The sequence below is a fragment of the Zootoca vivipara genome, chromosome 1, assembly GCF_965207765.1.
Source record: "Zootoca vivipara chromosome 1, rZooViv2.hap1.1, whole genome shotgun sequence".
NCBI lineage: Eukaryota > Metazoa > Chordata > Lepidosauria > Squamata > Lacertidae > Zootoca > Zootoca vivipara.
This window is the reverse complement of record NC_142582.1, coordinates 7,796,431-7,939,519: the sequence shown is the minus strand read 5'-3', so window position 1 is coordinate 7,939,519 and position 143,089 is coordinate 7,796,431. Positions and strand designations below refer to the sequence as shown.

General features: G+C 44.4%; 4 protein-coding genes, 1 long non-coding RNA gene and 2 other non-coding genes across 22 annotated transcripts; 4 read left to right on the top strand and 3 right to left on the bottom strand.

Annotated features, from left to right (window-relative positions):
* Window positions 1–26,209: 26,209 nt before the first annotated feature.
* INO80D (INO80 complex subunit D) lies at window positions 26,210–71,109 on the bottom strand. Of its 2 annotated transcripts, none has more exons than XM_035137759.3 (11): window positions 70,915–71,109; window positions 58,667–58,762; window positions 58,310–58,556; window positions 54,233–54,981; window positions 52,889–52,997; window positions 50,985–51,212; window positions 50,783–50,886; window positions 47,851–47,984; window positions 45,887–46,104; window positions 44,117–44,274; window positions 26,210–40,948 (listed from the first exon to the last, which is right to left on the bottom strand). In XM_035137759.3, exons 3-11 carry the CDS (start codon window positions 58,525–58,527, stop codon window positions 39,777–39,779), a joined length of 3,090 nt encoding a protein of 1,029 aa, XP_034993650.3. In that variant the 5' UTR covers window positions 58,528–58,556; window positions 58,667–58,762; window positions 70,915–71,109; the 3' UTR covers window positions 26,210–39,776. The 2 variants fall into 2 exon arrangements, with proteins under 2 accessions (XP_034993650.3, XP_034993668.3); XM_035137777.3 differs by having other exon boundaries at window positions 58,688–58,762.
* A 140-nt stretch (window positions 71,110–71,249) lies between these two features.
* Window positions 71,250–80,115, top strand: LOC148687466 (uncharacterized). The gene is made up of 2 exons (XR_015951609.1): window positions 71,250–71,863; window positions 73,510–80,115. It is a non-coding gene; the product is annotated as an uncharacterized LOC148687466 (long non-coding RNA).
* Window positions 76,667–96,171, bottom strand: NDUFS1 (NADH:ubiquinone oxidoreductase core subunit S1). Of its 3 annotated transcripts, XM_088676013.1 has the most exons (20): window positions 96,128–96,171; window positions 95,944–96,088; window positions 93,592–93,670; window positions 92,342–92,433; window positions 91,589–91,696; window positions 90,183–90,259; window positions 89,776–89,857; window positions 89,554–89,684; window positions 88,491–88,680; window positions 87,420–87,550; window positions 86,829–86,943; window positions 86,146–86,291; window positions 84,908–85,036; window positions 82,601–82,730; window positions 82,034–82,194; window positions 81,324–81,478; window positions 78,716–78,891; window positions 77,407–77,541; window positions 77,202–77,274; window positions 76,667–77,008 (listed from the first exon to the last, which is right to left on the bottom strand). In XM_088676013.1, exons 3-20 carry the CDS (start codon window positions 93,650–93,652, stop codon window positions 76,917–76,919), a joined length of 2,184 nt encoding a protein of 727 aa, XP_088532139.1. In that variant the 5' UTR covers window positions 93,653–93,670; window positions 95,944–96,088; window positions 96,128–96,171; the 3' UTR covers window positions 76,667–76,916. The 3 variants fall into 3 exon arrangements, with proteins under 3 accessions (XP_088532139.1, XP_088532142.1, XP_088532135.1); XM_088676016.1 differs by having other exon boundaries at window positions 95,773–96,171; XM_088676009.1 differs by having other exon boundaries at window positions 95,944–96,171.
* A 448-nt stretch (window positions 96,172–96,619) lies between these two features.
* EEF1B2 (eukaryotic translation elongation factor 1 beta 2) lies at window positions 96,620–106,489 on the top strand. Of its 2 annotated transcripts, XM_035137811.3 has the most exons (7): window positions 96,620–96,789; window positions 98,654–98,776; window positions 101,620–102,894; window positions 104,033–104,156; window positions 104,385–104,451; window positions 105,107–105,232; window positions 106,295–106,489. In XM_035137811.3, the coding sequence occupies exons 1-7, from the start codon at window positions 96,710–96,712 to the stop codon at window positions 106,447–106,449; spliced, it is 1,950 nt and encodes a 649-aa protein (XP_034993702.3). In that variant the 5' UTR covers window positions 96,620–96,709; the 3' UTR covers window positions 106,450–106,489. The 2 variants fall into 2 exon arrangements, with proteins under 2 accessions (XP_034993702.3, XP_034993711.2); XM_035137820.3 differs by lacking the exon at window positions 101,620–102,894.
* Window positions 104,238–104,315, top strand: LOC118075667 (small nucleolar RNA SNORD51). Its single transcript, XR_004691426.2, has one exon. It is a non-coding gene; the product is annotated as a small nucleolar RNA SNORD51 (small nucleolar RNA).
* On the top strand, window positions 104,731–104,862 carry LOC118075693 (small nucleolar RNA SNORA41). Its single transcript, XR_004691434.2, has one exon. It is a non-coding gene; the product is annotated as a small nucleolar RNA SNORA41 (small nucleolar RNA).
* A 6,795-nt stretch (window positions 106,490–113,284) lies between the features above and the next one.
* Window positions 113,285–142,067, bottom strand: CMKLR2 (chemerin chemokine-like receptor 2). 12 transcript variants are annotated; one of them, XM_035137945.3, is made up of 4 exons: window positions 141,867–142,067; window positions 131,708–131,793; window positions 117,475–117,562; window positions 113,285–116,394 (listed from the first exon to the last, which is right to left on the bottom strand). In XM_035137945.3, the coding sequence occupies exon 4, from the start codon at window positions 116,361–116,363 to the stop codon at window positions 115,299–115,301; it is 1,065 nt and encodes a 354-aa protein (XP_034993836.2). In that variant the 5' UTR covers window positions 116,364–116,394; window positions 117,475–117,562; window positions 131,708–131,793; window positions 141,867–142,067; the 3' UTR covers window positions 113,285–115,298. The 12 variants fall into 12 exon arrangements, with proteins under 12 accessions (XP_034993836.2, XP_088532166.1, XP_088532173.1 ...); XM_088676040.1 differs by having other exon boundaries at window positions 131,708–131,790; XM_088676047.1 differs by lacking the exon at window positions 141,867–142,067 and adding an exon at window positions 135,430–135,548.
* Between the last annotated feature and the right edge of the window lie 1,022 nt (window positions 142,068–143,089).

The following is a 143,089-nucleotide window of genomic DNA, read 5'->3' as shown; positions in this document are numbered from 1 at the left end:
GTTATTTGTTTTCTACCTGCAAGAGGCTTGTCTTTGCCCGGCTTCTATTTTGGGTGGAGGGAGATATAATCTGTTGAGTAAGTTGGATGCAGTCAAGGGCACAGACAGCCAGTCCTGAGATCTCAGAGTAACAGAAGAACTCCTGCAGCGCAAAGCCCGAAATCTATCACAAAGAAACCTAGCAACTTTTCCAGCCAACTTCTGAATTAAACTGTTCTTTGCGGGGGGGGGGGGGAGGCCCTCCTTCCATGCTGAGAGGGAAGTATCAAATCTGTAGTGCATGGGTTGGCAAACTAACGCCCAGGGTCCGGATCCAGCCCAATTGCCTTCTAAATCTGGCCTGCAGACGGTCCGGGAATCAGTGTGTTTTTACATGGGTAGAATGTGTCCTTTTATTTAGAATGTATCTCTGCGTTATTTGTGGGGCCTGCCTGGTGTTTTTACATGAGTAGAATGTGTGCTTTTATTTAAAATGCATCTCTGGGTTATTTGTGGGGCATAGGAATTCGTTCATTCTCCCCCCCAAAAAAATATAGTCCAGCCCCCCCCCCCAAGGTCTGAGAGACAGTGAACCGGCCCCCTGCTGAAAAAGTTTGCTGACTCCTGTTGTAGTGCTCATACTCATAGTTTTCTCTCTTTATAAAGATCTGCAAAATGAGGTTTTTACCCTTCTTCTATCATCTATGCCAGGTCTATTGCCATAGTGATCTTCCTTCTTGCAGACCAAGAATACCAGGTGACAGCAAGCGCAGCAAAAAAGTTTAGCTGGGGCAATTAGAATTAGATCTACCATCTGACTAACCCGTTTAATGCCTAGTAAAGCAAGCCCACTCGTTCATATGTTTTACTTGTAGCCAAGGACAGTTATTAACTCCTTAATCTGTATAGTTGTAAACTTTCAAAACGCATCTAGCTGCATCTGTTTTTGATTGTACTGTATTTGATTCCTTTGCTATGGCTTACAGCTGATGCAAATAAAGATTTTATTATTATTATTTGGGGGGACTCTTAACTCATACCCTCCAACATTTCTCCATTGAAAATAGTGACCTCTCATTCCATAATGATAATTCTACTATTTATGCACCGCCCATCTGATTGGGTTGCCCCAGCCACTCTGGGCAGCTTCCAACATATATAAAATACTAGCTGGCCCTGCACGCGTTGCTGTGTGTTAGTCTGTGAAATGGAGGGTAATAGCCCCCCTTCAGATCCCCCTGAGCCTCAGAGTCCCCCTGAGTCGAGGCGAGATACTGTGGAGAGGGCAGGTTTCATCCCTGTGTCTCCCCCCACCCTGTTCTGACCCATTACGTATCCCTGCCCCCTATTCGGCCCCCCATCCCCCCCAGGCAGGCCCCTACCTCCACTTGTCAATGTTGGGCCTTGTTGCTGGAAAAGGCCTGTTTTCAGTTGGTTTGGTCTTCAACACCTCTGCCGGATGGATGGATGTGAGTGGTGGATCTCATGGTGGAGGCGGGGTTTGTGGGTGTGGTGTAGATTTCACAGGAAGGGAGGGGGTGTACTGTGGGAGGAAATCCGCTTGAGGGCGCTGTTTTACTTTGTTGAAAAAGAGGTTTGTAGCTGCGGAGGTGTGAGATTTGAGGGATTTTTTTTCTAACAACGCTCAGGGAGTGGCCTGGATCGTTGTGTCAAAATTTCAGGACGATCGGTCAAGCGGTTACAGAGAAAAGTGGATCCCGCACTTTCACGGTTTTTACATTTATATATATATAAATGTCTTTATTAGGAGAAATTTATAAGGAGAAATTTGCACTAAAATGCTGAAGAACTTTCATAGGCTTTTTGTAAAATTGAAACAAACACAGATTGCTGTAGAAATGTGGACTAGATTTAAGATTGGAAAAATTAGAAACCGGGAGGACCAAACATGAGGGAACTCTTCTGTCCCCAATCATAGCACACTTTAAAAGCTGCATTATTCCTGTCAGTTGCAATTCAAAGCAAGTTCCACTGAAAATTAAAAAGAATTGTGGCAGGTGGGGGTGGGCAACATCCTGAACTCATTTCCATCCCTGAACGGCTGCAGAAACTGTGTAAACACTGGACACAACCCAGTGGAGGTCATGATTATAGGTCCATGCACACAGCAGTTGTGCTTGCTGTATGCAAACCAGCCCTTTCAGTGCAGGACTCATGCAAAGGAGAGCTATGCATTGCCAAATCTTCAGAGGCATGTGGTAGACGCTGACCAGCAAGCTGTGCTTCTCAGGCAAGTATACTTAGATACAGTAATCTGCCCTTTATGGTGTTCGCAGGCAGCAGACTTAGCTGCTGCTGAAAGTGTAAGCCAGTCCTAACTTCCCCTGAAGTCCAGGGGACTCAAACATTTCCCGGTTGGCTTTCGTTCCATTGATTCATTGAGGCTTTAATTGCAACTGTCACTGGATCGCACCCATTATGTCCTTGCATCGTTTATACTAGGTTAATTGCCTCTGTCCATGTACAATGTTGGAGACATTGTTGGCCTCAGCTCCCTCTTGGCCAATTTCTGCTTAGTTCTAGCCAATACCATCAACGGAAACTAGGTTTGCATCTAACAGAGGACACGGCAAAGGAGCCACTTAGAAAGACATGCAATCATTATTGCTTGATGCAGTAACCCCGTTGTGTAGGCTGTAACGTTTGCACACACCTCTTCTGTTGAAGGTAAGACCTATTCAAACATCTAGCTGAAGGGGTACTTATCATTTAGTAAGTCTGCATATATTATTTCTTTTTTTTATTTAAAAGCATTTATAGTCTAGCATCTTCTAGATCTGCCAGAAGATCTCTGAGCACAAATCAAAGTGTTGGTGCTGACTATAAAGCCTGAAACGGCCTCGGTCCTGTATACCTGAAGGAGCGTCTCCACCCCCATCGTCCAGCCCGGATACTGAGGTCCACCTCCAATGGCCTTCTGGCGGTTCCCTCCCTGCGAGAAGTGAAGTTACACAGAACCAGGAAGAGGGCCTTCTCGGTGGTGGGATGCCCTCCTTTCAGATATCAAGGAGATAAGTAACTATGCAACCTTTAGAAGACACCTGAAGGCAGTTTTTTATATTTTATGTTTAATGTTTTATTATGTTTTTGTATATACAGTCATACCTCGGTTTAAGTATGCTTCAGTTTGAGTACTTTCAGTTTATGTACTCCGTCGGGAACGGATTAATCCACTTTCCATTACTTTCCATGGGAAAGTTCGCTTCAGGTTAAGTACGCTTCAGGTTAAGTACGGACTTCCAGAACCAATTACACTCATACTTCAGGTTAAGTACGCTTCAGGTTGAGTGCTCTGCGGGGTGCGGACCCGTCTGGAACGGATTAATCCACTTTCCATTACTTTCAATGGGAAAGTTCCCTTCAGGTTAAATATGCTTCAGTTTAATTACTACGTGGACTGTCTGGAATGGATTAATCTACTTTCCATTACTTTCAATGGGAAAGTTCACTTCTGGTTAAGTACGCTTCAGGCTAAGTACAGATTTCTGGAACCAATTGTCTACATAAACCAAGGTACCACTGTACTGGAAGCCATCCAGAATGGCTGGGGCAACCGACTCATAGTCAGGTGGGTGGGGTACAAATAATAAAACTATTGTTATTATTATCACTAGTATCAGTTACCCATAGCAAATGTTGTTGTTGTTGTTAAAGATATCACAGCAAGGCATGTCTAGAGCCACAATACCACCCAAAGTGGGCAACTTTCTCCAAGCAATGTTAAAAGCAAACAGAGCCTTTTAGAGTCTCCACCACCAGACCACCCCTCCTGGACTCTGCCTCCTTGTGGAGAACTTAGCTCAGGGGTCAGGAACCCTTTTTCAGCCATGGGCCTGTCCACTGTCCCTCAGACCATGTGATGGGCCGGACTTTCTCCAACCAATGTTAAAAGCAAACAGAACCTTTTAGAGTCTCCACCACCAGACCACCCCTCCTGGACTCTGCCTCCTTGTGGAGAATTTAGCTCAGGGGGTCAGCAACCCTTTTTCAGCCGTGGGCCTGTCCACTGTCCCTCAGACCATGTGATGGGCCGGACTTTTTTTGGGGGGGTGAAGGAATTCCTATGCCCCACAAATAACCCAGAGATGCATTTTAAATAAAAGGACACATTCTACTCATGTAAAAACACGCTGATTCCCAGACCGTCCGTGGGCCGGACTGATAAGGCGATTGGGCCTTCAGTTGCCTACTCCTGACTTAGCTTAAAGGACCAGCCCTCTGGACTGAATCTGATCAGACCTCCTATGGTCTCCTGATCTCCAGAACCCTGGACAGATCCCAGCCAGAGACTTCTGACTGTCGTTGCGATTATTGCTGGACGCTGTGATTATGACATGAGCACACTAATTCTGATTTGTCTCTTCGCAGCAGCAAGACGCAAGCACAAAACATAATGCCCCCCCCGAAGTCCTCCACAAATTGCACGAGTGTCGCTAACAACTACTGAGTATGTCAGAAGAGTTCAGTTAATATCTCATTTGGCGACATGAGCACTTGGATGGGCTTGGATAACTTGATTACAGGTTTCACCGAAATCCTGACTCTGATTACTAATTGGAGAGTCCAGAGATAAAGAGGTTGGTCGGGGAACTCTCTGTACTGCCTTCCTGTCCCCACTCATGGAGGCAATTAGTGTAATTATCGGCTAGGTTTAGGGGGTTGCAGCCTGTCCTCCTCTCTGTACTGAGGAGGCAGGGCAAACAGGACTTTGTAGAAAGGAGCTGATCCAGGGGTTCAAGAGGGCCTGTGAACCTGCTTTCCACCGAGTCTGCCCAGCAACCCTTCAGGACTTCCTGTAATAACTGGCAACAGCTCTCTGCGATCTCAGGCAAAGGAAGGTCTTTCCTGTTGCCCAAAAAGACCCTTTTATGTGGAGATGATTGAACCTGGGGACTTATCCACCCAAAGGAGGTGCTCAAGTGACATGGACCCCTCAAGAAACTGTGACAGCTCAAAATGCACATAAGGAGTTATTGTTGGGAAATAATTTCCCATGTTGAAGGCTGTGTACACACCACACACAGTGCACACACCAAAAAATTTTACACATCACTTGGGAAGACAGGCTAACTACTATCAGTGTACTAGAAGAAGCAAATATCATCAGTGTTGAAGCAATGATTCTTCAACATCAATTTCGTTGGGCTGGTCATGTTGTTTGGATGCCCGATGATCGTCTTCCAAAGCAACTACTCTATTCCAAACTCAAAAATGGAAAGCGTAATGCTGGCGGTCAACAAAAGAGGTTTAAAGACTGTCTCAAGGCAAATCTTTAAAAATATACAGTAGTATGAACATCAACAATTGGGAAACACTTGCCTGCGAGTGCTCCAGTTGGAGAACAGCCTTTACCAAAGGTGTCATGCGCTTTGAAGACACTCAAACTCAGGACGCAAGGGAGAAACGTTCTAAGAGGAAGGCAGCCTTGGCAAAGCCACACCGTGATCAACTCCCGCCCGGAAGCCAATGTCCCCACTGTGGAAGGACGTGTGGATCCAGAATTGGCCTCCACAGTCACTTACGGACTCATTGTTAAAACCGTGTTCATGGAAGACAATCTTACTTGGCTACGAGTGATCGCCAAAGAAGAAGAAATGAGGAACGGCTTAGGTTATGAGGATCGGCTTAGCTTATGAGGAACGGCTTAGGGAACTGGGTATGTTTAGCCTGGAGAAGAGAAGGTTAAGGGGTGATATGATAGCCATGTTCAAATATATAAAAGGATGTCCTATAGAGGAGGGAGAAAGGTTGTTTTCTGCTGCTCCAGAGAAGCGGGCACGGAGCAATGGATTCAAACTACAAGAAAGAAGATTCCACCTAAACATTAGAAAGAACTTCCTGACAGTAAGAGCTGTTCGGCAGTGGAATTTGCTACCAAGGAGTGTGGTGGACTCTCCTTCTTTGGAGGTCTTTAAGCAGAGGCTTGACAGGCATATGTCAAGAATGCTTTGATGGTGTTTCCTGCTTGGCAGGGGGTTGGACTGGATGGCCCTTGTGGTCTCTTCCAACTCTATGATTCTATGATTCTAAGAAGGGACACTACAGTCACATATAAAGTATAAAGTATATGCCTCCCCACTCTAAGAATCCTGGGAACTGTAGTTTATCTCCCCAAGAGCTATAGTTCCCAGATCCTTAAGGAACGGCAGTTCCCAGGAGTGCTCGGGGGATACAGCCCCCTCATGCAGTTGTGCCATCTCAAAATGCACATGGAGATTTGTCGCCAGCCAGTCTTTCCCTGTAGAAGCTGCTTATGCATCAGAGAGCAGGCTTGACGCTTCAGAGAGCCATGGCTGGCAAAGGCTGGCACTGCAACCTCCCCCTGGAGCCTTTACTGTTCTCCACACTCCTCCAGCCTTCGTCTTCATGTCACAACAAGACAGTGTTTGAGAAATTATGCAAAACAGATGGGGAGGGGGGGAGACAGCAGATGCTGACACATTTTGATTTGCTCTCCTAATGAGAACATAGTCATTCTTCAGTTTCCAAAGCGGGGTTTTTGAGCTCTTCTAAGCCACTATACTTTTGATTTTGAAAGTTGCTTCTTGCAGGCACATCTGGACAGGTGCTCCAAATCCTGGCCCTTAATATGCCCAGGGAAGAGGTGTACATGGGAGAAGAGTTGGGAGCATAAGTACTAATTGGTCCCACACTATGAAAACTCCTTGCATGCTTAATTGCAAAGATGTTGCAAACAGATTCATTTACATCTACAATCCCATCTGTGGGTGTCTAGCCGCATCTTGATAAAGAGAAATGTGAACCATGGAAATATCCATTTCTCCTATCTCTAAGTAAGGTCTCTAAGTTTGGAAAATGTCAGGTTATTTATAGGTTTGCTGTTATTTTCTAGTGTGTGATCTCCAACTGGATAGACATGAAAGGGATCTTGAAACCACCTCATCTCTGCCCTGTTTGGGGGGGGGGGGGAGGCGGCAGAGACTTCATCATCAAATACATTCCAGCTATTATTTACGACTCTGAGTCCAAGGCTGGAGCGCATCACAAAAAGACATGCTCTTTGACCATAAAAGAAGCAAAGCTTTTTGGATTCTTACATACTTCTAGTGCGATGGCTTGAAACTGCTGAAACTTATTATTTTCCTTTTTTTTAGTTTATGAGAAACAGAATAAGAAAGAAGAACAAATATTCTTTATTGAATATATTACATGCATCAACTAAAACGAGAGGCCCGCGGTATTTCAGAAGACATTTTGCACATATTCCCCAAACTGCAAAAATCAGGTTCTGCAGAATCAAGTGTACAATTCCGCACAGTATAATCAATTGTCCAAGGGAAGGGAGGGAGGGAGGGAGGGAGGAAGGGAGGAAGGGAGGAAGGGAGGAAGGGAGGAAGGGAGGAAGGGAGGAAGGGAGGAAGGGAGGAAGGGAGGAAGGAAGGAAGGAAGGAAGGAAGGAAGGAAGGAAGGAAGGAAGGAAGGAAGGAAGGAAGGAAGGAAGGAAATATAGACCTTTTGACCAGGATGGTACAAAGAACTGACAAGCACACACAAACCCACTGCAGAAGAGAATGGTTGCTTTTTAATCAGAGCAGTGCCTTGACTTCTCAGCTGTGACAAAATGTTGGAGAGAAAAGAAGAAGTGATACTTCCATGTCCAGAGGACAAAGCGTTGGGCGCAGACTTGGAACTGCTGAGGGAGGATGGTTAAATCCATCAAGTGCTTCTAGTCAAGATGTCTGAGGGGAAGAACGATATGGCAGGAGGTGCCTTGCCCACCTGTTCCAGATGCTGTAACTCTTTGTCTGCCCCTAGATCTGATCTGGAGGAGAAGAGTGCCACAGGCGGATGAATGAAAGGCAACCTGTACCACCATTGACATCTGGGAGGGAGGAGGGTGGCTTTATCTTCTATCTACTTCAAGGAGGGTTCTAACCGCCATCCTGTCAACTGTCCGAGGGGACAACGGACAAAGGGACGGCCTGTCCTTGTTTTCAAAAAATAGGCTGTCTCCAGTATTTCTGCACTTTCTCACATTGCCAGACCATAGGAACACACATACCTGGAATACTGTGTCCAGTTCTGGGTGCCACAGTTTAAGAAGGATGTTGACAAGCTGGGAGGTGTGCCGAGGAGGGCAACCAGGATGATCAAGGGTCTGGAAACCAAGCCTTAAGGAGGAACGGTTGAAGGAGTTAGATATGGTTTAGCCTGGAAACCATTCAAGAGGAGACTGAGAGGAGGTATGATAGCTGTCTTCAAATATCTGAAGGGCTGTCACATGGAGAATGGAGGGAGTTTGTTTTCTCCCACTTGGGAGGGAAGGACCTGAACTGGTGGATTCAAGTTACATGAAAGGAGATTGTGACTGAACATCAGGAAGAACTTTCTGATGGTAAGAGTTGTTTGACAGTGGAACCGACTCCCTCAGAAGGTGGTGGACTCTCCTTCCTTGGAGGTTTTTAAGCAGAAGTTGGATAGCCATCTGTCATGGATGCTTTAGTTGAGATTTCTGCATCGCAGGGGGTTGGACTAGATGACTCTCGGGGTCCCTTCCAACTCAAAATTCTATGAATACATGATTCTGTGATTCTTAAGTTCGCCCTGAGACAATTATACATGCAAGTTAGCATATGCAAATGAACAAAAAGGGGAAAATGTGGATGTGAAAGACTTGAGATATTCTACTACTTGCTAGTGAACTTTTCGGCTGCAAGTTAGAGCTATCAAAATAAAAGCTGTCAAGATAATTGAGGGGGAAGCAATTTCCTAAAGAGTAATGAGATAAAGTGAGGAAATGTATATTCTCTTCCCAGAGCTGGGGGAAAGCGAGCTCCTGCATATTGGGAGATTCTAGTGAGACATTGTGACATGCATCACTCTGGCACGGAGGAAAAGCAACCTCGTTTTGATATTGGTGGTGGAATCGGAAGCAGCAGAATCTGAAGACGCAGGATGAAAAGAGTCCAGATGGACTGAGATAGGTGTGACTTCTCCACGGTGGTGTTTACACTGTCAGCAATATTCCACCAGGAAAACAAATCCCGTCACAGAGAGGCAAGGGAAGTCTGTACTTGGATGGTAATTTGGGGGGGGGGGTTTCAGAGCTAACAAAAAAGCACAACCAAAGGCAGGAAATGCTACCAAATATGAAAAATGAACACATGCAACTCTTTGAGAAAATAATAAAGATATTTCGCTGGCTGGCTTTTTCTATTTCCTTATCTCCTCCTTTCAGCTTTGCCACGACTCCGTCACTGTAACTATTTCCTGGGCTGAGAGTGTTAATTGGTTTAATGGACAGATTGATCAACAAAAGCTCTAGTTGATTAATTAGTGGCAGCCCATTTTAACTGATGAGGGTGCAAATTAAGGGTAGACGTGTTTATTTTTTTGAGGCTATTTGAGTTCTGGCATATTATACTAAACTAGGGAAGTGGGAAGAAAATATGAAGGTTGGCCTTACCTTCTGACTATGAGTGACCGATTTTGTTTGTTAACCAGTCGGAAATATTCTACCTCCTTCAGCATCTCAATGGGGCACCTGAGGTTTGTAAAGACAAAACATAATTTTGATTTAATAAATTCATTTTTATTATAGTGAAAACATTTGATTTCATTGGCGCACCCTACTGTGATTTATCACCTGCCTGGTGATGATTGATAATAAACAAGCAGAGCAATCCAAAACCTATTTGCATGGGGCCGGGGATGGATTGGGTGGAGGTCTCCCTCTGCCCAGCCCTGCTGAGCTCCATCACCCTCCCAGGCAGCTTAGAGCCTGGGGAATGGTGGTGAGACAATGAAGAGTGGTCAGAGGGAGAAGACAGGGAAAAGGAGATGTCAGGAGCTGAAGATGTAACAAGGCTTAGTGAGCTGGCAGAGTCGTTGCAGAGAAAAGTCCAGAATCAGAGACAGAACCTGAAGCAAAATAGTGCAGGTTTTTTTTACAGTCGGAACTTAACGGAACTCAGTTCTGGCACCTCTCAGGTGGACACTGTTGCCATTCTAAGAGAACAAGGGAGGCGTTCGTGGTGAAATTCGGCACCTCTTTTTCTCAAAAAAACAGCACTGGGTGAGTGGGAGGAGGGAGGCCAAGAGGCAGAGATGATTCAGGCTGGTGAAGAGTCATGGTTATCTCCCCCTCTTGCTGTGACAAGCCTCCCTTCTCACCTGACTCCCAGAACTAGGAGAGGCATGAAACGGGTGGAGCAAAGGTAGTCTGCATGCAGGCTTCGTCTCCGATTGCTTGGAAGAAGCCCTGGAGAGGAGGAGACAGGTGGCTGTGGAGAGGCAGGGACCTTTAGTCTCAGCAACCAATTTCATCGAGTAAGACCTACAGGGAACAAACTGTTGTGGTCATTAGAGCTGACACTCTGCCAAGTCTGTGAAGATATTGTTTTTGCAAATGAAGAGTTAACCCCCCAACTTCAACTGCATGATTTACTTTATATATATAATTTTTATTAAATTTTATAAAAAGAAAGGAATAACATCCATATAATTATACATTGTTATAACATCCATATTCAAAAATTAAAAATTTAAAAATTTAAAAAAAAAAAACAACATATACATTCCATTTTTTTCTCATTTTACTAGGGGACTTCCCCGGGTCCCCCTTCTAGCGGTTCATTGCATATCATTCTGGGCAAATTCTATATCTTATTATCCAAATCTAATTACAGTATCCTTTTCTCAATTTTACAACTCATTATAATATTCTAACCTATTTTCAATTATATCTCACTTAATTTCTTAACCTGCAACTTCACAGTTGCTTATAATTCTCCTCATACATCAATTCTACAATATTTTTTATAATAAATTCTAAATTTCTTCCATTCCTCTTCCACCTTCTCTTCTCCCCGGTCGCGTAGTCTTCCGGTCAGGTCAGCAAGTTCCATATAGTCCAGCATCTTTATTTGCCATTCTTCCACTGTAGGTATCTTCTGTGTCTTCCAATACTTTGCTAGTAATATTCTGGCTGCAGTTGTGGAGTATAAGAACAAATTTACATCTTTCATAGGCAATTCTTCAACTGCATGATTTACTGGCTGGCCGGCTCGCTCTGTGACAGCTCCTCTTCCGGCCCACCAAACACGCAGCAGAGTTTACCGGGGCAAGGAAGGGAGTAGCTGAGCCAGCTCAGGATCCAGTCTTGATTGCTGAGTCAGTTCCTGAATCCTTCAGCAATCTGCCTGCCTGCCACTCCCATCCTGGCCACTGTGTGTCACAGGGCTGTGAAGCTGGCCCTAACACTCTGTGATCAGGGGAAGTGAGGAGGGTAGGGTTGCTCCCCAGTTTGCTAAATGGCAAGGGACTGCCGTTCAAAATCTCTCTCTTTTTTAAATAAAAAAAAATCTATTGCAAAGACTTCTGATAACTGTTCAGCCCAGGGAAATGTAAACACAGATTGAAAACCACAGAGCTACTGGTTCATGAGGCGAGGCACTTCTCTGGCTGCACAAACGATACACTCATAGTTTCTGCTCAAATTTTGGCAAGGTCATCTCCATGAATATGGGCAGGGAGTTGCTAGGCTGAATTAGATGCATCACAGTCAATGCCTGCAATTTACAACTGCAAATAGTGGGAAAAAAGGAAAGGGAAAAAAATGATTTAGCAATATTTGGGGAAGGCTTCCAACTGAATTTATTTGTTTGTTTTTTAAAGGATATGTACAACCAGCTTAATAGGAAAGAAAAATACATTTAACAAAAACTATTTGTCCATTAAAACAAAAAACAAAATAAAGCCATGATGAGAAAATAAAATTACCAAATACAGGGTCCCATTTCAATAACCAAATTCAGTGTGCCAGAAAACTGTAGAGAATAGGCATAGGCAAACTCGGCCCTCCAGATGTTTTGGGGCTACAACTCCCATCAACCCTAGCTAACAGGACCAGTGGTCAGGGGTGATGGGAGTTGTAGTCCCAAAACATCTGGAGGGCCAAGTTTGCCTATGCCTGGTAGAGAACTTCCTAGCTGGTGCTAGACTGAGGAGCGGTGTGCTGTGGTGGATAGAGTGCTGAAATTAGGCTAGGGAAAGCTAAGGCCCCTGAGGGATCCACAGGGCTCAGGATCCAGTGGATTCTCGGCTTCTGGTACCCTGCCTCCAAACACCTTGTTTCAGGGGGAGCCAACTCCCCCTACTCCCCTCGTATCAACATTGGTGGGTAGGATTGTGCTGTCAGTCACTCAATAGATTAACTAAGTTTTTAGTCTATATTCAGTCAGGTTGGTAGTGTGTCAGTGGTCTATGATCCACAGGAGCCTATCCAGGGTGGAATCTACACATATAAAAAAACGCTATGAAAATGTTTTTTTAAAAAAAAAAGTTTTGAAGAATACATCAAATGTGGCATAGCTCACTGTCGCCATCAAGTGTCACATTTGTACATTGCACTTTACAACACATTTAAAACGTTTTATTTGCAGCTGTATAATAGCTGAGTCCCAGGTCCGTTTGGCCACACATGTTTGGTTCAAGCTTCTGGAATGTACTATTCATTGCGGGAAAATAGAGGACCTCACTCTCTCACTCTGACAACTTCACACAAGAAACTGAAGCTATAAAACAGTGATTCCGACATGCACCAAAGCAAAATAATATCGAGAGAATTTCCCATCACGACTGAAACCAGAGGAAGAATTTTCTTTCAGATGGATGAAGTGAAGAAAGAAAGTAATCGGACAGGAATGTCCAAAAAGTGGAAATATTATTGGATGTGTTTGTAGTCCTAGAAAGGAGACATAAAATGTAAACTGCCAGACAAAGGAGATCAATGTTGCTTGTTTTGGTATGTATACCCCTAAACATCAACAAAAAATAACTCATTTCACTGCAAATCAAACCATGAGCAGTTAATGGGGAAAGAAAGATGACAGAATGGGACTGAATTATGGATGATATGGGGGGGGGGAGTCTTTTATGGCACTGAAGGATTTATAATGCCAAAAAAGAAAAAGATAGAGGAAACCCTTTTTTATGTATAGCTTTTGCTCGATTTAAGAATTATTCATCAGACAATAATTTCTGAGCCTAGATACATACCGGTAATGAAAAGCTATAAAAAAAGAGAGGGAAATGGAATCTGAAAGAAAATGATCGGGACCTTTCAGAAAATAAAGTCTAGACTGGGGGGCGGAATAGCTTTCGTGGTGGGCAGAGAAGGTGCACACTAAGTTTGCGAGAGAATAGGAGACTTGGGGGGGGGGGAATAGGACACTGAGAGCATGGTGAAGAATCCAAAGTGAATTTTTAGGGACGTAACGACTCAAAGAGTTGAATAGAAGCCAACAGAAAGGAAAGGATTAGTTCAAAGTCAGCAGAAGTCAGGCAGGACCAGCCCAGATCCCTGCCGTTAGACAGAGCAGCCTTGCCCAATCCATCGCCCTCCAGATGTTTTGAACTACAGCCCCCATCTAATGCAGGCTAGTCCCCAAACTGCGGCCCTCCAGATGCAATCCAATAATAATAATAATCAGGCATCCCCAAACTGCGGCCCTCCAGATGCAATCCAATAATAATAATAATCAAAATAAAATATAGGAAGAGAGTCAGGGGACAACAGGGGCAGTGTGAAATAATCTGCTCAGTTCCAGAAGGAGGAGGACCAACACATTAAACTGAGCTAATTTTTCATAAGAGGGCAACATTCAGCCTGCTGAGGCAGGGAAGAATACCCAAAACAGGCTATAGGAAACAATGATGTACATTAAATGTTTCTGAAATGCCCTGGGCTACAGCAATGATAAAAACAGAACAGCTCTTTTTCAAATATTTCACACGGAGGGGCTGAAAAACTGTGTCCAGAGCATGCCTCCCATCATAGGAAATTTGGACCAAATCAGGCAAATTTTCAAGGCATTCATACTCAGTTAGGTTTAATTCTGCAGGTTAGGAAGAAAATTGAAAATAATTTTAACAGGCAGCATCTTTTCCCCAGAATGACCTTCATTAATATACATGATGAGACTCTGTTGATAAAAAAAAAAAACCAAAGCAGATTGCTTTATGGAATGATTGAACTTATCTCATGCCAGCTTTCTGCAGCAACAGCAGTGTAAACTCAGGAGCAGAATTTGACCCATAGCCAGCAGCAAAATGCAGTTCCCAGACCTTTCTCAGCCTTTGATACGACTGCCAAGGAAAATATAGTTAGGCATGTGAATTTGGACCAATTTCTGTTTTCCTCTGGTTGAAAGCAGAACAAACTCCATGCAGGCTTTGTTTACATGGCCAAGGATATGAAGGTTATTGCGACTCATTTGACATGGCTATAGCAAAACTTTTGCTTATCGTCTGTCCTCGGGTCATTTGGGGGTCATGTACAGGAACATAGGAAGCTGCCTATATCATGCAGCTCAGTCTGCACTGGCTGGTAGTGGGTCTCCAAGAATTCGGAAAGGAGCCTTTTCCATCCATTTTAAATAGAGCTAGTATGAAGAGACAAAGCCCCATTCAATAGAGCCATTCAACTAGGCTGGACCACACACAAAAACACACAAAAACACATCACATGTTTATTGTTAGGAGTGGGGAGAATGGGGACTTTTATTTCACGATAGCAAACATTTAAACCTAACTTGGAGTGGGGTTCCAGATATTTTTAGTTGGCTTTCTTTTATGAAACCCACGTCAAAAGAAATTAATTGATTTATCCTATTACATTTAGGGACGCGGGTGGCGCTGTGGTCTAAACCACAGAGTCTAGGGCTTGCCGATCAGAAGGTCGGCGGTTCGAATCCCCGTGACAGGGTGAGATCCGTTGCTCGGTCCCAGCTCCTGCCAACCTAGCAGTTTGAAAGCACGTCAAAGTGCAAGTAGATAAATAGGTACCGCTGTGGTGGGAAAGTAAATGGTGTTTCCGTGCGCTGCTCTGGTTTCACCAGAAGCGGCTTAGTCATGCTGGCAACATGACCCGGAAAAACTGTCTGCGGACGAACGTCGGCTCCCTCGGCCAGTAAAGCGAGATTAGCTCCAGATCCCAGAGTCATTCGCGACTGGACCTAATGGTCAGTGGTCCCTATTACACTTGGGGCAGCCTTGAGAATACTACTAATCTAATAAATGAAGGAAATGGTCTCTGCCTTTATATTGTTTTTACATCTATCTTTAGTGGTTGGGTCTCTTTGCAGTTTTAAACTACTTTTAAAGCTTATAAATGGCAATCCATCCATCAATTAATAATAAATACATAAATATCCTAGCTTTTAAAATACTTTACTTTGTGGTACCTTCCCCCACGTGTTATTTTGGGGAATGGGGGCTTATTTTTGGAACTGCACCAGGACCCCCCAACCACCTTAACCCGGCCTTGTATGAAATAGAAACAACTGAAAACAAATTGGAGTGGAGGGCTTTAAAAAGCAGTTGTTTTTGCAGAGTATTCACCTGCACAGGTGAGGCGTTCTCAGGTGAGGAACAAAAAAAATCTGGTGTTCAGTGACTCGGGTTGCTAGGCAACACACTTTGGGAAGGCAGCAGGGCTATTTTGAAAATTTTAAAGAGCAACAGCTCTTTTAAAATAAATAAATAAAATCTTTATTATGTTTTCATTTTATTGCACTGTAAGCCAACTTGGAGAGCAGGAAAAACGTAAATACTAGGGGGAAAACATCTGAAGGAATGCGAGAATGAAAAAATGGGAGGAGTCCCTTGGATCACTGGTTTTTTCGACATGGGAAAGTGGTACAGAATTGTGACTTGGCTGGGAAATCGCAGGTCTTGACTTTGTTACATCCAAACCTACAAGCATGTCGACCATTCACAGGTATCCTACTAAATTTAAGATATTTTGCTGGAGTCAATACATGTATTCATTATGAATATGTGTTTGCCCTTAACCTTTTGTGGCCATTAAAGAAGTTTGCACACCAGAGAAATAAAGAAAGTTTGGTTTATTACATGAAGTGAAAGAGACAGGTCCCAAATACTGTACAGTATGTGGGCAGCAAACCATACAGTTAGGCGGGAAGACTGTTACTGGCCCAAGCATAGCTGCCAAGTACCCCGTTTTCCCTGGGAAAACCCCGTTTTTACTTACCTTTTCCCGGTGGTCCCCCGTATCACTTCGTCTCCCGTTTTTCTCCGTTATTTTCTCCTGCCAGCAGCCATTTTTCCCCCTTCCGATTTGCCCTTCTATGGGCACCAAAAATGGCCGCCGGCCGCCTCAAAAGTCGCATCTACGCATGTCCGAAAGTGCATAGACGCGGCGGCGGCGGCGGTGGCCATTTTTTGGTGCCCATAGATGGGCGGGGCGACACCGAAAGTTGCGTCGATGCACTTCCGGTCATGTGTAGAAGCTACTTTTGAAGCTGGCGGCGGCCATTTTTGGTGCCCATAGAAGGGCAAAGCGACACCGGAAGTTACGTCGACGCAACTTCCGGTGTCACACGGCTGCCGGTCCCGGATTCTGCAGTCCGGGACTTGGAAGGTAAGGGCCCAAGGTCACCCCAAAATCCATGTGATCCAGGGATTTGAACCCTGGTCTCCTAGGCCAGTGAATAACTACGACACAAACACACTTTTACATGCATCTGTGAGCACTGTTAAAGTGATATATGCAAATGTGAGACAGAAGCTCGAAATCAACTGAGAAAGAATACGGCAGGGAGCAGTGGGGAAACACTGGAGTAAAAATAGTTCTTAAGAAAAAGAAAGAAATCCAGAAATAACCCACAAGGTATGGTAAACACAGGATTTCATCTTTTCAAAGCTGCAGAAGCAGGAGTCGCTGCTTTGGTGTCCCTTCTGCAGGCAAGGAAGCATTGGCTGCTAGCGGGAACATGAGAATATTTATTGTTGGACGATGGGGATGTGCTGAAAGCCATCCAAGACGCGAATCAAAGCTCCCAGCTATTGGCAGCACCCGCCTCGTGTCAATAACTTGAACGCACAGCAATCGGAAATGGGATCCCGAGGCAAGGACACTGGGCTGCAGACCAAGCCATGTGGATTCTGTGTTCACTGAAGTGCTGGGAGACAGATCAGCCGCCTCAGCTGTTAGATCTTCTTCTAGGGGGGTTGAGCAGAGCTGGGAGAAGGGGTCAAGCTCCCGCAGCTGCTCCAGGAGCTGTCGTTGGGCCGAAACGCTTGAATCCACCATGCCACACGTCTCCTGCAAATGTGCATGCGGGGTTGCATCATGGAAAGAAGTCATGCTGCAAAGGCTTGATCCACAAAACCTTCCTTCCTTCCTTCCTTCCTTCCTTCCTTCCTTCCTTCCTTCCTTCCTTCGGAAAATGAGCACCAGTGTTGAACTCTTCAGAAATCCCCCTTACACTCGATGTGCAAAATGATCTTCTCTTAAGACTCCTGTGTAGCTTTCTTGACAGCCGTATTCAGACGCTGAAATGGAAATGCTGTCCATGGAGCAGAGGAGCCAGAGTTGCACCATAGGATAGCAAGGGGGGGGGATTGGGGTGTTGGGAAGGGCCATGTATCCAAGAGCAGGCTGCTTGCTTTTGAGGTAGATGTAGTCAACCTGGTGCCCTCCACATATTTGCTGACCTACAGCCCCCTTCAACCCACGCTGGCTAGGACGGATGAGAACTGGAATCCAACAGCATTTCTGGAGGGCGCCAGGTGGGCTAACCCTGCAGTGGGGAAATTAATGCTGTTCTAAAGACTAGCATCTAAACAAACACAACAACAACAACTCACGTTATAATTAAACACAACAAGAACTCACATTTCATAAAATATTATGAAAACATCAGAAGTCTTCTGGCAATTAAGCTGATCTGGCCCCAGAAAGCCTCACAGGGGACTCCAATCTTTTCAGGCCCATGGGCCCATTCGGATTTTTAAAGGAGTGCCATGGGCTGCCATCTCGAGTCACTTTTCTTCCCCCTCCCCTAGACTAAAAAGGTAAAGGTAAAGGGACCCTGACCATTAGGTCCATTCGTGACCGACTCTGGGGTTGCGCGCTCATCTCGCATTATTGGCCGAGGGAGCCGGCGTATAGCTTCCAGGTCATGTGGCCAGCATGACAAAGCTGCTTTTGGCAAACCAGAGCAGCACATGGAAACGCCATTTACCTTCCCGCTGTAGCGGTTCCTATTTATCTACTTGCATTTTGACGTGCTTTCGAACTGCTAGGTTGGCAGGAGCTGGGACCAAGCAACGGGAGCTCACCCCGTCACAGGGATTCAAACCACCGACCTTCTGATCAGCAAGCCCTAGGTTCAGTGGTTTAACCCACAGCGCCACCTGGGTCCCCTAGACTAGCTCTTCCCAAAACAGCAGAGTTTGCGCAGAAGTTATACAGCAATCCCATTGAGCGTCCAGGCCTACTTGTTTGCACAGAGGTAATATAAGACATCAGATTGGGCAACTGTGACTCCCGACTCTTTAGTGCCATCTGAATTTGCCTGTACGTGACTGAATCCCACCCCCCAAAATATCAACAGTCAAGAAGTGTCCTAAGTAGATATCCCTACTTCACAACACAAAGGGCATCCCCTTTTCTGTAATTCCATACAGATTTTGGATTTGTGGAAAACAATATTTTTTTATTTCTTCGTGCCTGGCAATCATGCCTGGCCTGCCTCCCAATTTGACCCCTGAGACCGTTTCCCTCAAGCCATGCCCACCTGCCCTGCACCGGATATCAGAAGGGCACTCCCAGGTGTTCCTTGGCAAGCAAGGCTTGCTATCAGTGCCCATCAGTGGACCAGCGAGGACAGTAACCCAGCTGGAGGTGGGGAGGACGACGTTTTGCTAAATCATTTTAGAAACAGCCCCATGGCCTCTATTACGCAATACGCATAGCTGTCGATTCTGCTCTCATGGGCTTTAGCCATGTTCCTCGGCTGGCTCCAGGATTTGGAGGCATACAAACTGAAATTTCTCTCCAGCTGCTTCTGATCTTTGTAGGCACTTTGTGCAAAGTGAACATGGTAGCCCTGTTAAGGCAGTTATTCCTCTGCTAGTGTGGCAAATACCCACCCTCCCCACTCTCTGGAGCAAGTTTGCAGATGACACCAAATTGGGAGGGGTGGCTAATACCCCAGAGGACAGGATCGCACTTCAAAATGACCTTAACAGATTGGAAAACTGGGCCAAAGCAAACAAGATGAATTTTAACAAGGAGAAATGTAAAGTACTACACTTGGGCAAAAAAAAAAATGAAAGGCACAAATACAGGATGGGAGACACAGGCTTGAGAGCAGTACATGTGAAAAGGTTCATAAGTTCATATGTCATAGTTCATATAGGGTATCCATATGGAAATGGATACCACAAATTTGACATGAGTCAACAGTGTGATGCAGCAGCTAAAAAAAGCCAATGCAATTCTGGGCTGCATCAATAGGAGTATTGCATCTAGATCAAGGGAAGTAATAGTACCACTGTATTCCGCTCTGGTCAGACCTCACCTGGAATACTGTGTCCAGTTCTGGGCACCACAGTTCAAGAAGGATACTGACAAGCTGGAATGTGTCCAGAGGAGGGCAACCAAAATGGTCAAAGGCCTGGAAACAATGCCTTATGAGGAACGGCTTAGGGAGCTGGGTATGTTTAGCCTGGAGAAGAGAAGGTTAAGGGGTGATATGATAGCCATGTTCAAATATATAAAAGGGTGTCATATAGAGGAGGGAGAAAGGTTGTTTTCTGCTGCTCCAGAGAAGCGGACACGGAGCAATGGATTCAAACTATAGTACAAGAAAGAAGATTCCACCTAAACATTAGGAAGAACTTCCTGACATTAAGAGCTGTTCGGCAGTGGAATTTGCTACCAAGGAGTGTGGTGGAGTCTCCTTCTTTGGAGGTCTTTAGGCAGAGGCTTGACAGGCATATGTCAAGAATGCTTTGGTGGTGTTTCCTGCTAGGCAGGGCGTTGGACTGGATGGCCCTTGTGGTCTCTTCCAACTCTATGATTCTATGATTTCCAGTGTAACCACCCCATGCCTTGCCAAAAAGATTAAAACACATTGTAAAAGTTGCTCTAGATCAGGTTCAGAACAAGGTGGTAACACGCTTGCATGCAGGAAACATGTTTCCGCCATTTATTTTGAGGACAGAATTCGAGCTTCCTCCTCCAATGCAGAATTTGGGGCATTTTTTCTTTCTTTCTTTCTGGCACATGTCCATGGCTGGAATATCAACAGCTCTGTCTATGGGCTATAATAAATCTGTTCTGTTTTTATTTAATAAAGGCAGTCAGTGCCCAAGGATGTCAGTTCACAACCACAAATTCAGCAATAATATTAATAAAACAGGAGACACTTTCTGTCTGGCAAGAAATGGGATGATTACAGGCTAGAGAGCTTAAATAACAAACAGCATTAGCACGCCTATTCAAGAAGTGACAGTCGAAAGTACCATTTTCCTTTTCCTGCTGCCAGCTCTGCAGCAGAATGACGGTCTCATTTGAAATTCCTCATTGCAGGACTACTTTCCATTCTCTCTCTCTCTCCTTCTCTTTTTCTCTCCTCTCTCTCTCTCTCTCTCTCTCTCTCTCTCTCTCTCTCTCTCTCACACACACACACACACACACAACATACACACTTCCTCAGTTTTGCAAGGATGCTGTTTCTTGTCAAGCACAATGTTGTGGCTTTCCTATGACTAGGGATAGGGGGAAAGTTTGATTCAGTTTGTATTTGAAGGCGAACCTACATTAATTTCTTTAGCGCCTCGGCCCTTGCTTTTCCCTCCCAGGACCAATTGCAGTCATCAACAGTCGTTAACAGCCATCTACAGGTTTACCACTCCCATCAGCCCATCACCCATTCCCATCACCCCCACCCCCCACCCTCTGAATATACATAAGGGTCTGGTGGATTCTGTTTCAGTGTATCTGATGGAGTGTGCATGCACACGAAAGCTCATACCAAAATAAAAACTTAGTTGGTCTTTAAGGTGCTACTGAAGGAATTTTTTTATTCTACATTAATTCAAACATTCCAAAACACAGCTACCATACAAACTTAGCATTTCTATGGATTTTGCGATGCAGTTTTCCGGCCAGGCAATGCGTGTGAAAGCGTGCACGAAAATGCATATTATCAGTGGAAATAACGTACGTTTGGGATGTTTAAGGGGAAAGTACGGAAGATTGCTTGACAGAAACGTATATATTATATATGTAAAGCAAAATTGTGCACGCTGGAATAAAATTCGCTCTAAGGTGCTGGTGAATTTTCACAAGGGTTGGCTTGTTTCTTTTAATTGCAAACTGATGTGGAGATGAGGAGAACTGAATTTAAGCCTGGAAAACTGAGAAGAAACCGAGAGAAACCAAAACTGATAAATTCAGCCCTCCCTGTGATGAGGACTGTTTGGCATGGATTGTCCTAAATCCCAGTGCAGCTGAGAGACAGCAAGCAAGTGGGGCAGAAACTGGTGAATTCTGGGAAATTCACAACTGGATTTATGGTCTCTCCCATTCTGTCTTTTTGAGCACTGGGGGAAGCAGGGTTAACCCTCCCTCCCCACTGGTGTTTCCACAACCTAAATAACCTCCCTGGAGATACAATAGTGCTACCCGTATTTTTATGTTTTGTGTTACGTCTGTGCACTTTCCTGGGAGCCACTGTGATAGCACTAAAGCAGGTTATAAACATAAACCTGCTTGGCTCCTTGCTGTGAGCAGCTACGAAACAGACGAATGCAGCCCAAAGGCACATACCAAACGTGAAAAGGTTTAACAGGTACCAGTCAAAATTCAGCATGTGAAGAGCTTAGGATGCCAAAGTTTTTTTAAAAAAAACCTCGCATTCCTCCTCCTTCAGCATTTTCTCGCTTTGTTTGGCCTGAAAATAACAATAGGACTTGCATCTAATCTGAGCCCTCAGTTAAATGGTTTCTTAGGCTGCAATCCTATTTATAGTTTGGTGGAAGTCGGCCCCACTGAACTCAATGGGTCTTAAAAAGGTAAAGGGGCCCCTGACCATCAGGTCCAGTCGTGTCCGACTCTGGGGTTGTGGCGCTCATCTCACTCTATAGGCCGAGGGAGCTGGTGTTTGTCTGCAGACAGCTTCCGGGTCATGTGGCCAGCATGACAAAGCTGTTTCTGGCAAACCAGAGCAGCGCACGGAAACGCCGTTTACCTTCCCACCGGAGCGGTACCTATTTATCTACTTGCACTTTGATGTGCTTTCGAACTGCTAGGTGGGCAGGAGCTGGGACCGAGCAACGGGAGCTCACCCCGTTGCAGGGATTCGAACCGCCGATCTTCTGATCAGCAAGCCCTAGACTCTGTGGTTTAATCCACAGCGCCACCTGGGTCCCTCCAATGGGTCTTACTTTGGAGTTTAAGCAGCCATAGGCATTCAGTCCACAGCTACAGTCAGCTACACCGGCAGCCATTGATACCCATTGTCATAAATACAGTGGTACCTCGGTTTACGAACTTAATCCGTTCCGGAAGTCCGTTCTTAAACCGAAACCGTTCTTAAACCGAGGCGCACTTTCCCTAATGAGGCCTCCCGCCGCCAGTGCCCTTCCACCATTCGGATTCCATTCTTAGACCGAGGTAAAGTTCGCCAGCCGGGACACTACTTCTGGTTTGGTGGAGTTTGTAAACCGAATAGTTTGTAAACAGGGCTGTTCTTAAACCAAGGTACCACTGTCCTCCCCATTCTTCCTCAGCCCCTTCTGGACGTTGCTGCTTGTCTCTGAGCAAGCACTATAGCATGACATATATTTGAGTCTTACCTTCCAAGTCCCGGACTGCAGAATCTGGGACCGGCAGCCGTGTGACACCAGAAGTTGCGTCGACGTAACTTCCGGTGTCACTTTGCCCTTCTATGGGCACCAAAAATGGCCGGCGGCGGCTTCAAAAGTAGCTTCTACACATAACCGGCAGTGCGTCGACGCAACTTCCGGTGTCGCCCCGCCCATCTATGGGCACCAAAAATAGCTGCCGCCGACACCGTAAGTCGCGTCTACGCACTTCCGGTCATGCGTAGATGCGACTTTTAAAGCTGCTGGCGGCCATTTTTGTGCCCATAGAAGGGCAAATCAGAAAAAAATGGCCGCCGGCAGGAGAAAATAACGGAGGAAAACGGGAGATAAAATGATATGGGGGACCACCGGGAAAAGGTAAGTAAAAACAGAACAACCTGACAATCCAAAAGCAACATGGTAGGCTAATAATAGACTTAACAATACTTTTATATCGCTACTGAATGCTGTCTTAATTTACAATCAGATATTTGGATTGTCAGGTGGGAAACCAGGGCCAGCCCAAGACATTTTGACACCTGAGGCAATGGCACCTCCCTCCCTACCATGGAAGAAGGGGTGAATGAACAAGGGAAGAATAAAGATCTACATTGGGATCTGCAGCCTCTGTGGATCATGCCCTGAGGCGGTCGACTTACCTTGCCTCATGGATGGGCTGGCCTTTAGCAGGACCCAAACGTGAGAGCCCTCTCCCTTCCTGCAGTTTCCAGCAATTGCTTCCAACCCTGTAGGCACAGCACAGCCAACAGTCTCATGATCCCAGGGTCAAATTATGGGTGCGTTGTTTCTGTAGCCGCCCTGTTTCCTCTGTGGTGGGAATGGCTAGAATTCTGGTCCTTCCCACTCTCATTTGCTGCTTATTGCCATCCAAACTCCATCTCTCTCCTCATTTGTTTGGCAGGCTGCACATGTACTTCTTCAAGGTGACTTGCCTGCCTCCTTGACTCCATCTTAATTGTTCATCTCCCACCCCTGCCTTTTTTCTGGAACCTCTTTAAATTGGGAATCCTACGTGACGCGCTTCAGCGGTGGTGTAGTTTGCTCCCATTTGCAGAACACAAAGTGCAATTCAGCAATGTCTTTAAGGGGGGCTTTTTTTTAACATTTGTGCTGGTCTCGGGGTCCAGGTGCAGCCTGTGAAACAGAATTTAAGCAGGGAGAGCTTTTCACACAGAGATTAACATTTGCAAAAGCTGGGACTCCGATACATTAGCAAAGAAACAATTTGACTGTGCTATAAACGTGCAATACCAGATGGCACCAGAGAGCAGGAAATTTTTATACTCTTTTTCCCCATAGGGTTTTTAAATTTTATTTTGTTATAATTTCTGACTTTATAGCTTTTTTGCTCCTGTGTAGATCCACCTCAGTTTATATTTGCATCTCAGGTTGCCATTAAGGGGCTGGCATAATAAATCAGCTAATTACCAACTTCAAAATGGATTCTGCTCTTGTGTCATTCAGAGCAGCTGGCAGATAGAAATTTAGCAGGTGAAGTTTTTCCTTCAAAGAGGAAACACCTTCACCTGCTTGATTTCTGAACATCACACAGCTCTGTGCTTACTTCCCATTTGACACAAAGTAAGTGGATGTCCGCATGAAAAAGAATTTGAAGGGCCTGCTGGATTAATACCACTTTTCCCTCACTTCTGACTAAAACTAAACAAAAGAACGCAGTAAAAAAAAAAATCTCTTGAAATGTTCATTAAGCACCAGATGGAGCAGCGCAGCTTTGAGTGCAGACTGAGGCCTAGAGAAGGAATCCGAAAATGAAGCTTCCCACAAATGGCCTCTTGAAATTCTCCACCATATTTGTGGGCTGAGAATGTGGAGAGACTGGTCCACTGAATTTATGCAGGGGGAGGCAAAACTGTCCAAGTTTCTTGGCAGTAGAATTTGCTATTAGAAGCAGCACGGCTTCCCTCCACCCCAAGGTTTGGGAGTTTTTGATGCTGCAAGCATCACCATTTTGCATTCTCCACACTGGCCTGGACCCAGCATCACACCAGAGCATTCTGGGAGGGAAATGGCAGCTCACTGCCGCCGCCGCCGCCCCCTTTCCCCTGGCAAATGAAATAAATGGTGGAGGCGATTAGGAGAATATTCTGCAAAAATGGCTTTTTTCTAAGTAGATTGGGGGTGGGGGTGGGTAAATCACACGTTTCCTCAGAAACATGTCTTCTGAGAACTTACAGCTCACCAAACTGAAAAGCACAAAAGGGACAATCCTGGAATGGCTGCTGCTACTGCACAGGCCCTGACTTTGCAGCACAATGCACTCTAGTCCCAGGCAGAAATTGAAACATTCAAGATTGCAGCATTCAGCAATTTCCAGTCCCCTCAAAATTTGATTTGTACCAACACGAGTCCATGATGTTACAGAACGAACTTCAGCAGTTAGAAAGTTCATTCTAGAACTCATTGAACTCTCAATTGACTTGTACTGTATGTCTGAATGACAGAGATAAATCTATCATTGGTCACCACCCAGTTTCTTTTCAGAATAAACAGAGGCAGCGGCTACAGCTATACAGTGGAACCTCGGTTTATGAACACCTCGGTTTACGAATTTTTGGTTTACGAACGCCGCGGACCCATCTGGAACGGATTAATTCACTTTCCATTACTTTCAATGGGAAAGTTCGCTTCGGTTTATGAACAGACTTCTGGAACCAATTACACCCATGCTCCGGGTTAAGTACGCTTCAGGTTGAGTACTCTGTGGACCCATCTGGAACGGATTAATCCACTTTCCATTACTTTCAATGGGAAAGTTCGCTTCAGTTTATGAACGCTTCAGTTTATGAACAGACTTCCGGAATCAATTGTGTTCATAAACCGAGGTACCACTGTACCAGATACTTGCTATGGCATGTGTGGACGTAGAACTATTTATTCTACCAAAAGGTTGTGGGGAGCTGGCAAAATTGTTCTCAGAGTTTTGGAATATGTTACGGTGAAGATGGCAGCTAGGCAGCCACTGAAAATTCAAGATCATTTTGAAACTTCAGCTCAGTATCACACCAGAAATGTGGGGCTGCTAAAGTTCTGCAACGGGAAGGAGCTGAGCAAAACAGACGAGTCTGCATAATGTGTATAAATGTTTCAAGCGCTTTTATTCACCTGGGTTTTAAAAATCATGTTCATTTCAGCCTTTTATAATCTCTCATGGAGTAAAAATGCCTCTTGCTTTGAACCGCTATAGCTAATCTGTATTGTATTACATGCTCCTGAGATGAGCCCTTTGTGCAAGAACGTAACATTTGCCCATACATTTTCCAGGTTCTTCTCCTGAGGGGTAGAAATTTGGGGGGAAACAAAAGAAAATAATGAAACCCCAAATGCTCGGGATTCCGTGAGGACTCCCACAAGGGAGTTGGAGGCCACATACATAGGATTCTTTGATATCATCACTTACCAATGCATGGCTTGTACATTATGCATATTCTGAGCACTGCTATCCAGAGCAATACGATTGGCCTTCAAAGTAGCAGCTAATAAATCCTTTAGGTGAAGTTTTCGCTCTAATAAAATAAACCAAGGCTACTTCACAGCAAGATTTATTAATACATCCAAAAGAAAGAAAGAAAGAAAAAATCATTTTCTCACACTATATACAGATAATACATACCAGTGTTTTATACACATATTACATCCGTTTTTACACAAGAATATACATAAAAATGTAAACTTCTGTATACAAAAAACCCTTAAACCAATTAAAACAAGGACCAGATAACCAAAGGAGACCAATCTTATAATTTTCATTGATTCTTTTTTTCCTTTTCTCTTTTTAATGGTAATACAGTACATTCATTGAGAAGTAAGAGGAACATGTGAGTCTTCCCATTTAAAAGGAGAGCACAAAGGGCAGCCTCATGACCCACCTCTGGAATGCTGCCTTGAAAATTGTGTTAAGATGCGGGTTTCTAGCCTCGCTGGAATTTGTCAGGGATACAGGTGTCGTTCTCGATTGTCCCCATCCACTCGTATTTGGATCTGCGGTTTTTTTGTGTGTGTGCGTGCATGCCAGGTCAAGTGAGTAGCTTCCCGTTAAGCGGTTGCTTAAAGGTTTTCGTCGCTAAGAAAAAGACAAATCAGCAGGTACTGGGGATGGGAACGCATGGGCGTAGGCTGCTAATCCTTGCTACCGTGCAGGAGTAACCACCCACAACGCGCTGCTACCTCACCTTGCTTTTCCCACTGCAACTTCTTCCGTATTACGAATGGCTGCCACAAAGCGGTTGTGTTAGGAGGCTTCTTCTGATATCAAGCTGTTAAGGACATTAGCTTTAAAATGACACAAATGCCCACTTTTTCTAGGACAACCTTTAAGAATAGACGAGAGCGCCCCTTTCCTTAGTTTCCCGGCCAGCCCAATTATTTGATTACTTCCTCCTTTCCAGCTTCATCTGGATTGCAAAGGTATTTTGGCTTTGAACGGCTCAAACCGGCCGTGTTTTAAACGTGTGTTCTTAAATCCCCACCCCTCCCATTTTGTACCTAAACACACTCGTCCATTCAGTTTGGACGTAGGAAAAGAGAGCTACGAAACAGTATGGTGTAGAAAAACGGGCCCAGAAATTCTTAGAAACGGTTCTCACGGAAGAACTTTCCGACTGAATAAAAAGTGTGACTCATTTGCGACATTTCTTTGAAAAAAATAAAAAATAATCGCACCCTTGAAAGGGTTGCTAATTGCGGTAGAACAAGGAGGCAATATTGTTTTCCTGTAGAGGCATCAAAATATACCATCTCCTCATTGAAACCAATGCTAATAAATGTGCAAGGAATACGTTGATGGAAGCATGCCGATTGTAGGAAAATTTGGAGGGAAACTCTTCACAGCAAAATGCAAATCTTTTACCATTTTAAAAATAGGGTTCAAATGAAAGGCAATCTATTACAATCAACAGGATCCCACACTAAGAAACAGGCACCTTCCTTTTTGACACCAGGAGTTAACAAATCAAATTCCTTGTTAAGAGACAATTTCAAATGGCTTTTGATCATTATAAATATTTTCTTCTTTCATTTATGACATATAACTGCAATTGCAGCTCGGCTACTCCAGATGGGACAGCATTTTGCTAAATGTCAGAATTGGACCAAAATCCATATAAAACATAGCTATAGTCTATCTCATGTATTCATGAATTTAGAATGAGATAGGGGGGAGGGGAATTGCATACACATATATATATTTATGCCCTGAAATAGTGTGTTTTTAATATATACATTTACAAATACAGAAACATTTAGCCCTACAATATTGACTCTTTTGTTGCGCATGGACACAAGGGATGTCGGGGGCCAGAAGTTACTTTTAATGCCCGGGGGGGGGAGATACAGATTAGATGGGAAGCCCTGAGCATTGAAGCCCAGCAAATGTAAAGGGGTCATTGTACTTCAGAACTGGTTATGAATTTTAGTGAGATTTATATGCTATGGAACGGGCTGGATCGTCTATTGAGAACTACAGAAATCCAATTTAGAGGTGATTTTTCCATGACCGTTTGGCTCAACATTTAAAGCTTAAGGTGAATTACATCTGGCTGCATAGGAAAGTGGTTCACTGGACAGTTAACGCAACTGAGCTCTCCTTTCTGCATGCATCCTTTGTCATGTGCTGAAAAATAAAGATAGATAAGCCATGGACCACTAGGATGAGACCCGCTGTAATGATGTACATTCTGAATCATCCCTGTCCTGCTTAATCTTTTCGGCCATACGAACAGGTCTTTAGTTTAAAACGAACACAAGAGGGTCTAATATGAAGAACATATTTGCAGACAAGCAGCTGTGTAACACTAAACTGAACCATATTAAATATCAATGACCCAGACTTTATATTGCCTCCATTCAAGGTGGAATTTCAGGTCAACTTCCAACACCCCAAGCAATGTATTTAGTAGGTCTCTGTAAGAACTGGGGATTTTAAGAGGAAACAGGCCACTCTCTTGCACGCCCTGAAGGAAACGAAGGAGTTTCTCAATATATTTGCACAAGACTATAGATGATAATAATAATAATAATAATAATAATAATAATAATAATAATAATAATAATTTATTATTTATACCCCGCCCATCTGGCTGGGTTTCCCCAGCCACTCTGGGCGGCTTCCAACCGAATATTAAAAACAGTACAGCATCAAACATTAAAAACTTCCCTAAACAGGGCCGCCTTCAGTTGTCTTCTAAATGTAAAATAATTGTTTATTGCCTTGACATCTGCTGGGAGGGCGTTCCACAGGGCGGGTGCCACTACCGAGAAGGCCCTCTGTCTGATTCCCTGTAACCTCACTTCTCGCAATAAGGGAGCCGCCAGAAGGCCCTCGGTGCTGGATCTCAGTGTCCGAACTGAATATATATATTTGGGTTTATTTATGCTTTGGCATAATAAACCAACAAGACATGTGCTTTGAAAATAAATAAAAAAAGTTGATTGGTTAAAGTGACTGGCTTTAAAATTAGCTGTTTTAAGCAAGACTGGACTTAACTTGGACCGTATGAGTGGGAGCTCCTGTCTGGTTTGTCAGGACTGGGACAGGGCCAGATAAAAGAGGGGGCACTGAGGGGAGGGACAGAGCTATGGAAAAGGAGGAGGGAATCTGGAAGGTAGCTTAGAGGGCTTTCATATTAGAAACAAAGGCAAATACCAACAGAGAAGTCCATGCGAACAAAAGGAGTGGCCATCAAGCAGTAGTTTTAAGTCATCCCAAACCCCCTCAAATGGAACTAAAATTTCAGCTTTCTACACGTAGAGCTTTATCCCAGACACATACTCATTATAACCTATCTTGTATATGTGTGCCGCATGTATATCTCGCATGTGGACACAAATATGCACACACAGCTATAGAATTAGAAGTCTCACATTCATATTATCTTTTCTACATGGAAAGGGCAATTCCACATTCAGCAAACTGATGCCACATCTGATATACAACTCTCTGTACAGGTATACACAAAAGGAGTCTACACTTCTCCATAAATAAATTTACTCTGGTACTTCCCATGTTCTCCAGCTCACAGGAAGCAAAGACCATAAACAACCCCACATTTCCTCTTCTCGCTGCATGCATATGTACAAGGAATATGATGTTCATAAAAATAATCGGGGGGGGGTATTGAAAGTGGGGGGCGGGATCAGGCTTAAGAAATATATATATATCTCCTGTTTTGCAATGAAATCTGTCCTCAGAAACCCTGTAATATACATGTGTGTAGGAAGAGTAATTTGGGTGAATGGAGATGTTTTAATGACAATGATTTTCACAGCACCAGAAACTTTGCAGCATAGAAGGCATAGCTGTTTTACAGCTTGGATATTACAGTTTTGTGTATCCAAATGAGAAAAAGGACTGAGCGAAAATGGTTTGGGTCTCTTACGCACACTTTACGGACCATTGCAGATGCAGTACTGGCTGGCTGCTAAGTGAAACTAGCAACATCAAGAATGGGCCTTGGGACACACTTTCCCTCCCCACAACCTTCCTACTCCCTAGAGCGACCCCGCCCCCAATATCCTTTTACAGCACTTAAGCTGTCTTTCAGCACTTTAAAAAGCTGTGTTTAAAAACACTAGACCATAATTCATTCTTACATGCACGATCCTCAGACGTGGGTGCTTTCTTTCCCCCTTCCGGCACAGCTGAGAGAAAATGATCAGAGGTATTTGATTCCACTTTCAACAAACTGTGATTTGTCATCATTTCTGAAGCTGGACAAAACCATGGTTAGCATATAGTTAATGCTTATTGAAACAAGTCAATTTCAGACAATGTCTGAAGTAGTCGGACGTGCACTCTGGGGTTTAAGGTGGCTGATTTCATAAAGCTCACGTCCTGTGGTCAGAAATACTCAAAGAGAAGGGACTCCGATATGGATGGGAGTTTCTTAAAGGTGAAATATTGAAGGCACAAAGGCAGACAAGTCCAACAAGAAGGGAAAGTGGAAGGCACCTAAAGAATCCAGTGTGTTTGGCTGCATAAGGAGCTTAGAGATGAGAGGAGATTTAAGAAGGGCATATATAGGAAGTGGAAGAAATGGGAAATCACAAATAAGAAGCATACACAAGTAGCCAACAGTTACAGGATGAATGTCACGCAGGCTCAGAAGAAGTAAGACGAAGAACAAGCAAGTGGTAAATCCTCTGTGTGAAGAAGGCAGAGAAATGCTATTGGGTGACAGAGAGAAGGCGGAACTGCTCAACACCTACTTTGCCTCTGTCTTCGCCCAAAAGGAAAGTGATGGCCAACCTGGTGACAACAGAATAAATGATGTAAGGAGGGGGCTGAAGCCCAAGATAGGAAAAGAACAGGTGAGGTACCTGCAGACTGGAAGCAGGCAAATGTTCTTCAAAAAGGGGGACAAAGAAGACCCCAGGAACTACCAGCCAGTGAGCATGCCATCGATACCAGGAAAAGGTTGTAGAACAGATAATTGAACAGTCTTTGAGCACTTAGAAGAGTATTCTGCGATTACAAAAGCCCAGCATGGGTTTCTCAAAAACAAGTCATGCCAGACAAATCTCATTTCTTTTTCATAGAGTTGGGTGTTTGGTAGATCAGGGGAATGCTGTGGATGTAGTGTATCTTCACTACAGTAAGACTTTTGACACAAGTCCCCCATCATATTCTTGTGGAGTCATTGGTAAAATATAGACTGGACAAAGTAACTCAGGTGGATTTTGTCAGGTTGTCTGGTTGACTGACAGAACCCAAAGAGCGCTCAATCCGGGGGGGGGGGGGAGTGACAAGTGCAGTGCCGCACGGTTCTGACCTGGGCACACTGCTCTGCAACATCTTTATAAACAACTTGGATGAAGGAACTGAGGGGATGTACAACCAATTTGCAGGTGACATTGAACTGGGAGGGGTAGCCAACACTGCTGAGGACAGAATCGGGATTTCAATAGGGACAAATGTAAGGTTCTACACATAAGCAGGAAGCAGCAGCTCACACATATAAGATGGGGGACACCTGGCTTATGAAAAGGATCTAGGGGTCCATAGTGGACCACAAGCTTAACATGAGTCAACAGTGTGATGCAACAGCAAAAAAGAAAAGAAAAAGTTAATGCTATTCTAGGCTGCATCAACAGTGGTGTCCAGATCAAGAGAAGTAATAGTTCTGCTCTTTTCTGCCTTGGTCAGACCCCACCTGGAGTACTGTGTCCAGTTCTGGATGTCACAATTTATGAAGGATGTTGACAATCTGGAATGTGTGCAGATGAGGGTGACCAAGATGATCAAGGGCTTGAAACCAAGCCTTATGAGGAACAAAGAGAATTGGGTACTTTTTGCCTGGTTAAGAGGAGACTGGGATATGATAGGTAAAGATAAAGGGACCCCTGACAGTTAAGTCCAGCTGTGAATGACTCTGGGGCTGCAGGGCTCATCTCGCTTTACAGGCTGAGGGAGCCAGCGTTTGTCTGCTCCGCAGAGTTTTTCCGGGTCATGTAGCCAGCATAACTAAGCCGCTTCTGGCGCAACAGAACACCGAAACCAGAGCACTGCACAGAAACGCTGTTTACCTTCCCGCCGGAGTGGTACCTATTTATCTGCTTACACTTTTTTGTGTGCTTTTGAACTGCTAGGTTGGCAGGAGCAGGGACCGAGTAACGGGAGCTCACCCCGTCGTGGGGATTTGAACCGCCAACCTTTTGATCGGCAAGCCCAAGGCTCAGTGGTTTAGACCACAGTGTCACATATGATAGCCATCTTCAAATATATAAAGGGCTGTCACATGGAGAATGGAGCAAACTTGTTTTCTGCTGCGTAAGAGGGTAGGACCCGGAACAATGGCTTCAAGTTACAAGAAAGGAGATTCCAACTAACATCAGGAATAACTTTAGTGTAATGGATTCCCTTGGAAGATGGTGGACTCTCTTTCCTTGGAGGTTTTCAAGCAGAGATTGGATGGCCATCTGTCATGGATGCTTTAGCTGAGATTCTGGCATTGCAGGGGGTTGGACTAGATGACCCTTGGGGCAGAGGGATCCCTTCCAATTCTACAGTTCTGTGATTTTACGATTCATAATTCTGGCTTGATTAAAACAATACTTACTACTGTTCCAGATTTGAACACTGGCCATATTTGGATGATCCTATCTTGGCTTAGTAAGTCAAGATATAAGTACGTATTTTGTCCAGGCACGTAGCTCCTCCCTTCCAATTTATTGGGGGTTTGTCATTGACCCATTTCAGATGTCTGTATCTCGATAAGCCAAGATATGAATGTTTTTGTCTGCATCCACAGCCCCATTAATTTTTTTCTTCAGGAAGACTCTAATTAAACATACCGTAGTTTCCTGCTTTATTCAAACTGGAAAACTCCGGTTATTAGCTTCAGAACAAGCCAGGATCCTAAACCATCTCCAGACCATGGTTTAAGCTCCTCATTTGTTCTGAAGCTGCTAACAAGAGTTTCTCCGTTTGGACAAAAGAGGAAACTGAGGTTAATTAGAACCTTCCTGGTATGGTTGCTTAAACTGTGGAATGAAAAGGCTGTGTACATGGGCAAGAGGCTAGTTCATTTCTCGGCTTATTAAGTCAAGATATGATCATCCCAATCAGATGATTTACAAACTGCAGTTGGTTGAAAATGGAAGCAGATGCTTCCAGCCTCGTTCTTGTGCCTGTGCTGGAGGAGAAGAGAGCTAGATCGTGCACAAAATGTTACAGTTTAGTGTTACATGCAAACCACATATTTGTGTTTAGTGTTACGTGCAAACCACATGCTTTTTTTGTGGTTAAGGCTATCTGCAGTTTCCTTTAAATTAGAATCGGAAAGGGTACCTCAAAGTGAGTTTGAGAACCTGTCTCAAGGCAAATCCTGGATGTGCCTTAACAGTGAGCAGTACCGGTGCTGACAAACTGCTTAAATACCATGAAAGGAGGTGAGGCATGCAACTTTTCTCCACGATGGGATGTGTCAGGGGGGAAAGAAATGTGCACAGCCTTCTGCAAACCATGGTTAGCAAGGAGCCAGAGTTACACCCACACTGGCCCAAGTAAGAATTCCAGTCCCCTCAAATTATCAATAACTAAAATGGCTATTAGAGTAGGGTTCTTTGGGGTTGAAAGTAGCATCAGTCCTGTATAAAAGCCCCAACCAAGCATTTTCCAGACACGTGTTATCTCCTTCTGAAATACACTATATAGAGCTTTGATGTGAACATCTAATATGGAGACAAAAACCCATCTACCATGAGGGTTCAAAATAACCTGATAACAAGGACAGTGTTTAAAAACGGGAGGAAGAAAACTCTAGAACTACCCTGACGTAGTACAAGTAGGTTCCCATGGCTGACATTCCCACTAGATATACTAGATATATATCCATTTTAAATTCTCCTTCATCAGCACGTGCTTTATTTATCTAAATTTGTAAAAGGCTGTCTTGGAAAAACGGCATTTTCTGTCATTTAAACGGGGCTCAATGCAGTTGGGAGTCAAGAGATTAGAAAACAAACCAAGCAAACGAGCAACATGATATCAGAGTTAGCCTTGGAACAGGAAAACTGTATGTAGTTTGGTTATTTGAACAACGGTGAGCACAAGAGGAGCCCCAACTAAGGGATCACATTTCCACGATATATTCTATCACCCCTCAACTACTTTTCTCTTTACAAAGCAAAACGAAAACGGAAAAAGCCCCGTAACCTACATACAAGATACACATTCATGTATCACACATACAGTTCCCCCCAATGCATATTTTGTGTGTATACAGTAAACATACGTGCACAAAAGATACCTAAGTTCTATTTATAAGTCACAGTGGGAATTCCTTTGAGAGGAACGGAGGGGGGGGGATTTCCTGAATAAGACACTGCGGATCCCTAGATTTTAACATTTCAACCTTTGAACTTCCAACTTGCAGAGCTAACTGAAAATGAATATATTTGAAGGTCAAGGGGAAGGGAGTCTTACAAACTTGGTTCGCAACTCCCAGCTGCAGTAATTGGATTTACCCTGTAAACTAAAAGCCCCTAACCATCATAGGTACAAACCACAGATAAAATTATTGCAGAATAACAAACGTCCTCAAGAGGAAGAATAAATGGGTCAAGAAGGGTTTTATGTTTTGTCAATGCGAGATACCATCCCCCCCTTATATGTTTTAGATTTTATTTATATATTTATATCTGCAAGGTAGCAAAGAATAGCTGTACACCTTGACACGGCAGAGTTCCAGTGTAAAAAAGGTGCTTCGTTGAGGGTGAGTAAGGGCAAATTGTTCTTCTTCTTTTTATATAAAAAAAAATGTGTATCATTTCATAGCTATTAAAACACATATGCAACATAATTCATTACACTCAATAGCTTTTTAGTATAAAACTTATAATTTATGAGGTGATGTTAATAGCATAAATTAATATACCTTTTCTCTTAAAAATCTACAATAAGTATTCTGAACACGCGTGGTGCAGGCAGGGAGGAAAGGGAAGGGAAGGGGGTGTCCTTAAATTAAAGCTTAAAGCTAAGCATCATGGGGTGGGGTGGGGGGAATATTCTATACGGTGGACTTGAGCACAGCTCCCACAAGAGAACAGCCACCAGGCCATGAGACCCAGAAACGAAGTCACTTTCTGGTGCCCATGCTTCGATGACACTTCTCCTGCAAAAATTTCTTTTTCGCAACTACTTTTATTTTTAACTGCCTTTATTTCCATAAGGAATCCCTGAGACATGCCCAAAACTGGACAGTGATCATCACCATTCAGAGAAACTGGTTCAAACCTCTGGTTCAAACAGAAACGAGATACTCCTTAGCATAACATAACTGACCATCTTTTCAGGCTGGATCCATTTCCTAATTTATTTGTTTTCTTAAAGATGCTAAAATCCAGGAGTGAGCTGACTGTGGGATTAAAAAAAAATGGGGGGCCCACCAACCAACAAGACGGTGAAGACACACCAGCAGACCAAGTTCAATGTATTAATCCAGCTCATACAATTTGCAGAGTGTGTGTGTGTGTGTGTGTGTGTGTGTGTGTGTGTGTGTGTGTGTGTGAACACATACATGCATGTGTGTTATTAGGGGTTAGAAAAGAAGAGTTGCACTGAATTATTATTATTATTTTTCTCTTTTTTCAGCCCTGAGTTTTCTCACTCTAGTTCTCTCACATTCTAGGAAAGATTATTTCATAATTATAGACTGTGTAGAGGGAGGGGAAAAAACCTTCCTTATGCTGCCCTCCAGTGGCAATGCAAAGCAGGTTCCTTTCTTATGCATTTACCACGTGTTCTTAGTTCTAAACTGGAAAGCTGCGATGTACACAACCAAAAAAAAACAGGGGTTCACGCAGCAGATCGTTTACAACAGACATAAAATAAAGCAAGTTAATAAGTTCTTACTTTCAAACCTGGATATCAAGAGGAGAGAACCACTGACTCTAACCTCTATCTTTTTCTTAATGCATAAAATACTAGCTTACACAAACAGTAGGTGTGTTAAACGTTACTATTTGTCTTTGTTCATAAGGCAGGGTTTATTGAGAACCAACAAACAGTTAAGCATCCTGGAGTAAAGATTTGGGGGGTTCATACAAGCACCACACCTTTAGCAGGCATTCTTTTCAAGCGATTTCATTAAACTTTCTGAAATGACGTCCCCGAGGGACATTCCTACTTTACAGGGAAATTACTTTTACAGGATTTTATCCTCGCACATCACCTTGCTTAACCACATATGGAAACATCATGTTCTCGATTAATGAAACTCATGTCATGACACTAGATGCAATCAAACTCCTTAAAAGAAAACGAATTCACAAGAACAAGAGATGTGAAATAAAAGTGAAAGAGTCATAAACCAAATTTTGCTAGGAACCTTGAAAATTCCAGCCTCTAACAATACAGATTATAAAGAAATTATCCGTGCAGTACATTTGTGGCCCATAATTTAACTACAAGAGAACACAAGGGGCAATGTTTTGAAAGGGAAGATATTAGTAACATAAGCAGCATTAGGAAAATGCAATGGAGAAACAGGATCTGTTGCAAGACACTTTTGAGACGAACAATGGTATTTCCTTAAGGGAAATATGGAAACTGCAAAATCCTGCTGTGAGATCAAAACAGGGCTAACCCTAACCCACGCTTCCAAACCTGACTGGATTATAGTCTGTCTTCCACCTAGATGTGTATCTACCTGCTGTAGCCTCGCGTATTTTCCCACTATGTCACATGCAGAAGACTGGTGTTTTTGCGTTAAGTTATACGTGCAGGATTTTGCCCTGAATGTGAGCAGAAAGAACCATGCTGGCTTCTTTTTAAAGACAGGCTGTGAACATCACTGAGAAGTAGCAGAAAGGTTTGCTGCAAATTTTGCAACTGGTCTGTTTTGCATTCCCAGCCTGTGCATTTTGCCTTCTGGAAGCAACCTCTCAAATTGCATGGAATGTGGTCTCGGAAGGTCCCCCAAACTTTTTAAGAGGCTGCAACAGGCATGGGGAGGCTGAAAAGCCCTTGCACATGCACAGAAAACACTAGTCTTCAGATTCCAATCATCCTGCCGTATTTTCAGATACTGGAATAATACAGCACCAAATGATATTTTAAATAAGTTTTGTAGTTTGTCAAACCAATTCACTTTCCTGTGAGAGCTAATCACTTATTCAATTTGATTGGAAACAAAACAGGGGGGAACTGAACAGGGCTTTCCCCCCCTTTCCTATTTAGCACAAAAGCCAGGGGTTGTTTGTTTGTTTGTTTGTTTTTTGGAGGGGGGAAATCATTTCACAATACACTGTGCACTAAAGTAGAATAAAGAAAATGCAAGGAGCTTTTCTTCAGCTCGTTAACTGACTTAAAACAGATACATTACAAATATAATTTGGAACACACTCAGATGTTTATTATACAGTTCAATTTCAAATGCAGGGTAGGGATTTCACAAGGTTAAAAAGCATAAAAATGTTTTCCAGCAACATGTACTTTTATTTCCAGGGGCAAACTCCCTGATCCTCTCAAAATAATAAGCACAGCTTTTTAAAAGAAGGCAATAGTTCAAATTTATGGGATTCAGACAGGCAATTCCTGGAACCCTCCCCTGCCCAAAGGTTTGGGAGGAGGAGGATGCCTGTACCAGATTCTCACTTGAGCACCATTTGAAAGCAGAATAGAAAAGCTAGACAGGAAACAACTGCTTCAGTCACAAAGAGAAAGTTGAGCTCCCTCTTCATCCCCCATAGCAGACCAAATTAAAATACTCTACTAGAGTGTGCCTTTCTTCTCTCTTCGTATCTTTTTAAATATATTATAAAAAGTAGATGAAATTATATACAGTCCAAACCTCTTACCATAAAATATAACGAAGCCCTGCTCTTAGGAGTAGAGGGCCGTTCCAGAAAACAAGAAATGATTGCAGGGATCAAAAGTGGACTTCATGAGAAATAAATGGCATAATCTACTTTTCATTTGAGAAACAGCACAGCTACAAGCCCTGTTTAAGGGGGGGCGGGGTGGAGCAGAGACCTTGTAGCTTGCTTGATAAAGAACATTTTGTGGGGGAAGCAGTCCTTAGTCTGACAAACTCCTTGCAGTTTGATTGCTGTGGATCTTCAGAGGCCATGAAGTGATAACAGTAGAATCTCTGACTTTGAAAATGTATTTATTAGCAAGACCACTGATTAGAGATAGGAGAACACCAGCACTTTTCTTTTTTTCTATTAACTTTGGTAGCTTGTGTTGTTTAGCATGCCTGTTCTTTCTTCTCAGACCTCACTCTGCACATAAGATTTCTAAAAATATCTAAATATTCCCAAAGTATTATGGAGCACCGTAAGGGCTCACGGCTGCTGTAGGGATCCCCAGAAGCATCAAGTATCTGGAGACGGCTACAACTTTGTAAGATCACTCAGCAGTTCTGATCTCACATTGGTTTGAGTGGGAAAAGGACACAATTCTGCCAGTTCCGGCTGAGACTTGGCTATGTTAAAAGTAATGCTCCATTGGAAAGTGCCAACCCAACAACACTACTATAATAACAGATCTGCTTTAGGGATTAGCATATGCTTTATCTGAGCAGGTACACCATTGCAATTCATTACAGTACTCAGTTCTGCTTTCTGTTCTACATACCAATGATATATATTTTTTATTTAAAACTCCCCACTGTCATAGATACTCTGAACCAACAAGTACAATCTCATGTCCTACAAATTCATCCTTTCTTCCATTCAACCCAATTTCAAAAACCAAATTAGCTTGCAGTATGAACGGTCGCTGGTTTCAAGATAGTCTCTTTCAGAACAGGAAAGAAAAGGGGGGGGGGGACAACCTGTCATGTACCCATCAAATACACGCACGCACACACACACACACAAATACACACACAAACCCCTGCACTCAACAGAGGAGGTTAAGAGCCCAGTGTTAAGCTGACAGAATTAACAATTGAACTATGGTGTTGGTTTAAGTCTGCAGTGCCCAGTTACCAAATCAAAAGGTTGATCCCCCTTTCGTGCCATTTGCATTCTTTGAAATAAATCAACTCCTCACCTCTTGCCCAGATGCTCACAGGACTGGATACTCTGATTTGAGCCTTAGGAACTTGCATTAGTTATATTTGAGGTATCATCTCACTTTTGGGTCTGGAGTCCATTGTATCTAACTTCTCATTTATCGGTCTAAGGCAGGACTAGGGAGTCTGCGGCCCTCCAGAGTCGCTGGGACTCCTCCCAGTTTGGACCAGCAGCAGGCAGGATGGCCAGCGGTGAAGGACTATGGGAACTCAAGCGTAGCAACACCTAGAGGGTCACAGATTCCTCATCTATGGTCACTTACATCCGGGATCTGTGCTGTATTCTTTTTTATCTGGGATATTTTTACTGGCTAAGTATAACAAAATCTGCCAGGAGTAAATGAGCACCAATACAGAAACCAGCACATAAGATCAAGAGAGCAGAGCAGAGCGATGGGGGAACCCTGGTCTGCACCGAATCAGGACTTTTTGCCCCCTCTTTTTTTTTTTAAATTTAAATGACGTCTTTAAAAAGGAGATGACAAAAAATCAGGAAAAGAGAAGTGGGCCAGGGTGGGGTGAGAGGGAACGTAAGGTCCCCCAACTGCCTGAAATTTGCAGACAGACGAGAGCTCAGCTGGAGGTGGTGAAGGAAGCAGACGCATTATTGGTACTAGTAGCTGTGGCACCTGTTACTGTGAAGCCTGTGGGAGGCGCTATGGAGCTGTGGCTTGGCTGCAGGTCCTTGGGGATGCCGCTGTGGGAGCTCAGCTGGTGGCCAAAGGCGGCGCTGAACTGAGGGAGCTGTTGCTTTGGGGAAGTGGAGGCCATGAGTTCAGAGGACCCGGGGCCCATGCCACTGAAACTGGTCTGCGGCAACCCCGGGAGCACGCTGGAGCTGTTGGGGGTCACGGTGGCGAAGGCAGGCTGCGTGGTCTCTGAGTGCGATGTGCTCGGTGGCGTGGACAGGGAGGTGGAGAGCAGGTGTCCGTCGGCACCGAGCAGGTTGCTGAACGGAGAAGGGTCGCCGAGGTTGACGGGGAGGCTCCCCCAGTGAGTTCTGGGGTTCACCACGCCACCGAGCGGCACCTCCAGCTGCGAAGGGAGCAGGTGCTGTGCTATGATGGGCATCTCTGCGGAGAACGTAGCTGCCAAGTTATCGCCAGAGTAGGAGGTGGCATGAGGGGACGTTATATGGTCACTGTAGGGCGACGGCACGTGCTCACTGTCATAATGGCTTCCATGGGGTGAGGAGTGTGAATGGTCACTGCTGTATTGCTGTCGTGAGGTGATTAGGTCGTCTGCCTTGCTTAGCAGCTGGGCAGGGTGTGGCCTCTGGGAGGCATGGCTGCCATCGTGAAGTCCTTGAAATTGTCCTGGGAAGGCTCTCTCCCCAAGCCCACTCTGACTTATCAGAGGGGCAGAAGTAAGGCCAACGTTGGCTGGGGCAGAGAATTGCCCCTGAATCTGCCCTGCCAGGGGCGTAGGTGGGTTGGATAAGGTAGCAGAGCGGAGCAAGCTATCATCCAGGTCCAGGCTAGAGAAATTCTCGTCATGCACTATACGCCCATTCAGCAGCTCACCTAGATCCGCGTTGACTTCCCGGCTCAAGGACTGAATTCCTGAAGTTTCAGCACCCGTGGAGAACACCCCTATCCCTCTGTCCGATAGTTCTGGAACCGGCACACCGTCTGTCTGTGTGAGCACTCCTATAGTGCTCAGGCACTCAAGAGAAGTCACAGCCTGCAAGGCCCGTTCCAGCTCCTCTGCCTCTTCGGTCGTAGGGAGGAGGTCTCCATTTTTACCTGCGTTAAATTAAAAATATGGTAAGCGGTTGGCATACCTCCCGTAGGTGCATTCGATGTAAGGGATTAGGAGACAAGCTGCCAAGAGGCTTAAACGCGCTAGAGACTTATGGCCAAATTAGACCTCACACCAAACACAATAGGGACCCAGGTGGCGCTGTGGTTAAACCACTGAGCCTAGGGCTTGCTGATCAGAAAGTTGGCAGTTCGAATCCCTGTGACGGGGTGAGCTCCCGTTGCTTGGTCCCTGCTCCTGCCAACCTAGCAGTTCGAAAGCACGTCAAAATGCAAGTAGATAAGTAGGAACCGCTACAGCAGGAGGGTAAACGGCGTTTCCATGTGCTGCTCTGGTTTGCCAGAAGTGGCTTTGTCATGCTGGCCACATGACCTGGAAGCTATACGCCGGCTCCCTCGGCCAATAATGCGAGATGAGCGCGCAACCCCAGAGTCGGTCACGACTGGACCTAATGGTCAGGGGTCCCTTTACCTTTACCTTTACCTTACACATAATTGCATGGATGATGTGGTGGTGGTGGTTTTTAATGTGATGAGGGATGGAGGTTCTCTTTACGGGGTCCCCAAGGGCACGATCAGTATTGCACCTCAAGCACTTCCACTTCAAAAACAATTCATGCAATTGGTAATTTACATGGATAGTAGAACATCCAGTTTGAACTTTAGCCGTTCATTTGTTTAATTAACTTTATATGTGAGTGCATGAATTTATTTCCAGCCCACTGGAAGTATTATCAGCCTGTTAGCGTGAACTTACATGTCATAGGGTGGCTGGAGTGTTTGTCTACCAAACAAGGCCATATTCACACAGACAGTTTGATTACTTGATGACCCAGTGGCAACTTGCATGTGTGAAAGAGCTGCCAAGGCAGAACTTTCCTACCACTTCATTTTGCCTCAACAGCAGGCTTTGTTTCTGCCACGGCCTGCTGCAAGTCATCAAATGCATAAAACAAAATAAAACTGAGCGGTGCACATGCAAGGCCTTGGTCGGAAAACTTTTTATTACTGACAGGGAAGGCCTGCCACAGTTCAGAAAGGAAGTTTAAGTGGGTTGAATACAAAGAAGAAAGCTCTCCCCTCTCAAATGACATTAAGATCTTCAGAGAATCGTTTTGTTTTAGAGACAACATTCTTTCAACTGAAAATGCAACAGATAAAATAAAAACAAGCAACGTACATTGGAACATTATTTGTCAGTGCTATGTTTCTTCCATGGGATCATTGCAGAAAATATGTAATATGCTATCTACTGGAGAATTTGGTATCCTGAGACTCGGTTGGATTTTTAAATGCTGATAGTTGATGTTTTTTAGATTAGAAACAAGATTAGGGTAAATTGTTAATGCTAAAATGTATTAGAATGATATAAGAAATAATATGAAAACTGCCTAATTTGGATTTTAAAATGGACCCAACAATCAACAATGTTAATTAAAAAACGATAGTAAGAATATGTTTTGCTTTTTATGTTTTGTATGTTTTGTATTTTTGTTTTTTGTAATTTTGTTTTTGTTTGCTTTTTTGTGATCGTGTAAAAATCAATAAAAATCATTTGAAGAAAAAAGAAAAAAGGAAGACATGCAATGAAAGCCATCAATAAAAAAACACAGAAGGGTTTTCAAAAAAGAGCATGTTAAAATTATATTAACTGATGGTTAAAACAGGCTTGTAAAATGAAAATGGGATGGTATTAAAGTAATGGCAGAAAAAAACAAAACAAGAGGAGCCTACAGATTTACAGAGACAGGGCTCTAGAGCTAAAAAGTCCCTGTCCTTAGTCACCCCCACCTTAAGTTCAGAAGGTGGGCCAGGGAGGAGGACTTGGAGGAAAATACCCAGATAAAAGTCTGTTCTTCAGATATTTGATTAACGCAGCGTGGAATTATTATGTTTTTAGGCAATGGAGCAACATGGACAAACACACCTGGATTTTTCAGTCATAATGTAGAAAGTTTGATCTTTTCAAAGTTAATATACTGCAGGGGTTCCCAAACTAAGGCCCGGGGGCCGGATGCGGCCTAATCGCCTTCTAAATCCGGCCCGCGGACGGTCTGGGAATCAGCATGTTTTTACATGAGTAGAATGTGTCCTTTTATTTAAAATGCAACTCTGGGTTATTTGTGGGGCATAGGAATTCGATCATATTTTTTTTCAAAATATAGTCCGGCCCACCACAAGGTCTGAGGGACAGTGGACCGGCCCCCTGCTGAAAAAGTCTGCTGACCCCTGATATACTGGTAATTAGATAGTTGTGCTCTCTCTTTCAAAAGCTGCCCTTCCTAAAAGCAAGTTTGTAATCTTTTTCGGTACATAGGGTTTGTATCCAACACTGTCGTTCCACTTGCAGAACAAAACTTCCCCCCGCTCTCCCCTGTAGGCCCTCAAATTCTGCTTCAGGGGGTTTGGGGGAACCTCCAGAGCAGATTTTGGGGTTCAGGGAGGAGGAGGAATTCCCATTGCATAAGCAGAACTCCACCCATGCAGTGTTGGATACAACCTGGGGTGAACCTTGTCATAACTGCTTAGGAGGTTTTTCCGGTTTCTTGCCCTTTAAACATTTTTTTTAAGTCTCTTCAAATTCGCAACATTTAAAATTCCCCCACAAATACAAAAACTAATCACCAAGTTCAAATTCTGGTGCTTAGACAAACACAAAACTGAAAGCTACACAGTGTTTATATTTATGTATTTTAAAAAATCCTTTCCACAGATGGCTCTGTGGAATAGGAAAGCGTTAAGGGTATATGATCATGCAATAATTGCACACCTTTGAGTTCTCTGCAAAATGGGGTTGAACAATTGAAACGAGAAAAGTATCTGCTTGACATTCAGGAATACAATGTACGGGCGAAGACCATTTCGCATAGGGGTTCCGTTCTCAGTTCCCGAATGTGCATAACCACGCCCATCCCTCTGCCGGGTCCAAAAGGACCCACATGTCGGCAATCACGTGTCATTTGGACACACCTAAAATGGTCACATAGAATCCTGACTGACAGTTTGACTAGCAATCTGAACTACTGTTTTTCATCCTTGCACGTTTTCACATTTTCCTTAATGGTACAGTACAATTAAAAAAAACAATGAAATGAATGTCAAAAATGTTGCCATTTCCTGCCACAGCACTGAGTTAATAGAGAGAGAAGGTACCTTCAAAGAAATCAAAGTCTTGCAAGTCATCAGGCAGCCGTGGCAGGACGTCAGAGAAGTCCTCCTGATTCAATTCGAGGTCGTGTGGAATGTCTGTGATTTCATTGGCGATGTCATCTGGCAGCTCATCTGTACTCAGCTCCGGTGTGGAAGGGCTCCTATAAAAACAGGAAAGACAGTCACCTCCGGCCTTTGGTCTGGCGCCGTGCTGGGCTCTGATCTATTCTGGGGCTCATATACCCTTTCTCCACCACCCCCTTTTTTGTTTTTTAAACTGTTCCCTCACCAAACTCAACTCTGAATGTATGGAGCCGTTGCAGCTGCCATTCATAAAGCTACTGCAGGATCTGGTATGGCTACAGCTAAGATCTATGTACAGCCCTGTCTCTTTTCTACCTCTGCTGGTGCACAAAAGATGGTATGGGATATTCTTGCTGGTGCAAGAATACGCATGGCCCACAATCCTATGAATGTTTACTCTCACACAGTGCTGGGGTGTGGCTAGCACTATACTATGACAGAAGAGATCGCTGCACAAATGGGATTTCCAAACTGTGTGCCGGTCATATCACTAGCAGGATGCAAGAGGGGCTTTCAACATGCCATGAAACTTAAAACAAATTGGATGCTTCCAGGGAGCAGGGATTCCTCCCCCTGCTCTATCCACTTTTGGCTAAAATATGAGCAGCAAGTGACGATCCGCTGGGATTCCCCAACTCGGCCTGCACTTCCGCTGGGAGCTCTAGAGGAACCCTTGAAATGTCTGTATTGCTCTGAAACTATCGCTCCATCCCAGGGCACCAATGGTCTTAGTGATAGTATTGGTTCCAAGGAGGATGCCTGACCCAAGGTTCTGGGAGTTGACCTAGAAAATGCATACACACATCTCTTGATCGTAAGAATTAATTGTTATCTCCAATTTTGAAACCCAGGATATAGTTTTCCCCTGGATTAAAAGTCTGAGAGGCCCACTTTTAACCAATCTTCCTTCAAACCACAGTTTGCAGACAAGTGTGAATACAGCCAGGGACTTGCATAATGCTCTTCCAGCTCAGTTACTATTTAGACTGGCTTATTAAAGTACTAGAAAGGAGCAATTAAGCTGAGTTCTTTCACACTAATTTGTTCAAGATGTGAATCAGCCACCTATTTGGGCTTTTTCAATAAAATGGGACAGTTAAGGACTGTAAAAATGTACCATTCTGGAGCAAATGTCTTCTGACTTGGTATGTCAATTTATGAAGGTAGAAGAGAGCTCTAATGCATGAAAAGCGCCATTAGATCAGTAGCAAAGTATATTACATTAGGTCATAAAGACTGGCCAAAAATGTCTACATAACCCAGCACTTGTGTGAGAGTAAACATTCAGAGGATTATGTGCCATGTAAGACCCACTGTCCTCAAGTGGGCTTATTTTCAAGCAAGTGTGTGCAGAACTTCAGAGTTGGTTTTCCTATTCCTCATACAGGTAGCGTAGACTAAGGCAACTGTTCTATCAGCGCAAGTGTTTTTGCTTGCCAGACAGAATTATATACCCTCTCCTTAACGCCATGTGCTGTATTGCAGAGGCAGGGGGGAGGTCCCCAACCCTGCAGAGCCAATTTAGTAGGGTGTGCAAGGGGAGGAAAGCCCTGTTGTGCGAGCGTCACTCGTTCTGGCTCTTGTTAGAACAACTATTTAGCTGAATCTGGACCAATACTTATTTGCTTGGCCTATCTTTTCCAACACTAGGCTGTCTACTTAGAAAATTAATCATAGCTGGGCTCTGACCGTATATGGGAGATCTCCATTGGCAGTGAGACGCTGGTGGGCATACTGAGGTTTCCTTGGGGCACAGCAGGAGGAATCGGTTTTTGGGGACGTCGTGGCCCTCGCCTTCTCTTCTTCTTGTGTTTTTTGGTAAGAGCAGGTGGCTTTGTTTTTTTCCTGGGTTTCCTCTGCTGCTGGTGCTGGACTTTGCGGGAGCTGTCTCCTCTCAAGAAGTTATCCTTTTTAGAACGAGAATTGAAAACAGCAACAGTGAATTGAGAAGCACTTTTCTTTCCTCGCCATTCCAAAATGTGAACATCTCTATGGCATGCAAGTCAGAATAGACAACGTCTGACACCTTGAAAAGGGAACCATGATGCTAAGCAAACCGTTCTCCCTTTTGTACCACTGGCAGAAAAGAATCAAAAGGGCATTCAGACCAAACTATTTCCAAATTCAAATCATACGAGTTTAACATGTGGCCTTCAGGAAGTTTAGGGTGGCACTGAATGAGAAAGAATGTTAATCTGAGCTCAAGGCTGGAAATGGTCGAATTACCTCTCTTTGAAAACAGCTTGGACATTCAACATGGAGCATCACAATGCCATGTCACCAGGAAGAACAGAAGTGCACACACGGAAGGTATTACTTCCAAATGAGTTAATAACCTTCAGATAATGTAATTTTCCGTAGATGGGGTTTCACAAGGCGCTATAATTAAATGGGGTGGATCTTCAAAGTGGATTATATTGGGGTGACTCCCAAGGGCTGTATTCCCTGTGGCCAAGCTTCCATGAGCAGGGGAAAAAATGAAAGTGAGTGTGGGTAGAGCATGTTGGTGGGGAGGGACCCACACACCCGCACACCTGCCCACAACACACAAACACACACACACCTTAACCTTCCTCGCCTTGCCAAAGTAAGATATGAAAAGCCTCCTGTTAGAGCCAACTGGACCTCCATGAAAATGCCCTGTGATGCGTTTAGGCTTGAAAATCTCCCATTGATGGTGGGCAGAGGCAAGGAGGAAACACAGTGGGTATGACGGGGAGCTTCCACAGGCTAGATCCCCACACATAGTTTAGTGCAGCCAAAAAACTGAGCTTTGTGCCAGTAAGAAACTGTCTGATGACAAAATGAGAGTCATCTGGGAATTAGCCAAATTCAGATAGATGCCAGCTATTAGCTTGGCTATGGTGTATGACTCTTGTGCCTAGCAAAGGGGAAAGGTAATGTTCAAACCTTTGAGAGGCAGTTTGGAGATTGTCAAGGGAAAGAAGTTAAAATGAGGAGAGCTTCCGTTTCACTGACCGACGTAACTGGCAAAAATAAACTGTGTGAACAAATTGAAATGCTCAAGTTTCCACCTTGACAAGGCATTCCAGGAGAATAACCTATAAGCTTATGAGAATATCCCAACTAACTTGTTGCGTCAGTGCAAGGATTTCTGTTTGTGCAGCAGAACTCCCCCTACCCAGTCTTCTCCCACTGTGTACACCCTAAATCTGCTTGGGGGCTCCCCAGAGTCAGGAACGAAGATTTAGGGAGGGGGTGGGAAGAAGTTCCACAGCGCAAGCTGAAATCCTTGTGCTGGTGTAAATTAGTTGGATACTGCCAACAGCCTCTCTATATTCTCATGGTAGACATGACGGAGTCACAAAAGAGGAAATCATTCTTAAATGCAATCCTATGCACCCTTAATTGGGACTGTTAAATTCAGGGAGACTCTGTTCCGCATAAGCTTGCATAGGATGAGCGAAGGAGGATCTTTGAAACATTTCCCCATAATCCTTTAGATGAGTTCAGTCAAAAAGGGCTGCTGATATAGCATTTTATTTTATTTTATTTTTTGTTATCATCAGAGCTCACCTTACAGCTTTCTGAAGGGGGCAGAAGCGAAAGCTGCACGCTGATGTCATCCCCCGGCTTGATGGAAATACTGCTGCCGGTGTTCTTCAAGTATTCTGACTAGCAAATATACTTACCATTTTTTTGGCGTGTTCTTCACACAGGGGTGTCTGGTGCGTAATGTCAAAAACTGGCACAGAGCATTGCTGTCCGTCTGCAAACTTGGCTGTGCAGCTTGAGAAAAGCTGCTGTGACCGGTTCAAGAGGATATCTGGGTATCTCTGTCGTCAGGAATAACACACAAAGGAGGGGCAGGAGACTGCATGATTTACAGAGAGAGAGAGTATGATACAGAACCTTGAATTCTATTCCCAACGAATATCTCACTTTGGAGCAATTCCTTAAATGGCATTCACGCTGCAGCTACAGAAGATGTGAAGTCAACAGTTAAAAGCAAAAAAATAAAATAGAAACTGCCATCAAGCAGAATTACTAATGATTTTATAATTTATTAAGATGGGTTTATGGAAGCAGCTATTTTGCTAATGAGTTTGTGTGACTTGTTTCCTGGAGATTCTTAATCAATACTGTGATTTTTGGGGCAATGCAATCAATAGATTTGCTTTCTAACCAACTAATGAGAATCCATACACAAATATTAAAAAGAGGATTTCTGCCATCCACATATGAGAGGACATAAAAATTATAAATTTCTTCCTGCCTTTTTGACAGATGACGCACAGAAGAAGTCAATACAGTGAATCTGGATTCAACATTATTTTGTTCAGAAGAGATATATAAACTCAATGCATTTTAGTCTCTCTCTCTCATCTATTCCTCCCCTCCCTAAATCAGCAGTAGGCATTTTCCTTCAACATGCAAGTTTACATGATGCAATTTCCTGAGTTAGGCACTTCACTTGCTTTCTCCCTGTGTTTATTCACCACCATCATTCCCGCCATTGAGGGACATGCTCAACTTTCTGCTAAAGGCAGCCTTTCTCAACCTTGGGCCTCCCATCATCCCTAGCTAGCAGGACCAGTGGTCAGGGATGTTGAGAGTTGTAGTCCAATAACATCTGTAGACCCAAGGTTGAGAAAGCCTGACTTGAGGCATGGGTGGGGCACCTACAGCCTTACATTGTTGAAATTCTAGAATGGCCAATGTTCAGGGATGGTGGCCATTGTATCCCAGCAGCAGCTGCAAGGTTCCTGGTTCTCCTTCAGCTCTTTAAACCCTAGTGACTCACACAGGGCAGGAGTGGGAAGAGTGGAGAGCAAGGCTGAGCTTTCGGCCCTACCTCTGATGATGCATATTTTTCATTCAACATCTGCGTGCAACTTTGTGATGAGGAAGACCAATGCACAAGTTCCTGCTTCCACGTAGGGGCTCTGCATGTTCTGGTTAGCAGCACAATCATGTGTCCTGAACATGCAGAAACCTCTACTCACCATGAACAGAAACTTCTACATTGTTTTTTCTTTTCACACAACCAAGCACACAACCAAGACACGATGTAGGGTGTGGGACAAAAGGCGTGGCTTTATGAGAGCAAAGCCTGAATGGAGCCAATGTGAACAAGGGAATGATCATTATTGAAGGTATACAGGGAGCAACATACCTAGGGACTCCTTGGTGGGATAAACACAGGGCAGTGATTTAGGAGAGAAGCGCTAATGAATTACAGTATCTCTATGGCAGCTCAAGCAAGGGCTGAAGCATCAGCCTACGTGTGGCAGTGCTGCCTCCTTGTGGCAGCGCTGGCTCATTACAAATGGAGCTTCCTGCCTGTGAGCTCAGTGCCCTTGTGTGGTGTCCAATCACACAGAGGCTGCGAGATAAGATATGTCGGTGGACTAATTCACATAACTCGCCAGCTCCAGTCTGCAAACAGCCCTACCAAGACCGGCACTTAAAAGCATAGTCAATATTCTGCATGGCACTTTTCTTTCAAACGCTCTGTGCTTGTCATGTCTACAAAAGTCCTTTCATTGATCCCTTTATAATTCTCAGTTCTTCCTCAACGCCTTAGAGGAACTTTAAAATTAAGGCTAAAGTTGCAATTAGGAAGGGGCGGGGGGGGGGGGAGCCGCAAGAGATTTAAGTGAATTTTGAAGTTGAGAGAGGAGTGGGAAAGAGAAAACTCATTAAAATTCAGAGCTTGCTGCATTTGGAAACTTTCCTTTCTTTGCTCCTGCAATTTCACGTACTCGTGCTCATTGTAAGGGCTTCTAACATAAGGACTTTCATTCTCCCTGATCTCTGCCTCGTCTGTCGATACTGCAGAATTATAGGTCTTTCATCTCTTATTCATTCTAGGTCATTGTACTACCTCACAGTGCAGATTTCACACCCTGCTGAAACCTTTATAGCAATTTAAGCTATAAGATAATTCAGACTTTCTGCGGAAACTGACAAACCAACCTCACACAGGGCAATGCCAGCTGCTTGTGTCCAGTACAGGGACATTTCTAGAAATCTGTTTGTTCCTCCACCCTGAAGGTGTACCATAGCCCTAACCAAACAATTCTGACCTGATGCCAGTGATTCGAAGCGAGGACAGATTCAAATGCTGGCTAGGCCCCTGGATTCTACCTTTGTTTCAGGGTCTCTCTGCTGCTTCAGAGCTGACACAACTGCACTGGCTTAAGAATGGATTTCCCAAATCTCTCCCATGAGTTGCTAGCTTGAAAAGAAGCACCATGCAGAGAAGCTAGCAGGAGTGTCCCCAGAAATACTCGTTGGAAATGGGAGATGGCCAGAAGTAGATTACAGTTGTACCTTGGTTGTCGAACACCTTGATACTCAGACGTTTTGGCTCCCAAACACCGGGTAAAACCTGGAAGTGAGTGTTCCAGTTTGCGAACGTTTTTCGGAAGCCGAACATCGGATGTGGCTTCCGATTTGAGTGCAGGAAGCTCCGGCAGCCAATCGGAAGCTGTGCCCTGGTTTTCCATCTGTTCCGGGAGTCGAACAGACTCCCAGAACGGATTAAGTTTGACAACCAAAGTACGACTGTATTACGTTTTTAGCCCACAACAGGAACAGGAACACAGTGGAAAAAGATACGTTGAAAACAATGTTTAGTGAACGGAAGAGCCTTGTTGGTGCATGGTTCGCCTTTTGTTGTCCCTCTACATGGTGACACGTCCCTCTGCTTCACTTGGCTTGTGCTGAAACAAAAGGACACCCAAGAAGATTAGCACCAAAAAATGGAAAAGGCTGGGATATCATTTGTGTGCTGTACTGTCAGGTGTGGGTGGTTCCTCACCTGTTTCGAGTACACGAAGCTCTTCGGAGCTCCCGTATCAGCTTCCCAGCGCACTCCGGCTCTCGGCTGGCTGCCCGCAGCAAGGCTTTCCGGAATGTATGTTGGCATTTCCTCTGGCGAGATTCTGCCCGCTCCAGGCGGCAGAGGTGCTTGTATTTCTGCTGAAAGTAAGTGCAAAGTTGGGAAATGCGGGAGCTCCTGCCACTGGCGTCAGCATCATCATCTGGCCTGTGAGATTGCGTGGGGAGGGAAAAGCAGATGATAAAGTGGCTGGCACTCAAAACCCAACGTCACAATTCTGCAAACATGTAATACTGCTATGTTGTCTGTACGGTGCAAGTCCCAAGTACTGTACCTGAAGAAATGTCTGTTTCCACGTCAACCTCCCTGAGCTCTGTATTCATTTTTGGATGGTTTCCCCACACACACATTGGCTGGCAACTAGGGAGAAGGCTGCGGCACCCCATTTATGAAAATATCCCCTCTGGCAATCTAGCCCACACTAGAGTCCACGCTAATGTATTTCTATTTTCTCAGGCTTCTACCATTTGAAAAGTTTTACCCCCTGATTTTATTCCTGGTTCTACCCTTCATGGTTTAACTGGGGTGTTTTACTGAATTTGCCATTCATTTTGGCTTGGATGCGGAGTTGTCCCTCCATATATGGAAGGGCTCAGCTCCCCCTTTTCCCCTGCAGCTTGAGCACCACTTTTCATGCTTTTCCAAAGGGTTTCCCCTCCCTCTGGAGCAAATTCTCAGGGGGAAGGACTCAAGGGGAAGAAATTTGACTCCCCCTCCTACCCACCAGCAGAAGCATCCTCTAAGCAAACTTCTGCTGATGGGAGAATCTAAGCACTTACATTTTTTTATTGTCACTATAAAATTGTAATTATTGTAAATATACCTTAGGAATTACAGAACTGATGGGAAATATAGAAAATAAATTAAATACTATCCCTTTCCACTATGAACAAACTGTTGTGGTGGTGCAATGGCCATACTAATGAAAAACCACAAGTTGTGATACCATGCAACACAGCAGTTCTCGTGACCAATCCTCTGTTGTTTTTGTTTTGCCATGACAGCTGCTCCTAGGAATGGACTACAAAATGATGCTTTTGAGATAGGAAAAGCAAATACCTCCACTGAGGACAAGAAGATTACTGATCAAGTTTCGTTATTCTGATTCCGGCCTCTGTTTCTATGTTATACGTATCTTTTTTTTAGGTTCACCAGCCATTTCTAAAATGTTTGGGATAAGAACTCACTGCACGAACGAACTTCCTCTTACGCCATGGCACTTCAACACCCTCTCATCTCACCTGCAACCCACTGTGTACCCCCAAAACATGCGCCAGAAGGCCCCCAATGCTCCAGAGAAGATTTTGGAGCATGTTCAGGGGAGAAAAGAGGACGGCGAAGTCAAGTGGCACAAGTAGACCTCCATTCTGCTTATGTTTTGTTTAAGGCCTGTGTTAAAGGAGCAGCTGAGGGGAAACCGATCCCCAGAGCCCCTCCACCCCTGTCCTTTCAGTGGCAGAGAGGGGATGAGGGGGGAGGGAGGAGGGGGAGGTCAAACCCAGCCTTATACTGGACCCCTTTGATTCTCAACAGCCGCGGGTACTACTGGTGGCAGAAGTGGACTCGCGGGTGGAGGGTAATTGAGGGGACAGATTTTATATTGCATGACCTGTTTGTTTGTCTTATTTGTATAAAATTTAATAAAAATTATTTTTTTAAAAAAGAAAGCTTTGGGGGTACAAATCCAAGTCTCTCTAAATACCCTCTTCCACTATACCTACCCTCACCTACAGGTAACAGTTTTAAAAACAGCCTGATCTCTGTATTATTTCACATTCTGCACTTAATTACTCAGTCTTTTGTTCTGAGTTGTATGCACTTACTCATTCCTGTCATATCTGAGGGCTTCCCGAATAGACCATGCAACCTGGTATGGCGAGGTTTGTTCCAGTTCTTCCAATTCTTCTCCACTGTCTTCAGACCAGTCCAACCCTGGAAAAAGCATGAAAGGTAGTGAAAAAAATAAAGTAGTCAAATAAAAAGCACTGTTGTGGCAGCACAACAGAGGGCCTCATCATAACTGGGAACCTCATTATAAGTGCATGAATGAGAAGAACAAAAAGAGAAAAGATGTACCACGCATATGGACGTTTCCCAAACAGCTGCAATCTCACCCCGCCCCATCAAGGTTATATGGCCACATGTAGGGTTGTTTTCCTCACATATGCCTAAATGGCTGTCACATGGAAGATGTAGCAAGCTTGTTTTCTCCTGCTCTGGAGGGCAGGACCTGAACCCATGGATTCAAGTTACAAGAAAAGAGAGTCCAACTAAACACCAGTAAGAATTTTCTGACGGTAAGAGCTGTTCAACAGTGGAATGGTCTCCCTCAGGAGGTTGTGGACTCTCCTTCCTTGGAGGTTTTTATGCAGAGATTGGGTGGCCATCTGTTTTGGATGCTTTAGCTGAGATTCCTGCATTGCAGGGGGTTGGCCTAGATGAGTCTTGTGGTCCCTTCCAACCCTATGCTTTTATGATAGCCTTAATCACCACTGCCCTGCAAGTCTAGCTATGCCTCTTCTTCCCCGGCACGAAGTCCTGGGCTTTTGTGATTAGGCTCACTAGCACAGACATACTCAGCCACTGTGGGGCATGGGGATCAAAGGTCCACATCTGAGATGGAAAAGAGTAATGTGCTCTAGGCTAACTTCTGGCCATAGGATGAAGGCAACACAGTCAATGGGGCACAACACATGGTAGAGTATACTGCAATATTGCTTCATCATTTTTTGTCTATTATATATCCATAATTGCCGTTACACTTTCTCCTACTTGGGATTGCCTAAGCACAAACGTTTATACCATACCAACAATCAGAACATCCTAAATTCCTTGTTTATGTGCATGGCAAAAGCTAGAACTGGTCCTCTAGACTTACAGCCATGCTCCCTTTCTTCATGTGCTTAGAAGAACTGCCTTGAAAACAAAATGACAAATCCATGAGATTTTAGTAGTAGTAACGAGCTCAATTTTACAGGACTTAGCTGTGAGCCAGGATGCAGAAACACTTGCCCATGGCCTAGTTTGCCCTTCTGCATTAAAAAGCAAGCACTTGCAAGGATACAGTTTAGTCAAGTACTTCCAATTGCGCACCGTTACCAATCAGCGGCAAATTTGCTAGGCCGAATGATCAAAAAACATTCAGGTACCATTAATCCTCCACTTACCTAAATGCGGAAACAGATCAGCATCCAGCTGCTGTTTCTGAGTGCACAGTTTCACCAGTCTCTGTAGCCGGCTCATACAGGATGAGTGCGGAGAGAAGGCTGTGGCTTTCATAAGGATCCTGTCCACCCCAGGTGGGTCTGGGCCAGGAGCCCTAGTAGGGTGCAGGGGAGGCAGAAGTCTTTTGTTAGACGGCTGCCTGGCTTGTGCTATAGTGTACGTGGTGGGAGCCACTCCCTGCACTGGTAGGCTGGTGTTCTGAGGTTGAGGTGACTTGCAGACCAAGCCCTGCGGTAGCCCTGCTGGCTTTAGAGAAGTTGGTAATGGCGATAGATGGGAGTGCTGCTGCTGCTGCTGCTGCTGCTGCAAAGGTGCAGGAAGAGGGCTAAAGTGCTCTTGGCGAACTTTCAGAATCTCCGTTTCTCTCTGGCGCTGCCGGTTCTGGGCTAATTTGCTCTGCAGCTTCTTCTTGACCGTTGCCCCTTTCTTGAGATCTTCATCTTCCTCGTTGAAAGCAAAGGGGTCTTCCAGTTCCGCTTCCAGGTAGTGGAGAGGAAGCCTGGCACCCGGTGGAGAGAGGGACATCCCGTCTAGTCCATTGGGCATCTTCAAGGCCAGTGGAGGAACTGTCAGGCTGAAGGCCACAGAATCCATCTGGTGCCGAACCTTTACCTCCTCGATGGGGTCATTCTTTTTCTTCCTCTCCTTTTTCGGTAAAAAGCCAAGTACCTGCAGGTGACTGTTGCAGTACCTTCAAGAAGCAAAACCATCAGAATTATTTTCTCCTCGCCAGCTCTGAAGCATGGTGAAACTATAAACCAAGGATTAAAAAAACTAGAATTCATGAGAAAGTAACTTAAATGGCATAAGTATAATTTTTTTTGATAGGAACCTCAATGGAGAGCATTTAAATGAATATCTCATAGCCAATTATAAACTTTCAAAAATAAAGATATTATTTGAATTGCATATTACATGAGCTATATTATAACTATAGATATGATGTACTTCCAATTGAACTGCACATCAGAACATTTGCAGAATTATAGTCTGCGTTTCAAGGGAGTCCAAATATGGAAAAACTGTGACATGTAAGCCCAGCAGGTATCTCTCTTTCTAGGCGATCTCTTTTCTTATCCTAATAAAAATAACTGTGTTAGGTTCTACACGTTTCTGTGAAAAGCCTGCATCCCTAACACTTCAATCTTATGCTTGAAAAGGATGCAAAGCAGAAAATTTATTAGTAGCCCAAATGATAGAAAATGGTTTAACAGAGAACAAGAGTGGGTGGGTTTTTTCTTTGAGAATTATGAAGTCAAAGAGCAAAGAGGGAATACATTTTTTGGCTTGAGGCAAACAATTTTAAACCTGGAAATATTGGACTTGGAAACAGGAAGACCAGGGTTTAAATCCTCACTCAGCTATGAAACTAACTGGGTATTTTTGGGCTACCCTCTTTCAGCCTAAACTTCCACACACAGCTGTTGAGAAGATAAAAAGTGGATAATGCACTCCAGCCAGCCTTGGATGGAGGGTAGGTTGTTGTTATAATCATCACTGTGGAACACTTAATGGTGAAATGCATTAATATTAGGCAGATGTATTAGCTGTGCTGCTTTCAGCAGCCACTAAAAACTTTTTTTGGTTAGGCAAGCATGCCCCCAAACATATTTTTAATATGTAATTTTATTGTGCTTATTCCTTGAGAAAAAATGCTGATTTTATATATGCTTCAATTTATTTATGTCAATTTATTTTTAACATTTTATTTTGCTGGTAGTTTAAATATACATTTTATATTGCTTTAAGTAAACCACTTGGGGGTTGGGGGTCAATTAAGTGGTATATAAATCTTGTTGAATAAATGAATAGATTACATATTGCCTTTAAAGGTAAAGGGACCCCTGACCATTAGGTCCAGTCGTAACCGACTCTGGGGTTGCGCGCTCATTTCGCATTATTGGCTGAGGGAGCCGGCATACAGCTTCCAGGTCATGTGGCCAGCATGACAAAGCCACTTCTAGCGAACCAGAGGAGCGCACGGAAATGCCGTTTACCTTCCCACCGGAGCACTTTGACGTGCTTTCGAACTGCTAGGTTGGCAGTAGCTGGGACCAAGCAACGGGAGCTCACCCCATCGCAGAGATTCGAACCGCCGACCTTCTGATCAGCAAGCCCTAGGCTCAGTGGTTTAACCCACAGCACCACCTGGGTCCCTACATACTGCCTTCACCTCATTCCAATTTTCAGCAGAAGGTGCAATTTAAAGTTCAATATTAAAAACAGCTTAATACTGATGCTAACTGGGGACTTGCAGAATTCAGATTTCCCAATTTCAGAATTTAGGGTTGCAGATATGATTCATTTCTTTAATACTGTGTTTCTTTTGAATCCTTTTCAAAATCCTTTGAATCCTTTTGAGTAGGCAGCCCCTGCTTCAATTACAAATCTTAAGGAAAAGTAACTCTGAAGAGGAAATACACCATCTTTTTATACACCTCCAGTTATGAATAAGTCCACAGTCTGCCTCTTTAATGTGTTAAACTGATACGCTTATGCTTTCTTTTTGTTGTCCTCCATTTTCCAATGTTGTGACATGATGCTTCACACCTAGATAACTTCCCTTGCCTTCCCAAAACACGCATGTTAGGAAGTTATACACTTCATCTTGTGAGCCACAACAAAGCATTCCTACTGCCTATCGCATCAGCCTCCCCAGAAAAACTGGCAAATTATGCTAATTCAAAGCCCAAAGTATTCGCTACTAGCTGAAGAATAATCTGAACAGCAAAGTATAGCGGGGAGGGGGGAACCTGCTTTGGAACAGCATAAAAGAAGTGGCACAGAGGGCTGCTGGATAAAAGAGGAAACAGTGAAAATCATTTCCTCCCATTTTATTCATGGGAACCTCCATGGGACAAGAGAGCACTTCCATCACTAGAGGGCCACACCTAGATACAACCCTAGGAAGGCAAGGCTGGAATTCTACTTGGGAGCAAAATTCCTTCATTTTGACAACCTGCAATGTCATATTAGAAGATCTGCTGCCAGGTGTCTGCAGAAACCGCGGTGTGTTCAGCAGGCAGCGTTTCTCCAGTGATTTCCGAAGTCACTTTTATTAATGTTGGTTCACTGTTGAAACTTGTGGTACTCTGCCTCACAAGTTATGCAAATGGAAGAACTGGGCAAATATTGCCTCAGTCTGCATAATTTATTCTGCTCCTATTCATGAGGAGCATTGAGATATGAAGGGTTGTGTTAGTTTCACCCCATAGATACTCTACAGCAGGCATCCCCAAACTCAGCCCTCCAGATGTTTTGGGACTACAACTCCCATCTTCCCTGACCACTGGTCCTGTTAGCTAGGGAAGATGGAAGTTGAAGTCCCAAAACATCTGGAGGGCCGAGTTTGGGGATGCCTGCTCTACAGAGAGGCCCTGTTTTTAAAGATTTCACCAGGTGATATCCAAGCACTTCAAAGAACACTTCATTCTCTCTTCTGCACAACTAGTGGAGATGTGGTACTTGCCCACTTTCACATCCAGCACACCAAACCCTGCAGTGCCCTGATCTAGTTGTCTTAGCAACAAGGAACATATTCCTTTCCATCCTCCTTAGCAAGAACAATATGGACAATTGCCCTCAGTGATGTTGCCATGTAAACACATCTGATTATGGCACAGCATGACATTATCAAATTCACATGTGATCCCTGATTGGCTGGGATCATATGATGAAGGATAATTTAGAAACAGGGGTGGATTTCAACACATGGTCTGCACATGCAATGGGACTCCCTTTCCCCCTTATTCCCCAGCACATCCCTTAAAACTATTCTGGGTTTTTCTCAACGCTCCAAAGATCTGGGGGGAGAGAGGGGGGAATTCTCACTGTGAGAATGGACCTTATTCTGCACACACACAACAACTTAATCGTACTCCACCCAAGGTGATAAAATGAGGCAGTGAGGGGGAATCCAAGTGGTCTCCCATTCAAACTGTTGACCAGATGCTTCAGGCCACCCCAGAGATTGTCGCTGCTGCTGCTGCTGTTTTCAAAACTGTGCTCCCATTACTTACCTACGGTCCTCAGATTTGGGGATGGGGTTGGTGCAGCGTTGGCTATTGTACTTGGCCACATATTCACATTGCTTGAAGGGAGCAGTCTTATCCTCCAGAACGTGCCTGATACAGAAGGCGTAGCCGTTAAGTCGCCTCTGCTTGCACAGTTTGGGGCTGTACGAGCACAGCGGCTTATTGTCAACCTCAGAAAAGTGTATGTGTTTGCCTTCATACATCACGTGACTCTTTTCCTTGTGAACATCAGCTGAAACAAGACCCCCCACCACCACAAAAAAAACAGTTAAAAATGAGTTTCAAAGACAACGAAGAAAATAAAAAGTTTCAGTTCTAATCTATCTGAAGAGGACCAGTTACCCAATTTTAAATCTTCTCTACCATGTCAATGTCAGCAAAGAGCCCCGCAGACACCACTATCCTGGAATGGTGACGAGTCAATATGAAGCAGATTGTCTAAGAGGAATAACACAGAGAAATTGCGTTAATGAAAATGGATGGAAGAAACAGAACTACACTGCTCACAGAGCGCACGCAAATGAATCAATTTGATCTCCCCAGAAAAATCATCAGCTGGAACACCAACTTAACAATTTGAATGTGAAATACTCTTCGCACAGGATTATCTCCAAGGATGCTATCTCCATTTTCCAAAGAATTTGCTGCAGTGAATTCTACCAGCCACTTATGAGGAAGCATTCACTGGTGTCCTCTCTTCTAGGTACACTGCAAGTTTTAGAACTGTTTTAGCTACAGCCACTTTTAGCACCAAATCATGGCAGCAAGCTGGCATCATATGCAAAATGGGGGTAAGCGAATTCCAACATCCTTTGCCAATCCTTCTGGAAAAGCAACGTTGAGAGAGAGAGCAATATGGAGCAGACTGACACTAGGTAAGGGCAGGGGTGCTGAATACTTTCCCCACCCATCGCTTCTCAGCTTTAAATCTCCCCTTCAGCTGAATTTCCACCTTCACAGATTAAAACACGAGTCTATGCTTGACATTATATTCAAATTGTTGCTTTTTAAGGTATTGGTACAAAACCCAACTATCTATCATTACAAGCGAGCAAAAGAACTTGGCGTGAATTTTGGCAGACCAACTGTGTTACAAAGATGTCTGCAAACATGACATGACATGAAAGCTGACAACATTAACACCGCCGCGTGGGAATCCCTTGCAGACGACCGCAACACCTAGAGACAATCTGTCAGGTCATGTATCCACAGCAGTCACCGGAGGAGCAATGACAGCTGCGAGGAGCGCAGAAAGAATAAATGCCATGGTGCATCTGCAGCAGCACAACTGGACGCCATCATCTGCTCCAGCTGCAACAAAACATGTCTCTCCCACATCGGTCTCTACAGCCACAGCAGGCACTGTAACTCAGATGGTTTGACTTGATCCCCAAAGATTCACTCTTCCATTATCTCCTGAGACAGGCAGATGCCAACCAACCAACACCACTTGCCCAACCAGGCTTCCTGCCTCCCAGACAGGGTTTGAAATTAGCAGGGTGCCAGCCGCACTTTGTGCCTAAAGATTCTCCATGTGCTAAAAAATATGGGTGCCATTTTTTCTGCCTGGCTGACACTCAAGGATTACTGAAATGCATGTGCTTTGAAGGCTCCAAGTATATGTTAAAGATAGTCAATATGTTAAGGAGTTTAACAATAAAAAGTAGAGTGTTTTGAATACTGAAGTACGGTGCCAATATTTTTACTGTAAACACCAAATTACACTTATGTATTAACAATTTCTGCTAAAAATGTGATAGTAACAATGTGTCTCTTATGTAAATTGCGTATTAGTTCATGCTTATCAAAATAATAAAGAAAAAATGTTGCCAGCCCCCCAAATGGTGACTAGACATTCTGTTTTGGCGCCCACAACCCAGGTCCCAGGATCCCAGCCGGGACCATATAACACCGGTCCTGAGAGATCTGCATTGGCTCCCAGGACGTTTCCGAGCACAATTCAAAATGTTGGTGCTGACCTTTAAAGCCCTAAATGGCCTCGGTCCTGTATACCTGAAGGAGCATCTCCCCCCCCCCCATTGTTCAACCCGGACACTGAGATCCAGTACCGAGGGCCTTTTGGTGGTTCCCTCATTGCGAGAAGTGAGGTTACAGGGAACCAGACAGAGGGCCTCCTCGGTAGTGGCTCCTGCCCTATGGAACACCCTCTCATCAGATGTCAAGGAAATAAGCAGCTATCCTATTTTTAAGAGACATCTGAAGGCAGCCCTGTTTAGGGAAGTTTTAATATTTAATGCTGTATTGTTTTTAACACTTGATTGGGAGCTGCCCAGAGTGGCTGGGGCAACTCGGCCAGATGGGCGGGTAAAAATTTGGCTCCTAACTTTTTTATCCCTGTTTCTAACACTGCATTCAGGTGCTCTCAGTATCTGACCCATCCACATACGTTGGGAGTTGCAAGAATGCTCCACACAACTGATGTTTCCCTCAACCTGCTGCCATCTCATGTGCCCCCTTCTACCTTCCTTCACTGCTACTCTCTCACGTCAGAAAAGGGAAGAAGGGTCAGACATCCTCTTGTTTCTGAATAGCAAACAAGCAGAGCATTGTTTGGGATAGTTCAGAAAACTGCTCGCACTTTGTCACCAGGGGACATCAAAGCCTCCCTCTCGACTCCTGGCAGATGCAGAGTTACCAGGGTCCAAACTGGAGACTGGACAAGTAAACTGTGTAGGGGTGGTCTGGAGCAAAAGCTGGAAGGGGAACTCTGGTCCACTGTTGCCAAGCAAATGACACATGTTCCCTGGTCACACAGCAGGTGGGAGGCAGCATTTAAAGGCTACTGATCAGTCCGGCCAGGTAGGATTCCTTCAGAGGATGCAAGGAATAAAGAAAGCTCAGGAGTGGCTTTAAGAAATAAAAACTCCCTGTCTTGATGTCAGCAGTGAGTGCCCTGGACCAAAAATCCCGCACACCTTTCTGAGTTGTGTGGAATGGCCTTAAGTGAGCAGAGCTGGGTAACTAAGAGAGGATGAAGTCAAACTTGTTGCCACCAGCTGCAGTAAGTGGAGGAAGGGGGTGCAGGTGTGTTGTCAAGCTTCCCAAAGGATGGAAAGCAAAGCCCCAAGAGCCTTGGGGTGGTTTTGCTACAAGCCAACTGAACTGCAGAGCAGACAGCTGAGCAACACGGAAGAACGTAAGCCTCTATGCCAGCACAGGGAGCACCTCTGCTCTCATGCAGGGGCGCTGCAAATTCCTGGTGCCATTCTCACAGGATGGTACTTGTATACTGATACTCAAAGTTATATTTAAGAATACAAGGAACCAACGCATAATTTTTGATATGATTTAGGAAGCTTGATGGCAACACAGTCTAATTTCCATAGTGGATGCCCTCTTATTTTCCAACCATACAAGGTTACCTTTCCGATCTGGTAGCCCTTGGTTCTTTCTAATGATGGTTTCACCGTCAAGCTAGCTTGTGTGCCATGGCTAACGGTGACAATTTGGCATCCGCTCACCTATATTTTAGGGATTAAATATAATTTACGCTGCAAAATAATACTGCAATTAGCAATGATTCAACAATCCAAATTATGAGAGCATTTATTCCACAAACATTTTAAAAGATTCAGTAGTATAGATACAGCAAATCAAAGTAGCAACCAGATCTCACTTAAGTGTGTGTGTTTCCTTAAAATATAGCACTTTGCCGGCCACTGTTTTACTTGAAGATGACAGTGGGCTGTTAACATGTTTGTAAGGATTTGATGTTTTATATGGACAATAAACATTCAAATCAAACAAAAATCCTTGTCAAGAGGGCCTGGGAGGATGGATAGAAGGGCAATTGCCAAAGTGGGGAGACCAGACCATATCCCTCCAAATTAAAGACTTTGTTTCCAGGTCCTGAAAAGGTGAGGGGAAACACTTGCCTCCCTCCCAAACAAGATTCCTGGGTGGGTGTTTGTTTGTTTTTGCTGGGCAAAGTGTTGGAAACAAATTGCATCTCTTCCACAACTCTTAGAACTGTCTTCAGAAGAGAAAAGCAGAACATTATTCTCCCTTATGGTCTACCTGTCAGTGGTGGCTGCGGACAGGTAATGCCAGGGGTAGAAAGCAGGGATTTCCCTCACTTCAATACTGTCTCCAAGTGCAATGATTTACATTCCCACAATAGAAACGAATGGCATGCAGGAAAAAGCGATACAGTACAATGCACCTGAAGGGGTAGGAGTCAAAACTTGTTCCCTGTTTCTGTGACCGCAGCAGCCAATTGACAGACACATTCTGACCGGGTTCTGTTGCTTGGTCACCCTAAGCGCTATGAGTTGGTTTTCATATGAACAGATGCTGAGCATTGTTCCTTGATTTGAAGGCCAGAAAGAATATTTTTAGTCCTCAATTCATAGCTTTTTTTATTTTTACAAATTATGACAAACAAGATTAGACTAGCTTATGTGTTCTGGGAGTCATGGTTCCATGGCAGATTCTTTTTGGTTCAATTCGTGATTAGCAATTTATTAAGGTTTTCGACAGAGGACGAGATGGTTGGACAGTGTTCTCGAAGCTACCAACATGAGTCTGACCAAACTGTGGGAGGCAGTGGAAGACAGGAGTGCCTGGCATGCTATGGTCCATGGGGTCATGAAGAGTCGGACACAACTAAACGACTAAACAACAACAAGGTTTTCATGCTCATCCTCTGTATTTATAGTAGGAGGGGGTTGACTGAATGTTCTCAGGCATGGAAAGGAACAAATTAAACAAGATAAAACCTTTTTAAAGAGAAGGATAGTACATAATAATAATAATAAAAACCTGCTTCTCCCCTCAGCCGCTATTCAGCTCAAAGTAATTGCCCTATACTTCTGTAAACCGGTCTTCATTCCCCCTCACATCCATGCCACTCACTCATGAGTGCCAACGGGAGCAGGTTTTGTACCCAACAATCCAACTCTGGTGGCTTCTTTGAGTCCTGGGCCAATTGCTTCACCACCAAAGTTTCTCTGCAGACACACACTTGTCATGTTCAGTCGCAATGCTGACCATAAGCCATAGTTATGCAAATTATTCTGTGCACACTGCTATATCAGTCCCTGTTTTGCTCCTCCCTTCCTAGAGCTGGGAGGCAAACCACAGAGTGCCTGGCTTAGCATTAACAGCCAAGCCAGCATTTGTGGTTTGTTTCTCCCAAACAAACTTGCTTAGGCATTAATTGACGTCTGACCAGATGATTAGCAGCAAGGGACAATCCTGCATCATGTGGTACAGTCTTGCCCTAAAGTATCACAGTGACAATATTTTGAAAACATCTACAAACTAACAGTACTTAAATGTTGGGTGTGTGTGTTTATGTATGGGGTAGTACCTCTGGCAGGGGGCATGTTGTGCCCCTTCTGGGGTAGCTTGTCCACCTTTGGTCCCCACCCTGCCCTCAGCTCTCACTTGTGGCTCCTAGAATCTGTCAGCATGCAACAATGGACACATCCTGGCAACAGCTTCGACTGGCTAAACCAGGTGAGGGGAGCCAACTGGTCTCAAATCCTTGGTGAGCTAGGGGCTTTCCCTGCATGCAGACTCCAGCAGATTGAGCAAGACCAATAGTGGGTCCAATGGTCAAGAAGGCAGTTTCTGCACGTGATATAGAGGGAAGTGAGGGGCAGATGGGACTCATCAACCTGGAAAGGTAACCCGTATAGAAGGAAAACGGACCCCAACCTTCGTTGCCTTGCAGGATACCTTTAGAATAAAAGGTTACAGAGTAATCTCTACACAGCTGCAGAGTGGGGTCCCTAAGATGGTTGGATGGCACCTTGCACAACACCTTCCGGCAACTCTTGGGAGTTCCAAACGTATTGCTCTGTTTTCCTTTGGACAACATAAACGAGACCGAGAGGGGTGTCTAGCTGTCTGGTCACCCCAGGACCTCCATACAAACTGCCCAGGCTTGCACCCTGGGGAGGTTACTTTGATGCTGCTAACACAGTGGTTTGATTTCACCCCCAGCGATGCACTCCAGTCTTCGAGACAGATGGATGCCAACAATTCTCTTCTCTCCCCCCCTCCCCCACTCGCATATGGCTGTTGTCATACAAATTGCTTGACTACCAAGAAATGGTGACTTGCACTACAATGCAATTGGCATCTGAGGGCTTCTGTCCATCATAGTAGCGTCAAATGGCCATGCGGGTCACCAGCCAAGGTAAGGTCATGACAGCCCAGAGCAACTCCTCAGCAAAAATCCTGTTCTTTAGTACTCTTCTCAAACACTGCTTCTTTCGGACATAGTTCAATTTACAACTTACTTTTTAACCTATATGTGTCTCTATATCCAAGAAATGAGTACACAGGCATCTACTACAATCTCCGCCCACCCACCCACCCCCACCCAAAATTCAGACCTCATATAGAATCTTTCTATATGGAAGGAAACAAGGCAGGTCCATTGAAGAATATTTTATCCTTCTGTGGCAGGAGCATTTCTAGTAGTAATCCCTGCTGTACATGGTGGAAGAATACTAACAAGAGAGTTAGTAAACTATCACAGGTCTGAAAAAGGAAAGATCTGAATACATTCCAAAGCCTCCACAACTGTCATGGGTGACAGCTCATTGTGCGGCCAATAAATTCAGTCACAGTACATCTAACCAGTTGAGATCTAGCTTATGCTACATTTCTGACAACATGATCCTAATTGTGGACCCATCTGCACCATACAATCAAAGCAGTATCATATCACTTTTAACAGTCATTCCTTCTCTCAAAGAATCCTGGAAACTGTAGCATGTTAAGGGTGCAAAGAGCTGTTAGGAAACCTCTATTCCCTTGCAGACCTACAATTTCAGAGTGGTTTAACAACCAATCGCTCACCCCAGAAAACTCCAGGAATTATAGCTCTGTATGGGAAATAGGGGGTCTCCCAATCAGTGTTAGAAACTCACCAAATGGCACTACAACAGAATGTCTAGGTACCTTTTTTGCAGTGGTATGTATGTATGTATGCGTTCTTTTCTTTTCTTTTCATTTCTATACTGCTTTATATTTTTTTAAAAAAAATATCAAACCAGTGTACAACACATTAAAACATCAAATAAAACAATCCAGAATAAAACAAACAAATTCAAGCTTCAAAGAAATTATTTCAGAGCCTTCTCTAAGAGACAGTTTGCTTTCCCCATATTTATATACCTACATAATTTATAGAGCTACCCCATGGCAGAAGCACTCTAGGAAGTCATTGTGGTGTAGTGGTTAGAATGTTGGACCTGGGAGATCAGGGTTCAAATCCCCACTCAGTCACAAAGCTCACTGGATGACCTTGGGCCATTCACAACCTCTTAATCTGCCTTGCAGGGTCATTGTAGGGATTAACTAAGGAGGGAGGTGAACCATGTACTCCTTGGAGGAAAAGGTGAAAAATTGATGTGATCTTCTGCTTACCTGCTTAAGAAAGCTGGAGGGGCCAGCCAGATGGAGATGTCAGTCGCCAACCTTGCATCCAGATATCTCCACCTGGTTGCAATTGGGCGTGCATCAGTCACAAAACACACTTGGCACCTGGGGAATCTCGAACACTATATCAGCATCCTTAACAAACGAAACTTCCTAGGGTTCTTTGGGGGAAGCCATGACTGTTTATAAAGTGGTATGATACTGCTTTAAATGCATAGCACAGATGGAGCCCATGCTTACTAAGAAGATCCACTGAATTCAATGGTGCTTCCCTACTATTTGCTTAGAATTGCAATCTTTGTTTTCAAGGTGGGGAACTTTCTCAACCCAAGGGCCACAGTACCTTCGCCGAAAAATTCCAAGGGCCACACACCTAAACATTTGGGGTGGGAAGTAGAGCCAGCAAGGGGTGTGCCCTGGGAAGTGTTTAAGGGCCAGATAGAGACGTCCAGAAGGCTGCATTCGGCTCCAGACACTCCCCACTGATTTCTAGAGATTTATACTGAAATCACATGATAGTGTCAGATATTAATAATGACCTGCTGTTGAGCATTTTATATCCCATCAGCCATGGCCTATACACAGCATCCCCAATCCCTTTACCCAGGGTTTCTGCTAAAATCTTCCACGGCAGACACTAACTCATGTGAATTTACAGTCAGCCTTTCCTTGGTTTGCTGTTTCAAGAGGGATCACCTAGGAGGCAATACAGTGGTACCTCTACTTACGAATAACTCTACTTACCATCTTGGATGCGGTTTAGATAGGATTTTTTCTACTTACGAATTTTTAGATAGGGTTGCTTCAACTTACGAATGTTTTCTCCTAATGCATTCCTATGGGATTCGACTTACAAATTTTTTCGACTTACAAATGTGCATTCGGAACGCATTAAATTCGTAAGTAGAGGTACCACTGTACTGGTGAGACACAAAGCCCTTTGAGCCACCACCTTTCTCTCCTCCATGGACCTTGGGATCATGGCGAATTGAGTCCAATCTTATGGACGTTGACAGCACTATCCTATGGAATGTTTATTCCAAAGTAAGCCCAGTGCGCTCAAGGGGGCTTGCTCCCAGGTGCATGCAGACTACTGTACCCCTAATGTAAAAACAAGTTCCCCTGAAAGTCATTGCAACTTATTTCCACATCCTGCATTTAGGATCAGAGTGAAAGTGACTCATATCGTCTTGCTCTCAGTATTAACACCCACATATCAGAAAGATGTTAATTTAGTCCCAGCAGCATTTTTCTCATTATCATCGGTAATTCTATATTTGAACACTTCGAGCCACTTTATAAAAAAGATCTCCAGAAGCTAGATGTGACAAAACTGCTCCCATTCTGTCTTTCTAAAACTGATACAGTTTTAGAATCTGAAGACAGGGTAGGCTGGTGGAACCAAAATATTCAGTACTAAAGGGGGGGGGAGCATGTGCTACCTCACTGAGAGAACTGTCAGATAACTCTCATTTTAGAGTTCTTTCCCTCAAGCCCCCCACCCGCCCAGGGAATATGATAATACTCATTACTCTGAAATATTGTATTTATGTACCACTTTGCAGAATGAAACCTTCAACTTTAGATTGTCTCTCATTTTAAAATTGTAGTTCTCTCTGCTTTGGAAGAGTAACTACCACTTACTAAGTCATAACATTTCTCAGTGCACATACACCCATGTGGTGAGATTTTTAACACCTCCTGATTGCCTGGGTGTCTGATTGAATGTGGATAGTAAAGGTTCTTCGCTCCATGCGGACAGGTGGCAAAAGCAAAAGGCTATGTGGTTGTTATTTGCCAATCATGGAAATGAACTACTTTATAACATGCAACTGTATTCAAGCCACATTTTGCAATTACTTAAGATGTATTGGCATTCATGACTTAAGATGTATTGACATTCATGATTGGCATTAGCTTTAATTCTGCTGAAATCAGTAAGACGGGCAGAGCAATAAAAAGCTAACTAGGTAAAGGTAAAAAGTAAAGGACCCCTGGACAGTTAAGTCCAGTCAAAGGCGACTATGGGGTGTGGGGCTCATCTCGCTTTTCAGGCCGAGGGAGCCAGTGTTTGTCCACAGACAGCTTTCCGGGTCATGTTGCCAGCATGACTAAACAGCTTCTGGCGCAACGGGACACTGTGATGGAAGCCAGAGCGCACGGAAACACCGTTTACCTTCCCGCCGCAGCAGTACCTATTTATCTGCTTGCACTGGAATGCTTTCAAACTGCTAGGTTGGCAGGAACTGGGACAGAGCAACAGGAGCTCAGCCTGTTGCGGGGATTCGAACTGCCAACCTTCTGAACTGCAAGTCCAAGAGGCTCAGTGGTTTTAGACTACAGCGTCATCTGCTAACTAGAGCCCCCTAGTCAGCACCCTATGCTGTATTTGGGGTAAGGAAGGGTCTTAACATTAGGTAGTTGTGTTTTAGATAGTAATGTTTGTATTCGTATAACTTTTTTTTGCATTTCCACCCTAAGCTACTTATTTAAAAGTAAAATTTACTTATTTTAATGGAGTAAGAGTCCAGTGGTTTTTTAAAAAAATGTAGTTCCCATGAAGATAAGGCCATGTTTAATTTTACCAAAGCTAACTGCAACTACTGAAATACACTTAAGAAACGGTTGCTGCTGGTGGTGTTAAAATTGTAAGCTCCTTACAAGTATAAGAACCTGTCCTCTTATACTTTGAAAAGCACTATGCAGTTTGATGGTTCTATTTAAATAATGAACCAGAACCCAAACACATGGTGACTTTTTTGAGAGTGTGTAGACCAGGCCTCAGCCTTGAAGCACTTACGCAAGCGCAGACAAAACGGCATTAATAAAACACCACCAAATAATGCATAGGATTATAGTGTCATAGGTTGCTGTTTTGGTCCATCATTCTACAGAGCGACAAAGTTGTAGTTATCGCACTCAGCATAACAGCACTCTTGAGCGTTAGGAAGTCCATTCAAGGTACAGTTCTGTAATGCATTCATAACAGAATGCTTGCACGAGTGCTTTGCAGAACAGACACTTGAAGCCACACTCTTTGCCAGAACTAAAATGAAAATGTCCCACCGTTCATCTAAGAATAATAAAAATTTGCCCATATAGGTATTCCACTGGAATCTCAGAGCAGCTCACCTGACACATCTGATTTCAATTCCCCCATGCTTCTATTCTGCATAAAAAACAAGGACAGAGATCCAAAAACACACTTTGAGTGCAGCCAAGACCTTGAACTCGAGCACTGTTATGTTTTGTTTTTAAGCCTTTCAATTTCTGTGAATGGCAGGTCCCAATGACAAGTCCCAAAATGCATTCTAAACTCCTTTCAGTTTCAGAAACTGTTTTGACATGTGGCTTGAAGAGGCACACTATGAGAAACACAAATCTAAAGCTCCCTCCATGGATGCGCAGAACTAGATTCACAGCTCTTGCAACCCTGGCCAAAAGTTCACCTGAAGATGGAGGTGGTGAATGTACTGTAAGCATTCGAGCCCAAATTAACATTTTGCAACATTGTCCTAGGAATCTGGCCATTGCAGACCTCTGCATTGATACAGTCCAGCCTCAAGGACTTGAACACATTTCTCCTAATCTAGCCACATTTCTGAACTGACATTCCCGAAACTCGTATCTTCTGCAACAACTTTCTCCTGAAGATTTTACGCTCAAACACTGACCACAGAAACAATATAGTAACCATTTACAGAACGCTATCTGTGTCCTTGTACAGTATAATGCATTTATGGCCTAACACACACAAACACATACACCGAGATCCTGGCTTGGGTAGTAAATTGTTTGCAGGCTACGAACGGCCAGAAACGACGAGGCTAGCCTTTACAATTCCAACTCATTCACAAAATCCAGGATTTCATACACAAACCCAGTATGCCTTTGCAAGGCTGGACTCGATCTCCCTCTGACAGCACCTACGAAAGTACTGAAGTGGTAAGATCTGGTAGCCCTGGCAAAACGGACGGCAGAAGTAAGAAGCTGGGCGACAGTACCCTCCACCCACCTACCTCCCACCCCCCTGGCTGGAACAAATCTTAAAACTAACCAATGTTTCTAGGCTTTTTCCTTCCTTTCTTTCTAGTGGGACCTTGCAATAACACCTCTGCAGCATGATGATGCCCTTCCTCGCCTCGACTTACGAGCCTTTAACCCTTCGCCTACCCCGCCAGCACCACGGCAGCCTCTCGGAAACTTCCCGCTGCCCCATAACCATTTAAAATCAGGATTAACTTTCATACTTGTGGGACAGGAGGAAGAGGAGGAAAAGGTGGGCTTGCAAAGCAGTGTTTGGGAAATGGGGAAAACGCTTCCCCCCCCCCCAGCCACCCCTTTCCCAATGCAATTCAGGAGGGAGCGCCAAAATGTTCTTGCACTCATTTCGGGCCGCATTATAACCCAAAGCGTAGGGCGAGGAAGGGAGGGTCCGAGGTGGTGTTGGAGGGGGGGCTCGGCGATGTCCAAAAAGCAAAACTTTAAAAGGCCGGCGGCGTCGGAGGTGGGGGGGGGGGAGATCCCGGCGGACGTGCTTCCCTGGGACCCCCCACTCAGCCACCGAGCCCAGGCGCCCAGGTCTAAAGGGGGCGAAGCGCGCCCCAAAATGGGGGGGGGGGTTGAAATCGTAGTGGAAAATAGCAAATAACCCGCTTCACCCTCTCTCGCCACCCCACCCCCCACTACCACTACCATCACGCCCCGGAGTCTCTGCTCCGCAGTCCGCCGGCCTCCCCCCGCCTAACTCCAGCCCGGGCTTCGGAGCTCCCTGGCCGAAGCGCCTTCCCCGCCACCTTCCGAAAACCCCTCTCGGAGGCCTGACCGCTCCGGCGCCGAGCTCGGGGTTTGTCCGGCGCTAGGCCGGGACCCGTCGCGGGGGGCGGGGAGCCGCTAGGCCAGAAGGCCCGTCTCTCTCCCGCCTCGGCCAGGCTCCCCCTCCCCTCCACCCCCGGCGCCCCTTTCCCTTCGTTCCCAGACGGGCCCGGCCTCCCTCCCGAACCCCCCGGTTCCCGGAACCCCCCTTTCCATCCCCCCCCTTTCGAAACCCGCGCGGCCCGGATCTCCCAGGCGCATCCCCGGCCTCGCGTAGCCCACCCGGCGGCTGTCCCCACACGGGCGACGCCGCCTGCCGCCGTAGGCGAGCCCGGGGATGCAGGCCGGGCCTGGCTTACCTTTCCAGCTGGCCCTTTTTTTTTCTCCTCCCTCCTCTTCTCGGCTCTCTGGTCTCTCCCCCCTTTTTCTCCCCCTCTGTTGGGCTGGCAGAGCAGAGTTTCCTCCCCAGCGGAGGGACCGGGGAAATGGGTCTCGGAGCTGCTTGAAGCGCTGAGGAAGCTTGCTGCTTGGTTTGCTGCTGCCCCCCTGGCTCTGAGGAGAAAGATCCTTGCTTGTTTCCCCCTTTTTTCTCTTTTTAGGCTTAGAACGGGAGCTCTTTATTATGGTGATGATTTAAATAATAATAATAAAAATTTTAAGCAAAATAATATAACAAACAAACAAACAAAAACGCTTACGAAAGTGCTCGGAGAGGGTAGGTGATTATGAAGTTGGGGTGGAGGTGGGGGGGTGGAAATTCCCTGAATATATTCTCCAGCAAAGAAGGCAGGGCTGCTGGGGCTGCTCTCGAGAAAGGAGGAAAAAAAGAGCGCTTTGCAGCCCTCCTACAGCACCACTACAGGCACTGAGAGGACATAACACCAGAGAGAGGCTCCTCTGCCCGGCGAAACGACAACTTCCCTACCATCTTGGGAGGGTCGCAGGACAGAGGGAAGAGGGGAAGCTCAGGACCAGGGGAAAGAAGGATGGGGTGCTCGGGGTTGCCCTTCTTTTTTGAGGGGTGTGTGTGGAGAAAATGCAACATTTTGGAAAGGCTCAGTCGATGCAACATTTTGGAAAGGCGAGGCCAAATGTTGCCGGGATGGTGGGTTTCCCTTTGAAGCTCAGGGGGGAAGAAAAAAAGAAAAGGGGGTAGGCAGCGTTTTAAGGTTTTGTGTCCCCCTCTTATTTTTTATGAATGAATTTGTTGTTTTGTGTGTTTTAAGTTAAAAAACCAGGGGCGGGTGCCTCTCCATCCTTCTCCATCGCATCTCGGAAGTTTTGGACGCCCCCGGAAGTTCTGCAAAGGTAAGTCCCAAAAAGGGGCACGTGGTGGTTTTGGGGGGGTTGGGGGGGGGCGCAGAGGGGATCTTTTCCTCCATGGAGGTGAGCCCCCCCCCCCAAAAAAGGCATCGGGCTCCAGGTGAGGTGAAGGATAGGTCAGAGAGGATTATGTACAAGTGCAACTTTAAAAAACAAACAAGAGTAAAAACAAACTGCTTTTTTGGTTCATAGCAGTTTTGTTTCCCCATCAGGTTGCACTGGGATCAATAACTAAAACAACAAAAAACAGTAGTGGGCTTTTTGTTATATTTTCAATGTGTGTGTGGTTGTTGTTGTTGTTGTTTTGCATGTACTTGTGTCCTTATATAAATTTTATTTAATCTGACTTTTGGTTTTGTGCCTGAAGTATGAGCCACTAGTTCTGATGTCTTTCTCATAGTTAGGTTCCTGAACTTAACAGAGGCTGCTTTTTCTCCGAAACCAATTTGAGTATGGTTGTCTGTGGTAAGAATGTGTGTGCAAGATATAACATTGCAAAATACTTTTATATCGTTCATTTCGACATAATCTTTATAGGTCGAAGCGCTGCAAAAGTACTTCAAACTGTTTCCAGAGATTTCTAGTGCGCAATTGCTGATTTTGTCACTTTTTTTAAAAGTGCTTCTGATTTAGCTGAAAACCACGTGGTACATGCAATGGCAACAGTGCAGTGGTTTTAAACTGACATTTGCTGCTGCCTTTTGTGTAATTACAAGCTCGTCTATCAGGTATTCTTTTTTCACCAACTCAGCATTGACTTAATGTTTCAGAATTTATCAGATGAACTATGATTACAGATACGGGATTTTTAAAACACACTTTTTTAAAGCACTGAATGGGACACCTAATATATTTGAAATTACTTCACATTCATTCTCATGAAGCTTTCCTTGTGTCTCAGTATTCAAAGAAAGAAGCTACTATTCTGCAAACCTAACAGGATGGATCTTTCTCCTGGAGCAGAAATCTTTCCCCTCCAAATTTGGCAGCGTTATCTGTTACTGCTGAATATTCTTGTCAAAGGAATTGACAAACCTCCCTTCAGTTCTGCATGTTTGGCAGGAGTACTATTCCTTTCCTTGATTTTTTTTTTTTGTCCATTTGAGGGGAAATTCTCTTACTCCTTAGTAGGATTATAGAGCGACTCTACTTTTTGGCAGCATTGGGTTATTCTAACTTCGTATAATGTCAGAACTTGTGGTCAGGCAACAAGTATCTGGGGACAGGCTTAACTTTTGGAAGCTTGTGTATTTTCTGTATTCAGATCCATTAAATATGAACTGGATCAAATCATCCTTTTATTCTTTAAACTAGAAATTTGCCAAACACTTTCTGACTTAATTTCGGTTTAACAAAATCTACCATCTGCAGTATTCTTTGTCTGCTGTATATAGGCAGTCTGCGCACTGTCATCTTCATTGATTGTATGTAGTCTGCAAAATGCTGTCTGCGATATGGCTCTTGATAATATAATGTCCAGTAGTTCTCAGATGTTTCAAGTCCACTATTTGTTAGTACCCTCTGTTGAACGTGAACGTAAACATAAGGATAGCTGAAATGGTGATGTAACCAATTTCTTTTATTTATTTTAAAAAATAATTTTATTAATGTTATATTATTAAACTTTCTAGCCAAGACAGTGATACATCAAATGCCTCTCATTTAAATCGGAACCATTGAGGGTGGTGTCCTGTGTGTCTGAAGACAGTCGGAGGATGAATGGTGGCTAACGGATTGAGGTTGAATCCTGACAAGACATAAGTCCTGTGTTGGGGGGACAGGGGGCAGGCAGGCGTGAGGGATTCCCTGGTTCTGAATGGGGTAACTGCCCCTGAAGGAACAGGTGCGCAGCCTCGGGGGTCATTTTGGACTCATGTCGGACAGCTGTCCATGGAGGCACACAATTCTGTGTCCAGGGCATCTGCCTACCGTCTGCTGGTACACTGGCTGAGACCCCTACTTGCCTACGCACTGTCTCGCCAGAGTGGCACATCTGCTGGTTATTTCCTGTTTGGACTACTGCAATGTGCTCTACATGGGGATACCTTTTGAGGGTGACTTGGAAACTACAATTAATCCAGAATGTGGCAGCTAGACTGGTGACTGGGAGCAGCAGCTGGGACCATACAACACAGGTCCTAAAGGATCTACATTGGCTGCCAGTACATTTCCGAGCACAATTCAATGTGTTGGTGCTGACCTTTAAAGCCCTAAATGGCCTCAACCCTGTATACTTGAAGGAGCAACTCCACCCCTTCAGCCCAGACACTGAGATCTAGCTCTGTGAGAAGTGAAGTTACAGGGAACCAGGCAGAGGGCCTTCTGGGTGGTGGCACCCACCCTGTGGAACGCCCTCCCAGCAGATGTCAAGGAGATAAAGAACTGTACGACTTTTAGAAGACATCTGAAGGCAGCCCTGTTTAGGGAAGTTTTTAATGTTTGATGTTTTATCATACATTTATATTTGTTGGAAGCAGCAACCCAGTCAGATGGGCCAGGTACACATATTAAAATTATTGTTATTACTATTAAATAGTCAGCTCTGTGGAACTCAATCAACCTTACTTCTGAGGAGATATGTTTATAGGATGTCACTGTAAAAACTGGGTGGAAATCAATGTTGTGCATACATGTTCTGTCTACACAAGCCTTGCAACTTTCTAGACAGAAATACTCCCCTTTTGTTGTTTGGGAGGTTGTCATTGGGGGGGGGGTGTCAGTAAGCCCCACTGCACAAGTGGAAAGAATCCCACTCATTGTGCAACTTACGGTTCTTGTCCCAAAGCATTAACTTGACTAGATTATTAGATAAACAGAATCTAAGTCTTCCTGTGCTTATAAGATCTTCTTTTATTGTTGTTTTGCATTCTGATGGATTTGTTTTTTCTTATTTTATTGTACAACACGAGAACTGGAAACAAATGGATAAATTAAATGAGAAATGGAGAGGCTTCAATTAGCTGTTGTTCATACTGGTTTGTTATATTCCATTTGTATTCCTAGTTGTTCAGAGCAAGTCAGTCAGTTTCCCACACAGTCTGCAGCCAGACTCACAGCCACTTCGTAGTAAGAGTAACAAAGTGCTTCAGAACATTCTTTTCACCCACTTGTAATATTTGCAATCTAACTAATCAAAATGTTGGACACCTAAATTATGGTGCAACAGAAATTTCTCCTTTTCCTCATATTCCCTCCGGTTTACATTCCTACAAAGCAACATACATTCCCCACAAAAGGAACAGACAGACATGCTTTAATAGGTCTGTAAGCACGATTTTTAAAAAAATATATGGGGGGTGGGTCCTTCCAATACAGTACTTCTGCCATGTGGCCACAAGCAATAGTGCTGGCATTGGGTGAGAGAAAATGGGGCAAAAGCAGCAGGGAGGAAAATTTTACGCTGGCATTTATCCATACTCATATGTAATATATTTCGGCAGTTTATTGGGCTTGTACTAGTAACTGCAAAAATTAAACTGACACATTAGGACCAGTCCAAGAAATAATTAAACCTGTGGGCTGGCACGTTTAATCCTAAATAACATTCAGATTGTCAGCGAGTAGTACATAATTTCATAATATTATGATGTTAATATTTAGCATTCAAACAAATTATTTAAGAGCTTGCTGTTTCTTCCTCTAGTTGTTTCTAGGGATTTTTGAAAAAGTAGTCACCAGAACAGCAACTTTTATAAGAAAGCTACTTTAAACCACAGTTCTTTGGCATGTCAGTTGTTATGCTGGACGGTTGATCAACAAATAGTGCTAAAATTAAGTGTATGTTTTGGTGCAGATAAGAACCACTACCAGCTGGTAGGGTAGTGAGAACTTCTAGTAACAACTACAACTGGAATTCTAGACATTGATTTATGCATCACTATTTCCCACCTAACCCCCCCCCCCAAAAAAATGTTCCCAAGAACATGTGTTAAAATTAGCTGTCAAGTTTTGCTTTTTCTCACGAGGAAACCTATTCAACATAAGGGAATTTCCCTTTAAAAAAGGGGAGAACTTGACAGCTATGCGCAGGACACTTATGGACCCCAGCCTCTCTTATTCAAAACAGTAATTCAAAAATCAGACAGGCTATGGTCTGGCCCACATGTAATGCTAAACCAGAGAGCAGCATTACATAGATGAGTCTACAGATGCCTGTGCAAGCTGAAGTTGGCTAAATCTGACCATTTAAAATAAGTGGCTTTTTGCATTTTAAATAAGTTTCTGCAGTACCCACAGCAGATATTAGAGCTGCCACATTCCCATTGTGTCTTATGAGTAAGCTATTTAATGTGTAAGTCTTATTTTTGCTTAGATGGAACAAGTCTGAACTACTAGGTAAAGGCTACCATGTTAGTTGAAGTATATTAGGATAGAATTAAGATTGTGCTGGACTGTCAAAAGCCATCTCTTGTTCTGCTGGACTTTTTAAATAATACAGCTCTGAGCCATTGTAAAACAAAACTCCTATACTGTATACCTTTTCCTTATTTTCAAAGTTTTAAGACGTACCCAAACAGTAAAGTCTAAATTTCCTTTGAACTGAAATAGGACTGGAAGGGGGGGGGAGTACTTCTAAAGGAATATTTAACCTGTTTGTGACTTAGTTGTACCGTACAAACCCTCCAATGTCACATTAACTAAATATTTCTGCAAAAAAGTAACAAGATGCTTGCTACATTGTTTCACATTGCAAGTGTTAGATTTTACCTCTGTCCAAAGTTTGCCTTCTGTACTTTGAGCGAAGTCTATATTTAACTTACTGGAGAAACACAGTGCAGAGAAACAGTATTACATATGTAAAACTGCTTTAATTTTACATCATGTTTGTACACAATCAGTATACATAATATGTATGTCTAAATACATTTAAGTTGTGCTGAACATAATTAGCAAATGAACACTGGACAGCTGGCTTTAAATAAACTCTCACCGGCATTCATGAAGAAAGTGGAAACCTAAATAGACCACCACAAAATTATTATTTTTGGGAAAAAGTCATAAGAATGCCTGATCCGACACTGGTAACTCTAGGATTTCCTTAGCAGATGGAGGGTTCTTCAACAGCCTTCGCCCCTTCGGTAACGGCTTTAACACATTTAGCCATTGTCTGTGATGCTCTACTAATGGGATCTGCAAAGAAAAACATGTCTATTACCTCTAGAAGTTTTAATACTTACAAGTGTTGATCACTGAACATGGTATCTGCAATTAAAGTATTTTACACAGAAACAAAATTGGCATGCCTCTCAACTGAATAAACAGGAAATATTATGTATCCCTGTATTAAGTAAGACACACTATTAGGATCATGTACTGCTGTTACCTGTCATATAGAAGTCTTTAGCTGTGAGCTGGGGTGGAACAAGAGGATCACCAAGAAGTTTCTGATTAACTGCCTGCATTGAAAAAATAGAATAAGCAATCATCTTTATGAAAATAATTGTTCTCACTTGCCCTGTGGTACATTTTTCAGCAGGACACAAGACACACTTATTTTGCTATAGCTGCATAAATGTGGAACCCCATACCTTTGACAGCTCATTTGCTTGGCTAAAGTAGTTTGCTTCCTCCACATCATCATATCTGACTAAATTAGGAGATACTTCTTCTAATCTGCTCCTCACTTGATCAAGTGTGTCATATGGGAGGGTCATGCCAGCTATCTGAAAGAGAAAAGTGGGAGGAAGAAACTCAGGACTGGGTTCAGATTTGTTCCTTGTTGGAAAACACACTACCTTTGCAATGAACATGCTTAAAAGGGTACATCTTGAAAGGTATAGGATATTCAGAGCAAGACGCCCCCTTGAAATCAATGGACCTCCGTTAGTCACATCCATTAAGTTCAATGAGTCTACCTTGTGTAGGACTAAGATCAGATACAATCCATAATTACAGTCATACAGCGGGTTGCGAACGTGCATGATGCAATTTGGCGCTTCTGTGCATTACATCATTTTGTGTTTCTGCACGAGCGCCGAAACCCAGAAGTAACCTGTTGCGGTACTTCCAGGTTCGGCGCGGTCCATAACCCAAAAACACGCAGCCCGCAGCGTTCACAACCTGAGGCATGACTATTAGGGTAAACAAGGCAACCATTTAGAAAGTAGAATTTCTGATTGGCTCAAGTACAAAAGAAAGCGAAATGGTTGGCAAATTTGTTTATGCCTAGCATCGCATCCAGGTTTGTTAGAATTTGTTCAGTTCCAAACGGTGTATCTTAACTGAGCAAAATCAACAATGTTCCCATCCTTCTCCAGACAGTCAAGCATGCAAATAAGTCAGTCCACGCACACTTTTAGCAGGACTTGCCAGATTCAACCGAAGTCCTAATTCAAAAAAAGATATTTTCACATTAATGGTCTATTTCTAATATTTGCACTTCATAGCAATTCATTTTGGAAAACCGCAGTCCAGTGGAGCTTCCAAATCAATATTGGATGTCCAGGCCAGAGCGCTCATGCCAGTTTGGTTTGTCATGACGTCTGAACAAAGGCATGCTTGTGTTCCTCAAAACCAACCAGAAGCATTAAGCTAAGAGCAAACTTGGTTACTGCTCTTTGGTTGCTTGGGGAGAGAGAGAAAACACAAACCTGGTTTCTGGCATCACAACAAGTCAGACTAACTTGTTTCCCAGCAGCACCAGGAGCAGGGAAGGAATCGATCAAGAACTTCTTAGCAACATATACAGTACCAGCACATTGCTTGTTCATATTCAACCACAGCTTGTTTTAAAATGTGTAGTAACATGACATGAGAACCAAGCCAGTATATAAATGCAGTATGATAATAAAAAAGACTGTTACTGGAAAGCTCCATTTCTACTACACTTAGCAGTACCTCAGAGATTGCTCTAATTATTCTCCAGTCTTCTCTTGCCATGCCAGGTGGTGTTACGGCTACTCTGGTTTGTTGAGCTCTACCTTCAGTGTTCACGTATGTTGCAGCCTTTTCTGTATAAGCTGCTCCTGGAAGAATAACATCAGCCATAGGAGCGCCTACGTCACCATGGTGCCCTGAAACGGAATCCAGTAAAAGTGTCATTAGCAATGGGAAACTTCACAGTGTGACTGTACTGTACTGTATGTTTAAATTACTGTATCTATAAAAGTCTAGATTACGTTTAGTTAGGTGAAAATTGCACTCCAAGAACTTTGCTAATTTCTTGTTTCCGCTGTCTTGGCTTGATTAGTCTCCTTCAGTTCTACTTTTGACTGGCTGAAGTTTGCTTTTTCGGTATTGTGTTTGGATATCCTGTTTTTTTTTCTAGCTACAGCTTTGAAGAAATTGTTATACAAACTGCTCCTATTTTCAAGCGATATGCTTGCTGACATCACCTTACAGAGACAGAATGCCTTTTAATACTTATGTACTTCCAGTATCATCATGTATCCTAACTTTACACCATGCACTGCTAAGTACTCTTATTAATCTTGTACTCTTTTAGCTCCTTCTGTCCTTGGGTTACAAACTGCACACTTCTGATTCAGCTCTGGTTCATGGTTTGTTATGTCTTAACCAGGACATTGTAAAAGCCTATACATACTCCCTCAAGAATTCCATTATCAAAGGTTTATCATTTTACCTGCTGGGATTGTCAGACCATTTCTTCCAGGTTAAGTAGCTCTTCACTAATTTGTTCAAGGTAATTTATATTTTAAGATTTCTTCTAGAAAGGAATCTCTCTCTCTAAATTGTGTATACTCTTTCTTTCCACTACTGACCAATGCAACTATAAAAAATTCTACCAGTTGATTTTGATCAATCAAAGGGTATTGGAATAACATCTATGAGAAGTTTTTAAAAAAATTACATTAATGTTTAAAAAAAGGCCAGAAATGTTTCTATTAATTATATTACCACCTGAGATAAAAAAGAAATAAGAACTCTATTAATGTACGGATTGATGGCCGTACATTAGCATAGCTGCCAAGTTTTCCCTTTTCTTGCGAGGAAGCCTATTCAGCATAAGGGGAAATCCCTTTAAAAAAGGGATAACTTGGCAGCTATGACATTAGAAGGAAAGAAAAGACAATACAAAATAAAAACCTGTGGAACAAAAGAAGCAAAACATTGTATAATGGGAAGGATGGGAAATACTTAAGTAAAGTTAAAGCAAGAAGAGAAATCTGTTCTCGCTATGGTCTATTCACATTGCGGTTGTTTATTTTTGTGTTTGTTTGTGTTTGTTAAATTGTAATTTTGTAATTTTAAATAATAAAGAATTATTTCAAAAAAAATCTACCAGTTTAAGACAAATTAACTGTGCTAGCTTATAGGATTCATGTAAGGATTCTTTTCTGGTTACACCAAGTTTCTATGTTGCTTAAAATAATTTAGTTCTCCTAATTTAGGAAAAAGGGGTGTGGGTGGCGCTGTGGTCTAAACCACAGAGCCTAGGGCTTGCTGATCAGAAGGTCGTCAGTTCCAATCCCCACGATGCAGTGAGCTCCCGTTGTTTGGTCCCAGCTCCTGCCCACCTAGCAGTACGAAAGCACATCAAAGTGCAAGTAGATAAATAGGTACCGCTCTGGTGGGGAAGGAAACGGCGTTTCCGTGTGCTGCTCTGGTTCGCCAGAAGCGGCTTAAGTCATGGTGGCCACATGACCCGGAAGCTGTCTACGGACAAACGCCAGCTCCCTCGGCCTATAGAGTGAGATGAGAGCGCAACCCCAGTCGTCTGCGACTGGACCTAACGGTCAGGGGTATCTTTACCTTTAATTTAGGAGTAATCTGGTTCTCAAACACAAGCCACCCACTCATCATAGAAGGCATAGCGCAAACACTGACATTAGGTTTAATTTATTAGAGATAAAGTCCCCTTAAAATACAAATCAGCATTCAACACTTTCCATTTCTTCTACTTCTACTTCACAGCTACTTATGACCTTCAAATCAGGAAACAGAACATAAAATGTACAGCTTTAACATAAAACAAAAATCCCTCTCTTAAACAAGTTTTTGGGAAAGGCAGAGGGCTACGGAAATGATGGTTATTTTCTAAGCACTTATTTGATACCTGGTATAGTGAGCCTGAGACAATTGGTATGTATAAAGGCAAACATTTCAAACAACAGGTGGAAAGATCTGTAATAAGCACAGGTACAACAGGGAGTTAAGTCATTCACCTGAAACATACTTCAGACTCAAACACATGTCCTCATTGCTTTAAGTAGCTTACTCCAATTCTTCATTTCTTAGGGATGGATTCAACTAAATAGTTGGATGAGTGGGAACCAGCACAAGGAGTCCTGCTAGTGAAAAAGGACTCTCCCCACCACCACCAAATTGGCTTAGGAAGTCAGGAGAACCCTCACAGGAGTGGTGGGGGCAGAGGAGAGGGGGTATCATTCTACCAGGAAAGCAGAAATGTTTGTGATGAGGAAATAATGAAATTAGAGCAACATTAAATTCCTCCCTTAATTTGTGAGCAAATGGTGCTACTTACCCTGATAAATTACAAAGCAATTCTGAGGCAAATCTTGCCGAGTAACACAGCCTGCATCAGCCCCTAAAAGGTACAACACTTTAGGAGGGTTCTTCCGGATCGCATCCACTCCTGGCTTGTAGCCTAGGTCAAGGGCAGCTACTTGGCTTGCAACCCTGTCAAGAAAGAGATTACAATTTCACCCGATTATCTAAAATTCCTCTCTCAAAATCCAAGTAATTTCTAAAATATCCAGGGGTAAAAATCCCAAGTTATTTGATCAGATCGTTCTCCGCTCTCCCCCCACCCCCGCCTGTCACCGAAGATCGGCGGGCGCTGTTTGCTGGGCTTGACAAGCCCGGCAAACAGCGCCCGCGTGCACTTTATTAAAAAATAAGACATCCCTTGAAAATAAGCCATGTTGTGTTTTTTTTTTTGAGGAAAAAATTAATATAAGACATGTCTTATAATATGAGAAACACGGTATTTGGCTCTGAATGCATGTGAGCATGTCCTACTAATCCCATTACTGGACAATACCCCCTTTATAGATTAAGTTGACAAAATGCTTGGTTCTACAAACAAGCAACCATTCTGAGACACTTGTTTCCCAGCAAATCTCTATCTTACACTTGAGCCAGATGAATGAAGCCAACAGCTTTGCCCTAGGAAGCCTTTAAACCTCACCATACAAGACAATAAAAAAAGGGACGAAGACATGTTGAGCAAACCTATGAAGAATGTTCATGACTTTCCAGTTGGGATCAGCTCCACTTTTTGTACTTGCATTTTGTGCAATGGTGGAAATGGCTGAATGAATGGCTGCCCCATCACCACGCTGAAGTGCTGCACTGCCAACCACGACCATTGGCTTCTTAGCCTGGTTCAGAACCTGTGCGGAAGTTGCAAGAGAGCAGCATGTCAACCTCAGAGCTAACATACTGGATGAAAAGGCCAACAACAGCTTTTAAAAACAAATTTGTGGCATCATTTGCAAATGCGCTGTTAGTAGGCGGTTCCCCTATCTGGATGAGGGAGGTGGAATCTGCTCTAGTTGGGGGTCATGCTCCCCATAGAGGTGTCCAAACTTAGGGGTGCTCCTGAGTCCTTCATTTCCATTGGAGGAACAAGTGGCCTCTATGGTGTGGAGTGCCTTCTACCAGGCTGTTCTCAAAAGCATACTAAATATGAACCCATACATGAGTACTAAATATCACCATTTTACAGAATTTAATACCTTGCTAAAATCTTTGATTATAATCTACCACTCCAAAGCACTGCATTTTTTTAAAAGGTACCTTGCTGAATGGGTGTTTTTCTGAAGCAATGTCCAGGAGTATCTGTGGGGAATCTCCCAGGTGATCATATGTGTAAGTCAAGTCAACTTGGCTGCCCACAAGAGCCACTTTAAGTTCATTGTGTAGCCAGCTGAAAATGGAGCACAGAAAATGCTATTAAGGTTTTATAATGTGCAGAGAAATCAGTGCATGATCATTTTATTTTTGCGCAATATATTCTTGCAAAAGTTCCTTGTACAGAAGCTGCTGAAACTAACAGATGCGCTGCACCCAAAGACAGGTATCAGCAGTGCTTTTTTTCAGGGGGTTCTCAAGGGTATGCAGTACTGGCATCTCTTATTACCGTCTTTCCCCTTTTTTAAGACGTAGGCATAATATAAGCCATAGCAGGATTTCTAAGCAATTGCGCGATACAAGCCATACCCCGAAAATAAGACATACTGATAGACCCTTCACCCACTAGCAATAACCCCCCTCCCGCCAGCCAACTCCCCCCCCCTAAAAATCTCTCCCCATTTTGCTGTCGCTCCACAGACACGTATTTCCTTTAAAAGCTTGTAAAAATGCACCGAACAGCCGTAGCTGCTGGCTGCCGAAGCCTCGTGATTTCCCTTTCCCGTTTCTGAGAGCATTTTTTTAAATAAAAGGATCCAAAAATATTTTTTTAGCCAAGCTGTGTAAGCTCTACTTGGTGAAGGGGAGAAAAGTGGGGTGGGGAGATGAAGGCACGAGGAAGAAAAGAGGGGCGATTGAAGAATGCAAAGGCTGTTTTCCCTTTTAGGGAGAGACCTCCGTGCGCGTGTCTGTCTCTCTCCCCCCCCCCCCGTGCGTCTCTCTCTCTCTCTCTCTCTCTCTCTCTCTCTCTCTCTCTCTCTCTCTCTCTCTCTCTCTCACACACACACACACACACAGACACAGCCCACCTCTCGCTTCCCCCCACCTTTCCCTAAATTCCCTTCCATTCAATGCACGTTGATTTCCTCTTAACGGGAATCTCCCGTGTCTGATTGTTGTCTCCTTGCTTTTACCGAAGGCATAAGGCAGCCTTTTAAAAAGCCTGCTGCAGTTTTCTTTCTACCTTATGCTGCTTGGTTGTCTGTGGAGCTGCCCCTTTAAGGATTTGTAAGTAGTTTGGATCACAGTCCTTGCCTTGGGGACTTTTATTTATTTATTAAGGACTTTTTCCTTCGCTGTTTGCAGCTGCTAAACGGAGCTGCTAAACGCTGCTCTACACAAAAGTTAAACTGCCCGTCCTAACAACACGTGCTTCCTCACCTCGCTGGCTCAATTGCTTCTCAATTGCTACCATTTACCAAGTCAGCAATCTTAATTGCTGCTTAGCTGGCTTCTTTGTTCTCAGCAGGTAGCTTCTTTGCTATCAGTGACTACAAAGTGCTACATTGTTGGAACATCAGACTGTTGGAACTTAAGTCTTGGGCAGCTGGCTGGTAGAGATCCTTGCTTGCTTTACGTATAGGCTACTGCTAGGACTGTATCACACAGATAGATTCCATTATACTGGTTTAGATTTAAGAAGCTCCAGTGTAGCAGATTGCTATTAAGTGAGTCCCCACCTTGGAGGAGAGAGAGAGCAGCCCTTCGCGAACATCCCAGGGCCGGGGAGAGAGGGCTGCACACCTCCCTTCCCTCAGACTCGTAATAAAAATACCAGTAAGACATGCCACCAAAAATAAGCCACCCTGTGGTTTTTTGAGAAAAAAAGTAATAAGACGGTGTCTTAAAAAGGGGGAAACACGGTATTGTTGTTGTTAAAAAGTGTGGCCCTTACTGTAACAACTTCATGGTGAGTACCAGTACCTTTTTTAAAAAAGAAAAATGCACTGAGTATGAGCCCTAATAAAACAGATGCAACACCTTAAATGTATTCAATTGACATTATCCTCTCCTGATGCCTTGCATCAGAGAATGTTGTGCTATTTCCCAGCTTTTCAGGGACAACTTGCTAGGCAGCATGAAGACAACTCTAGCAAGGAGATTGTATGAACTGCTTAGAATGTATTGAAGATCTATGATCTTATGAAATGAAGTTTTGGAGCCCTTGCATTTTTTATTCTGAAAGTACTCCTTTTTCTTAGTACAATAACCACAACAGGCACAATCCATTAATGTGTATGCTGCATTAACACAAGTGATATAACTACAGCCATCAAGACATTAAGTCCAAATTAAATAGTTCCTAGTTTATGTTCATACGTAGCAGGACCCAATATTCCACTTTCAAGATGCAGTTTCTCATTAGCATGGAGAAAGTCATTTAACATCTACTACTTTCATGAAGCTACAAACCTCTTTCGGATTCTGGCGTTGAAGAGAGGTGCCTCAAAGCGTGGATTGGTACCAACCAGGAGCAGGACATCTGCCTCTTCCACTCCTGCAATCTTGGTATTAAGCAAGTAATTAGATCGCAGGTCTGTTCTGTAACAGAATACACACAAAAAGGGGGAAATATGATGGGCATTCCAATGGGAAGGACTGAAATATCTCTGTTAAGAATACTTTTATTTCATAAAAATACTGGATCTCAAAATAATAAATCCAAATCCTGGTCCTGGATTCCACTATGCATTAAAATACAGTGGTACCTCTGGTTAAGAACTTAATTCGTTCTGGAGGTCCATTCTTAACCTGAAACGCCTTAACCTGAGGTACCACTTTAGCTAATGGGGCCTGCCGCGCTGCCACCGCACAATTTCTGTTCTCATCCTGAAGCAAAGTTCTTAACCCGAGGCACTATTTCTGGGTTAGTAGAGTCTGTAACCTGAAGCGTCTGTAACCTGAAACGTCTGTAACCCGAAGTACCACTGTAAACTAATAGGGTGATATGAGCATTTTCACTTTCTTCTATGAAAATGGCTCTATGCTTACTTTATACCTGCAGTCAATGCTTTTCCTAACAAGATGGAATACTAAGAAGTTATACAATACTGTGTGGAGAACAGTCTAGAGGCACATCAATGAAAAGCACTGTTATGATACTATACCTGCCTCTACTAAAACTTATGTGGTCCTCTTAACATATACAGTTCTGATATGTCAAAACTGACAACTCACAAGCTGATCTGAAGGCTGATCTGACATCTGAAGGCAGCCCTGTTTATGGAGGTTTTTAAAGTTTGATGTTTTCTTGTGCTTTTAATTCTGTTGGGAGCCACCCAGAGTGGCTGGGGAAACCCAGCCAGATGGGTAGAGTATAAATAATTAATTTATTTTTTATTATTATCCTAGGATATGCTTTTCAGGGCCAGCCCTACCATTAAGCAGAATGAGGCACTCACCTTAGACGGCAAAGGCTGGGCATTGGCAGCAAGGAGGACAGCCCAGCCAGTACCCCCTAAGCTAGCCTTCTGCCCTCAATTGATGTCTTCTGCCCTTTATTGATGTCAAATAAAGATTCAACTGCCTGTCCAATCAGCGTCTGAACATGATGTCAGGCTCTCTCTTGTCCTAGTCTCAAGCAGAATATGACTTGGGCTGTCCCTGATGCTTTTAGTCCAGTAGTGGTACAGCTGTTAGCATTAACTTACCCAGCTCCTGCAGTAGGGAAGACCTCTTCAGTACACAAGTTGTCAGAGTTTACTCTATTCAGCAAGTCTTTAAGAGATACAAGTGCTTCCGCATCCACAAGTCCTCCTGCAATTGCAGCTATATCATTACCTTGGCTCCCCTGAAGCTGCAAATGAGGAAACAGAAGATGGCATGAGATATTATATTTAAATTTTAGCAGAAAATTTGGTATGTTTTGTAAAAAAAAAAAACAATAGTGGAAAAGCTTTCATCTTCAACAACTAGAAAAATAGAGAAGCACAGTAAGCCAATTCCCCCCCCCCAAAAGAAATGCAGCTGGGACGCATTGCTTATTCTTTAAAATATCCACAGGATTGCAGAGGCGGAAGCAAAACTATCCTGAAATGTAGAAGATGGCATTCAAGATATAAAATGGCCCTTCAGAGTCCACAATGCAAAACAAGTTCCTGAGCTACACCTTAAAATTACAAGATGTGTAATGCAATTAACCCCTGAATTCTAAGTGAAGAAAGCATCACTTAAGTTCAAATTTCACTCCCCCAAATTATAAGAACGCGATAGTTAATGATTGCAGTGTAGTCAATAGTAGTGACTTCATTAGGTTCAGTACTGCTGTGAAAGTAGTCGGTCAAGCACCTTAGCTATGGTCAAGAGTACACTGTAAGAAACATTATTTTCTTACCACTCCTGCCACACGGCTCAAGGCCTCTTCCCAAGACACATAAGTGAACCGCCCTTCTTCATTCTTTATCATTGGCTCAACAAGACGCTGACGTTTCAAACCATCATAAGCAAATCTGGAGTGAAGATCAAGATAATGATGAAGCAACTGCTGAAGGAACAACCCAGCTATCAGCAGCTACTTCATTAACTGATTCCTATCAGCATTCCACCTTTTCAGAAAGTTTGAATTACTTTGTCATTTTCTATGGCACGCATACTTAAGCAGAAATGGCCAAAGAAAGTTTTAAAAATCTACATTTTAAAATTAGAAAACTACAAACACATTAGGCATAATCCTACTGAAGAATATGCACAGCTAAGCCATAAAAATTTCCAGAGGAGATAGCAGTGAATATATTTCTCAATAATGCAGTACAAGCAGTGAATTTTTTTGTGCTGCAACAGAAGATGATCAACATCCATTTGCAAGTAATTCTTGAACTGTTCCTAAATCTTCAAGCATGGAATGAAGAAAATGTTGTAACTGTATATTTTTGTACTAAAATTCTCTTCTGAGAATGTCATGTTTTACGTACATGATATAGCATACCTTGTTTTATCGGATATCCATTCCTCATTGATATCTTCATGTAGTCTTGGCAAAATCCTCATCACTTCTCCTGTTCGAGTGCTAACCACAATGTTACTCCCTACTGCATCAAGAACATCAATGGATTCTGTCTTCCTAAGGGAAAAGAACAGTCCTTCAATTGCAAAACTTCAGGATGCTGTTATCTGGAAAACAGATCTCGCACTAAACATTCCCAAATGCTCCCAAGTTTCTAACAACTCTAATCATGGACGACAAGTATGACTAACCTCCCATAATATATTGCAAATCAGAAGTCAGCAACTACCATCACTTAATATAAATTCAGCCTGTAAAGGACTACTGCCTATCTCATTACTGCCATTCTTTCCTCACCCTTCCCTTCTCAGTTCTGCATCCTGAGCAGCCCATGCCAGCAGCAGCAGCAATTTTTTATACTCCACCCATCTGACTGGGTTGTCCCAGTCACTCTGGGCGGCTTCCAACATCATGTACAGAAACAACACAACAGAACATCAGGCATTAAGTGTCATGATACAGGGCTGCCTTCAGACATCTACAAAAGGTCGTATAATTATTTATCTCTTTGACATCTGATGGGAGGATGTTCCACAGGGCAAGCAGGCATGACCCACTGCCTGGTTCCCTGTGGCAAGCAATTTTGCTTCAAAAATGGCTGAACTGGAGCAACAGAACACTGTTGCTGGTGCCACCATCTGACATGAAGCAGAAGCTACACGGTTCTGAAAGGGACCAGAATTTTCCAAAATTGGTAGAAATGATTATTATGGGCAAGTTATCCCAGGTCAACAGATGTTACTGTAGAACACACCACCATTGAATGTGCTCTATGGACACATTCCTGAACCATGATAAATTTTATGTATATTAGCTTTTGTATTATTAGGATTCTTATGACCTTCAAAAGGTTCAAGGTTACAAATACAGTCCAAAAGCCATGGGGAAAAACTACATTCCCATGTCTGAATTAATCTGAATATTTGGCACTTAACATATAGCAGAATAAAAGAACTATATTTAAAGTGACACTTCGAGTGTCAGTAACGACACATGCCTTGTCTCCCAGGGTCGAGATGTAAAAGCATACGGCTTGGAGGTAAGAGCACCTACTGGGCAGATATCAATCACATTGCCGGATAACTCTGACATGAACATTTTCTCAATGTAAGTGCCAACTTGCATCTCATTTCCTCTTCCCGTGGTTCCTAGATCATCAACTCCTGCAATCTCACTTGCAAACCTGACAAACAAAAGCAAAAACAAAACACAGCAATACATGAAATGTCAGTTTGTCTTTGCAAGAAAAAAAATTATTTTAAAGAAACAAAAAGGATTTATAACTGAGCACTTCTGAACTAGCAATAGTTCAGGTGAATGAAAAGCATTTATAACCTCACATGTACAAGTAATTTTCTACAGCCCTAGTCCCTGTGAAACATTTATTATAATGCAAGAACCACCCACACCTATCTGACCTGCCTCAACTCACAGGTTCAGGGAAAGTAAAACTTAAAAGAAACTATGAAGTCTACTAAGTTTCCGTTAAATGTAAGTCACTGTACCACATTAAAATCTCTCTACATTAATTTATCTTAGCCTTGTGGTGCTTCCAGAAAGTTCCGGCATTTTGTTGCAAAACTCCTGTTCCCCCCTAACCACCCAATGAAGACTGAGCATGCTAAGTGGGCATCATATGGTAACTGACTACTGGGAGATAAAACAGAACACGGTGAGGGTGGGGTAGAGAAGAGGGAATGAAGTGTCTGGAATCCAAACAGGAATCCATAGCGCTACACTTTGCTACAGCGGCCAGGTATCCTATTTATAAGCACAAGTGACCTGACACAAAGCTAAAATAACAGATTTTCACATGAGTGCATTTTTATTCCAGATCCTTGTTTGTGCCCACCTGATTTTACATTATGCAATAGCCATCTGCTCATGTGAAAAATGTGTAGACTCTGGTGCTTCCAGAGAGAATCCAGTAGCAAAATAGAACTACAGAATGAGCTTTCATAAGCAACTGAACGCAAGGAACAGGCTGATTAATGTCCCTAGTAACAAGATAACTATACATACACGCTGCTGGTGTACAAATCAGGGTAGCAGTTACCTAATGCATCGAGTACATTGTATGCACCGGGTCATGATAGTTTTCACTAGTGGGCCGATGTTCTTGTCTTCCACTGCACGTTTGCCTTCTAGGAATCTGCTCCTATCACTGCCAAACATCATAGACTGGTCCTAAAGACAAATAAACCAAAATAAATGAACATACATGTCTGAGAAGCAAAGTTTTACCCCAATGCCATTTTAAAAATCCAAGACGTTATACCTGAAGGTCACATTCCCCTCCCTGATCACAGATGGGGCAGTCCAGTGGATGGTTTGCCAACAAGAACTCCATTACGCCTTCTCTGTTGGAGGTCAGTAAAAAAGAAACCACTATATTTATTTAGCATTTAATGTATGCTAAAAACACTTTATAGACCAGTAATACATGAATTCATTTTTTTAATACAGCATACTATTAATAATGTTATGTCCTCCTTTGAAAGTGTGTTCAAGCATTAACATTTCTGTTAAAAATGAGTCTTAAAAAAACAAAACATGCCCAGCTTACTGTTGTAATGTTGAAGACTAAAGATGCACCCTGCTGCACACTTACTTGGGAATAAGTCACATTGATCTCAGTTCTGAGTAGCATACATTGCAATTTGCACGCAATTAGGTGGAGCTTACCTTGCTTTCCTAGACTTCTCAGAATTTGTCAGAATGTTCCATCCCTTCATTACTGGCATTGCACAAGCAGCTACTGGCTACAAATGCATAAGAAAGCTACATCAATAACAAATTTGTATACATGGATGCTCACATAGTGGCAGGGCATTGTCAATTAAATGCCTCAACTGTTTGCCTTAGTTTCATAATAAACTTATTGATAAAAATCAACACCAAAACAAAAATAAGGAAGCAACACTCACACAATACATAATGTAGTCACGGCCAGCAGCTTAGAGGGCTTTAAAATCTGGCCCAATTCATGGACAGGATTTAACAGAAGCTAACAGCCATTATGATTCCATGGAACCTTCATTTTAAGATGCAATTTACTACTGAATAACAGTTATGGGGGAAGGTTGAGGGTAACAGCATGAGATGACAATTGCCTTATCATGGAATCATGGAATTGCAGCATTGGAAGGGGCCACAAGGGCCATCTAGTTCAGCCCCCTGCAATGCAATAATCTTTTGCCCAATGTGGGGCTCAAACCAATGACTTTGACATTAAGTGTCTCATGCTCTACTGACAGAGCTACCTTTCTTTCCCCTCTTCTGGTCTTCCCCATAAACATTTGACTGACTTTTGCGGTAAAAGAGCTATCCCTTCCTCCATGGCCTGGACATGCAAACACTGCAAGCATTTATGAACATATACCATAGAAATATTTAATGTTTTTCCCAATCACACAGACTGAAGGCACAAGGAAAGGCTTTCAAGAGACAGTCAAGTAAAGAACATATTAACCTAAAATGTTCTAGTCCAGCTGCTTGCCTGAATTTTTTCAGCACTAAGTGGCTAGAGATTAAATTCTCAGGCACCAGACATGACACACAAGGTAGACAGAGCTGCAAGCCTAAAGGGTTCTCAAGCTCTGGAAAAATGGCACAAGTCACAGTATAGGAATTACATTGTTTGGTGGGCTGAATTGCAGCATGTTGCCACCCTGCTGTGGCTAAAAGCACACATGCGCATGCCAGCACTATATGCTACTGAATGCCCTAACTGCCAACAGCTTAACTCCTGTTTCCTCAATGGAAACCAAAAGCTGATGCTCCGCTATCATCAATGTGTTTGATAACATGTCTACAAACATGAAAATAAATGTGTGTAAAAAGATAAAGAACCCATGGACAGTTAAGTCCAGTCAAATTTGACTATGGGGTGTGGTGCGCACGCACACAATGCCATCCAGCTTTATGTAGGTGAACACAACATTCACAATAATGTCAAAAAGCAACTGCTAGCAGTGGATATATTGCAACTTATAATTTATGTGCCAGCAAAGTAGTCATTAGCTGTTCTGTTAAGCGCTTTACACTTGTCATTAACTGTCCTGTTAATGAAAGATAGAAGTATTAGCAACCTTGGGAGCTTTCTCTATCTCCACGAGACACATCCTACAATTTCCAGCCACTGACAATCTGTCATGATAGCAAAATCGAGGGATCTGCATTCCAACTTTTTCACAGGCCTACAAAAAAGACAAAACGAAAAAGAAAAAGTGTCAATGTACATGTTAGGAACTTTTTAGAATGTTCCATACAAATGTGACTCAGGCTGCAAGTCTATAAGCATTCATCTAGGAGAAAGTCCCATTGAACTCATCATTAATTATCATTATTATTCCCCTTCCCTTAACCTTAAGGTCCCAAGGCAGGTTACAATTAAAACACAACAGGTCTTACTTCCAAGTAGATATGTTAGGAAAGCACTGTCAGCCTCTCATTTATAAAGAAAACCTATTATTTTTATCCAAGTACATTGGTACCTCTGTTTTCGAAACGTACTCCGTTCTGGAAGACCGTTCGAGTTCTTAAACGTTTGAAAACCGAAAACTCCATACGGAAGCCACGTGGTATGTTCGACTTCCGAGGCGTTCGAAAACCGAAAAATTTTGTCAACAGAGACGTTCGAAAAATGAGGTACCACTGTACTTATTTTTCTTTGCAGTTGGTTTGCAATGCTTTAAGGGAATGGAGCCATGAGAAACAAGGTCCAATGTGCTTTTAAGAGATATTACAGCAGGTATTGTAGGGGATGCAAATAAATCAAGACCAAAAAATACAGTATATATAAATGTGAACAGAAAGTGACAGTGTATCTAAATTTATTCTACCTGAAGTACTGTGGTTCCTGGAGGTACCAATACAGAATTCCCATCAACAAAAACCTCTATCAGGTTGCTGGCTGCTGTAGCTGTTGCACGCACTGAAAGACAAAAGAATAAAATATGGAAAATGTGATTATTTATTGCTCAGAAGTCAGATTAAGTATTTTGGATTCATTTACTAGTAACTTACTGAAAGGATAAACAGGGTGCACAAGCTCATACAGGGGAATCCCCGCTTACACAAGGGGTTCTGTTGTTGGCTTCCACACGTTAGCAGAACACGCGCAAGTCCCATTCCTCCCCTCCTGCCCTGCCCCCCTTCGGCACCAAAAACAGCGCATGTCAGCGGTCACACGCATGCTGATCATGTGCGAGTTGAGAGGAGCCTGTCCTGCCCCAAACCCGAAGAATAATATGAATTTAAGTTGTCAGTCATCTAGGTGCTGGAATATAATATTTTATTAATTTTAACCTATCAAACTGACCTTACAAAAATAGAGGGGAAAAAATTAAATCCCTAGGATGGTAGTATCTGCACAGTGTGTTTTATACCATGGATTGTTCAGACCATAATTTACCATTACAAGAATAAGCCATAGCAAGTCCTAGGTTTCTGCGCTTTCCCTTTTAGGATTATCTGGAGCTTGCCATATAATCTCAACCTAGATAAACTAGATTAATCTTAATGGTTAGTTGTAATATGCCAATATCAATTCATACTTTTTTAAGCCTGCTTTTCTGAACCAACCATTGTTAACATTAGTCACAGTTAAGGGTCATACTGATATGCTAAATTGCAGTCAATCCAAAACAAACTTCTGATTCCTTCCTTGCCAGGGAGAAGTGGGGGGTGTATTACATTCATACACAGCAAGAAGATGCTTCTAAGCATTAAAATGAAGTATTTTCTCTAAAAGGAGGTGTGTTTAAAAACATGACATACTTTTTAAATTTTCAGTAATTTTTTAAAAAAAGGATTCCTGTCGGTGTGTTATTAATATGACAATTCATTATAGCCTTTGCTTCTCCTCTAAATCACTTAGATAGAAATCTTTAAAAAACCGAAAAAGCCTGCAAGTGTATATGAACTTCATTAAGACTTCAAAAAAGCCTTACAAATTAAACAGAATGGTTTCTCCTCCACCAAAATGGAATTTGTCTTCTGAATTATCTGTGAATTACCGAGACTATAATGAAAATTACAACAAAACTGGAAAGAGTTACTATATATATGACTGGATATAAAGGCAACTTACCACATCCTTTAGTATGAGTGACACCAGCTAAGGCCTTGTGGACAGCAGGGAGTCGCAACATGGTGCTGGCAATAAGGTGCTGGCGATAAGAAATTAAAATTAAAGTTTAAAATGAGGTTGAAACAAGACCTTGTTAAATATAAAATAAGAACTGAAAAATAATTTAAATATATAACCCAATATTTCTGACACCCAAGCATATGAACACTTGCAGATATGAAATAAAAAAATTCCTTCCAGTAGCACCTTAGAGACCAACTAAGTTTGTCATTGGTATGAGCTTTCGTGTGCATGCATACTTCTTCAGATACACTGAAACAGAAGTCACCAGATCCCCACATATAGTGAGAGGGTGGTCACACAAGCCCCTAGAATTACACAAGCCCCATTCAGGTGTTCATTCCCACGTTGCTGTCACATTCCTACTGCCCTCCAGGAAGGTCTGAAGCAGGGAACATGCTCTGTACCTGAAGGCTCCCCAGCCTTCAGCCTCTGGGCCTCAGGTTCCCCACCCCGGCTTACAGCTTTTACAAAATTTTAAAAACCTAAAGTAGAAAACGTGAAAGGTAAGCAGAGTACGTACAGTAAACGTTTATATACTGTGTGTAGGTTGTTGCTGCATCTATTGAAGAGACTTCTTCACAACTCTTAAAAGTGCAGGAGCTCCTTTGCACTCAGTCCCTAAATCTCACACTAACACAGAGAAGGGTCAGAAGATGCTAGAATTACTGTGGACACTCCCCTGGGGCAGAATATGGTGACAATTACTCCAGAGTAAATGGCAAAAATCCTAAGGAGGTAGATATTGAATCTCAAACAGTCCCATAAGCATTGCCACTAAATCTGTATCATAAAAAGGGGAGGTAGCTTGTAGCTGTGCTGTCTATACATGTAGCACTGCTGGCAGGTGATGCCCTGCAATGCTCTTATACTGTCTTCATAAGGGGAAACGGGCATCTATGGAAGAAAGCAAATAAATGCTAGCCATACAATAAATATAGCAACACTGAGCATCCAATTGGAAAAGCAAAAGCAAACAAGCAAGCAAGTAGGGCTAGGATCACATTGTGAACCTGCTGCTGTTCTTGGAAACAGGTGGGCATGGTGGGCCTCTTCATAGAAATTTAGAATAGGAAGGGATCCCAAGGTCATGCAGTCCATGCCCTTGCAATGCAGGAATCTCAGCTAAAACTTGAAGCCATTGGTTTGGGTCCTACCCTCTGCAGAAGCAGAAAACAAGCTTACTCCTTCCTTCATGTGACAGCCCTTCAGATAAGATGGCTATTGTATCTCCTCTGTCACCTCTTTCCCAAGTTAAACAGACCCAACCAACTCTTTCAACTGTTCCCTCATAAGGCTTGGTTTCCAGACCCTCAATCATCACCATGAGCAGCCCTACTCTGCACACATTCCAGTTTGACTAAATTCTTCGTAAACTGTGGTGCCCAGAACTGGACACAGTACTCCTGGTCTGGTCTGACCAAGGGAGAAAAGAGCAATGCTATGGCTTCCCCTGATCGGAACACTCTGCTTATGCAGATGCAGCCTAGAACAGCATCCCTTTACTGTATTTTTGCTGCTGCATCACACTGTTGACTCAAGAGACTTTTCAGACCTATTACTGGCAAGTCACCTGCCCCCCCCCAAAAAATTCTTATATTGGTGCATCTGGTTATTCCTTCCTCAGTGCAGAACATTCTGTTAGTTCGGGCCCCGTTCTCCAATCTGTAAAAGTCGTATTGAACCCTGATTCTCTCCTCTGTGCCATATTAGCCACTGTTTGGAGTCATCTGGCCTTTCTTATACTTTTTTCCATGTTATGTATGGCGATAGGTTGGAAAGTTTAATGGGTGGGATGGGATGTGTGGGAGATTAGTGTAATTGTAGAGTTGAAAAGGATCCCCAGCCCAACCCACTGCAAAATAATCATCCTGGCCCCACGCTATCACTGGGTGGGCTCGAACCACCCTCCTGCCTGGTTAAACAGCCAGGCGCGTTCACTCGCTGCGCCACCTGGACAGTGTGCCCTAGAAAGCAGCATTCGCTTATTTCTGCCGCTGCATCGCGATGCCCAGCTCCTGATGACGGCCACGGCGGTGGGGGGGCACCCCCCTCTCTGCACCCTCTGCCAGCTCACGAAAGGTGACCTTTGGGCGCCCCTGAGGGCGACGGGACACCTGCCTGCTGTTTCCCGAGGCCCGGCTCGTCTCCAGTGTACAGTAGTGGGAAACCCGGCGTGGGGAGGAGAGGGGCCGTCTTTCATTACCACACGAAGGAAGCCGGGAAGGGGCGCAGGCAGCCCGACGACCCCGCTCAAGGGCGCCGCGGAAGGCGAAGCGGACAGCGGCCTACCTACGCGTCTCCCTTCGGCCCGGAGCAGGGAAACGGGACGGAAAGCACCGCGGAGGCCCTTTTGCCCGCTGCGCCCCGACCTTCCTCCTTGGCCCGGCGTGGGGGGCGGGCGCGAACCCGGTCCGGCCTTAGCGACCCAGGACGCCTCCTCTGCCGGTGCCGCCGCCGCCGCCGCCGCCGCCGCCTCCTCAAAAGCGCTCTCCTCAGCGATCAAGATGGCGGCGGGCCCTCGGTGATTTCCGCGACGCGCTCGGCAACATTCGGCGACGACGCTGCCGACAGCGGCCTGCACGCAAGTTCCGCCGTCAATTGAAAACAAACGAGGCGAACCAACCGTTGTTTTCTCTCCTTGATTGACGTCTGCGATGATCCACCTCCTCATATCGTAACATCCGGCTTTTAAAACCTGCGGAGAGGCGAGGCCGGTCCGTTAGAAACAAACTGGGAGAAGCACCGCCCCTTCCTTGATTGACGTGAGAGCTGTTCCCGCCTCCTTCCGTCATAAATCTGTAACCCTCCGGCTTTCAAACTGGCGGGGCGTGGCCGTGTTCGTTGTTCCGGCCTTGAGCGGCGGAAGGACATGTCGGCGGAAATTAACCACCGTGGCGGAGGGATCTGCGTACGTGCGTATATATAAGAGCAGCAAAGGCCGAGCGCCGCCCTCTTTCCCCGACGGCCTTTGTGGTGGCTGCTGTGCGCGCGCAGCCGGTCGTCGTAGGTCTCTTCCCCATCTCCCGCCTCCCGTTCCTGAAACTTCGGCGCCATCATGGGCTTTGGGGATCTGAAATCTGCCTCGGGGCTCCAGCTTCTCAACGCCTTCCTAGCGAGCAGGAGCTACATCGAGGGGTGAGCCGCCCTCCGAAATATACTGTATACTGTTTCCGTATCCATTTTAAACACGAGCAGTAGGGTCCCGCTTTTCCATTCATTGGCCTTCGCTTCTTCCCGAGTAGGCCCCACGTTGCGGCAGGTAGAGGGCGGCGGCTTAGCAGCAGTTTGCATGAGGACTAGCAACTTGGCAGGTCTCTCTTTGGGGAACAACGCTGTGCTTGGCGCACGTGCGTGAGATAGGAGCTATAGATAGTCGTAGGTGTACCTCTTCTCGTAACACCTTATGCCTGGAGCCACGTTATCCTGAGGCATTTTAAACTATGGTGCTTTTCAGGTTAGGCTTAAAAAAAGAAGAGAGGGACTCTCGTCGGCTTGCAGGCTTCAGAGCACGGGGTGCACAAAGGAAAAGGGAGTTTTTCAAGACCCCAATGCAGTCACCTTTTAAGAGTGAATTTATACAGTATATGAATAGCCGCTGGTTCTTGTTCCTTTGCGTGGTGCAGGGTGAAAGCTGGTCTTTACCCCCTTTCTCAAAGATAGGCAGCGAGGCCTTACACTGGCCCTTGGTTCCATAAATTATTTTGTTGCAGATTTTGGGCTCCGGAAGAGGGGAGAGAGCGGCTTGCCTAACGAATTGATGGTTTATGGGGCATTTGTACCAGCAACCGTCTGATTTGCAATGCCGTCTAGTCAAGCCATTACCATGTGCTCTTTACTAACGCATTTGGCCATTGTTGGAGATAGAAGCTGGGTGGTTTGGGGATGAAGCTATTCTGGTTCTGACTTGGGGGGGGGGGATAAAAATACAAGGATGGGTTAGAAGAGTAAACAGGAGAAAAATACAAAGATGGGTTGGAAGAGTACATGTGAGAATATGTAAGCTTAAAGTAACTTTTTCCAAGACCACGTGGCAATCTTTGTGGGTGGATCATGATTATTAACATGGGATTTGCAACCTACCATAATGCCCCAATGTGAGACTACATCATTTAAAACATACTTCAGTGTCTGGCCTATGACTTGAGCCTTGATTATTGCAGATTCTGTATGAGCTTTTGTTGTGGATCTTGGGTGGTGGAGTATTAAGACCAGGGGTCAGCAAACTTTTTCAGCAGGGGGCCGGTCCACTGTCCCTCACACCTTGTGGGGGGCCGTACTGTATTTTGAAAAAAAAAATGAACGAATTCCTATGCCCCACAAATAACACAGAGATGCATTTTAAATAAAAGCACACATTCTACTCATGTAAAAGCACCAGGCAGGCCCCACAAATAACCCAGAGATGCATTTTAAGTAAAAGGACACATTCTACTCATGTAAAAGCACCAGGCAGGCCCCACAAATAACCCAGAGATGCATTTTAAATAAAAGCACACATTCTACTCATGTAAAAACATGCTGATTCCCAGACCGTCCGCGGGCCGGATTTAGTAGACGATTGGGCCACATCTGGCCCCCGGACCTTAGTTTGGGGACCCCTGATTAAGACTCTAACCCAGAAGTAATGAATATGGTTAATTAGCCATAGTTAACCATTTTGTTCAAACTGGGAAAGTGGCGGTTATCAGTTCTGGAACAATCCATGATATGAAACAGTTTGAAGTTGGTCTCCTATATTGCTGGAAGCTGGCTTGTTCTGAAGCTGGTCTGGTAACCATAATTTATTGGTTCAGGTAAAACAGGAAATGACAGTTAACAAGAACCTTCCTGGTTTATTTGTGGCTTGCACAAAGGGGCTACATGTGTAGGCAAAACTCTTGTTCATATCTGCTTATTTGGGAGATATCCGAGTGTTTTGCTGAGATGGATTTCACTTTATATCTGGTGCTTTTTGTTTTGCTGAATGAAACAAATTTTAACCTGAACATGTTTTCTGTAGGTATGTCCCATCCCAAGCAGATATTGCAGTTTTTGAAGCAGTTGGTGCACCCCCTCCTCCTGAGCTGTTCCATGCCCTCCGCTGGTACAACCACATTAAGTCTTTCGACAAACAAAAGGCAAGGTAGGGCTCAATTTGCTGTCATTTACATGGACTTTGTATTGGGTTTGCAGTCTTTGATCCAGACACAGGTTTGTATTCAATGTAGCACTGAGCAACAGAGCGATTTCCCCCTCCACTTCTCTCCTTATCGCCCCCTTTTTTCTAGGGGTTCCCCCAACCCTCCAAAGCAGATTTGGAGACTGCATAAGAGGGGTGGGGAATCTCATTGTCCTGGACAGCCAAGTCCTGGACAGCATCAGCAGTAATCAGTGATGTGGATGCAACATTTTTCTATTTCTGAAATGACATCAGGTGGAATTGTGCTATTACAAATGTTTCATCTGCACAAGCATTCCAGCTTTCTAGACAGAACTATTCTCCTTTGCCATGCAGACACACACAATTTCGGGGGGAGGGGGGAAGGTTTCATTATACAAAGGGCTTCCCACCTCACTGTTTGTTTAATTAATTAATTAGTAACATCAAAAATAGGTACAAAGCGTGTAATAATGGCCAGTTATGTGATTAAATTTCTGTTGACTTAATGGAGCTTATACTTGCTGTACTGTATATAGGTGGCGCTGTGGTCTAAACCGGGGGTAGTCAACCTTTTTATACCTACCGCCCACTAATGCATCTTTCTTGATGGTAAAATTTTCTTACCGCCCACCAGTGCTCAATGGAAGGAGGATTCAGCCTGTGCCGTAGAACCCCCTATCGCCCACCTAAAATCCTGAAATGCCTACTAGTGGGTGGTAAGGACCAGGTTGACAACCCCTGGCCTAGACCATTGAGCCTCTTGGGAAGGTCGGTTGTTCAAATCCAAGCGACAAGGTGAGTTCTTGTTGCTCTGTCCCAGCTTCTGCCAACCTAGCAATTTGAAAGCACACCAGTGCAAGTAGATAAATGCTGCAGGTACTGCTGCAGCAGGAAGGTAAATGGTGTTTTCGTGCACTTTGGCACTTCTCATGGTGTCCCATTGCGCCAGAAGTGGTTTAGTCATGCTGGCTGTATGACCCAGAAAAGCTGTCTATGGACAAATGCCGGCTCCTTCCCTCAGCCTGAAAACAACCCCAATCCCTGGCTGAGCATTATGTTTGAGCCAGGAATCATGGTTTGTTTTGCTGCAGACTAGATTTGCTTGAGTGAAACAACATTCCCTGGTTTGGACATACAGTAATGCTAAGCTAGGGATAGTGGTTGGTTACTTGCAGCTATGTATGCATTACTGTAGTATGCAAACTGAAGCAGAATTTTCTAGCACCCTAACTTATATCTGATAATGATTGCAAAAATACTAAATACCAAAGCTAAGCCACTATAATGCCAACTCCAAATCTCATCTGTAAGAGAAAATGTGAAAACCATTTTACCCATTTCTTTTTTAGAGAATGTTATTGCTCACGAACAATGCTGCTCCTGGAAACAGGCCTTCACATACAGTGACTTTTCTCTGTTCCCGCCATTTGTTCTTCAGTCCCATTGTAAAAAAAGCTTTCTAACAATGAAAAGTCAGGGCTGCCAGACAGCTTTTGTTGTTATTTAGTTGTTTAGTCGTGTCCAACTCTTTGTGATCCAATGGACCAGAGCACACCAGGCATTCCTGTCTTCCACTGCCTCCCGGAGTTTCATCAATTTCATGTTCGTAGCTTTGAGAACACTGTCCAACCATCTCGTCCTCTGTCATTCCCTCCTCCTTGTGCCCTCAATCTTTCCGAACATCAGGGTCTTTTCCAGGGAGTCTTCTCTTCTCATGAGGTGGCCAAAGTATTGGAGCCTCAGCATCAGGATCTGTCCTTCCAGTGAGCACTCAGGGCTGATTTCCTTCAGAATGGATAGGTTTGATCTTCTTGCAGTACATGGGACTCTCAAGAGTCTCCTCCAGCACCATAATTCAAAAGCTTCAATTCTTCGGCGATCAGCCTTCTTTATGGTCCAGCTCTCACTTCCATACATCACTACTGGGAAAACCATAGCTTTAACTATACGGACCTTTGTCGGCAAGGTGATGTCTCTGCTTTTTAAGATGCTGTCTAGGTTTGTCATTGCTTTTCTCCCAAGAAGCAAGCATCTTTTGATTTCGTGACTGCTGTCACCATCTGCCGTGATCATGGAGCCCAAGAAGGTAAAATCTGTCACTGCCTTGATTTCTTCTTCTGTTTGCCAGGAGGTGATGGGACCCAGTGGCCATGATTTTAGCTTTTTTTTTGATGTTGAGATTCAGACCGTATTATGTGCTCTCCTCTTTCACCTTCATTAAGAGGTTCTTTAATTCCTCCTCACTTTCTGCCATCAAAGTTGTGTCATCTGCATATCTGAGGTTGTTGATATTTCTTCTGGCAATCTTAATACCGATTTGGGATTAATCCAGTCCAGCCTTTTGCATGATGTATTCTGCATATAAGTTGAATAAACAGGGAGACAATATACAGACTTGTCATACTCCTTTCCCAATTTTGAACCAATCAGTTGTTCCATATCCAGTTCTAACTGTTGCTTCTTGTCTTATATAGAGATTTCTCAGGAGACAGATGAGATGATCAGGCACTCCCATTTCTTTAAGAACTTGCCATAGTTTGCTGTGGTCCATGCAGTCAAAGATCTCATCACTTCCACTGACCTTGTTATTAGCAGTACTTTCTAAGGCCCATTTGACTTCAATCTCCAGGATTCCAGGCTCAAGGTCAACAGCCATACAATCTGGGGTGTCTGGGACATCCGTATCTTTTTGGTATAATTCCTCTGTATTCTTGCCAGCTCGTCTTGATGTCTTCTGCTTCTGTTAGGTCCTTACCACTTTTGTCCTTTATCATATCCATCTTTGCGTGAAATGTTCCTTTCATATTTTAAATTTTCTTGAACAGATCTCTGGTTGGAGAAGGAACTGGCAAGCCACTCCAGTATCCCTGCCAAGAAAACTCCATGCACAGTAACAGGCGGCATATAAAAGTCATGGCGCTGGAAGATGAGCCCCTCCGGTCGGAAGGCATCCAACATGCTACTGAGGAAGAGCAGAGGACTAGAACAAGTAGATCCGGAGCTGATGAAGCGGCTGGGCCAAAGCCGGAAGGTCGCTCAGTTGCGGATGTGCCTGGAAGCGAAAGGAAAGTCCAACGCTTAAAAGGAACATATTGCATAGGAACGTGGAATGTAAGATCCATGAACCTTGGCAAGCTGGATGTGGTCAAACATGAGATGGCAAGAATAAATATTGACATCTTGGGCATCAGTGAACTAAAATGGACCGGAGTGGGCGAATTCAGTTCGGATGACCATCATATCTACTACTGCGGGCACGAATCCCATAGAATAAATGGAGTGGCCCTCATAGTCAACGAAAGAGTTGCAAAAGCTGTAATTGGATACAATCTCAAAAGTGATAGAATGATCTCTATACGAATCCAAGGCAGACCTTTGAACACCACAGTAATACAGGTTTATGCACCAACTACCGATGCTGAAAAAACTGAAATTGACCAATTCTATAAAGACTTACAACGCCTTCTAAAACTGACACCAAAGAAGGATGTTCTTCTCATTATAGGGGATTGGAATGCTAAAGTAGGGAGTCAAGAGATAAAAGGAACAACTGGCAAGTTTGGCCTTGGAGTTCAAGACGATGCAGGGCAAAGGCTAATAAAGTTCTGTCAAAAGAACCAGCTGGTCATCACAAACACACTTTTCGAACAACACAAGAGACGACTCTACACATGGAAATCACCAGATGGGCAGCATCGAAATCAGATTGATTATATTCTCTGCAGCCGAAGATGGAGAAGCTCTATACAGTCAGCAAAAACAAGACCCGGAGCTGACTGTGGTTCAGATCATCAGCTTCTTATAGCACAATTCCAGCTTAAACTGAAAATAACAGGGAAAACCACTGGGCAAGTCAGATACAATCTAAATCAAATCCCTTATGAATACACAGTGGAAGATTCAGATTTGGTGGAAGATTCAGATTTGGTGGACAGAGTGCCTGAAGAAGTATGGATGGAGACTCTTAACATTATACAGGAGGCAGCAACGAAAACCATCCCAATGAAAAGGAAATGCAAGAAAACAAAGGGGTTGTCCAATGATGCCTTACAAATAGCAGGAGAGAGAAGGCAAACAAAATGCGAGGGAGATAGTGAAAGGTACAGGAAGTTGAATGCAGATTTCCAAAGACTAGCAAGGGCCTTCTTAAACGAGCAGTGCAAAAAAGACAACTTTTAAAAGGCATTAATTATATACTTGTGTTAGTGCAGACTTGTACAGTAAAGATCTAATCGAGGACGATGTGAAATTGCTGTAACTCCTGCTCCTTAGAAATAAGTTGGTGCATATAGACTAAACCCGTGAAATTGAGTGTTGTGTACCCCATTCAAAATGTTCAGGCACAAGGTGGCGCTCTTCCAGTGCTTTTCAAAAGGTTTTATTCCCTTTTCCCCTCCCTTCCCCCGAATTAAAAACACTTCTGGCTAGCACTGCATGAGAATATGGCTGTTTTAAAGAGAACTCCAGGCTTGTGACAAGACACTTAATCATGCTCAGTGGCTAGGCTTAATGAACTGACAGGGAGCGGTGAGATGGAGGGCACCTCAGGTTGGCCATTTATGCAGAGTCCCGCTTAGAACTGTAGCTTTTGCGTGCTGATCCCTTGGCTCCAAATGTACAAGCAGTTTGCCAGACCAGCTACAAATCCAGTTTCAGACCAAAGATATATGATGGTTGGGAGAGAATACCGGGGGAAACGGGACGAAATAGCAGAAGGAAATATATCATGGTTAGACAACTTTCTTAGGTCTGGTCCTTTCCATGCAGTAGAATGATGTGGAGGAATCGACTGTACCACTTTAGGCTGTACTCCCTGGAATTTGACTTGGAACATAGCAGGGACAGGGCTGAATCGGAATCTTTTTGCTCTAACAGAAAGATTTGTTTGCAGTGAGTCTTTTCAAAAATGAGAGAGCACATGCGCTTCATTATAATAAGTGAGCACATTTGGGCAAAAAGATTGCAGTTCATTCTACCACCTTATTTGAACTTCATTCTGTGGCAGGCGTAAACCCAATCTCGGATGCTTGTGTGTTTGATTTAGTGACGAGCCCGTTGGGTAGCAGGTGCTTTTTCAACTGGTATCTGATATCTGGACTTCGAAATGTTTCGATGGTTAAGTGGTGGCTGGTTTGTTAATTAGTTGCCAAAACTGGGACACACTTTTGCAATTTAATTCTGGGTCGTATGTAGTTAGTAGAAGGGCACCATATAAGTTCTTTCTGGGTTTTTTCCTAGTCTGCCTGGAGTGAAGAAGGCGTTGGGAAAATATGGCCCTTCAGATGTTGAGGACTCGACAGGCACAGGCGGAGACAGCAAAGATGACGATGACATTGATCTCTTTGGCTCTGATGAAGAGGAGGTACCCAGAATATTTTTTTTCTTTCAATTTCCAGTTGCAGAGGGGTCTCATGAGCCCGCATGCATTTAAACAAAAAAGAACCTGGCAACATGATGAACAAAACCAAATCACCATCTTTCGGCTGAAAACGTGATGATTTGTTTTACCTGACTTATCCAGTTATACTTGATCACTGTTTGGGAAACAGTTGCTTTCTTTTGTCCAACACAATTGTCTTTCTTTTCATAGGAAAGTGAAGAAGCAAAAAGATTAAGGGAGGAGCGGCTTGCTCAGTATGAGTCAAAGAAATCCAAAAGTACGTTATCCATCTCCTTCGCCTTTGAATTGCTTTTTAGATTAAGGTTATTGTGAACTGAAATTGGCATAAATACCTGTAAGTGACAGCAGACTTTTCTTCCAGCTATTTCCAAAGTGTCCTAATAAGTTTTGAGTTAAAATTCCTAGTTTTGACCAATGTTTTTTTTCCCAGGTTGTGGAATAGAAGCCACAGGAAACAATTGTTTACAAGCAAATCCTGTGCTGTGTTGCTGAAGGGGAAATGCTGACTCCTAATTGTAACCAATACAGTACAGGATCCCACAGCTACTGGCCTGAAACTGCTCTGTACTGTAGCAGTTGCAGTATTCCAACTGTGGGAGATAAGCAGTTACACTATGCAATGCTCCTTTCTCAACCAGAGAAGAGAATTTCAGTGTAACAGACAGGACTGTGTCTTCCACTCCTCATATTCTTCTAATAGCCTAGTTGGATAGAGAAATCGAGGTTCCGTTTAGCAGTACTTAACGTTTCTGCAATGCATTACACTGCTGTGTCATGGAATCATCATTTTTGTTTAATGCTTTTCTCAACTGGTATAGCTTAGCAACTAAGTGCATTTGTAGAGAATTCCTGGTCTTAATCGGAACAGTCTGCTCTGCTGCTTTTCCTGAGCTATCCTTTGGTTTCTCCAGAGCCAGCACTCGTTGCCAAGTCATCCCTCCTGTTGGATGTGAAACCTTGGGATGATGAGACGGACATGGGAAAATTAGAAGAGTGTGTCAGAAGTATTCAGGCGGATGGCCTTGTTTGGGGATCTTGTAAGTAACGGGCCGACGATAGGAGGCTCCTAGCTCTCTGGCAGAGCGCACAGTTTATATGCGTAACATCTCACTCGATTCAGGTGGCTCTTAAATTGTAGTCCCAAGAACTCGATGGCTCCACTTACTTCAGTTCCCAGGGCAGTGAACTTGCAAGTAAGATAAGCCATGGAGAGCTTCCAATGGGTGGGCTTAAGGCTGCTACAGCTGCATACGGCCTCCCAGTAGTTTTCTGAGTTCGAGAGAGTAAAATTCTGGCGTTCCATCAGAGGTGTTGAATAGATTGTGGGGTCCAGAATGGCTTACATAATGAACTCCACAATCAAATTCCGTTTCTGCGTTTGACAGGCGGGGGGGGGGTTGCATCTAATTATTTGCCCCTTTGGAGGAAGGTTGGGGAAAAGGAAGGGTAAGAAACCATCTCCACTAGCTGAGGGGTAGCACTGCCAGGGTGGTGCTTGTATATAGCAGGCACCAAGTACATGCGTGCAAAGCAATGCTGCTAATTCACAGTCCTAATCCTGCCCCCCAAAATCCCACAATTTTGGCAGCAACTAGGGCGGGCAGATGCCAGCACCCTGATGGGGATGCAACCCCCCCCCCCCCCGCGGTCATCAGATTGAGCAGAGAGGAGGCAGTGATTCTCCTCAGCTGATCTGCATGGGTAAGCTAGGGGGGGGCAAGCAGGTGAATGAGTGTGGGGGGTGGCAGCACCTACCTCTGGTCACATCCCTTGCAGGGTGGGGCCTCCACAGGGTTGACCAAGGGTGAATGTGGTCCTTGAGCCAAAGTTAGATGCCCCATTTCCTTTAAAAAAGTCTACTTTTTTCCTTTTGTATTCCACTGGGGGGGGATGTAAATGTGTGCACGGCTTGCTTGTGTATTAGCTGTTGCAGAGAGGTCAGGTTTAGGCCACTGGCTCTGCTTTCTCCCCATCAGAAGCCCCAACACCAGCCAAGATTAGGGTGGGGCAAAATCCTTGTTGGCCCATAACCCTGAGTTTGCGTCGATAGAAAAGAGGCGGAACGTCTCTTCCTAACAGCTCTTTCAATTGCTTTCTAGCCAAGCTGGTTCCAGTTGGTTATGGAATCAAGAAACTTCAGATTCAATGTGTAGTTGAAGACGATAAAGTTGGAACCGATATGCTGGAAGAGAGGATCACTGCGTTTGAGGATTACGTTCAGTCCATGGATGTGGCTGCTTTCAACAAAATCTAAGCCCCAATAGCAACAGGAATAAAACATTTGCAACACTCGAGGCTTTTTGTGTGTGTGTTCTGTATGTCCCAAACTGCCATTTAAAATAATGCATCGTTCTGGTTGCATTGTCACTATTCATAGCAGGGACCCCTTTTCATCCCAAAGGCAGCCTTTGCAAGGGAAGGTTATAGGTTAACGAAATCAGTTACGGTTGCTTCAGGAAGGGAAGGGGGTGCACAAGGGCTTCTCTCAGGCAGGGTCTGTAACTCAGTGGCAGGGCACATGCTGTGTGCCTAAAGCGTTCCGGGTTCAGTCCTTGTGGCATCTCCAGGTAGATCGGGGAAAGAAACCCAGAGAGCTGCTACTGCTGCTAGTCAGTGTAGACCAGGCATCCCCAAACTCTGCCCTCCAGATGTTTTGGGACTAGTGCAATTCCCATCATCCCTGACTGTTGTGATAAAGTTCATTAGTGGGTCGTAAATCCTTAGACCCACGCAGCCAATCTTCAGTAGCTGCCCAGTATGCTTCCCAGCTCGCTCTGCAAAACTTCTTCTTGTTTGGACCCAGCAGAATTGCAGCGCAGCTGGAACGATGGCAGTCTGTGTCTTCAATAAAACAGACTCAACTCCGTTGCTTCTAGTCTAACTCAACTTTATTACAGAAGCATAAAAGAAACAGCAAAACCAACAGAAGCTAGCTGCATGTTTGCAGCTCTTATCTCTAGCTCTCCCTCCTACACACTCTTCTCCAGCAGAAACTCATACTCTGACTCTCAGACTCAAAACCAAAACTGAACTCAGAACAAGGGAAATTGCGTGTATCACTTGTGGGCAGACACCCAGAGAATCTGAACGCCTCCAGAGTGTTTTAGCTCTGTGTTCACCAGAATCCCAACACTGACCGCTGGTCCTGTTAGCTAGGGTTGATAGGAATTGTAGTCCCAAAACATCTGGAGGGCCGAGTTTGGGGGTGCCTGGTGTAGACCATGGGTAGGCAAGCTAAGGCCCAGGGCCAGATCCGGCCCACTGATGGTCCAAGAGTCAGCATGTTTTTACATGAATAGAATGTGTCCTTTTGTCTAAAATGAATCTCTGGGTTATTTGTGGGGCATAGGAATTTGTTCATTTCTCCCCCCCAAAAATATAGTCCGCCCCCCCCCCTCCCAAGGTCTGAGGGACAGTGGACCAGCCCCCTGCTGAAAACCTTTGCTGACCCCTGGTGTAGACAAGGGCCTGATTTGGTATAAGAAAAGCTGTCGTGTCTCCCACTGGGATGTTGACAGCTGTTTTGAAAGCAGACTGAGCAATCGGCAGTAAATCTCCATAATGCTGTAATTCAGGTTTCCTGGAGTAATGGTTTGCTTGACAAAATCTGTAGCCTTTCTGTTCTGTGAAGATAACTTGGAAGCCCTAGGATGGGAACAATAGGAATTGTCCATTTGAATTGGGGTGCTAAATGTTGAATCCAGTGGCTGGCTTGTTTTAGCAAATATATCTCCTGTCTCCATGTACTACTCTGGGGTGGTTTTCTCTGAAAGCAAGAAGGCACTGTAACCTTGCAGATGGTGTCATGTTTTGATTGGTGGATGAGCCTGTCAGATCGCAGTCGATGCAAATTAGCAAAAACCTTCGTGTGCATAACCTTTTGCTTCCTAGCCTTGAGCTGTTGAGAAACGGTAAGTGCTTGGTCATGGCTCATTAGCATGGCTATATCCACTGCAAACCTCATCTTTTGCTTAGTCACAGTTGTGTTTCCTGTCTCAACTATATGCGAGAGTGAACAACGATTTCCATCAAGGAAAGGCAGGTTCAAATGCTTTGCCAGCTGGGCCATTCCATTCCTTGGGTGACCTTAGAGTAGGGATGTGCGACCTTTGGCCTTCCAAACGTTGGATCCAAGTCCTAGCCAACATGGCTGATTGTCAGAGACTGGTTTTGTAGTCCTTTTCAGTGCTTACTTAGTGTAAACAGTGAGAGGAAGACGAGAGAGGGACTAGCGCATTGGGAGAAGGTGAGATTCTAGCCCTCTGTTGTATTGGCTTGCTCTTTGTATTGTTTTAAATGCAGGGGAGCGGCTGAAATGTATCCCATTTATAGTTTGGATTGGTGTGGTGTAGTCCATGCCCCCCCCCCTTAAAAAGGTAAAGGGACCCCTGACCATTAGGTCCAGTCATGACTGACTCGGGTTGCGCGCTCATCTCGCTTTACTGGCCGAGGGAGCCGGCGTACAGCTCCCAGGTCATGTGGCCAGCATGACAAAGCCACTTCTGGCGAACCAGAGCAGCACATGGAAACACCGTTTACCTTCCCGCTGTAGCGGTTCCTATTTATCTACTTGCACTTTGATGTGCTTTCGAACTGCTAGGTTGGCAGGAGCTGGGACCAAGCAACGGGAGCTCACCCCGTCGCAGGGATTCGAACCGCTGACCTTCTGATCAGCAAGCCCTAGGCTCAGTGGTTTAACCACAGCGCCACCTGGGTCCCATGCCCCCCCTTACTCTGCCCTAACAATTGTACATTTACAATATTGTACCAAGTATGAATTGACCTAAAAATATGAAACTGGAGGGCGAAACGGTACTCCATTCTAAAACTGCCCACCTGAGATTCCTGGCAGCTGGCATTCAGAGACATAGTACCTCTGACAGTAAAGGTAGAATGTAATTTATTGCCCTGAATATAATATCTGCACTTAACCTGTGGGGAACTGAGCTATGGAACTCTGCCACAAGGGAAACACACTATCAATTCCCAAAGGTTATGGATTAGATCTCGGTGGAAAATGGAGCCAGTAACTGCCAAACACTCCTTCCATCTGCCACCATTCTGTGATGAGCTCTGCTTCCGCACCAACGTTTTCTGACCGATTTCAGCCATCTCTAGTGGACCTTGCAGGGTAGAACGTTCTGGGGCGATGCATTAAACAAGGGGACTGCCATGTGTCAAAATATATTTTTGGAACAGCTTGGCTTTGGCTTTATTTGCATATTGCTGCAAAACCTGGTGCTTTGTTTTGTTTTGTTTTAAGTCCCGATAAGTAGTGAAAATGTCCTTTTGAGAAAGGTGCTGAGTTGAGGCATGTGAAGGAGCCAGGTGCAATGTGTCTGGTTCAGCAGTCCTCTTTTTCAAGCACCAGTAAACAGTTTCTCAAAACACCAACTGGGGGGAAAGGAAAAGACACATTCCAGCAATTTGCTTAAGCAACTGCCCTGTTGCATAAGCTTCGTGAATCGGAATAATGGGAAAGCACACCAAACAAATAGCATTTTAATGTATACGGCTTTGTAGGAAACAAATCCTTGTTTGAAGGCAGTGCTGCTCAACTCAGTGGATCTTACTTTGCACTGTAAAAAAAAATGCTTTCAAAATCTTCCTTTGACACCAGTGGCTTCTATTAACCTCACAGAAATGAACAAGACGTGAAAATGAGTATCCTTTACAGGATACCACCAAGTGACAGCCTATAACAGGGATTGGGGGAGCCCGTGGTCCTCCAGCTGTTGAACTTCATGTGGGGCCAAAGATTCCTGCATTGCACAGGGTTGGACTAGGTGATCCTCACCGTCTCTTCCAAGTCTTGGATCTATGAACTCCCATCAGCCTTGAATCTTTGGAGATGTAGTTCAGAAACATCTGGAGGGGCAAAGGTTCTACACACCTGGAATAGAAGCAACGGCTCTTGATCTATTGCTCAACAGCTGGGCAGTGCATATAGCTATCACGACTAGTAGCTTCTGATCCTCTATACTGTAAGTGGCAAAGTATTACTGTTACTAAATATAATAAAATAATAAATTTTTATTTGTATCCATCCCTCCCCAGCCGAGGCCGGGCTCAGAGCAGCTAAAATCATAAAAACAATAAAATATGCATAACAGACATCAATTAATTAAAATACATCTGAAAATTGATTCAGACATGTTAAAATCTAGGCAGGTGGCAATTATCAGGTTGGAATTGAGAGTGGTTAATACTTGACGGGACCAACTGTTTCCACTGATCATACAAGGACCTGTGAGTGGGTTAGGGGCCTCCTTTGGGCTTGTTTTATACAAAGGAAAGTAATTCAAACTGCATCCTGCCCAAAGGCCAGGTGGAACAGCTCCGTCTTGCTGGCCTTGCAGAAAGATGTCAAATCCCACCGGGCCCTGGTCGCTTGTGGGAGAGCATTCCGCCAGGCCGGGGCCATGGCCAAAAAGGCCCTGGCTCTAGTCGAGGCCAGCCTAATTTCCCTGGGTCCCGGGAACTTCAAGGTGGTGTTAGCAGACCGTAAGGTCCTCCGTGGGACATACCAGGAGAGGCGGTCCCGTAAGTACGAGGGTCCTAGGCCGTATAGGGCTTTAAAGGTTAACACCAGCACCTTAAACCTGATCCTGCACTCCACTGGGAGCCAGTGCAGCTGGGAAAGCACTGGGTGATTGCGATCCCACAGCAAACACCCCGTAAGGAGTCTCACCACAGCATTCTGCACCCGCTGGAGTTTCTGGGTCAGTTTCAAGGGCAGCCCCACGTAGAGTGAGTTACAATAATCAAGCCTGGAGGTTGACCATCGCATGATCACAGGGCAAGGTCAGGGTGAGAGAGGTAAGGAACCAACTGCTTAGCTCGGCAGAGATGAAAAATAGGCATGTTGGGGACGTTTGGAATTTTCAGCTTTGCCCATTTCTCTTTCCTCCACCCCCTGACACGTAGCTCACACCAAAATAATTTTTAAAAAGCATGGCAGGTGATGAACCAAGCTGAAAAGGGTTACCAAAATTAGCTTGAGCCAAAAATATAAGCGTGTCCAAGGATCCAAGGATCTTTGTTCACAGTATCTGGAACTGAGACCGTAACACACACATTATAATGCAGCACACCAAATAACCATGGTCTGTACTGCCTGGGGCAAATGGGAGGGGAAGACCAACAACATCGGGGGGGGGGGGAGAGAGGTTAGCCTCCCCTACAGAAGAATAAGATAATCCAAAGTAGCAGGCGGCTAGGGCATCTGAGGTCCCACACAGCTTTCAAAGAATGTGCCCTAGAACCACCATGCAACAGGGTGTTTGTGTGCATTGGAGGGGCCTTTGATAATGCATGCCTCCATCTTCAGATATTGCACAACTTGCCTAGGAATTTACTAGCAACATATTCTGTGATCTATTAGGCGGACCTTCATGGAGGCCAGGCCAGCTCCCAAAACAGCCCAATTCCAATTTTGCAAACACTCCACAGTAAGTTTGGCATGCATTTTGTTTTCTGCAAAGCCAGTTGCTCAGTCACGAGTGCCAGCTGTTCTGCAGCCATTTGCAGCCCACACACATTTGCAGAAACAAATCACTTATATTTCACTAAAGTACTTTTCCACAGTACATAAATTTCCCTGGTGTTATTTCTCCCATAAGGAGGAATGAGCGAGGAGCTGTGAGCGAAGGACAAACTGAACATGACAAACAAAGGCAGGCGTGTTTGAACACGGGACTGACGGCCCATGGAAAGAAATCTTACAGGGAAAGTGGGCTGTCCATACAGATCAATTTAATACAAATCTATTTCACAGACAGAAAGCAAGAGCTTAAGGGCAACTCAAAGCAGGTGAGCGCAGCTGCACAGCACACAATATGCACATAGCTGCCAAGTACCCCGTATTTCCTGGGAAACCCCTGTTTTTCCTTACCGTTTCAGCTCCTCTCCCATTAATCTCCCTTATTTTGGTTCCTGTCGGGCATTTTTCTGGTGCCGCTTTGCCCATCTATGGGCACTAGAAAATGGCCGGCGCTGGAAGTCGCATCTATGCATGTCCGGAAGTGCGTAGACGCAACTTATGGTGTCGCTTTGCCCATCTATAGGCACCGAAAATGGCCGGCACCGAAAGTTGCATCTACGCACTTCCGGACATGTGTAGGCACGACTTCGGGCGCCGGCCATTTTCGGTGCCCATAGATGGGCAAAGCGACACCGGAAGTTGCATCTACGCAGCGTCCGGTGTCGCGCAGCTGCCGATCCCGGATTTCTCCGCAAGAGACTTGGCAGGTATGAATATGCAACACACAAGGGAATTCCATTTAGAAGACATTCTTGAAACCCATTTTACAGATGGGAAACAACTGAAAGCTACAAACTCCAATCAAGAGAACAGATCACTAAATCTAGGACAATTAATTCAAAACACAAAGCAACCAGCACCATGACTACAGATTCAGTGAATTTATGGAGAAAACTTACATGTCCCAACCAATACGGAACCCATGAAGAAACTAGCTAAGCCACATGAGAATGCATGGCAAGGAACACAAAACATGTACAGAGCTGATGGCTTGAGAAAGCAGAGCAATTTAGTATAATGTGGCCAAGGAATTAAGCATTTGCTCATTTTACATTTCTTGCCATACATGCTACAAACCTTTATAATGTAATAATAATAATAATTTATTATTTATACCCCGCCCATCTGGCCAGGTTCCCCCAGCCACTCTGGGCGGCTTCCAACAAAATATTAAAATACAGAAATCCATCAAACATTAAAAGCTTCCCTAAACAGGGCTGCCTTGAGATGCCTTCTAAAGGTCTGGTAATTGTTGTTCTCTTTGACCTCTGGTGGGAGGGCGTCTCTGCCTGGTTCCCTGTAACTTGGCTTCTCGTAGCGAGGGAACCGCCAGAAGGCCCTCTGCGCTGGACCTCGGTGTCCGGGCAGAACGATGGGGGTGGAGACCCTCCTTTCACACACAGACACCATTATTTCCTATCCAGAGAGGTTCAGAAAAGCTACGGTAGTCTTCTCCCCCTTCTTCCCAAAACACACACAGCTGGCAAATCTTCCCAGCTCACCACATTTGTAATGGCATTATGAGTCAAAACCAAAGAAAACAAAATGAATCTTAAGTATTTATTTCAAATGCTGTTTCCTTGCTTTGGCAATATTATAATTTTAAAATGTGGCCGCAACACATTTGCAGGGTACATTAACGTAAATAATTTCTACCATACGTCTCAAAGAAATATAATGCACAGTCAATTACATGTAAATTGTTTCCTACAAACGGGATCCAAACATGCTTTTACAGACAAGTCCCATTGGAAATATACATTCTGTCCTTTCATGGATCGCTGCTGCAGTGAAGATTCCCCTCGCACTTTCCGAGCTGCTATGCTATGATATCCACAAACATCCCTTCCTGCTCAGGGGAGAAAGTTGTCGGCATGTTTTCCGTCCAGAGTTTGTGAGAGGAGGGAAAGTTGGGATTTCGAGGTGAAATGGTACGCTAGAGGGGTTTCGTAGAAGGAAACATTGCGAGGGAAGCTTTCTGGTGATGTGAAAGACTGGGAAGACGTTTCCGGAGACAAGGCAAGGGACAGGGAGCCCAGAGGAAGATGGGATGGGGCACATGAAGCAAAGGGAAAAACAAAAACCCGAGGAAAAGGTGTGTTAAAAAAAGACTTGCACAATAATAAAGCAAAGGCAAGAAGGGATCAATTGCCTGGGGTGGCAGTGCTGAAGAAACCGCCATATTTAAGGTCAGAACAGGCAGCATGCTACAGTTGGAAAGGAATGCAGTGGTGCTACCGCTAAATATTATGCAGCTAGGCCAATATCTGACTGAGATTAACTGAAATATGCACTGGTAAAGCGGCTTGATCTCTGAAAGCCATTCTTCGTGAATGTATTGCTTTGCTTCTTTTGTAGAGCAAAACTTAAGTGCAAAATACCCAGATCAATGTGTCTCTGTGCAAATCGTTTCAGCGGACCAGAAATCTCACATGTGTGCAAATGTCCCGCTCTGCCAAATTCTGTAACTGAGAATGCCTGCACGCACCAGGGGTACACAGAGTTGTGCGCATGTTGGTCCTACTCAGAGTAGACCTACTGAAATTAGTGGGTTTAATTAGTTCTGCCTCTTAATTCCAATGTGTTGACCCTGAGGGGGTGACTATCGTTGAATACAACCTATAGGATTAAGGAGCCAGGTTAACTGAAAATGTTGATAAAGCTTGCTAGCTATATATAATCTTAGACATCTTCAGCAGAAACTAAGCCAAAAACCATAAGCAAAGGGGAAGAGAAATTGTCAGTTTTGTTCAGCAAGGCTCTGTGCCAACAACAACAACAATAAAGTATACTTGACTACTTTAAAAGATTGCAAAGGTACTATGTTTTTAAAAGCACATTAAAAAGTGCATTTGCATGTTGTTTTGTGTGACATTTCCCCCTATGCAGTTACTTCAAGGGAGAATCTATGTCTTTGTTTAGAGTCCTTGAAGGGCAGTGTTTTGATACTGAAGAACTATAAAATAAGAACACTCCGTGACACACAGTATCTTCCATGATTCTAAGTCCCTGCACAAACATATTCCCTCCATCAGCAGCTTGAATTGGGGGGGGGGGAGATTATCAGGCCTTCTATTGTGTCTTTTAACAGTAGCTTGGTGTGCAGAAATTGGCAGATAAAGCTTTAAATGGCACGGGGATAAAGATGACAACATTTTAATGATGGCTCCTCACGAGCATGTGAGCTTGGGAGGTCTAAAAGTTTGGCAACCCTACGAACAATTGAAGTTGCTTATGAACTTCTGTTGTTGTGACCTCATTCAGACTCCCAACTTCTATCATCGCCATCATGGCCAATGGTTAAGGATGATGAGATGGCCGTACGCAACAGGCGGATGACATCACAGTGGCTACCCTGGCTTTGCTAAACATGTGTCCTTTTACTACAGAAGTTTTACCAGAAAAAATATGCAGCTCGTGGCAGCTGAATGGGGTCAAAACGAAAAGAGTTCCACCTGGGGAGCATCACCTTGGCTACCCTTGTGTAGTGACTGTTGGGTTACAAACACCTCCGATGTATAGATCTTATTAAGGTGGGCACGTTGCAGAGTGAGTGCCCATCAGGGAGAGATGTCACCCAGAGAAGTCTCAAGCTCAGACGCTTCGGCCTGCTGTAGACTCAAAGAATTCCAGACTTGTTCACTGACTGTCCCAGACCGGCTGACCTCCCAGAGGGTGTGTTTCACCAGTTCTGAAAACGTCACACTGAAACAGGACTGGAGCTTCTTGCTGAGGAGGACGTAAAGGATGGGGTTAAGGCAGCTGTTGATGAAAGCAAAGCTGACGGAAAGAGGAATGGCATCGCGGAGCAAGTCGTGCCAGTAGTTATCGTGGTGAGCAGAGAGCTCAAGGATGCTGAATATTTGGTACGGGGTCCAGCAAACGAAAAAAACCACCACCACAGCCAGAACAGTCCAGAAGAGCCTGCTGGAGGTCAGGGTGGCACTTTTCTTCACCTGGCATATCAGAAGAGAGTAGCAAACCATCATGGTTAGCAGAGGAAAGAGGTAGCCGCAAATGAACCTTACCCAGGTCAGGACATGGTGCCTGAGGATAATCAGATCAACGTCCGTGGGGTGGAAGTTGTTGTAGCAAATGGTGACGTTGTTGTGTAGCGTAAGGGTATCTCTAAAGTACAGTGCCGGGCTTCCAATGAGCGTGGCCAAAATCCAGATGAAAGCAATCATAAAGAAGGTGTTCTTGAGAGTCCGGTGCCTGTAGGAGAAGACAGGGTGGATCAGATGGACGTAGCGGTCCAGGCTGATGGCCGTCAGGAAGAAGACGCTGGCAAACATGTTGAACAGAGCAATGAAGGAGTTTGCTTTGCACAGCCACTTCCCAAAGGGCCAATGGAAGCCTGTGGCCACGTAGGTAATGTAGAGAGGGAGGAAAAGGACGAAGATGAAGTCCGCAATAGCCAGGTTGAGGAACCAGAGGGAAGTGACGGTCTTGTCCCATTTGAAGCCCATTATCCAGATGACTATTGCATTGCCAGGCACTCCCAGGAGAAAAGCCACTCCGTGGAACACAAGCGAGGCCACCTGTGCATGAGTGAGGTGGGACACGGGGGGCTCATCCTCTTCGTAATTCCCAAAGTATTCCGTGAAGTTGTCCTCATACTCCATGAGATCTGCAGATGCCACGGTTGCTGATATGCTGAAAGGAAGGGGAGTGAAAAAAAGGGTGGGAAGTAGTGCTCATTAAAATAAATAAACTCTCCTTGAATGCGCATAGCAATGGCCTTTTGTAGCAACCTGCCAGCATCGATCTGCCATAGGTCCCAATCAAAAACCCAGCGATTCATAAACTTTTTTTACCCATCCAAATATTTCTTTCCAAACCGAGACTTTGGTTTTTTTTTAGTTTCACCCACACCATACATTTAAAGCACTTTGGGTTTCCTCAAAGTATCATGGGAGGTGTAATTTACTAAGGGTGCTGGGCATTGTAGCTCTGTGAGGGGTAAACTACAATTCCCATGAATCTTTGGGGGAAGCCAGGTGGTTTGGATGTATTGTGTGGATGTGACCCAAATCAGTGCAAATGGCCAGTGTCGGGATGGGCTAGTGTCAATGCATTCACTTTGGAGAACTATGGTTGTGCATGATGTGGTCTAACACAGCGTTTCTCAACCGCTGTTCCGTGGCACACTAGTGTGCCGCGAGACGCTGGCTGGTGTGCCGCGACGTGCGACGACGAGAAGGGCGATTTGCATTGTCACGTGCCTGGCGGCCGCCAATACACACCACTGACCCGCCGAACGGCTTGTGAAGCCTTATTACAGGAGATTGCAACCAACACAGCAATTGGCAAGTGTTTCTTACAGTCATAATTATAGTCAATATAGGGCGGCACAGAGTTAAATTTTTTAACTTTTTTAATGGTGGTGTGCCTCGTGATTTTTTTCACGGAACAAGTGTGCCGTGGCCCAAAAAAGGTTGAGAAACACTGGTCTAACAGTGCCCTCTAACAGGATCATAAATAACTAGTGCTTTGCCCAGGGCAGGGAAGACAGTTCAAATTGGTCTGTGGGATATGGAGATTTGGGGTTGGATGGGGAAAGGCCCTTTACCTCCCTAACATTCCTTGCCTTACTGCCTAGAATTATCAAATTAATCACCGCTTTCTTTTCTTTTCTTTTCTTTCTTTTGTTACCTCCTCTGGAAAAGTAAAAACGTTTAAAAATAAATGTAATTAAATAAAAAGGGCAATATGGAAAGGGCAAGCCCTTCCTACCTTTCAGAATGGCGGAGAAGCTTTGCTGCTTATTGTCCGTCCAAAGTTTCGAGTAAGCAGCTCTGGCTGGGCACTTTGCTAATAAAGCCTAAAACAGAAATCAGAGACAAAGAAAAGAAAAGAAAACAGCATGGATGCAAGATGGAAAACATAACTGGAATGTCAGAAAGCAACAGCATGTGAAAACACATCACCATCAATCATCATCAAATTAAGAATTGGAGTCTCTCACTGGAAGCTTGGTCTGAATGGTTTGTACAACAGAATTGTTCTGGGAAACTCAATGTAGCCCTGTTAAAAAGGCATAATAGGTCATGGCTGTGATTTGACTGTAAGTGTAATACAGTGGTACCTCGGTTTATTAAAACAATTGGTTCCGGAAGCGTTCATAAACTGAAGCGTTCATAAACTGAAGCGAACTTTCCCATTGAAAGTAATGGAAAGTGGATTAATCTGTTCCAGACGGTCCGTTGAGTACTTAAACTGAAGCGTTCATAAACTGAAGCGAACTTTCCCATTGAAAGTAATGGAAAGTAGATTAATCCGTTCCAGATGGGTCCACGGAGTACTCAACCTGAAGCGTACTTAACCCGAAGCATGGGTGTAATTGGTTCCAGAAGTCTGTTCATAAACTGAAGTGTTCATAAACTGAAGCAAACTTTCCCATTGAAAGTAATGGAAAGTGAATTAATCCGTTCCAGATGGGTCCGCGGCGTTCGTAAACTGAAAATTCGTAAACCGAGGTGTTCATAAACCGAGGTTCCACTGTACTGTACAGTGGTACCTCAGGTTACAAACACCTCAGGTTACAAACGCTTTGGGTTACAAACTCCTCTAACCAGGAAGTAGTACCTCGGGTTGAGAACTTTGCCCCAAGATGAGAACAGAAATCGTGCAGCAGCAGCAGGAGGCCCCATTAGCAAAAGCGTGCTTCAGGTTAAGAACGGTTTTGGGTTAAGAACGGACCTCCAGAACGAATTAAGATGTCAAGGCAATAAGCAACTATTTTACTTTTAGAAGACAACTGAAGGTGGCCCTGTTTAGGGAAGTTTTTAATGTTTGATGCTGTACTGTTTTTTAATATTCGATTGGAAGCCACCCAGAGTGGCTGGGGAAACCCAGCCAGATGGGCGGGATATAAATAATAAATTATTATTATTATTACTCGAGGTACCACTTGAGGTATATTGTATCAGCCTATGACAGTCCCCCACTTTACCTGTAGAGTTAAAGGATAGCTCTGTTCAACACCTGCATGCAAACATAGGCAGGTACTACCACCTCCCCTTTTAGCCAATAAATTGTTTCTCAAACATGCCCATTTGGAAGCAAACTGCATTCAAAGCAAAGGGATTTTAATTAAATATGCTTAGGACTGGAGTGTAAAAGGTGAGCACCAGAGACATCACCCGAAACGCGTTAAGTGTGGCCCACAGATCAAGCCCAAACAAAATAAAACACAACTTTAGAGATTTCGTGTATCCCATTCAAGCATCTAGATTCACTCTACAGAGATTTTCCACATGCCACTCAACATCATTAACTTTAATTATCTTCATTTCTAATGAAATCAAAACACGCCGTGCAAATGCTCTTAGAACAGCATGTGCAAGAGCGGCATGTTGGATTATGCATATAGGAGCAATTGATGGGGCCATTCTGCAAATTAATGTTAAAAAATGTTGATGATCAAACCCAGCTTGAGAGATCTGAACATTCATTCTGTTCACAGCGGGGAAGGTTTCATTCCTAGGTATTTACACTAGTCTCTGCAATGACGGAAACCTCTGAATGAAGCCTGTGTTAAACAGCTTTTGCAGAGCATGTGTTAGGAATGCAAATCTCCGCCACCCTCCTGAGAAGACTATCGAAGCCACAAACTGATACCAGTTTTATCCAAGTGGCCTCCATGTGCTGTACTTTACAGAAGGCAGCCTTCCACTTTTCTACTTGCATGGCTGCCCAGTTGAAATCCAGTTTTAAGATTAAGAATCCTAAGAAGCGAGAGATCCATCAATGATGTTGGGTGGGACTTTTATTTTACGAGGTATTTTATAATGTGACCCAACATCACCCATAGGGATCTTACTACCCAGCAAGTCTGAAGTTCGCTGAAGTCTGCTCACCTTCTGACCCAAGCCGTGATGGATCAGACAAGTTCAAATGATTTCAAAGACTGATTGTGCTTTAATAACTACGTCGGAATAAAGAATGAATAAGAAGCCACGGAAGACAAAACAACAACACATACCAAGATTTCTCACGTGCCTTGCTTCTTTCCTGCTCTTCGTTACTTACGGTAGTCCCTCTATTCCAAATTTCACCCACCTCTCTGCTGCTTGTATCTATTGGACCATAGCATTTTTCATCACTTTTCTCTATCTCCATCCAATTTGGGGTGCCTCTATTTGAACGGCTCTCCAGATTTTTGTCTGCTCCTTGGCGATAATCTCTCACCTAGTTCCTCATCTTGCTGTTCCAGCTCGATCAGCAAATTTGGTTCCTCATTTAGACATTTGTCACATGCTGCCCTGACCCGAACCCTTGCATTCATCAGCTTTCTCTTTAAACCTATTGCCCAAGCATGCTTGGTGTGCCTTGTGTTGCTTCTGCTGTAAGTTCCTGTCTGCTTTTAGCTACGAGATGCTGTTGGACTCCTGATTCCATGCCCCCATAATCTTGAACCTTCTAGATTCCCCCTTGATCAATCCTAAAATGACCTATCAACTGTATACTTATATTTATATGTGGGCATGTTATTTTATTCCTGCACTAGCATCTTGATAGCACACTGAGCAGTCACGCAGGTCACCTGGTCAGCCTTCTCAACTATGATGGACTGGTTGTTGTTGTTGTTGTTGTTGTTTAGTCGTTTAGTCGTGTCCGACTCTTCGTGACCCCATGGACCATAGCACGCCAGGCACTCCCGTCTTCCACTGCCTCCCACAGTTTGGTCAAACTCATGTTCCTAGCTTCGAGAACACTGTCCAACCATCTCGTCCTCTGTCGTCCCCTTCTCCTAGTGCCCTCAGTCTTTCCCAACATCAGGGTCTTTTCCAAGGATTCTTCTCTTCTCATGAGGTGGCCAAAGTATTGGAGCCTCAGCTTCACGATATTTCCTTCCAGGGAGCACTCAGGGCTGATTTCCTTAAGAATTGATAGGTTTGATCTTCTTGCAGTCCATGGGACTCTCAAGAGTCTCCTCCAGCACCATAATTCAAAAGCATCAATTCTTCGGCGATCAGCCTTCTTTATGGTCCAGCTCTCACTTCCATACATCACTACTGGGAAAACCATAGCTTTAACTATACGGACCTTTGTCGGGAAGGTAATGTCTCTGCTTTTTAAGATGCTGTTTAGGTTTGTCATTGCTTTTCTCCCAAGAAGCAGGCATCTTTTAATTTCGTGACTGCTGTCACCATCTGCCGTGATCAAGGAGCCCAAGAAAGTAAAATCTCTCACTGCCTCCATTTCTTCCCCTTCTATTTGCCAGGAGGTGATGGGACCAGTGGCCATGATCTTGGTTTTTTTGATGTTGAGCTTCAGACCATATTTTGCGCTCTCCTCTTTCACCCTCATTAAAAGGTTCTTTAATTCCTCCTCACTTTCTGACATGGACTGGTAGATTTCTCTTTTATTTTTTCCTAAATTTGCATCTATATGTATAAATCGGCACGCCACCAGCACCTCCGAGGAGCACTGAGGTACTCCTTTCTAGAGAGCTGCTGCCAGCCAGTGTAGGCAATGCTGAGCTGAATGGACCCAAGGGTCTGACTCAGTGTAAAGCAGCTTGCTATGTTCCGAATGGAATTTATGCAATGCAATATACACTTTACAGATATGTACCTTTTATCCATGGTGTCATGGGCTTTGAAGACACTCTAACTCAGGACACAAGGGAGAAACGTGCTAAGAAGAAGGCCCTCACCATGATCATTTCCCATCTGGAAACCTATGTCCCCACTGTGGAAAGATGTGTGGATCCAGAATTGGCCTCCACAGTCACCTACAGACCATTGTTAAAACTGTGTTCATAGAAGATAATCTTACTCGGCAACAAGTGATCGCCAAAGCTTTACAAATGTAAAAGAAGAGGAGGGGGAGAGAGAGAAGCAGGCAGCCTGTCTGAAGTATGAAGGAAGAGGCTCTGGAGGGGGGGGGGGACAGAACCCTTGTGACCCTAGATTCAAAACATGTGGCTTTGCACTCTCTCAATTGTGGAGTGCAACTCCAGTGGAGTTAAAAACACTATCGGAGTTAACCTGCGGTGGAATATAGGTTGTTAAACCCTTTTCCTCTGAATGTGGAAAACCTGTTCTGAACTTTTCCTTGGTTTTGGTAGTGGGATGATCACACACCAGAGGTAGCCATTGTGGTGCCGTCCAGATATTGATGGACTCTGCTTCCATCATCCCTGGCTATTGGTCATACTGGCTGAGATGTCTAATATTTTATTGTGCTTTTAATACTGTTGGGAGCTGCCCAGAGCGGCTGAGGAAACCCAGCCAGATGGGTGGGGTATAAATAATAAATTTATTATTATTAGCATTAGCATTAGCATTAGTGCAGCAACACAGATGGGATGGCCGGACCACAACGGCTTCTCTCTGCTACATATTTAGGTATATATCCACTTTAGGTAAAGGTAAAGGGGCCCCTGACCATGAGGTCCAGTCATGACCGACTCTGGGGTTGCGGCGCTCATCTCACGTTATTGGCCGAGGGAGCCGGCGTACAGCTTCCAAGTCATGTGGCTAGCATGACAAAGCCGCTTCTGGCGAACCAGAGCGGCACACGGAAAAGCCGTTTACCTATCCACTTTACCCATTTGTATTTGTCTGACCTTCCATCTTCCTGTTCTCCCACCCCCAATCCATTCATCTCTAAACACACACATCAAGAATGATTCAGCTGCATTTGGCCTTTCTCATCCAAATTGAAGAAGGCACTTTCCTTTTCTAGAAAAAGAGGTGCCAAAACTCACCACGAACGCCTCCCTTGCTCTCTCATAAATGGCAACAGCGCCCACCTGAGAGGTGGCAGAAGTTCTGGCTGAAAATAAGGCCCAGCTAAAATAATTTTGTTTGGGTCCCTCCCTCCCTGCTCCGGATAAATTCAACATTTGCAAAATATTTTTGTTCCAGATTTAATTGAGATACACGCAATTCATCATCTCTCCCTTGGGGGGGGCGTGAATTCTGCTCAAAATAACAGCACCACCCAGATGACTCATTTTAGAAAAAAATTGTAAACATGAAGAAATCATCTCTAAACAGCTGCAGTTAAAAAGCAATTTTGAGCATAAAGGGAAGTTTTTGGTGAATATAAAGGGAAGGTGAGGGGAAATAACTATATTTGTCTGTGGAGTTCAAAATATTATTGTGTGTGTGTGTGTGTGTGTGTGTGTGTGTGTGTGTGTGTGTGAAAAATAGACTTTTTGCCCACTAGCTAGCTTAAATAAATATATAGGCATGGCCCTATAGACTGGGTGCTGCTGTCTTAGACGTACTGGGGTGCAAATGTTGTTTGGATAATGTAAGCTGGAGAGGGAAGTTTCCAAAAATCAGTCCTGGGGTGAAATCAGGTCTAGGACAGAGACAAGGCTAGCCTTGAATCCTGAAACAGGAGGGCAAAGATTGGGAAACAGGGAAACAGATAAAACTGGGAACAGGCAAGAGATGCAAGCCAGGAGGCTGAAGTCTGCAGAGGGCACAGAAAGTAGAAACCAAAGGCAGGGTTGCAAACAGGATTTCTGGGCTCAGAACACTGGACTGCATTGGATTGAGCCTTCCATCCCACGTACGTACAGAAGACGACACAAATTTGCATACCATTTGCATATGCTTTGCGTCACATGCAAATCTGTGTATCAAGATGGAGGGCACAAATAGAAATCAGGCACAAGTAATGAGATGTCTGGTGGACAGTGTGTTGAGAGGCAACATTTCCCCCATAATTGTATTTCCATACAGGAAAATGCTAAGTCTGCTGGGCTTCTGCCTTCTGTATAGCTGTTAAAAAACACAAGAGCTCATTAGAATAATTTTATTGAAATGGTACCAATGGTATGGTCATTCGGATATGAAGAGTAAGCTTATACTGAGGGTGTTAACAGGAAGTCCAGATTAATTATTATTATCTTTTTTGTTTTTGTTTTTTTATATTGTTTTTTTTTGTTTGTTTTTCTTCCCTTACTTTGTTTTTGTGTAAGGGATTCAAAATTGTTTATCTTGAATGATGTTAAACGATATTATGATGAATGTACAATTTTTTTGTTCTTTTGTATGGTTAAAAAATTAATAAAATAAAATAAAATAAAAATTTCAACACAAGAGCTCTGGTCTCCCCACAATTCGAACCCTACACTATGCAAAAAAAACAACAACCATGTTTCAAGAGTTGGGAAAGAGCTAGGGTCTTTCGTAAGGTGTTCTTAGGCTTGCAATGCAACAATCACTGCAAGACCAAGGTCGACATGACCACGCTTGGATAAATTAAAGAGAAAATTCCAGCCGTTGTAGTTTACCCCTCACAAGAGCGACAATTCCCAGCACCCCTTAACAAGAGACAGTACCCAGAATTCTCTGAGGAAAAGAATGCTCTGATTGTGATTAAAAGATATAATGTGCCCATGGCCTTAGGTAAAATCCTTCCCTTCCCTCCAGCTTAAAGGTAAAGGGACCCCTGACCATTAGGTCCTGTCGTGACCGACTCTGGGGTTGCGCGCTCATCTCGCATTATTGGCCGAGGGAGCCGGCGTACAGCTTCCAGGTCATGTGGCCAGCATGACAAAGCTGCTTCTGGCAAACCAGAGCAGCACATGGAACACATATCTACTTGCATTTTGACGTGCTTTCCCTCCAGCTTAGCCCGCCCCTAAACAGGACTGCCTTCAAATGTCTTCTAAAAGTCATGATATAGCATAGTCCTCATTCTCAGTTATGAATGCTGCCAAGCCAGAGACACACTAAAAGACGGCAACTCTCAGTCACCCTGTAAGGTAAAGGTAAAGGGACCCCTGACCATTAGGTCCAGTCGTGACCGACACTGGGGTTGCGCGCTCATCTCGCATTATTGGCCGAGGGAGCTGGCGTATAGCTTCCAGGTCATGTGGCCAGCATGACAAAGCCGCTTCTGGCAAACCAGAGCAGCACATGGAAACACCATTTACCTTCCCGCTGTAGCGGTTCCCATTTATCTACTTGCACTTTGATGTGCTTTCGAACTGCTAGGTTGGCAGGAGCTGGGACCCAGCAACGGGAGCTCACCCCGTCACAGGGATTCGAACCGCCGACCTTCTGATCAGCAAGCCCTAGGCTCAGTGGTTTAACCACAGCGCCACCTGGGTCTCTGTAACCCCCCAAAAATTCCCCCCCAACCCCCCACTCTGTTTCATGGGATATGACTGGCCTTTTGGAAGTGGGGACCGGGCATTTCGGGGCAGCTTTGTCTTATATTGCTCCAAGCAGCCTATGTCAGGAATAGGATTGCACGGCAACCCTTTGATGCTGGGCATGTCTACTTAGGTGTAAGTCCCAAAGTCAACAGTAGGATCAGACTGCACAGCTTCCATTCGAAACATGCACTCTCTTAGAGATAATTTCCATTGGCAAAACTTTGTCTTCTTCCTGACTTGAACCACACTGCCAAAGTTTCCCCCTAAGGTTCCCGGTCTACCAATCACACCATTCCAGGTACTAAAGATCATCACAGATAGAAAGGACTTGCGGAACTTGGAAGAGGTTCAAGAGTTGGCGAGTCCTCAGGAACAGCGAGAGTCTCTCTTGCCTTCACTGAAGAGTGAAGACAGAACCTTTTTTTCTGTATCCCAAGAGTCTCTGGGTTCATCATGTTTTAAGGCCCAAAGAGAGCGAAAGGGAAATGTGTAAAGGCAGAAAGGCATGACCCCATCTCTAACGCTGCAGCCAAGAGAGAAACAATCCGTCAGTTCTGGGCTACTTTTCAAAACTTGGTCTTGCACAACACAAGGCCTGCCGCACAGAATGTGGAAGGGAAAATGTGAGGCATTTTTGACAGAGCTGCACTCCTGAAAGGAACATCCAAATTCCGTTTTCCAACACGGAAAATTTTCAACATTCTTCAGATGAAAATAGGGACAGTTCTCTTCTTGGTCCTCCCCTGCAGAGCATTTTCTATCATAAGAAGGGCGAATGTCAGCACCACAAGGAACGGGGCACAGGAAACAGACCCTCCACCATTTTGAAAAAACAACAACCCTTATTCCTGATTTTATTTTATTCTTTGGTAGATTTACAAAAAGAAAAACACACACCAATAAATAAATTTTCAGAAAGCATTAAACAAAACTGTTATGTATCGGTTTAATATGTGTACATGAGTTTCATTGCTAACAACAAAACAAAACAAGACCCCCCTTGTGCTCTGCTCCACTCCCTTTGTCTTCCTTCCCAGAGCGGTCCTGCCCTCTGCCTGCCCCTCAGACCCTACATGCATTTTTCTGGAAACTTCCAGAACAGAAGAGGAATGGGATGCCTCTTGTCCTTGCTCATGGAGATGTCTGTGTGTGGATTTTCAGTGCCATTATGACCTCTATATGCACTCCTGCACAGGAATTGGTGCTGCAGAAGGTAAAATGATAGGAGAGGAAAACTGCTGTATGAGAAGTCAAAGTTAAGACTAACTGCAAAGCGAAATGAGCTCTAGGTGAGGCTGGCCGTAAGGACAGTTCAGAAACTACAATTGTTCCAGCCGCCAGCGATTTGGCACGGGCTTGGAGATGAGACTATATTTCTCTGATCCTTAATAACAGAGCTAGCTAACCTTTTTTGGGGGGGGGCTGAACTGGGGTGCTGACTTTGCAAGAGCAAAGCCCAAAACCAGAAAATGTTTGGAATGGGCTTTTTTTGGCTTGTGAAATCTGTTCCGCTCTGGGTGTTCTCCTCTACTGCAGGGGTGCCCAAACTTTTTTCAAAGAGGGCCAGATTTGATGAGGTGAACATGCATGAGGGCCGACCAAAGTTGTTGAGCTTCCTTTAGGGTTGAAGTTGTTGAGCTTTTTAAACAATTTTATCCCAAGGTTGTTGTGCTTCTTTTAGGATTAAATCGACCACCAGGCCAGATTGGGCCCCCCAAACGGATTTTGGACATGCCTGCTCTACTTTCAAAGTAGGTGTTACAGTTACAGGTGGGTAGCCATGTGTTGGTCTGACGTAGTCGAAACAAAATTAAAAAATTCCTTCCAGTAGCACTTTAGAGACCAACTATGTTTGTCATTGGTATGAGCTTTCATGTGCATGCACACTTCTTCAGAGTGTTACAAGTTAGCTTCTTTTATGACGTTGCTTTCTGATTTTTATGGATCTGCAATTTTTTGTTGCTATTCGTTGTGAACTGCCTTGAGTGAAAAAAGATGGGGTTTCAAATGGTTGCAATAAATTGGGGGGGGGGGGTGCAATTATTTTGCAAGTGCCCAATTTGCTGAAAACCTTTTCAGCCATTCCTTCTCAAATCCCTCTTTTTTCCCAATGCAGTTTTTCTGTGCACACTCTATAAGCATACCACATTTCCGTTTCAAATATTCTGATTATTTCTACTTGTAGTTAAGTATTTTTATTTATTGACTTGATTTGGGGTGGGCCAGCTGCCCTCCCACCCCCCGCGCCCGCCCTGCCTATGCCCCTGCAGTTCCCAGCAGCCGGCATTCAGGGATTTATTGCCTCCAACTGTGGAGGTAGAATCTAGGTCCCAGGGTTAATAGCCACAGATGTGAGGATGTTCTGCACAAACCTAGGCTGTGTACACACCATATATTTAAAGTACCCCATGCATTGGCCCTTTCGCACTGATTTTGGTCACATCCATGCCGTATATTTAAAGCACGTGGCTTCCTTCAAATAATCCTGGGAGCTGTAGTTCCCCCTTCACAGAGCTGCTGTTCCCAGCACCCTTAAACTACAGTTTCCGGGATTCTTTCGGCAGAACCCGTGTGCTTCAAATGTCCGGGGTGTGTGCAGCCGCAGCCGCAGTCCAGAAAAGCTGTGCAAGGGATCCTATTTGCTTGCCCGAGTGAGCTTCCTAGTAGAGTGGGCCCACAGTGGAGCATGTGCGTCACACGAGGGAAGGCGTGCCAGTCGGGTGTCTTGATTTAAGTGATAGAGGGAAGGGAAGAGCTTATCCAAGCCAACATTATGCCATCAATGATTGTGCCAAAAAATGTCCTGGCAGTGGGAGAGGCCGGGAGTTGGAAGAAGGTTCTTGGCTGGCAGCCAGAGGTTGGGTGGGGAAGCCAGGGTGAATTCAGGGACAGCAGAGCGGTCTCTGTGGGGAGAGAAATAGTCAGAATGTTGAAGCCAAGGGCTTTTGGTTCTTCGACCTGAGTACAATTCCTTAGCAAATCCTTTTACTTTAGGCTACAAAAACCGAAGCTCCAGTGAAAGCAGGCATGTCCAAAGTCCATTTCGGGGGCCTAATCCAGCCCACCGATCAGTTTAATCTGGCCCCTGTGGCAGTTCATTTCCTGGGGTAAAATCCTAAAAAAAAGCCCAACAACTCCAATCCAATAACAAGCTCAACAACTTTGGCTGGCCCTTTGGTTGGCCCTCACGCGTGTTCACTTCATCAAATCTGGCCCTCTTTGAAACAAGTTTGGACACCCCTGAGTGAAAGAAATTGATCCCTATATAAAAACCAACAACGATGAAACCAAGTCAAGTACTGCATTTGGGGTTTGTTTGTTTTTAAATCAACAATGGGATTTGCCACCATGAGTTATAACGGTGAACACCATAAAGGGGGGTTAGGCAAATCCGTGGAAGATAAGACTTTCAGTGGCTATTAGTGAAGATGGCTTCCCATGCTTCTGGACACCAGTTGCGTGGAAGAGTGTGGTAGCCCTCATGTCCTGCTTGTGCGGTATACCTGAAGGAGCGTCTCCACCTCCGTCGCTCTGCCCGGACACTGAGGTCCAGCGCCGAGGGCCTTCTGGCGGTTCCCTTGCTGCGAGAAGTCAAGTTACAGGGAACCAGGCAGAGGGCTTCTCGGTAGTGGCACCTGCCCTGTGGAACGCCCTCCCACCAGATGTCAAAAAGAAAAACAACTACCAGACTTTTAGAGGACATCTGAAGGCAGCCCTGTTTAGGGAAGCTTTTACAATCTTTAAGAAATGAGTGTATTTTAATGTTTCTGTTGGAAGCCGCCCAGAGTGGCTGGGGAAACCCAGCCAGATGGGCAGGGTATAAATAATAAATAATAAATAATAAATAATAAATTATTATTATTATTATTATTATTATTATTATTATTATTCCCACAGAAATCCCTTAGAATCAAAGAGTTGGAAGGGACCTTAAGAATCATCAAGTCCAACCCCTCTGCAATGCAGGAATATGCAGCTGTCCCTTATGGGGATCGAACCTGCAACCTTGATGTTCTCAGCACCACGCTCTATCCCAGGCTTCCTCAACCTCGGCCCTCCAGACGTTTTGAGACTACAATTCCCACCATCCCTGACCACTGGTCCTGCTAGCTAGGGATCGTGGGAGTTGTAGGCCAAAAACATCTGGGGGGGCAAGGTTGAGAAAGCCTGCTCTAACCAACAGAGCTGTCCACCTGGTCTGGTTGGTCAGTGGAGCAGATGGGCCTTTGGCTGCCTGGTCCACCAGGTCTCTTAAACGGGTGACATGCATGGATTAGAGTCAGTGTGATTATCGCCAAAGTTTTGCAATCTGATTTCCAGGAATCTCACCCTCTTTGACACCCACCGCTAAAATTGAAGACAAGGCAGCTGTGGCTTCTGTTTCCGGTTTCCTCCCTGCACGTAGGCTACCTGACCTGCAGCACACATGAATTCTTGTTTGTTATGACAGGCAAAGGAGGACAATAGGCAAAAGGAAGATGGGGAGGGGGGAGGAGAAACGCTGTGTTGCCTTGCTTCCTGATTCACAGCACTTCCAGGCTTCCCCTGTTTTAAAGTGGATTTGTTGGAGCTCTTGCACAAGAAAGCTGCCCCCAAAAGATCAGAGCTTTTGCAATAAAGGGACAGGGAATATTCAGTGGAAATAGGATTTGCTTTGATGCAACGTCATCTAACCTCCCTCAAATGTTTCAGAATGACTGCTTATTAAACGTCCAACATTGTCTCCCTTCCCAGTTGACAAATCAGGATGAATGCTCCAGTAAACCATCTGAAGTGGCTTCAGATACAGTGGTACCTTGGTTCTGAAACTTAATCCGTTCTGGAAGTCCGTTCCAAAACCAAAGCGTTCCAAAACCAAGGCACGCTTTCCCATGGAAAGTAATGCAAAATGGATTAATTTGTTCCAGAATTTTAAAAACAACCCCTAAAACAGCAATTTAACACAACTTTTACTATTTAATGAGACCAGTGATCCATAAAATGAAAGCAATAAACAATGTGCTGCAGTCACAAAGTCAATCAGTCAGTAGCTGAACTGGGTTCCACAGTGTCGCAAAAACAGCCACAAAAACAAAAATGAAATATAAATAGCAAAAACAGACAGACCTCAGCATAACACTCGAAACGGAGCAGGTTCAGCTTTTGAAAAAAGTTTGCAAACCGGGACACTTACTTCTGGGTTTGCAGTGTTTGGGTTCCAAGTTGTTTGAGTACCAAGGCATTTGAGAACCAAGGTACCACTATATAAAGGTGGAGATATCTGGCGCCCTTGATATTTTCTCATAGGAGCAACCTTAGGATTTATTTATTTATTTTACTATTTTTGGTCGAGGAGGATGAGGATGTGACAGAATGGACTGCACCACTTCCGTCTACAGGTGAATGTCCCCTGTCCTCCAATGAAAACAAAGAAAAAGAAATCTACTTGCGAGAGAAAACTAGCACATCAGCTCTGTGCCACCTGTGCTAGCTTTCTACCTGCAGGGAACTTTTAATGTAGGAAGCCTTTAAACAGGTAACCCACTGGGTAGGAGAAGAAGAGTTTGGATTTGATACCCTGCTTTATCACTACCCTAAGGAGTCTCAAAGCGGCTAACATTCTCCTTTCCCTTCCTCCCCCACAACAAACACTCTGTGAGGTGAGTGAGGCTGAGAGACTTCAGAGAAGTGTGACTAGCCCAAGGTCACCCAGCAGCTGCATGTGGAGGAGCGGGGAATTGAACCCGGTTCACCAGATTACGAGTCCACCGCTCTTCACCACTACACCACACTGGGTACAGTCTAAAACAACATGGTCCATGCAAATCTCTGATCTACAGAGAATATTGGGGTGTGCATTGACAAAAGGCATCCCCACCTGCGGCTGTGACTGGTGGGGTGCAATCTGCCATCTCAGAATGTCACCTCATTCTCTAGCATGTGTAGACATTGTTATAAGAATTTTGAGGTCACACATATATATATGTATTAAATGTTCATAAATGTACCAAGCAAACAGTACAGGAAGACAGGCCTGAAAACCCATTTTGACTCTCCCAAACTGACCAGAATTAAACTGATATCCATCTTGTTGTAGGAGTTTCCCCCACCCCACTGAATCACACACACACACATTTCCACATTTCTAGCAACTTGGGAGCCATAATCCTGTCAGCCGGAGGCTCTGCCAACTGGACATTTCCCCATCAATGGTGCCAGACTGCTAGCCATCTCATTCACAATGGAAGACTCCTCCAAACAAAAGACAGTGATCAACTCTTACGAAAATGTTAATTTCTCTTTGTGTTTAGGAATTCACACCTGGGAGGGGTGAGAGGAGGACTAGGAGAGGTGTCAAAAGTGCTCAGATTTCTACCTTGAACCCTCCTTTTTTGTGAGGTATTGATTACATAGCTGTGATGTAGGAATGATGTATTGGGGGTGTTTCTTGGTGATGGGAAAACTGATAAAAGTGGAGGTTCTCTTTTGTTCTGGGTTCCTTCCTTGTTCTCCTGCGTGAGGGGAAGGACCCTGTTGCAACAGCAAAAAATAAAGGCTTTGCTTCTCAAACTTCTCTGGTTGGCCTCTGTTATATTCTCCGACCGATGGAGAACCCAATAAGGGCTCTTGTGTACCCCCATAAGGGAATAAGGGCAGATTTTTGCTTATAACAACTGGACCTTACAAAGCTCTCTTGCCCAAAAGAGAAGAATGTGTGAGCATGAGAACAGAAGACAAAGCAATAGGGTGAAAAGGAAGGGGGGAAGCACACTTAGAGCTTAATTGTGTGCTTTTAGAGCTATATATATATTATAAACTATTAGAGTTTAATAGTGTTGAGCCAAGCCAAAGTCCTACCTTACACCTGGAGGTCACCCCCGAGTCCAAAAGGAAATGGAAATTTTGAATTCGGCTCAGCAGGAGCACTTTGCTACCACTTTCTTCTTTCAGATGATACCGGAGACAGAAGGGAGGGAGGGGTAATAACCACCGGTGTTAATCTGCGGCGGCAGGGAAGGTGGATGGAAACACTTGCTTAGCAATTTGCAAAGCTGCGCAAGCAAATCCCAGCCCCAAGGATGAATGTGGGTCAGTGCTGGTGTGGAAGAGGAAGCCGAGAGGCGGGCAGACTATTCAACGTTGCATCCTTTTACGTAATTAGGGCTGAGAGGTAGAGGTCTCCCAAGAGGTATGGGGAAGGAACCGGAGAAGCTTGTCCCCTTTACCCCCTCCCCCCCAAAAACCAGCAATATAGAAGCCAAACATAACATCAAATTCAGTAAGGTTCAATGACTGTGCCCCCTTTTCCTGCCCAAAGATAACCATCAACAGATGAGGAGGCAATGCTGTGTCCCTTCACGTTGCAGATGTGAGCCACCATCTGAACACCGAAAGCCAGGGAGAAAGCATCAAGCACCGCTTTCCTTTAACATGCTATTCTGCATGCAGTGGAAGAATTTTTCATCGTATGTGCCTCTATTTGCAATCCAACATGTATGCCCAAGATCATCTTCCACTATTATGCCCAGCCCTGCTCCCAAAGTAACTGCTTTAGCGCAACATGATCACTCCTTTTTTTGCACAGTAATAACAATAACTTTATTGTTTATATGCCGCCCATCTGACTGGATTGCCCCAGCCACTCCGGACAGCTTCCAACAAAATACTAAAACACAAAAGAAACACCTCAACCATTAAAAAACCATTGTCATTTACCAACCAAAGAAAGAGGATCGGTGATTAGAGCCAAAAATAAAAATGTTGATGCCCACTTGCAAAAACAAGCCTGCTGGAACAAAACAGTCTTCATCTACGGGCAAAAAGAAAAGAAATCAAGGGGAAAGAGAGCAAGCCCAACTTCACAGTGTAAAGCAGGCATCCCCAAACTTCGGCCCTCCAGATGTTTTGGACTACAATTCCCATCATCCCTGATCACTGGTCCCGTTAGCTAGGGATCATGGGAGTTGCAGGCCAAAATATCTAGAGGGCCACAGTTTGGGGATGTCTGGTGTAAAGTGTCCTGTATTCTGGGGGCAACCTCTGTCTTCCAACCCAAGAAGGCTTCAACCCTCGATGGGACACAGAGAAGGGCTTCTCATTCTGATCTTAGGGAATGGACAGCATAGTATCGGAGGAAACAATCACCAACCTATCCTGGACTTGAGCCATTTAGAGTCTGAAAGGCAGTCATCTTTATAGAGTTTTCAAAGTGACCATCCATTTGCCCAGAAGCAAACAGGGAGGCACCCACCAACACATCCTCGCAGTTGCATTTAGTATATCTCCATCTGGTTCCTGGCCACAGCTGCCACCCGGTCATCCAAGTGCAAAACCGAGACCAGGAGCAGAAGAATCCAATTCTTCAAGGGGAGTTGCTAACTCAGAGTCCGTCTCCTTCCTGACCAGGAGCACCTGCCTTGGCATACTTGACTGTAGTCACGGCTCTCCAGATGTTGTTGGCCTCTGGATCTTCCCAAAATATTCATCTCTTCGCAGATGCAATGCTGCAGCAAACGATGAAGAATATCCTCCACAACTTGCTCACCTACAGATGCAGTGCCTCTGAATGAAAGGAATGCTCCTTGATAGTTTTCCTGAAACCAGAGGGCATCCTTGAAACGGAAGACGGATCTGTGCTCTCCTAACGAAATTCTTTCATTCTGAAATACTTTCATAGCCAAGGTTGTGTTTAACCAAATGTATCAGGAAGCTGCCCACACATCGCTTCACATAAACAGAAGAGGAGCATTTCCAGAAGGTCACTGTTTTCGGGTGTGATGCAATCATCGGCCCACAAATTCAGGTTGCACAACTCAAGTAGACTTGGAACTTTTGTGCAACAAACCTGCTCCTCCGTCCCCAAATAATACAGACCTTTTGCCATAAGGAATGGCCATGTGTGAAATAACATTTGCTTGACGCACCTCCTCACAAGTAATTCAGAATGAATAAATAGCCAAAGTTGTAGCTGTTTCCCAGAACAGGAGTGCCACCCCGCCCTCAGAATTGTGGGTGCCTGTCACCGCAATACAGATGTGCAACGTCACATGCACATGCTTGCACAAAGTGAGTGTGGTGTCACACTCTGCCTCCACGTCTGACCCCCCCCCCAAAGGGTACCTCGCTGGCTGGCTGCAGAGGGCAAAGCTGAACTTTCACGGAGGCAGCATCACAGAGACTGGCTGGCTGCCTCCCTGCCAGCTGTGTTCATTGACTTTGTGGGTGCCCCGTCCCCACAATTATATTATTCTTGGTGCCCTAGCACCCACGGCCCCCTGGAGTTGGCTCCTACATCCCTGAAAAAATTAATCAGGATAAATGCTCTATGAACAGATATCCTGAAAGCAAACCAGACACGGAGCAATGGATTCAAACTACAAGAAAGAAGATTCCACCTAAACATTAGGAAGAACTTCCTGACAGTAAGAGCTGTTCGGCAGTGGAATTTGCTACCAAGGAGTGTGGTGGTGGAGTCTCCTTCTTTGGAGGTCTTTAAGCGGAGGCTTGACAGCCACCTGTCAGGAATGCTTTGATGGTGTTTCCTGCTTGGCAGGGGGTTGGACTGGATGGCCCTTGTGGTCTCTTCCAACTCTATGATTCTATGATCTTTAGGTCTGCTTTGAAATTATGCTTTGGCTACTGCCTGCTTAACGCCACTGAAATAGACTTGAGGACCATAATGCAGGCCCATGGAAAATAAAGAATCTGCTATTGTATTATTAAAAGGACGGGAAGTATCTAAGAGGGAAGGAATAGGATGAAATACAAGGGTGGCCTACTGTTCATATTGCAAAGAAGAATTTATTTTGAATTATATAATTTGTTTTTCGTATTTTTTCCGTATGTGATTTAACGAGAAGAAAATTCATGTTGTACTTATATATATCCTATGTTTTGTATTATTTTAAACAATAAAGTATTTCAATAAAAAAGAAAAAGAAACAAAAGAAATAGACTTGAGGAAACCCATTAGGCTTTCAGTCCTGTTATCAAGTAGCATATTTCAATGAATTATATAAAGCAGGGGTGCACAAACTTTTTTCAAAGAGGGCCAGAGGGCCAGATTTGATGAAGTGAACATGCGTGAGGGCCGACCAAAGTTGTTGACCTTTTTTTTTAGGGTTAAAGTTCTTGAACTTTTTTTAAAAAAAATTACCCCAAAATTGTTGAAATAAACTTCCCCAGAGACCAGATTCAACCAACTGGCGGGCCAGATTAGGCCCCCGAAACCGACTTTGGACATGTCTGAGGTTTTGCTGTTGAAGGAAATAGCGCCTTAGGCACACTCCTATCTCTCACTGGGAATTCTTTTGATCTAGGTATTAAAGACCCACAGAGGCACCCCCCCTCCCATCACAGCTGGTAGGATCCCAGCTAGAGAACAACAGGAATACTTTCAGGAGTACCCAGTACTGGCTCCGTTGGTGTCTGCCCTATGGCAAGCTCACAGTCATTTGTCTTGCCCTGTATTTGAAGGGACTAGGCACAGAAGCAATCTCAAATTTCTCAAAGGCAGCCCAGGTGCTCCTTCCTGGGTTTCAGCTAAGGCATGCAGCATCAGCAAAGTAGTGCAAACATACCTGCTTGCAGTGCTGAGGTCGCGGCAGGGCAAATTTTTATAGCTCTTCAGCAGGTCCTGAAGCAACTGCTTGAACAGCAAAGGAACAGCTGTTTCTAGTCCGCCAAGATTTGTCTTTCTGAATCTGGAGGAAACTCTACTGTGGCATAGGAGGCATGTGGGTGGGGTTAGGGTGGGTGTTGGAATGCTATAGAACACCATCAATTATGGACAGGCCAAAATAGCTCCCAAGAGACTTGTTCAGATGGTGTAAAAATTATTATAGCATCACAGCTGTTCCTAAACCTGCGCCCAGAGCCAGGCTGCATTTGGACTGCTTGCTCTCTAATTCGGGGGTTGTCGACCTGGCTCTGTGGGTGTCATGGCACCTGCGAAGGCCTTTGCAGGTGTCCCGGGGTCTAAACTTTCATTTAAAATAAAATGTATGGCTCTTGGCCTCCTAGGAAGAAAGTTACAAAACAAACTGTGCAGGCACCCTTCTAAGCAATTGAAGGGAAATGAGCCAGCCTGGCTGTTCACACCTGTTGGGGTGTTTAGCCAATGAGTGAAATCAGAGTTATGTTTGACAAGTGAGTTGTTTGGACAGCATGCAATAGGGATGCCAGGGGTCCCAAAGCTCTTCTCTTACCCCCTGACCTTAAGTGCACTTTTCCTGCTAGTCCCCATAGTTTGCCCTTCTGTTTTTTCCTACAAACTAGGCTCCATCTCTCCTATTGTAGATTCATCTGAGACTAGATACTCCCTAGAAGTTATTTTCTGCCAATACTACTACAGTAATTGCAGGTGGGTGTTTAAGAATCCCCTCTCCAAATGGGAAATGGGGAACATTTGACACCCCCCCAAAAAACAACAACTTAGTTATATCCCCTGTTGTGCAGGAGCTGATGCGCAGGTACTCATCAAGTTCTCATTGTACAGATAACTTATACTTATCTATTTCAGAAGTAAGTCTCTTTGTGCCTAATGGGGCTCACTCCCAGGTAAGCAGGCACTTTGGTTTAGGAGTGGTACTGGGGAAAACAATACTCTTGTGCCTTTAACAGATTTATCTTTGCAGTCGGGACCAGCAAGACTGCTGCCTTCCTATTTATTTATTTAGTCATTGTATTTATATCTCACCTTTTGCTCCAAGGAGCTCACGGTGCCCTACATGGCTCTCCCTCTCTTCATTTAGTTGCCACAACATCCCTGTCAGGTAAGCTAAGCTGAGAGGCAATGACTGGTCCCTTGGTCACCCAGCAAGGTTTGTCCCAAACAATTTGCGGACCCCCGGACTAAAGCATAGCTCCTATCCAAGTTTAAAAGGTAAAGGGACCCCTGACCATTAGGTCAGGTCGTGACCGACTCTGGGGTTGTGCGCTCATCTCGCATTATTGGCCGAGGGAGCCGGCTTATAGCTTCCAGGTCATGTGACCAGCATGACTAAGCCGCTTCTGGCGAACCGGAGCAGCACACAGAAACGCCGTTTACCTTCCCGCTTGAAGCAGTACCTATTTATCTACTTGCACTTTGACATGCTTTCGAACTGCTAGGTTGGCAGGAGCTGGGACCGAACAACTCCGCCACAGGGATTCGAACCGCTGATCAGCAAGTCCTAGGCTCTGTGGTTCAATTGTGTTGTAAAGTGCAGTATACAAATGTGACACTAGATGGCAAAAGTGAGCTGTGTATTTTTCAAAAAAAAAATTAAAGCATTTTCACAGCATTTTTTTATATGTGTGAAGTTTTCAGCTGGGTCTCTTGGCAAGTGTGAGGTTGTCCAGGGGCAGAAAGCGGAAAATCAGAAATGACTATATTCTTCCTATGTTATGTCATGCCACCCCCTGGCAGTCATTTTGTGGCTGGTACCCTCAGCGCTCACTCAAAATTTGAAATGTGCCCCCCCCCCGAACATCCTCTCCTTGGAAATACACCAGCCACAATACTCGCCTCTGTGACATTTCAGTACCAGGCTAAGATAAGACCTGTTATTTTGCCCTGGGTTCTTCTGGGATGCAAGTCCACTTCTAGGTTTTGTGCTGCAATTTTAAAAATTATAATTTTCACCTGCTCTCATTTATTTTGTTGAGAGTATTGTTGTTGTGGTTTTACGTACTGTAACCCACTCTGAGATTTTGAATGTAGGGCAGGCTAAAAATATCCTGGAACAAATAAATGAATAGTTTGAGGAAAGAATAATTGGACTCTTTGTCGCCTGAAGGCACATGACGAAGCAACCTTGGTAATGCTAAGCAGGTCTGGTCAGATCTGGGGAACCCTGTCCACAAACACCTTGTCTTTCATGGAAGAATGGCAGGATGCTCGTTGACACATAAATAAAACTGCACGTTTGCTAGAAGATTATCACTGGCAGGAATCCTCTGTCTAGTTCTGCCTTGCCTCCTCGCACAGGATGCCAGGGCAGCAAGCACATTGCAAAGATCTGCATGAGTCCCAAGACAAAATGCTACGCAGGCACCCCCAAACTTTGGCCCTCCAGATGTTTTGGACTACAATTCCCATCTTCCACGACCACTGGTCCTGTTAGCTAGGGATCATGGGAGTTGTAGGCCAAAACATCAGTTTGGGGATGCCTGTGCTACAGCCTGGAGGGCTTCTCGTTCTGGATTCCAGCCACTCCTTTTCCATTACCCCATTTTCTCCCCTTCAGCCAACAGTCGATTGGGATTCCCTAGCCACTGAGCATGCTGTTTTGCCCGCATTCCCGCTTTAAGCCCCCCCCACTGCAAAAAAAATATTTTTTAAAAAAATTGCAGACTCCCAAGTCTCCCCAAGCCTACCTGATACTCCCCTCTCCTTCATGAGTGGTGCCATTTTGCTAATAAAAAGGTAAAGGGACCCCTGACCATTAGGTCCAGTCATGACCGACTCTGGGGTTGTGCGCTCATCTCGCATTATTGGCCGAGGGAGCCGGCGTATAGCTTCCAGGTGATGTGGCCAGCATGACAGAGCCGCTTCTGGCGAACCAGAGCAGCACACGGAAACGCCGTTTACCTTCCCGCTGTAATAAGATAAAGATAAAGGGACCCCTGACCATTAGGTCCAGTCGTGACCGACTCTGGGGTTGCGCGCTCATCTCGCATTATTGGCCGAGGGAGCCGGCGTATAGCTTCCAGGTCATGTGGCCAGCATGACAAAGCCGCTTCTGGCAAACCAGAGCAGCACATGGAAACGCCGTTTACCTTCCCGCTATAGCGGTTCCTATTTATCTACTTGCATTTTGACGTACTTTCGAACTGCTAGGTTGGCAGGAGCTGGGACCAAGCAACGGGAGCTCACCCCGTCACAGGGATTCGAACTGCCGACCTTCTGATCAGCAAGCCCTAGGCTCAGTGGTTTAACCACAGCGCCACCTGGGTCTCCATACCTTCCCGCTGTAGCGGTTCCTATTTATCTACTTGCATTTTGACGTGCTTTCGAACTGTTAGGTTGGCAGGAGCTGGGACCGAGCAACGGGAGCTCACCCCGTCACAGGGATTTGAACCGCTGACCTTCTGATCAGCTCAGTGGTTTAACCCACAGTGCCACCTGGGTCCTAGCTTATATTTTGCTTATACAGGTATGTGGAGCAAAACTCCCAGCCTGAACACTGGAAACAAAGGGGATTATAGCACCCAATAGTCAAAGCTCTTATCTGGCATTTCCCTCCATAAAAGCATCCCGCAGAACTAGCTGAGATCAGTATTTTCCCCATGCTCCGGTCTACTTCTGGCGTAGCTTGAGAGTCTGCGTGTTCTTGCAACAGAATGGCTCTTTGCCCAGCAAACAGCATCCACCCCAAAGAACAACAACAGTAATCCTACCTGATCTCTCCCTAACCCATTTGTAGCACAAAAATGTCGTTTGTGCTCCATCTGGAACCATTCATACCCGTCCTCAGCATGCTGCTTTCAGTCTAGAATGATCCTGCTGTCCACAAGGACCTGCGTGGTTACCCAATACACCTCCTATCTGCACTATTCCCCCCCCCCTGCACACGCCCCAGATAACATGAAGGAAGAAGTCGTGGTTGTGATTCGCGAGCTTGGTGTGTGCCTACATACAAGGTTATTGTCAGGTGTAGATCCACCCCATCCGTTGCCGGGACCGCCTACAAGCATTTTCCAATGGACAGGCTGCAGAGTAATGCAGAATCCATCTGCGACGAACTTTTACGATCGGAATTGAAACCAGATTCTCAAGTCAGTAAGTGCTTTTCGGGGGGGGGGGGAGATGATGCAACAGATCTGGACTGTGTGTGCTCTGTGTAGAATAATCACTCAAGTTTCCATTGATTCCAGAATAAAGTGTCATGTGTACATGCTATACCTTTAGAGCACTGTAGTTTACCTCTCACAAAGCACAGTGCCAATAATCATTCGAGGGAAGGAATGTGCTTTGAATAATGCTCAAAGGTATGGTGTGTTAGACTTCGACTTTTAGACTTAAGGGTTTTGCCATGGCATCTCTGACCCTCCGATGCAAAAAAGGAGGTCCTGAACCACATTGAAGAGGTCTTTAAAAAAAATAAGAAAATACAATAGCAAGTAAATAGCAGGTGGCAAGGAAATGAAGAAGTATATTTCCATGCAAATGATAGACACGGGACAGCTGGGTAGTGAGGTCTCTTGAAAAGCAAATTACTTTGGAGCCATCAGTTGTTAGGTTATTTTCCTCACAATATCCTGAAGTAAAATGATAAGAGAGAGAACACAGATGGGGAAACAGCCTTCCAAGGAAAAGCAGTGCCCTTTTTAGCTATATGACCGTGTAACTTCAACTAATGCTCCTTCATTTCATAGGAACACAGGAAGGTGGCTCATACAGAGTCAGACCTACCTTGAGATGCCGGGAGATTGAATAAGGGATACTCTGCATACAAAACAGATACTCTACCACTGAGCTAATGCCCTACCTCTCCGTTTGCAACTGGCATAACTCCTGAGCTGCCAATTTTGAACAAAACAGCAAGGGCAATGAAAAAGTGACGAATTAATCGGAGGAATATACATTCAAAATCCTAACCAAAGTTATATTTTACCAAACAGAACTCTGTTATCATCATCCTCATACTTATACCATCAGTACACAAAGCATTTTACAGGATAACACACGCACAAAAAACCAAGACCGTGCCTTGGAAGAACTTAAATCTGCTAAAAGTAGAGGAAGCAACAGAGAGGAGGGAGAAGGAAAGGTGCAAGCACAGTGACATACTTAAGCTGCAATCCTAGCTCCATTTACCTTGGGCTTACTTACGGGTCGACATATATGGAATAGCAGTGGAAGGCTACATTTTAGTTGGAAGTGACTAAATCAGGGGTCGGCAAACTAAGGCCCGGGGGCCAGATCAGGCCCAGGTGCCTTCAGGATCCGGCCCACGAGCTGTCCGTGGATCGGCATGGGGATTATGTTCATTCGGGCTGTGCCATTTTTTCCCTGTGCCATCCCATTCCCGCCCTCCCTCACACACACCGCAGCAGCACCTCCTCCCTCCCTCCTCCCGGCTTCTCCCCACCCTGCCTAGAGGAGGAAGGGGGCTGGGCTGAGCTGGCTGAGCACCATTTTAAGCAGCCCCTCTCTGGAGCCAGCCCTTTCATGCCGCTCATCTTCCCGGCCCGCAGCTAAAACAATTTGCGGACCCCGGACAAAAGCATAGCTCCTATCCAAGTTTAAAAGGTAAAGGGACCCCTGACTGTTAGGTCCAGTCGTGACCGACTCTGGGATTGCGGTGCTCATCTCGCGTTATTGGCCGAGGGAGCCAGCATACAGCTTCCAGGTCATGTGGCCAGCATGACTAAGCCGCTTCTGGCGAACCAGAGCAGCACATGGAAACGCCGTTTACCTTCCTATTTATCTACTTGCACTTTGACGTGTTTTCGAACTGCTAGGTTGGCAGGAGCTGGGACTGAGCAACGGGAGCTCACCCCGTCGTGGGGATTCGAACCGCCGACCTTCTGATCGGCAAGCCCTAGGCTCAGTAGTTTAACCCACAGCACCTCCCACGTTTACTCAGAGTTTAATGAGACTTCCTCCCAAGTCATTATTTAGAAGATTGTAGCCTTATTAACAGGGACCCAGGTGGCGCTGTGGGTTAAACCACTGAGCCTAGGGCTTGCTGATCAGAAGGTCGGCGGTTCGAATCCCTGCAATGGGGTGAGCTCCTGTTGCTTGGTCCCAGCTCCTGCCCACCTAGCAGTTCGAAAGCACATCAAAGTGCAAGTAGATAAATAGGGACCGCTCCGATGGGAAGGTAAACAGCGTTTCCGTGCACTGCTCTGTCTGCGGACAAAATGCTGGCTCCCTCGGCCTATATAGCGAGATGAGCGCCGCAACCCCAGAGTCGGACACGACTGGACCTGATGGTCAGGGGCCCCTTTACCTTTACCTTTTAGCCTTATTAACACACTTTTGTTTGAGAGTCTGTTCCATTGAACAAGGAATCGAGCCAACACTTACCTGGGAGAACAGGTGACTTCTTGGCGTATGTAGTTGAAAATTAATCTGACTTGCTGGCCTGACAACTCAGCATCGATCCAAAAGCTGTAAAATAAGCAAAGGACTAATGCACTTGCAGCTAAGAAATGATTGATTTCCTCTTTCTAGCTTCACCAGGAAAACTGGTGCTAGTACGTTCTGAGTAAAAAGAAAGAAATGTACCGTATTTGTATTAGCAGCTGAAAGTACCCATTAAATAGTTGATTCAGGGATAAACAAGGTGACACCACCCTTGGCTCTGACTAATGGCAAGTAATCTAAAACGGCTGACAAAGGCAATGTGGGTCAGTCAGCTGTGGGTCCACTCCCAAAGTCTGATCCCATTAATGCAATTCAATATTTTCAAACCTGATAAACTGACTAATCTATGACCAACTCTGAAGAATATCCAAGTGAATAAATTGTCACTTTTGATCAACATACAAGCACAAATGAACTTTTTCGTTATTGTTAGTTGAGATTTTGAAAGCCCTTAGGATTAGGGTTGCCAGACTCAATAGTGGACGGGACTTTTGTGCCTTTAATTGCCCTGCTCTCTTTTGAGTCCGGAAACCTTAAAGAGAAACCAGCAGACCCTTTGCTTGGAAATTAAACCCACTTCCACTAACTACCAGGAATTCAGCCAGTGGGACTCGCCTTTAAAGAGAACATTTAAGCCAGGGATCAGCAAACTTTTTCAGTAAGGGGCCGGTCCACTGTCCCTCAGACCTTGTGGGGGGTCGGATTAGATTTTGGGGGGGGGGGGAATGAACGAATTCCCATGCCCCACAAATAACCCAGAGATGCATTTTAAATAAAAGCACATCTTCTACTCATGTAAAAACACCAGGAAGGCCCCCACAAATAACCCAGAGATGTATCTCAAATAAAAGCATACATTTTACTCATGTAAAAACACGCTGATTCCCAGACCATCTGCGGGCCGGATTTAGAAGGCGATTGGGCCGGATCCGGCCCCCGGGGTCTTAGTTTGCCTACCCATGATTTAAGCAGTAATGTATTCCACCTGCGTCTTCAGTTTACACCCCACATTGTAAGCAGCACACCCAGTTCAGAAGCGTAGAGTTTTGCTACAGAATAAAGTGGGGCCTGCTACAACAAATTGTTGCAGGGAAGACTGCTCCTGTTCTGCATACTCCTTTCCCTTCCTTCCCAGTTTTCTGCATCCCCTGTTCAGCAGTCAG

Coding starts and splice junctions, on each gene's coding strand:
- INO80D (XM_035137759.3), bottom strand. CDS start 58,527: ATGTATGAAGGCAAACACATACACTTTTCTGAGGTTGACAATAAGCCG. Junction 54,982..58,309: donor CCCAAATCTGAGGACCGTAG/GTAAGTAATGGG, acceptor TGCTTCTTGAAG/GTACTGCAACAGTCACCTGC. Junction 44,275..45,886: donor ATGGAGATCTCCCATATACG/GTCAGAGCCCAG, acceptor CTGTTTTTATAG/GAGCCCTTCCACACCGGAGC.
- NDUFS1 (XM_088676016.1), bottom strand. CDS start 93,652: ATGTTGCGACTCCCTGCTGTCCACAAGGCCTTAGCTGGTGTCACTCAT. Junction 89,685..89,775: donor GAGGGGAATGTGACCTTCAG/GTATAACGTCTT, acceptor ATTTGTCTTTAG/GACCAGTCTATGATGTTTGG. Junction 81,479..82,033: donor GTCATGAACATTCTTCATAG/GTTTGCTCAACA, acceptor CTTTCTTGACAG/GGTTGCAAGCCAAGTAGCTG.
- EEF1B2 (XM_035137811.3), top strand. CDS start 96,710: ATGGGCTTTGGGGATCTGAAATCTGCCTCGGGGCTCCAGCTTCTCAAC. Junction 104,157..104,384: donor TTGGCTCTGATGAAGAGGAG/GTACCCAGAATA, acceptor TTCTTTTCATAG/GAAAGTGAAGAAGCAAAAAG. Junction 104,452..105,106: donor TGAGTCAAAGAAATCCAAAA/GTACGTTATCCA, acceptor TGGTTTCTCCAG/AGCCAGCACTCGTTGCCAAG.
- CMKLR2 (XM_035137945.3), bottom strand. CDS start 116,363: ATGGAGTATGAGGACAACTTCACGGAATACTTTGGGAATTACGAAGAG.